The sequence below is a fragment of the Narcine bancroftii genome, chromosome 3 (genome assembly GCF_036971445.1).
Source record: "Narcine bancroftii isolate sNarBan1 chromosome 3, sNarBan1.hap1, whole genome shotgun sequence".
Lineage (NCBI taxonomy): Eukaryota > Metazoa > Chordata > Chondrichthyes > Torpediniformes > Narcinidae > Narcine > Narcine bancroftii.
The window spans coordinates 236,233,112-236,357,951 of NC_091471.1; the positions used below are offsets into that span (position 1 = coordinate 236,233,112).

General features: G+C 47.9%; 4 protein-coding genes across 10 annotated transcripts in view; 1 reads left to right on the forward strand and 3 right to left on the reverse strand.

The window, feature by feature from the left end:
- Positions 1-9,188: 9,188 nt before the first annotated feature.
- elob (elongin B) lies at positions 9,189-42,937 on the reverse strand. 3 transcript variants are annotated; one of them, XM_069927119.1, is made up of 4 exons: positions 42,877-42,937; positions 13,355-13,489; positions 11,241-11,349; positions 9,189-10,533 (listed from the first exon to the last, which is right to left on the reverse strand). In XM_069927119.1, exons 1-4 carry the CDS (start codon positions 42,877-42,879, stop codon positions 10,421-10,423), a joined length of 360 nt encoding a protein of 119 aa, XP_069783220.1. In that variant the 5' UTR covers positions 42,880-42,937; the 3' UTR covers positions 9,189-10,420. The 3 variants fall into 3 exon arrangements, with proteins under 3 accessions (XP_069783220.1, XP_069783218.1, XP_069783219.1); XM_069927117.1 differs by lacking the exon at positions 42,877-42,937 and adding an exon at positions 21,218-21,460; XM_069927118.1 differs by lacking the exon at positions 42,877-42,937 and adding an exon at positions 18,690-18,855.
- Positions 21,310-41,895, forward strand: pkmyt1 (protein kinase, membrane associated tyrosine/threonine 1). 5 transcript variants are annotated; one of them, XM_069927114.1, is made up of 8 exons: positions 21,310-21,733; positions 26,384-26,797; positions 27,172-27,668; positions 30,077-30,183; positions 30,421-30,593; positions 31,208-31,446; positions 31,669-31,737; positions 31,998-33,065. In XM_069927114.1, exons 2-8 carry the CDS (start codon positions 26,459-26,461, stop codon positions 32,143-32,145), a joined length of 1,572 nt encoding a protein of 523 aa, XP_069783215.1. In that variant the 5' UTR covers positions 21,310-21,733; positions 26,384-26,458; the 3' UTR covers positions 32,146-33,065. The 5 variants fall into 5 exon arrangements, with proteins under 5 accessions (XP_069783215.1, XP_069783214.1, XP_069783216.1 ...); XM_069927113.1 differs by lacking the exon at positions 21,310-21,733 and adding an exon at positions 21,852-21,971; XM_069927115.1 differs by lacking the exons at positions 21,310-21,733; positions 31,998-33,065 and adding exons at positions 22,105-22,206; positions 41,589-41,895.
- paqr4a (progestin and adipoQ receptor family member IVa) lies at positions 34,741-44,420 on the reverse strand. Its single transcript, XM_069927116.1, has 3 exons — positions 42,877-44,420; positions 37,352-37,570; positions 34,741-36,105 (listed from the first exon to the last, which is right to left on the reverse strand). The coding sequence occupies exons 1-3, from the start codon at positions 43,055-43,057 to the stop codon at positions 35,660-35,662; spliced, it is 846 nt and encodes a 281-aa protein (XP_069783217.1). The 5' UTR covers positions 43,058-44,420; the 3' UTR covers positions 34,741-35,659.
- A 67,824-nt stretch (positions 44,421-112,244) lies between these two features.
- pelo (pelota mRNA surveillance and ribosome rescue factor) overlaps positions 112,245-124,840 on the reverse strand; it is a 39,216-nt gene continuing 26,620 nt past the window's right edge. The window contains 11 exon segments of the mRNA XM_069927121.1: positions 112,245-112,571; positions 113,011-113,042; positions 113,445-113,519; positions 115,540-115,611; positions 117,377-117,450; positions 118,479-118,525; positions 119,519-119,542; positions 119,545-119,679; positions 123,596-123,656; positions 124,241-124,360; positions 124,362-124,401. Of these exon segments, the coding sequence (XP_069783222.1) occupies positions 112,477-112,571; positions 113,011-113,042; positions 113,445-113,519; positions 115,540-115,611; positions 117,377-117,450; positions 118,479-118,525; positions 119,519-119,542; positions 119,545-119,679; positions 123,596-123,656; positions 124,241-124,360; positions 124,362-124,401 (775 nt within the window). The 3' untranslated portion in view covers positions 112,245-112,476.

Consider the following 124,840-nt stretch of genomic DNA (forward strand, 5'->3'; position numbering starts at 1 on the left):
TGTCTCTCCATCCCTCTCTAAGGGGGATATATGTACACTGACCGGGGTCTCTCCGTTCCTCTCAGTGGGATATCTGTACACTGGCCAGTGACTCCCACAGGGGGATATCTGTACACTGACTGGTGTCCCTCCATCCACCTTTCTCAGGGGGATAAATATACAATGACTGGGGACTCTCCGTCCCTTTCTCTCTGGTTATCTGTACACTGACTGGCTTCTCTCCATCCCCCTCTCTTGGGATATCTGTACACAGACCGTGATCCCTCTGTCCCCCTTATCGGATTTCTGTACATTGACTGGTGTCCCTCCATCCCGCTCTCTCAGGGGGTTAAATGTACACTGATCGGTGTCTCCAAGTCCTTTTCTCATGGGGATATTTTTACACTGACAGGGGTCTCTCAATACGTCTCTTAGGGAGATATCTGTACACTGTCTGTCCCTCTCTCTCTGAGAGATATACGTACACTGACTGGGGTCTCTCTGTCCCTTTCTCTCGTGATATCTATACATTGATTGGTGTCCCTAAATCCCCCTCTCAAGAGAATAAATGTACATTGATCGGGCTCTCTCCGTCCTCTCTGAGGGGGTTATTTGTACAATGACAGTGGTCTGTCTGTTAGTCCCTCTCAGTGGGAGATCTGCACACTGACCGGCGTTTCTCCCACCCTTTTTCAGTGCAATATCTGTACACTGACCGGGGTCTCTCCATCCATATCTCAGCGGGATATCTGTACACTGGTGGGTGTCTACATCATTCTCTCCCATGGGATATCTGAAAATTGACTGGGTTCTTCCCATCCCTCTCTCTCAGTGGGATATCTGTACACTGACTGGGGTCCTTCCTTCACCTTCTCATGGGGATATCTGTCCACTGACCGGAGTCCCTCCGCCCCACTCTCTCAGGGGAATATCTGTACACTGAACGGTGTCTCTCTGTCCCCATCTCTCGAAGATATCTGAACACTGACCAGGGTTTCACCATGTCTCACTCTCAGGGGGATATCCATACACTCAGCAGGGTCTCTCCATCCCTCTCTCTCAAGGGGATATATTTACAATGACCGGTGTCTTTCCATCACACATTTTCAACGGGATATCTATACACTGACCGGGGTCCTCCATCCCTGTCTCTCGCAAGGGCATATATGTCCATTGACTTGGGGTCCTGCCGTCCCCCCCGATCAGAGGGATATCTGTACACTGACCCCATCTCTCGTGATGTCTGTACACTGACCAGGATTCTGTCCCTCTTATCGGATCTCTGTACACTGACTGGTGTCCCTCCATCCCCTTCTCTCAAGGGGATAAATGTACATTGACCAGGCTCTCTCCTTCCTCTCTGAAGGGGGTATTTGTACACTGACAGTGGTCTGTCTGTTAGTCCCTCTCTCTCAGTGGGAGTTCTGCACATTGACTGGCATTTCTCCCTCCCTTTCTCAGGGCAAGATTTGTACACTGACTGGGGTCTCTCCATCCCTATCTCAGCGGGATATCTGTACACTGGTGGGTGTCTCCATCCTTCTCTCTCGGGATATCTGAAAATTGACCAAGGTCTCTCAGTCCACCTCTCAGCAGGATATCTGTACACTGATGGGTGTCTCTCCATCATTCTCTCCCATGCAGATATCTGAAAACTGATTGGCTTCTTTCCATCCCCCCCCCCCTCTCTCTCTCTCTCTCTCTCTCTCTCTCTCTCTCTCTCTCTCTCTCTCAGTGGGATATCTGTACACTGACTGGAGTCTCTCCATCCCTGTATCTCTCAGGGGGATATCTGTACATTGACATGGGTCTCTCAATCCTCTTTAGGAGATATATGTATGCTGACCAGGGTCTCTCCATTCCTCTCAATGGGATAACTCTACACTGACCGATGTCTCTCCCTCCCTCAGGCAGATATCTCTACACTGACGAGTGTCCTTCTGTCTTTCTCTCTCAGGGGAATGTCTGTACACTGACTGGATTCCTTCTGTCCCCCTCACTTAGTGGGATATCTATATATTGACCAGTATCTCTCCGTCCCTGTCTGTGGGAGATATCTATACACTGACTGGGGTATGCCGGTCCCTCTCTCTCAGTGGGATATCTGTACACTGACAGGTTTCTCCATCTCATTCTCTCTCAGGGGTATATTTGTACACTGGGGTCTCTCCATCACTCTATCTTGTGGGAGCGATATCAATACACTGACTGGGGTCACTTCGTCCCTCTCATCGGATTTTGGTACACTGATTTGTGTCTCTCCATCCCCCTCTCTCGGAGGTAAATATACACTGACCTGGGCCTCTGTCCTCTCTCAGGGGCATATCCGTACACTGTCAGGGGTCCCTCCATCCCCATCTCGCAGGAGATACCTGTACAATGATTGGGTCTCTCCATTCGTCTCTCTTGGGCTATCTGTACACTAACTGTGGTCTCTCTGACCCTCTCTCTCAGTGGGATATCTGTACACTGACTGGAATCTCTCTGTCCCTTTCAAAGGAGGATATTTGTACACTAACAGGGTTCTCTCAATCCCTCTGCGGGATATTTGTGCGCTGACTGGGGTCATTCTTAGGGAGATATCTGTACACTGACCGACGTCTGTCCGTCCCTCTCTCTCTTTGGGAGATATCTGTACACTGACTGGTGTCTCTCCATCCTTCTCTCTCAAAGGAATATCTGTACACTAACCGGGTTCTCTCCATCCCTGTCTCTCTCAGGGGGATATCTGTACAGGGAAAGGGGTATCTCAATCCTTCTCCTAGGGGGATATTTGTACACTGACTGGGGTATCTCGCCCCATCTCTCAGGGGGATATCTGTATACTGACCAGTGTCTCTCCATCCCTGTCTCTCAGAGATATCTGGACACTGACCGGTGTCTTACCATGCCTCACTCTCAGGTGGATAATCATACACTCAGCAGGGTCTGTCCATCCCCTTCTCTCAGTGGGATATATGTACACTGACCGGAGTCCCTCTGACCCCCTCTCTCGTGGGAATATCTGTACACTGACTGGAGTACCTATGTCCCCCTCTCTCAGAGGGATATCTATACACTGACTGGTGTCTCTCTGTCCCCGTCTCTCAGATATCTGAACACTGACCGGGGTCTCACCAAGCCTCACTCTCAGGTGGATAATCATATACTCCGCAGGGTCTGTCCATCCCCCTCTTTCAATGGGATATATGTACACTGACCAGTGTCTTTCCATCCTACGTTTTCAAGGGGTTATCTGTACACTGACCGGCGTCCTCCATCCCTGTCTCTCTCAGGGGGATATCTGAACACTGACTGGGGACTCTCTGTCCCTCTCTATCAGGGGGTTATCTGTGCACTGACTGGTGTCCTTCTGGCCCCCTCAGGGCCATATCTGTACACTGACCGGGGTCTCTCTGTACCCATATCTCGGGGGGGGGGGATATCTGAACACTGATGGGGGTCCATCCGTCCCCCTCTCATGGTGAAATCTGTATACTGAATGAGCTATCTCCATACCTTTCTCAGGGATATCAGTACACTGACCGATGTCTCTCAATCCCCCTCTCTCGGGATATCTGGGCACTGACCAGGGTACCTCCATCCCTCTCTCTCAGCGGGTATCTGTACACTGACATGTGTCTCTCTGTCCTCTCTCAGGGGGTTGTCTGTACATGACCGGGTTCTCTCTGTCGGGGGTTTCTCTGTCCTTCTCTCACTGATGGTGGTCTGTCTCTCTCTCTGAGGGATATCTGTACACTGACAGGGGCCTCTCAATCCCTCTCTTTGTGGGATATCTGTCCCTTTACCGGAGTTTCTGTCCCTCCCTCTCTCTCTCTCTCAGGGAGATATCTGTACACTGACTGCGGTCCCTCCGCCCCCCTTTCATGGGGATATCTGTACAGTGACCAGGTTCTCTCTGTACCCTTCTCTCAGGGGGATATCTGTATACTGGCCGGGGTCTCTCCATCCCTTTCTCTCAAGGTGAATTCTGTACACTGACTGGTGTCTGTCCATCCCTCTCTCTCAGGGGGATATCTATATACTGACTGGGATCTCTCCATCCCTCACTTTCAGAGGGATATCTGTACACTGATCGGGGACCCTCCGTCCCTGGCTCTTAGGAGAATATCTGTTCACTGACTGGGGTCTCTCCATCCCCCTCTCTCTGGGGGTTATCTGAACCCTGACTGGGGTCTCTCCATCCCTGCCTCAGGGGGATATCTGTGAAATGACAGGGGTCTCTGCGTCTTTCTCAGGGGATATCTGTACTCTGACCAGGGTCTCTCTGTCCCCCTCTCTCTCCGCAGTGAAATATGGCAAGTGCCCATCTAGGTGATATCGGAAGGTCTGCATGTCGCAGTTTTTAATATGTTGGGAAATTGCAGCAGGAGGCAAAGAACATCGAAAGCTGCCAAACACTCCAAGCTCTTCGGCTTTCAATGTTGTGCTGACCCTTGTATTTCACAAAAATTCCAACTCTTTCCTCTCACACTGTTTTCCTTCCATCCATGTGTCTGTCTAAGGGTCTCTGAAATTACACCAATGTTCCATTCTCCACCACCACCCCTGCCGGGCCAGGCATTCCAGGCCCCCACCACACTCTGTGTAAAAACGTATCCCTGGCTTCTGCCCTGAACTCCCCTCCCTTCACTTTGTACAGACACTCTCTGATGTTTGCTGATCCTGCCCTGGGAAACAGGCACTGACCGTCCACCCCGTCTACGCTTATCAGTCTCCTCTCATCCTTCTACAGCCAGTTGCAAACACCCACTATCCTCCATATCAAATTGTTACCCCTCAGGTTCCTGTTAATTCTTTAATTCATGTCCTTATCGTGGGCACATCCCTACCTTCAACAGGAAGGTGGTCAGGATCACTCGTGGCGCAAGGCAAATGAGAAGGGTAGTGGAGTTTGAGGGATGGTGTTTGGGGAGTTGAATGTAATATTGTGTTGAGTAAGTAATAAATGAAAGTGGTCTTCCTGGTGGCTGCAAGAGACAAGGAGGGGAATCTTTATTTGTTGTTGTGGTAAATCAGTGTCGATACATCCTCTGGTCACCAAAATCCATCTCTGACCACCAGACTCTGTGTGTCTTCCTGATCCATCCCTGCACTGGTTTTATACATCTCCATGAGATTACCATTCACCCTCCTGTGCTTCTTGGGACAAAGCCCAGCCTCCTCCACCTCTCTTCGTGACTCAGGCCCCAAGTCCCGGCAACATCCTTAAACCCCTCAGAACCTCCCCCACTTGATGTACGTCATTCCTGTGGCCGGGTGACCAGAATGGAATACAATTCTCCAAATATTGCCGTACCCTGAGATCTCTGTTCTACAACACTCCCCACCATTCACTGTCAGTCCCCATACCCTGAGGTTTCTCTGTACTACAACACTCCCCACCATTCACCGTGTCAGTCCCTGTACCCCGAGGTCTCTCTGTTGTACAACTCTCATCCCCTTTCACCATTTTGGTCCCTGTACCCCAAAGTTCATTCTCAGGAGTAATTCCCAGTCTCAGTCCATCTAGATGACCACCAGGGAGCCTTACCCCATTTCCCGGCTGCAGGGACAACCATTAGGGAGCAGCGTTGGCCCATTCCTCAGGTTGACCACCAGGCAGTCATGTTATCCCGTTTCCTTCCTGCATTAATTCCAGGTGACCACCAGGAAGCATTGTTGCCCCCATTCCCAGTACCTCAAGGTGACCAGCAGGGAACAGTGTTGCCTCTATCAAGTACCTCTGGGTGACCACCAGGGAGCCATGTTGCCCCTTTTCCCAGTACCTCTGGGTGACCACCAGGGAGTTGTGTTATCCCCTTTCCTACTTGCAGTAATTCCAGGTGACCACCAGGGAGTGGCATTGATGCTTTTTTGCACTGCAGTACCTATGAATGACCATCAAGGGGGTGGTGCTGCCCTTTCCTGCATGCCATACCACCGGGTGTCCACCAGGGAGCAATACCTATCATGACCACCAGGGAGTAGTGGTGTCCCTTTACCAGTTGAAGTATCTGTGGCTGACCACCACAGGGCAGTGTAGCTCCATTTCCCACCTGCAGTCACTCCAGGTGGCCAACAGGGAGTAGAGTTGCCACCTTTTTTAGTTGAAGTACCTGTGGGCGACCACCAGGGAGTGATGTTGTCCCCATTCCAGCTGCAATACGTATGATCGACCACCAAGGAGCAGTATTGCCCCATTTTCCAGTTGAAGTACCTGTGGGTGACCACTAGGGAGCGATGTTGTCCCTATCCCAGCTGCTATACCTGTGTGTAACCACCATGGGGCAGAGTTGCCCCCTTTTTTAGTTGAAGTACTTGGGTAACAAGGGAGCATTGTTTCCCATTATCCCGCCTGCAGTGCCTCCAGGTGATCACCATGGAGTGGTGTTGCCCCCTTTTCCCAGTACCTCTGGGTGATAACCAGGGAGCAATGTTGCCCCCTTTCTAAGTACCTATCCTGAGGCGTGCTCTCCAATCCAGGCGGCTCCTCTGCATCCTATTGTATCCACATTCTCACGATAGTGAGACAACCAGAATTGAACACTATAATTCTAAAAGGATTTGAACTTGCCCCAACAAGCCCTTCAAGGTGAAGCAACACTTCTCTTGTGTGTCCACAGGAGTCATCTACTGCATCCAGTGCTCCCACTGTGGTATTCCCTAAGTTGGAGACTGGGAGGTCATCGCTGAGCACCTTCGCCCTGTTCATATTCTTTGGCTTGGCTTCGCGGACGAAGATTTATGGAGGGGGTAAAAAGTCCACGTCAGCTGCAGGCTCGTTTGTGGCTGACAAGTCCGATGCGGGACAGGCAGACACGATTGCAGCGGTTGCAAGGGAAAATTGGTTGGTTGGGGTTGGGTGTTGGGTTTTTCCTCCTTTGCCTTTTGTCAGTGAGGTGGGCTCTGCGGTCTTCTTCAAAGGAGGTTGCTGCCCGCCAAACTGTGAGGCACCAAGATGCACGGTTTGAGGCGTTATCAGCCCACTGGCGGTGGTCAATGTGGCAGGCTCCAAGAGATTTCTTTAGGCAGTCCTTGTACCTTTTCTTTGGTGCACCTCTGTCACGGTGGCCAGTGGAGAGCTCGCCATATAACACGATCTTGGGAAGGCGATGGTCCTCCATTATGGAGACGTGACCCATCCAGCGCAGCTGGATCTTCAGCAGCGTGGACTCGATGCTGTCGACCTCTGCCATCTCAAGTACTTCGACGTTAGGGGTGTAAGCGCTCCAATGGATGTTGAGGATGGAGCGGAGACAACGCTGGTGGAAGCGTTCTAGGAGCCGTAGGTGGTGCCGGTAGAGGACCCATGATTCGGAGCCGAACAGGAGTGTGGGTATGACAACGGCTCTGTATACGCTTATCTTTGTGAGGTTTTTCAGTTGGTTGTTTTTCCAGACTCTTTTGTGTAGTCTTCCAAAGGCGCTATTTGCCTTGGTGAGTCTGTTGTCTATCTCATTGTCGATCCTTGCATCTGATGAAATGGTGCAGCCGAGATAGGTAAACTGGTTGACCGTTTTGAGTTTTGTGTGCCCGATGGAGATGTGGGGGGGCTGGTAGTCATGGTGGGGAGCTGGCTGATGGAGGACCTCAGTTTTCTTCAGGCTGACTTCCAGGCCAAACATTTTGGCAGTTTCCGCAAAGCAGGACGTCAAGCGCTGAAGAGCTGGCTCTGAATGGGCAACTAAAGCGGCATCATCTGCAAAGAGTAGTTCACGGACAAGTTTCTCTTGTGTCTTGGTGTGAGCTTGCAGGTGCCTCAGATTGAAGAGACTGCCATCCTTGCGGTACCGGATGTAAACAGCGTCTTCATTGTTCATATTAGTGATGGAGGATCTCCCTATGGCCAACCACTTCGATTCTGCGCCCCACTCCCACCGGGACCACCCGCAAATTGGAGGAACACCAGGGCTCTCTCTCCAGCCGGATGGCTTCTCCGGAATCACCCTGCATACTCCCCTTTCTCCCACCCTGTCCCCTTTCCTCCAGCTCTCCCTCTCCATTCACAGAGCCATCCTGCTTGCCTGTGTGCCCTATCCTGCATGGGCGACGGTTCCTCCTCCCCCCGGTTTTGTTCGGGGTTCCTGCCCATTTTCCATACCGTGACGAAGGGCTCAAGCCTGAAATGTCTGTATCTTTGCTCTATAAAAGACACTGTTTAATCTGCTGAGTTTCTTGTGTTTTTACTGCATACCCTCTTCACTGTGAACACCGACCACTTGCCTTTGGAGTGAATACACATCCTGCGTCTCCACTCCTCTCTGGGAACCCTCGGTGAATCGCCGCCGCTCGTTCACTGAATGCCGGACACATGCTGTGTCCACCTGCTGCAAGAGGGATCTCAGTCCTGCACTGGTGCAGAGGGTAGGCCAGACCCATCACTCCAGGTCTTCAATGGGCAGTGAACAGTCTGAGCCTTTCTGCAGGGGGGGGGGGACACGGAGTTTATGAGGCTTTCTTGGGGGGCGGTGGGGAATGGAGTGTCTGAGCCTTTCCAGGGAGAGGGGGCAGGGGGACAGAGTATCTGAGCCTTTCTGGGGGAGTGGTGAAGGGGAAGGGGACGGAGTGTCTGACCCTTTCCAGAGCGGGGGACGACGACTGAGTGTCTAAGGCCTTCTGGTGGGGGGGGGGTGGAAATGGAGTGTCTGAGTCTTTCTGGTGGGGGGGGGAGGAAATGGGGTATTTGAGACTTTCCAGTGGGAGGGAAGGGAGACCACAGAGTGTCTGAGCCTTTCTGGTGGTGGGGGTGGAGGGAAACGATGGAATGTCTGAGCCTTTCTGGCAGGGGAGGGGGGGAGAGAGAGAATGGAGTGCTTGAGCCTTTCCGGGGGGGGGGGGGGGAGGGGGGGAGTGTCTGAGCCTTTCCATGGCGGAGATGGGACAACTGAGTGTCTGAGCCTTTCCGGGGTGGGGGGTGGTCTACGGAGTGTCTGAGCCTTTCTGGTCGTGGGGGGGGGGAAACAGAGTGTCTGAGCCTTTCCAGAGGGGGGGAACGACGGAGTGTCTGAGCTTTTCTGGGGGGTGGGGGGGGAGTGTTTGAGCCTTTTCAGGGGTGGGTGGGGGTTACGGAGTGTCTGAACCTTTCCGGGAGGGGGATGAAGGGGTAGGGAACGGAGCATCTGAGACTTTTTGATGGGAGGATAAAGAGTGTCCGAGCCTCCTGAGGGGGAGGGGGAGGGAAGACGGGAGAAAGAAGAAGCTCCCAACCTTCTGGGCTAACAGAGAACTTGTGTGTGTGTGTTTTTTAATTATTATTTATAATCAGAGGATTTTGCGACAGTAAAATAAAATTGCTTCGTAACATGAGAACAATGTACAAACAGAAAACGTCACCCTGCGCTTACACAATCGGCTTGGAAAAGGAACCGAGAGAGGAAACAGGAACCAAAAAAGGCCAATTTCTCCAAAAGCAAAACACTGGCTTCCTTTGTGACGAGGGTTTCCCCGGAGGAAGGCGGGGGGTCGAGAAGGGGGTTAAGCCGGAGGAAACTGTGCTGGGAGTCCGCACTCTACCCCAGGTTAGGGAGGGGGAACAATTACACGTTCAGACGCCCACTCCCCCTCACCAAGGTCTGGGTGATGAGCTGAATAAATCCACCTCGACTGTTGCCTCCCTCTGTGGGGAGGAACCCGCACAGTCTCTCTCTGGGGGAGAGCCCCTCTCGAGAGGGAGAGAGAGGCGAGTTTCTCACTTGGGAGGAGGTTTTTCCTTGCTCTGCATGGAGAGGGCTATTCTGTGGGGATATGACCTCTTTTTCTTTCTGTTGGGCAGAGAGCTCTCCCTCGCTCCCTCCCTCCATCTGGGTCGGAGGGCTCTCTCTCCCCACCTTCCTGCAGGGAGAGCTGCCCTCTCCCTTTCCCGTGTGGGGAGAAAGAGCATTTTCTCTCTTGCTCTCTCTCCTGAACCCCTCTCCCCCCCCACAAATGGGATGAGAGCCGCCCCTCCTGCTCTCTACCTCACCCCCACCTGACAGACGTCACAGAAGGGATCGGGGGTTATCCCCAATGTGGGAGAGGGAAGGGAAGAGACCCTCCCTCACTCCTCCTTCCTGTCAGCGACTCGGTCTATTCACCTCCCTCCACGGGGGAGTGGAGAGAGGGTGGGCTCGAATGTAACTGACTGTTGGGGAGGGGAGCTACTGGTGGAGGTGGTGGGGGAGAGAAGGGGATGAGGCGTGAAAAGGGGTGGGCCAGCGGGGGTGTTGAGATTGGGATGGAGGGGGGAGGAGAGCAGGGAAACAGATGGGTCCCAGGGGCAGATGATGAAAGGGATGGAGGGGGTTGTGGGGGCAGCTGCAGAAAGGGAGGGAGAATGAGGGGGGAGGGTGGATGGGAGAGGGATAGGGGTAGGGCAAGAGGGATGGCGGAAGAAGGTGGGGACAGAGGGAGGGTGGTCAGAAGGAAGGGGAAGGGGATAGATGGGGAGTCTCCAGTGTGTGGTCTGTGCTCGGCTGGGACCTCACTGCACTGCCTGCTCATTGACACTGCTTCCTGAGTCCTGGGGCTTCATCACATCTGGAAGCTCAGGGGGGCTGGAGAACAGGTCAATGCGGAGTGGTTCAAACTGTTCATCTGTGAGGGGAGATGGGGATGGAGGGGAAGAGAGAGGGGGAAGGAGAGAGGGGTTAGGGAGGGGGAAAGGGAGGAGAGAGGGGAGGGAGGTGGAGGAGAGGGAGAGGGGGATGGGGTGAGAGAGGGGGAAGAGATGGGGGTGAGAATTACTGAGGAGTCAAGAAGAATGAGATCAATTTGACCCAGTTGAAATACCCCGCTCCAAGTCTCTGAGCTTCAGGTGTCGTCTCCATGACCCCTAATGACCTCAGCCTGATTCCATTTCCCCAGACCTCTCCCCATTTCATTGAAACCCCATCGACCTCCATGACCCCATGAAATCCCCATCTCTTGCCGTTGGCTTGACCTCCAACTTCTGTGACCCCCTAACGACCCCTCCCTGCCTCCGTGACCCCAACAATTATTCCTGCGTCCATGACATCCAGCTAACTCCACAACCCTGTGAATCCCCAACGACCTCACCCCAACTCCGTGACCCCTTCGATGATCTCTCCCTGACTCTGTGACCCCTGATGACGTCTCTACGACACCGTGATACCCCGCTGACATAACCCTAACCTTAGGCCGTAAATTCCTGACAGCCTCTCCCCGAATACATGACCCATAATAATTTCTTCGCAATTCCATAACCCCTACACTCAACTAACTCTCCCTGACCCCCTTGATCCCCCGACAAGACAACATCCCCGTGGGGAGGGGAGACTCACCCAAGGATTTGAAGGCCAACCCTACGGTTGCTGGGGCCTGAGGTCTCGCCGTCTGGCTTGTGAAGCCGCAGTCACCCAGGGTCTTGGTGTCATCCAGAACCTGGTCATCCTGGGGGGTGAAAACAGGGGTGGGGAAAGGGATGGGTAGAGGAAGGTGGATGAAAACTTTACCACAAGGTATCTCTGTTCTACAACACTCCCTACCATTCACCGTGTCAGTTCCCGTACCCTGAGGTCTCTCTGTTCTACAACACTCCCCACCATTCACCATGTCGGTTCCCATACCCCGAGGTCTCTCTGTTCTACAACTCTCCCGACCGTTCATTTTGTCAGTCCCCGTACCCCGAGGTCTCTCTTTTTTTTTAAATTTTTTTTATTTTTCACACTATAAACCATATTGACCAAGATACATACAGACATTTTTCTTCTTAAATATATACAGTGTCGTTTTCTCCCCCTTTTTCCCCCCTCCCTCCCTTCCCCATTTATTTGAAGTTCAATCTATAAGATACATTAAACCCATTAAACAATGTTGTCACTTAATAAAAATAAACAAGAAATTTTACTGAGTCAGTTCTTTTCATTATCTTCTCCTTCTGTCATTTTAGGTAGTGGAAGTCCATGGTAGGATTTCTCTATTGTGTTTCATGTATGGCTCCCATATTTGTTCAAATATTGTAATGTTATTTCTTAAATTAAATGTTATTTTTTCTAATGGAATACATTTATTCATTTCTATATACCATTGTTGTATTCTCAAGTTGTCTTCTAATTTCCAGGTTGACATAATACATTTTTTTGCTACAGCTAGGGCTATCATAACAAATCTTTTTTGACCCCGAGGTCTCTCTGTTGAACAACTCTCATCACCGTTCATCGTGTCGGTTCCCATACCCCGAGGTCTCTCTGTTCTACAACACTCCCCACTATTCATTGTGTCTGTTTCCGTACCCCGCGGTCTCTCTGTTCTACAACTTTCCCGACCGTTCACTGTGTCAGTCCCCGTACCCCGAGGTCTCTCTGTTCTACAACACTCCCCACCATTCACCGTGTTGGTCCCCGTACCCCGAGGTCTCTCTGTTCTACAACACTCCCCACTATTCATTGTGTCTGTTTCCGTACCCCGCGGTCTCTCTGTTCTACAACTCTCCCGACCGTTCACTGTGTCAGTCCCCGTACCCCGAGGTCTCTCTGTTCTACAACACTTCCCACCATTCACTGCGTTGGTCCCCGTACCCCGAGGTCTCTCTGATCTACAACACATCCCACCATTCACCGAGTTGGTCCCCGTACCCCGAGGTCTCTCTGTTGAACAACTTCATCACCATTCATCGTGTCGGTTCCCATACCCCGAGGTCTCTCTGTTCTACAACACTCCCCACTGTTCATTGTGTGGGTCCCCGTACCCTGAGGTCGACCGTTCACCGTGTCAGTTCACATACCCCGAGGTCTCTCTGTTCTACAACACTCCCCACCATTCACTGGGCGAGCCATGCCCTGAACAAACATCGTTACTGCAGTCTGGTGACCAGAACACTTCGAAACAGTCCGTATGGGGCCTCTACCATGTATGGTCCGGTTTGTAACAAAATCCCATCACTTACACACACACTGTTTGGTTGAACACATTGAAAGGGATCAATAGAGGTGGTGGGGGTAGATAAAGAGGGAGGGGTTGGTGTTAGAGAAAGAAGGAGAAGGGGTGGGGGTAGAGAAAGGGAAGTGGTAGAGAAAGGGGAAGGGGTAGAGAAAGAGGGAGAAGGGGAGGGGGTAGTAAAAGGGAGAGAAGTGGAAGTGTAGAGAAAGAGAGAAGCAAAGGGGGTCGAGAAAGGGAGGGAAGGGAGTGGAGAGTGAAAGAGAGAGAAGGGGAGGGGGTAGAGAAAGAGAGAAGGGGAGGGGGGTTAGAGGAAATGGGAGAAGGGTAGGGGAGAGAAAGTGGCAGGTGAGGGGTGGAGAAAGAGGTGGAGGGGTAGAGAATGGGAGAAGCAAAGGGGGTAGAGAATGAGAGGGGGTCCTGGATTCTCCACCTAACTGATGAAGGCAAATGCGGCACACCGCCTCCTTCACTGCCCCGATACCCCCAATCCCCTCTGACACAGACATCAACTGCCCACCTTGTAGAGCCTTTGCTCCTCTGGCAAACGCTTCAGAATGCCCTGCACGACCTTCTTCAGCTCCAAAACTGTGGTCGACTCTTTGGCGTCTGTGAATATTGTCGTTCGGTGACGGCGGATCATTAGAAACACATCCTGGAGTTGGGGGGGGGGTGGGGCGGGGAAGAGAGAGAGGTTAGTGTCTCAGGGGTTCCTGAACAGAGTTCAATGAGTCAGGCACAGTGAAGCTCACTCTCCCCGTCCCATCACACGTTCCCGGGGTGAGACATAGAGTGAAGCCCCCTCTCCCCCGCTCTGTCACTCACTTCCGGGGTGGGACACAGAGTGAAGCTCCCTCTCCCCTGTCCCATCACACGTTCCCGGGGTGGGACATAGAGTGAAGCCCCCTCTCCCCGTCCTGTCACTCATTCCCGGGGTGGGACACAGAGTCAAGCTCCCTCTACAAAATCCCATCACTAACACACACTCTGTCTGGTTGAACACATTGAAAGGGATCAATAGTGGAAGTGAAGAAGATGTTTTCAGCAGTGGGAAGGTCTCTCTCGGACCGGGGGCACAGACTCAGAGTAAGAAGAATCCTCTTTAAAACAGAAATGTGGAGAAATTTCTTCAGTCAGAGGACAGTGAATCTACGGAATCCACAACCACAGATGACTATGGAGGCTTCTCCCTTTTTCTACCCCCTCCCCTTTTCCCTCCTTCTCTACCCCTTCCCCTTTCTCTACCGCCTCCCCTTCTCCCTTTCTCTACCCCCACCCCTTCTCCCTCTTTCTCTTACACCAACCCCTCTCTCTTTATCTACCCCCACCACTTCTACCTTTTTCTTAACCTCTTCCTTTTTCTCTACCCCTCCCCCATCTTTCTCTACCCCCCTCCTCTTCTTTCTCTACCCACTTCGCTTCTCTCCCTCTTTCTCTACCCCCTCCCCTTCTCTCTCTTTCTCCTCTGCTTCTATCTTTTCTCTACCCCCCTCCCTCCTTCTCTACCCCCTCCCCTTCTCCCTTTGTCTCTATTTCCTCCCCTTCTCTAACCCCCTCCCCTGCTCTCTCTCTATTTTTTTAATATTTTATTTGGAGAATTTTCAATCATCATACAGTCAAAACAAAGATTAATTAAAAAACCATACATGAATATTAATAACATTAACAAAATAAAACAAATTCCGATCCGTATGTTGCTATTAAAGTGAGAAAGAGTCGATGTGATTCAATTATTATAAATGGAAAATTCACAATACAAAACTATAATTTCAACGTCCTCGTTGAACCAACTGGAGAAACACGGAATAGAAAGATTATAGAGAGAAAGGAAGACAAAATAAAAGGCCCTCTCACCCTTCGAAAAACATTAATAAGTGAGAGAAGGAATAAGTAAAGAAAATATCAGGTTCACCTTGGATAAACCCCACTCGCATCATGGGATAAATAACCTGAAGCATATACTTAAAGTATGGAATGTAGAAAGAGGAATGAAGAATTATCAGTTGGCTAAAATTATATCAATTCAAAATTCTTTAATTCCTTTTACAGTTAATAATCGTAATTTTGATGTTTGGTATAATTGTGGAATTAAAAAATTAGGGATTGTTTTTTGTGTGAATTTTTTGACTTTTGAACAACTGGAAGTAGAATATACCACATAATACTATTTTTTCTTATTATTAACTTAAATCATATTTAAAAAGAAAATTAGGGAGGATTTTAAATGACCAGAACAAAGTCCATTTGAATATCTAATAGCGGATACGTTTATTGAAAAATTTATTACTAATATGTATATCAAATTAAAAGAGACTATTCAGAAAAAGGATTTATTCAAATCTAAATCTAGATGGAAAAAAGATTAAAATATACAGATTCATATCAGGTTAAAATTATGCTATGGAAGTGTAACCAATACAATTAATGTTAGATATCAATTCGTACAATTTAATTTTCTACATCAATTATATTTTACTCCATACAAATTACATACACTTCAATCGAATTGTTCTGATCAATGTTTTCAATGTAATAAAGAAGTAGGATCTTTCCTGCATGGCAGTCTGGCCATGTGAAAAAGTAGATAAGTTTTAGAAGGATAGAAGTATTTTATTGAGATGAGTTTTGAAGGCGCAAATTTTGAAGGATCCCAGAGTATACTTATTGGGAGATTATTTCCCAATTGAAGTTAGATATTTATCAAAAGAAGTTTGTAAGTGCAGCGACAGCAAAGAAATCTATAGCTGTAACAGGGAAATCTGGTGATATTGTGGGATTGAATAGATGGAGAATGGAATTATTAAATTGCATACGGTTAGAGAGAGTAACATATAATTTACAAAATCAACCAGAAAGATTTGATAAGATTTGGAAATCCTACATGGATTTTATTGCTATAACATAACCTGCAGCATCCACAACGCCCCCATCCAATTAGTTGTGGTTTAAGATTGTTATGTAAACTGCAATTAATTAATTAAGATACAGGTTTTATTAGACAGGCTTTTCTTTCCCACTTTTTTGGGGAAGGAGGGGGTGGGTGCGGGGAGAAAATATATAAAAAGTGTATTACTTTTATGTCATAGTTTTTATTATTATGTTATGGATAATTACTGTATATGTTTTGACGCAAATGGAAAATAAAATTTTTAAAAAGGGACAAATAACCTGACATTAAGGTTCATTGGCGCAGCGAGTCCCGGGGTTAAGAGACAAGAGAGGGGAATCACTAAAGAATTACTCAGATGTACCTTAATTCCATATTCTTAAAAATAAACTACACTTGTCCCATCCTTCCTCTCTCCCTGCCCCCTCCCACCCCCTCTATCCCCACTCCCCTCTCACTCTATGTCCCCCTCTCTCCAACCATGCCCACCTCTCTCTCTCCCTCTGACCCTCCCTCCACATACTATCTCCAGCCTTCCCTTTCTCCCTGTCCTCCCCACCTCCCTCCATATATCCAACTTTGGGGGGAGAATTTTCTCTGGATATATCCATCTGTGTGGGGAGAATTCTCTCTGTGTATATATATCTGTCTGTGTGGGGAGAATTCTCTCCGTATATATGCATCTGCATGGGGAGAATTCTCTCTGTATATATCCGTGTGTGGGGAGAATTCCCTCTGTATATATCCATCTGCATGGGGAAATTCTCTGTATATATCCGTGTGTGGGGAGAATTCCCTCTATATATAGCCATCTGTGTGGGGAGAATTCCCTCTCTATATATCCATCTGCGTGGGGAGAATTCTCTCTGTATATATCCGTGTGTGGGGAGAAATCCCTCTGTATACATCCGTGGGTGGGGAGAAATCCCTCTGTATACATCCGTGGGTGGGGAGAATTCTCTCCGTATATATCCGTGTGTGGGGAGAATTCTCTCTGTATATAGCCATTTGTGTGGGGAGAATTCTCTCTGTATATATCCGTGTGTGGGGAGAATTCCCTCTGTATATATCCGTGTGTGGGGAGAATTCTCTCTGTATATATCCATGTGTGGGGAGAATTCGCTCTGTATAAATCCATCTGCGTGAGGAGAATTCTCACCGTATATATCCATGTGTGGGGAGAATTCCCTCTGTATATATTCATCTGCGTGGGGAGAATTCTCTCCGTATATATCCATGTGTGGGGAGAATTCCATCTGTATATATCCATCTGCGTGCGGAGAATTCTCTCCGTATATATCAGTGTGTGGGGAGAATTCCCTCTGTATATAGCCATCTGCTTGGGGAGAATTCTCTCTGTATATATCCGTGTTTGGGGAGAAATCTCTCTCTATATATCCATCTGTGTGGGGAGAATTTCCTCTGTATATATCCGTGTGTGGGGAGAATGTTCTCCGTATATATCCGTGTGTGGGAAGAATTCTCTCTGCATATATCCATCTGCGTGCGGAGAATTCTCTCCGTATATATCAGTGTGTGGGGAGAATTCCCTCTGTATATATCCATCTGCGTAGGGAGAATTCTCTCTGTATATATCCATCTGCGTGCGGAGAATTCTCTCTGTATATATCAGTGTGTGGGGAGAATTCCCTCTGTATATATCCATCTGCGTGCGGAGAATTCTCTCCGTATATATCCATGTGTGGGGAGAATTCTCTCCGTATATATCAGTGTGTGGGGAGGTGTGTGGGGAGAATTCCCTCTGTATATATCCATCTGCGTGCAGAGAATTCTCTCCGTATATATCAGTGTGTGGGGAGAATTCCCTCTGTATATATCCATCTGCGTAGGCAGAATTCTCTCTGTATATATATCCATGTGTGGAGAATTCCCTCTGTATATAGCCATCTGTGTGGGGAGAATTCTCTCTGTCTCTGTATATATCCGTCTGTGTAGAGAATTCTCTCCGTGTATAACCGTCTGTGCATGTTATTTTTTTCCGGAATGTTGAATGGCTGTTTGTGTGGGCTGAATTCTCTCTATATCTGTCCATCTCTTCCAATTTAAGGGGTGAATTACCTTCACTGTTTCCAGGTGATTTCTCTCATTAAAGATCTGTTTTTCTGAGGAGGAATTTTAAATGTCTCCCCATGGTGGCAATTTTGCTGATTTACATCTGTGTTTGGGATTATCTTCTCTCTGGATATTCCTGTCTTTGTGAGGGAAAAATTCCCTCTGAATTTGAGTGTACCTTCATGTGGGTTCATTTTGTTCTACAGTTATTTGCATCTCTGTGGGGGGGGGTTGCATTTGTCTGTCTCACTCTCTCTGTGGGGTGAATTACAATATTTCAATCACTGGTTCTCGATCAGTTCTCAAATATTCATTTTTACAGGGAGCTGAATTCTTTGTATATCTTTCTTTCTCTCTCTGTCTGGTGCACTTATTTTCAGATAACAACTGTGTTTGGGGTTATGCTTTCTCTGTCTCTCTGTTTGGGGGTGAAATCTCTGGGGGAGGGTGGTATGGTCATTGCGACACCGTTACAGCACCAGCGACCAATGTTTTGAGTCCTGCTTGGTTTGTAAGAAGTGTCTGAGTGGGGTTTCTTCCAGGTGTCTGGTTTCCTCCCACCATTCAAAACGTACGGTGGGGGGGGGGGGGAGGTCAAATGGGTACAATTGGGCGGCATAGGCCAAAAGGGTCCATTACCGTGCTGCAGGTCTAAATCTAAAGTTTTAAAAGTATTTTTGTCTCTACGTGTGTGCGGATGTGAAATCGCAGTTTCTATCTGTTTATTTCTGTGGAGTGAAGCCTCTGTAAATATGGATCTCTCTGTGAGGGGTTGAATTCTCTCTCTCTCTCTCTCTCCCCCTAAACATGTCTATTTCCACACACACACATACATAAATATATATAAACACACACAAACGTATACCTATATATACATACACACAGTTATACTCACATAATGTACACATATATACATTTGTGTGTGTGTATCCACTTCCAGTGCTCCCTTTGTGGCCTTCATTGTAGAGACTGGTCGCAGACTAAGAGATCGCTTTGCTCAGCACCTCCGCTCTCTCCAATACAGTAACAGAGATCTCCCAGTGGCCAACCATTTCAGTTCTAGGTTACATTCCCATGCTCACATCTGTCCATGGCCTTGTGTACTGTCCCACCCTGACCACCCGCACATTGGAGGAACAACACCTGATTTTCTGGCTGGACTCCCTCCAGAGATGGCATCACTGCCTTCCACTAAACCTGCTCGCCTTTTCTTTCTCCTCCCCTTTCCTGTCTTTCCAGTTCTTCCACCCACCCAGCCATCCTTCCTCTCCCTCTTTGTTTCTGTCCCCTCCCTCCTTTCTCCACCTATCACCTCCTGCCTTCGCATTCACCCCCCACCCCAATCTTTGGTTCAGACGCTTGCCAGCATTTTCTCAAATTTTGATGAAGGGATCAAGCCTGAAACATCAGTTATGTATCTTTGTTCCATAAAGGAAACTGAACACATCTTGATTTTTGTATATTTGTCTGTACAAATATGTATATCTGTGTATGTATAGATGTGTATGCATATATGTCCATGCATGTATGTGTATGTGAGCACGTGCTTGTGCGTATATGCATGTATACATGCTTGTGCATATATCTGTACTTGTGTGTATGCATATGTGCCTGCAGCTATATATGTGAAGTATATATGTTTGTGTACATGTATATATGTATGTGCACACACATATCTATGTGTATGTGTAAGTATGTATATATATATGTGTGCATGTTTCAATATATATAAATTTACACATACAGGTATATATCTCTCTACACGCACACACACTAAATAGATACATGTTAGTGAGGGGTGAATTCTCTCAGTAACTCTCTCAGCGTGGGGGTGAATACTCTGCATAGATCCTGCCACTGTGTGGTTGAATTCTCTATGCACATCTGTCAACAAGGGTCGAATTCGTCCTGCCTGCACATCTCTCTGCTGTCAGTCAGGTGACGGTATGTTTCAGGAACCCTCAATGCATTTGCTCCACGGTCAATCCCGTGTCTTCTTCTCTAAACAGCAGATATTTCATAACTTCTGGAGGTTTATGTTTGTCTTTGCTACGGAGGTGAAGCAGTCTTCACCTTTCTCCTCACCCTGCAGGGACCTGACGTTCTCAATGTCTGCACTACTGAGCCAAGGACATTTTATTCACACATACACATTTCTCTTGAACACATGACTGTTTAACCCTCATTTCTGCTGCAGGAGGGCATCACATTCTCTGTCTCTCCCTCCCGCAAGTTTTTGAATCACACCAGCACTCCCACATACCCTATCCCGTCTCAGGCCCACCCTGCAATCCCCTTGCCCCAATCTGTCTTGACCCCCCACCACCCATCCATTTCCCATACTCCTCTCCTAGTCCCCCTACCCTTACTGACTCCAGCCCCCCGCTCACATCGCACCTCTGCCCCATACGTCTCCGGAGCCTCCTGGTATCCCCTCCCACCATTCCGAATCCCCCAACCCGCCTCTGTCCTCTCCCTTCACTCTCTCCCCTTCTTTTTCCCTTCCAATCCCTGCCATCCTGGGTCCCCCTCTCTCCTCAGTCCCCTCCCCAGTGAAACCACATCATGATGCCTTCTCCATCACTTCCAACTCCCCTCCTCCCCATACCCCTCACCCTGTTCTCCCTCAGTTCCCTCTCCCACTTCACCCTGCCCCCTCCCCATACCCCTCACCGTCCTTCAGTTCCCTCCCCTCCCCCCAACCCCACCCTCTCCCCGTACCCCTCACCGTCCTTCAGTTACCTCCCCCAACCCCCCTCCCCATATACTCACCCTGTCCTCCTTCAGTTCCCTAAACCCCCTCTCCACCGCTCAACGTTCTCCTTCAGTTCCCTCACCCCCTTCTCCACCCCCTGTACCCCTCACCCTATCCTCCTTCAGTTCCCTCACCCCCTCTCTCTGCCCCCTCCCCGTATTCCTCACCTATCCTTGTTCCCTCCCCAATCCCCTCTCCACCTGTCCTCTTTCAGTTCCCTCATCCCCCCTCTCTCCACCCCTTCCCCGTCCTTCAGTTAACTCCCCCAACCCCCCTCTCTCCACCCCCTCCCCGTACCTCTCACCCTGTTCACATTCAGTTCCCTCTCCCCCCACCCTGTCCTCCTTCAGTTCCCTCCCCCTCTCCACCCCCTCCCTGTACTCCTCACTCTGTCCTCCTTCAGTTCCTCTCCCCCCCTCTCTCCACCCCCTCCCCGTATCCCTCACCCTGTCCTTCTTCATTTCCCCCTCTCTCCTCCCCCCCCGCCAAACTCCGGGCCTGTGGCCTAGCCGGCCGGTGCTCCTGCCGTGATCGGGTTGGGGCGCGGCCGGACCGTTCACCCCGGTCCTCTGCTCCACCCCCGGTCCCCCCCTCCCCCCGAACGCCCGCCAGCTCGCTCCGAACCCACCGCCGAAATAACAACAACAGAGCGGCCGGGCCGCACTCACCATGTCGCCGCAGCTTCGCACCACGTGACCCGCAAACCGCGGTCCTCCACTATCCCACAATGCCGCGGACGGCGCCCATCCCACGTGACCGCTACCGTCCGCCCGGCACACGTGATACGGAGGAGTTGCCTGACGAGGAGGTGGCGGTGGGGGCTTTCGGCGCACGTGACCGGGAGGGGCTACCCGACCGCGCTTGAACCACAATACCGAGCGCGCGGCATACGTCATGGCAAAGCGGGCTGGGGTTCCGTGCACGTTTCTGCTCCGTCATTTAGCACGTGCTATCACGTAGGGCACAAAGCCTTCCTGCCGATTGGTTAATCAGCCCCACGTGACGTCATTTGGCTCTCATGTGTCGTTAGTTTTTATCCTCAAGCCTGAAATTCACGAATATTAAAACAACGGTGGATAATACAAATAGATTTCGTATATTCCCGTCAGGTGCATGAAGGCTGGGCGTCATGAGGCGCCATATTGTTCAGGTCCGATAGATTTCAGTGGCGCCATGTCGTTAAGGTCAGGCTGTTTACAGTAAGGTAAGGCCGCTTTTAGTGGCCGCCATGTTATTAAGGTCAGACAGTTGCCAGTGGGCGCCATGTTTATAAGGTCGGACAGCTGTCAGTGGCCATGTTTGAAAGGTTTTTCCGTTTTCTCAAGAAACAGGCGGCCATGTTGGAAATCCAACATCTCACCTGGCTATTTCCCCCTTCTGGCAGATTGTAGTAGGAAGAGGTGACGTGAGACGGCCACCACGGTAATGGCAACAGTTGCGATCTTAGTGAGGAGATAGGGCGGCCATCTTGGTGAGGGGATTGGGGGGCCATCTTGGTGAGGGGATAAGGCGGCCATCGTGGTGAGGGAGAATAGGGCGGCCATCTTGGTGAGGGGATTGGGTAGTCATCTTGGAGAGGGTATAGGGCGGCCATCTTGGTGAGGGGATTGGGCGGGAAACGACAGTGGAGGGAAATTCAACGGAAAACTTTCCTCAGGTTCAGTATCGGGCCCCGGAGAGGGAGGAAGGAAGGGGGAGAGGGAAGCTTGAGGGGTCAGGAGGAGGAGGAGGACATGGGTGTGTGGGAGGGGGCGTTGAGGGGAGGGAGGGAGGGAGGGAGGGGTTCGAGGTTAGGAGAGGGTGGGTGGGATGTAGAGGCAAGGGTTTGGGGTTTGAACGTGAGGGAGGGGTTTGAAGGGGTGGGGGAAGGAGGGGTGAGTGGGAGGGAGGTTTGAGGAGGGGTGGGAGGGAGGTTTGAGGAGGGGTGGGAGGGAGGTTTGAGGAGGGGTGGGAGGGAGGTTTGAGGAGGGGTGGGAGGGAGGTTTGAGGAGGGGTGGGAGGGAGGTTTGAGGAGGGGTGGGAGGGAGGTTTGAGGAGGGGTGGGAGGGAGGTTTGAGGAGGGGTGGGAGGGAGGTTTGAGGAGGGGTGGGAGGGAGGTTTGAGGAGGGGTGGGAGGGAGGTTTGAGGAGGGGTGGGAGGGAGGTTTGAGGAGGGGTGGGAGGGAGGTTTGAGGAGGGGTGGGAGGGAGGTTTGAGGAGGGGTGGGAGGGGGGAGGAAGGTCTCTGCAGCCACACAGACTCCTGTTCCATCCATCACCGACCCGAGCTCCAGATCCGAACCTCCCAACACAACCAGGAAGCCCATGGCCCCCCCCCAAACCCCGTTTCCGAAATCTGGTTCCCGTGAGCTGGTCTCCAGCAGCCAAGGATGAGATCAGGACAACAGTGACCAACAACGTGAGATCTAAGGAGCAGAATGCTGAGTCCATCTGGGTCGAGATTAAGAATAGCACAGGGGGGAAAAAAATCACTGGTGGAGTTGTCTATCGCCTACCCAGCACAGTGGCACAGGCCATTAACCAACGGCTGCTGTAGTGGGGACTAACTTCCAAGTAGATTTGGAAAATCAAGAGCCTGGAGGATGCATCCGTTATAACTTCCTGGAGCAGCATATTAAGAAACCAACAGGGAGAATGCTATTTTAGATCTAGTCTTCTCCAATGAGAGGTAAAATTAACAATCTAGCATTCTCAACCTTTTTCTTTCCACTCACAGACCACTTAAAGCAATCCCTAGGCTATTGGAGCTTTGTGATTAGTAAGGGATTGCTTAAGGTGGTCTGTGAGTGGAGAATCACTGCTCTGGACCCAATTGTTACTGAAATATTTTGTTTGAGAAAAATGGTTATTGGCCCATTTCCTTTGGAGTTACGAAACAGTGCATATAATGAGTCAATGAGGGATGATTAAAACAGTAGTTTTCACCTTAAGCAAATCACAGTGCACCGATGGCACAGGGAATACTTAAAGTGGTATGTGGGTGGAAAGAAAACAGTTGAGAACCTCTGGTCTAGTAGTTAGGGACCCTCTTGGAAAGAGCGATCATAGTATGACTGAATTTCTCACACAGATGGAGGGTGCAATAGTTAGATCTAAAATGAGTGTATTCTGCTTGAACAGGGGAGACTACAGCAGGATGAGGGAGGAATTGGCCAGCATGGACTGGGAGCACAGGTGGTTGGCAGAACAGTGGAAGATGTTCAGAGATTTTTCAGTGCCCAATGAAAATATTGTCCCGTTAAAAATAAGAGAGGGAAAGAGCCAGCCTTGATTAACCAAGGAAATAGAGGAAAGTATAAAATTAAGAGCTCATCTGTGCAAAGTCACCAAAAGTAATGGGAAATTGAAGAATTGGGAAAACTTTAAAAGGCAACAAAGTTTGACTAAACAGGAAATAAGGAAAGGGAAGAAGGATTCTGAAGGTAAATTAGCACAAAATATAAAAGATAGCAAAAACATTTTCTAAATATATAAAACAGAAGAGGGTGGTGAGAGTCAACGTAGAAGATGAGAAAGGGAGACTGATATTGAGTAATGAGGAAATGGCCGAGGCATTGAACAGATATTGTGTGTCTGTCATCATGGTGGAAGACACGCCCAGCATGTCGAAGAGTTGAGATAGGGAGGTGAGGGGCCTCGATAAAATAATTGTTACAGAAGAGATAGTGATGAGCAAACTAATGGGACTGAAAGCGGACAAATCCCCTGGTCCTGATGGGATACATCCCAGGGTGCTGATGGAAATGGTGGGAGTTATAGCCGATGCAGTCATTTACTAGAATTCTCCGGATTCTGGGCAGGTCCTAGCAGATTGCCACGCAACTTTTTGTAAAAGGATGCAGGCAGAGGCCAGGTAACTATTGGCTAGTTGGCTTAATGTCTGTAGTCGAGAAACTGCTTGAAGAGTGAAATAGCGAGACATTTAGAATGAAGAGGTTTCCATCAGGCAGATGCAACATGGATTCAGAAAGGACAGGTGTTGTAGGGATATAGATGCGGTAGACAGAGGGGAATAGGTTGCTGTTGTACATTTGGATTTCCAGAAGGTGCCACATCAAGATACAGATGAATGAATCGGGGAAGTCTATTGGTGTGGATTGAGGATTGGTGAACTGACAGAAGACAGAGAGTTGGGATAAATGGGTGTTTTTCTGATTGGCAGACAGTGGGAAGTGGGGGGCCGCAGGGATTGGTGCTGGGCCCGCAGCTGTTCACCATTTACATCAATGATTTGGAAGGGGGAACAGAGGGTTGTGTAGCCAAATTTGTGGATGATACTAAATTGAGTGGAAAAGCAAATTGTACAGAGGCATGGAGAGACTGCAGAAGGATTTAGTTACGTTAGGAAAGCAGGCAAACATCTGGGAGATGGAGTACAGTGTTAGTAAATGTGAGGTCATTCACTTTGGTAGGAAAAATAGAAGAGCAGATTATTATTTAATTGCAGCCTGCTGTTGTGCAGAAGGACTTGGGAGGGCAGGTGTCTGAATCACACAGAGTTGCAAGTACAACAGGACATTAAGAAGGCAAATGGAATGTTGGCATCACTGGAGGAATTGCAGGGAGGTCCTGCTGCAACTATACCAGGTTCTGGTGAGGCTGCACCTAGAGAACTGGGTGCAGTTCTGGTCTCCAGACTTGAGGATCGACTGGCCTTGGTTGATCCCAGAGATGAGGGGGGGGTCGACTTGTGAGGAGAGACTCAATTGCCTGGAATTATCTTCACTTAAATTCAGAAGAATGAGAGGAGATCTTATTGAAACATTTAAAATGATGAAAGGGATCGGTAAGATAGAGGCAGGAAAATTGTTTTCACTGGTGGATGAGACCAGAACCAGGGGACACGGCCTCAAGATTCAGGGGAGTAGGATGGAGAGGTTTTTCCCAGAGAGGAGTGAATCTGTGGAATTCTCTGCGCAGGGAAGCGGTTGAGGCAACTTCATAAAACATAGTTAAGGTTCAGTTAAGATAGATTTTGACATTTAAAAAAGAATGAAGGGATATGGGGAAAAGGCAGGTGGGTGGAGTTGAGACAATGACCAGATCAGCCATGATCTTAGTGAATGGTGGAGCAGGTTTGATGGGCCGGATGGCCGATTCCTGGACCTATTATATTCTTATGACTGCATGTCACCTGCAGCCTGTGTGGGTCCTTGAGCCCTTTGCCGGTCGCCTTCCCTGTAGGGTTGTCTCTTCTGCTTCTCCTCAGATGGGAGGGGAGGGGGTGTTCTCCCCACTCGCATCTTGGCCGCAGACCCCTAAAACCACCATCAGCTCGTTAACAGGCCCCTTAAAGCTGCACAGAGCTGTGAACCCTGTGCCTCTGCTCCTCACTCCCCCTAGGTCTACAGTTGCCGTTACAGCAGTGCCATTTTACGTCTTCCCGGGCTGCCTGTTGGACCACCACCTCACCACCCCATGCTACCACTCTCTGTATTGGACCAGCACAGTTAGTGTAGTGGTCAGAGCAGCTCCTTTACCGCGCCAGCGATCGCGACCAGGGTTCAATTCCTGCACTGTCTCCCTGTCTGCGTGGGTTTTCCCTAGGTGCTCCAGTTTCCTCCAACCATTCAAAATGTAGAGAGGGTTGTAGGTTAATGGAGTGGAACTTGGGTGACATGAGCTTGTAGACTCAAATGGGCTGCATAAATTAAAAAATCTTACATTTGATGCCTCTCTCCCCCTCTCACTCTCCCCCTCACTCTCCTGCCCCCTCCCCCTCACTCTCCTGCCCCCTCTCCCTCCCTTCCCCATCTCTCTCCTCCACCTCCCTCTTATCCTCCTCTCTCTCCCTCCCCCCACTCTCCTGCCCCTTCTCCCCAAATGTGATGTACAGCTGCACAGGTGTGGACCCATCACTGATGCCCCCCTGCTGGTGCCCAGGGCCCTGAAGGGGTGTTCTGCCCTGGCCATGGGAGAGCCCAGGCTGGCCCACACCCTTCTGCCCACCCCCGCCTTCTACAAGCAGGCTGAGCAGTCGTTCTCCCTGCGGCGGAAAAGTGGAGTGCCATCTCAGAGCTCCACCCCCCGGCCCCCTGCCAAGAGCTTGCTGCCCATCAGCCGTGTATTCGGCAGGAGGGACCTTGGGACCAGGAGCCGGCCCCGCAGCGTCGGCAGGTCAGAGCCGGGAGGCTGGCCTGACGGCCTCAGCCCCGGAGGTTACGACGAGACCAAAGGGCTGCTCTACTTTGAGCAGTGCTTTGAGGTGGTCAGCTGGCTGGGACGGGGCTCCTTCGGAGAGGTCTTCAAGGTGGGTGATGTCCCTTCCCTGATGGGGGAGAGAGGGGGGCGGGGGACGAGGGAGGGGAGAAGAGAGTGAAGGGAAAAGAGAAGGAGGGGAGAAGGAGAAGCGAGGGAGGGGAGGGGGAGAAGAGAGGGAGGGGAGGGAGAGAAGAGGGAGGAGGAGGGCATGCGAGGAGGGAGGAGAGAAGAGGGAGGGGAGTGGGAGGATGGTAGAGAGGCAGAAGGTAGAGAACGAGAGGGGGGAGAGGAGGGGGTGGAGAGGATGGAGAGAGGGGCAGAAAGCTGAGGACTGGCTGACCTGCGTGGTGGGCCTGTTCTCTATTTTTGTGGGTGCAGTTGAACTGTGAATATCTCCCTTTGATCCCCCCACCCACCCCCAAGGTCCGCTGGCAGAGGGACGGGAAGCTGTATGCAGTGAAGCGATCGGTGCAGCCATTCCGGGGCGAGGCGGACCGCTGGCGGAGACTGGCTGAGGCCCGGCGACACGAGGAACTTGGCCCCCACCCCAACCTTGTGGGCTTCGTGCAGGCGTGGGAGGAGGGGGGCCGGCTCTACATCCAGGCGGAGTTGTGCGCCAGGAGCCTGCAGGAGGAGGTGGCAGCCAGGGGCTCCCCGCTGCCTGAGGCCCAGGTCTGGCACTGCCTGTCCGACCTGCTGGCTGGCCTGGGGCACCTGCATGGCCGGGGTCTGGCTCACCTGGATGTGAAGCCAGCTAATGTGTTCCGCTCCGGCCCCCGCTGGAAGCTGGGCGACTTTGGCCTGCTGCTGGAGGTGAGTGGCAGAGCGGAGGCGGCCAGCGAGGCCCAGGAGGGGGACCCCAGGTACATGGCCCCTGAGCTGCTGGATGGTGTGTACGGTACGGCGGCCGATGTGTTCAGGTGGGTGTTCCCTAACACCCCTTCCTACCCATTCCCCACCGTCCCCTCTCCCCATCCCTTACCACTGCCTGTTCTCCCATTCCTCCCCCATCTGTTCCCCATCCCCTCCTCCCCTCTGTTCCCCATCTCCTCCTCCCATCCGTTCCCCGTCCCCTCCTCTCATCCGTTCCCTGTCCCCTCCTCCCATCCATTCCCCATCCCCTCCTCCCATCCGTTCCGCTTCCCCTCGTTCCCCTGTCTCCCCCATCAGTTCCCGTCCTCTCACCCCATCTTTTTCCCCATCCCCAACCCCCATCTGTTTCCCTGTTCCCTCCTCCTCTCCGTTTCCCCATACCCTCCTCCTGTCTGTTCCCATCCCCTCCTCCCGTCCGTTCCTGTCCCTTCCTCCGACTGTTGCACTGTCCCCTCCTCCCAACTGTTTCCTCATCTCCTCCTCTGTCTGTTTCCCTGTCCCCTTCTCCTGTCTGTTTCCCTGTCCCCTCCTCCCATCCATTCCCCATCCCCTTGTTCCCCTGTCTCCCCATCAGCTCCCGTCCTCTCACCCCATCTTTTTCCCCATCCCCTCCTCCTATCTGTTTCCCCGTCCACTCTCCCGTCTGTTCCTAACCCCTCCTCCAACTGTTGCACCATCCCCTCCCTGTCTGTTTCCCTGTCCCCTCCTCCCATCCGTTCCTGTCCCCACCCCCTGTCCGTTTCCTGTCCCCTCCTTCAACTGTTGCACCGCCCATTCCTTGTCTGTTTCCCTGTCCCCTCTTCCCGACTGTTTCCCTGTCCCCCCCGTCTGTTTCTATGTCCCCTTCCCCTGTCAGTTTCCCTGTCCCCTCCCCTGTCTGTTTCCCTGTCCCCTTCTCCTGTTTCCCTGTTCCCTCCTCCCATCGCTTTCCCCCGTCCGTTCCCGTCTCCTCCTCCCGACTGTCTCCCTGTCCACTTCCCCCGTCTGTTCCTAACCCCTCCTCCAACTGTTGCACCATCCCCTCCCTGTCTGTTTCCCTGTCCCCTCCTCCCATCCGTTCCTGTCCCCACCCCCTGTCTGTTTCCCCGTCCCCTCCCCCCGTCCGTTCCTGTCCCCTCCTTCAACTGTTGCACCGCCCATTCCTTGTCTGTTTCCCTGTCCCCTCTTCCCGACTGTTTCCCTGTCCCCCCCCGGCTGTTTCTATGTCCCCTCCCCTCTCTGTTTCCCTGTCCCCTTCTCCTATCTGTTTTCCCCATCTCCTCCTCCTGTCTGTTTCCCTGTCCTCTCCTCCCATCTGTTCCCATCCCCTCCCCCCGTCCGTTCCTGTCCCCTCCTCCAACTGTTGCACCGCCCATTCCCCGTCCCCTCCCCCGTCCGTTCCTGTCCCCTCCTCCAACTGTTTCCCTGTCCTCTCCCCTGTCTGTTTCCCTGTCCTCTCCCCTGTCTGTTTCCCTGTCCCCTTCTCCTGTTTCCCTGTTCCATCCTCCTATCCCTTTCCCCCGTCCGTTCCCATCTCCTCCTCCCGACTGTTTCCCCATCCCCTCCCCCCATCCGTTCCCGTCCCCTCCCCCTGCGTTTCACCGTCTTCTCCCCCTGTCTGTTTCCCTGTCCCCACCGTTCTTGTCCCCTCCTCCGACTTGCACCATCTGTTTCCCCGACCCCTCCTGTCTGTTCCTGTCCCCTCCTCCGACTTGCACCGTCCATTCCCCGTCCCCTCCTCCCAACTGTTTCCCCGTCCCCTCCTCCCAACTGTTTCCCCGTCCCCTCCTCCCAACTGTTTCCCCGTCCCCTCCTCCCAACTGTTTCCCCGTCCCCTCCTCCCAACTGTTTCCCCGTCCCCTCCTCCCAACTGTTTCCCCGTCCCCTCCTCCCAACTGTTTCCCCGTCCCCTCCTCCCAACTGTTTCACTGTCCCCTCCCCTGTCTTTCCCTGTCCCTTCCTCCCATCTGTTCCCATCCCTTTCCCCCGTCCCCAACCCCCGTCTGTTTCCCTGTTCCCTCCTCCTCTCCGTTTCCCTATACCCTCCTTCCGTCTGTTCTCACCCCCTCCCCTTCTATTTCCCCATCCCCTCCTCCCGTCCGTTCTTGTCCCTTCCTCCGACTGTTGCACTGTCTCCTCCTCCCAATTGTTTCCTCACCCCCCTCCTCTGTCTGCTTCCGTGTCCCCTCCTCCTCTGTCTGCTTCCGTGTCCCCTCCTCCTCTCTGCTTCCCTGTCCATTCCTGTCCCCTCCTCCCGTCCGTTCCTGTTCCCTCCTCCAACTGTTGCACCGTCCGTTCCCTCTGTGTTTCTCTTTCCCCTCCTCCCAATTGTTTCCCTGTCCCCCGTCTGTTTCCCCGTCCCCTCCTCCCGTCCGTCCCGGCCTTTTTCCCCCTACTGTTGCACTTGTCTGAACAGGGTGAGTGGGTGTGGTGGATCCTGCAGTGGGTTGGTGTTCAATCCTCTCCTTCCCCACAGTTTGGGAATGACGATCCTGGAGATCTGTTGCAACCTGGAGCTCCCTCAGAGTGGAGAGGGGTGGCAGAAACTGCGACAGGGGTACCTACCCTCACAATTTGTCTCAGGTAAGGGAGGGATGGCTCAGTGTCTCTGATCCTAACTCCCAGCTTGTCCCTTCAGGGTGGGAGTGTGTCTCACTACCTCCCCCCGTTACTAAACCTCTAACCCCACCTCGCTAACCTTCCTCTCACTAGCCCCCCCCCCCCCCCCCCGTGGCTTCCCCCACTCTGTTGCGCTCCCCCCTTCTTTGTTGCTACCCCTCGATATCCCTCTGTGTGATCCCTCCCCTCTGTATTCCCCAGGCCTATCGCTGGACCTACTGGAGGTTCTCCGGGCGATGCTCAATCCCGACTGCTGGAGGCGCCCATCGGTGAAGTCATTATTGTCCCTGCCGGCACTTCAACGGGCTGAGCGGTGGCGGCAGGGCGGAGAGGTGGTCTGCACTGGAATGGGCTGGGGACTGTGGATGGGACAGGTGAGAGGGCGGCTCTCCTCCCCCAGTACCCCCTTCCCACATCCCCCATTCCTCGTCTTCCCTTTCCCTATTCCCCATCTCCCCTTCCCCCATTCCTATCTCCCCTACCTCAGCTCCCCGTCTTCCCCACATTCCCCATCTCCCTTATCCCATCCCCACATTGCCTGTTCTCTGTCTCCCTTCCCCACGTTGCCCATTCCCCACTCCCCTTCCCCAACATTCCCTGTCTCCCTTTCCCCCACATTCCCTGTCTCCCTGTTTCCATTCCCCACATCCATCTGTTCCATCTCCCCTTCCCATCTCTCCTTCCTCCACTCCGTCTCCCCCTCCCCCTGTTCTGACTCCCCTCCACCCATATTTCGTTGGTTGATGGTGTTGTTACTGATCAGATGATCTCTCTTATTCCCTCAACCTCTGCCCACCCCCATCAATCTTCCCCTCCCCAATGACCTTCTCCTACCCTTCGATCTCCCTCTCCCCATCGATCTCCCCCTCCACATTACCTCCCTCCTGTCTTCTTTCGATCCCCACCTCCTCCTGCCCCACCCTTTCACATTCCACCCCCTTATCCCATTTCCTCACCCACCTCTCCACTCTACCTGCCTGGACCACAGATCCTACTCTCCCTCATCTCCCTCCTCTGGAGCTCCCTGAAAAATCTGCTGGTTAATCGACCACCACCTCCTCCTGCATCGCCCCCTCCTTCTGCCATCAGTGACTCCACTCTCTACAGTGACTGGGAGGACAGCAGTTTCGGGGAAGATGTGTTCCACATCCCACATAGGAACATCCCGTCCAAGACTCTCAACCTCAAGGGGAAGGATCCCGGGGAATTCAGCTTTCTCTCTGGAAAGTAAGTGACGGCGTTTAGAGGGGACTTCACTCTGTGTCCCTCCCTGGGAGTGTGTGATGGGATGGGGGAGAGGGAGCTTCACTCTGTGTCCCACCCCGGGACTGTGTGATGGGACGGGGGAGAGGGAGCTTCACTCTGTGTCCCACCCTGGGAGTGTGTGGGGAGAGGGAGATTCACTCTGTGTCATGTTTTTCTTGAATAACTATTGCTTTCTGTTGACAGTGTCAGCCGATTTTCGATCGGGAGCACATCGACTCCACAAACCCACAGTGACTGTTCTGATGTCCGAAGGTGTGTTTTGTGTGGGAACATTTCCACTTTATGGGTTACAAGCTGGGATTGAATCTGGTTGGGTTGGGGCTTTAATGATTGGGAAAAAAGTTATGCAATCTGACTTTCTCCCCACCTCTCTCTCCCCCTATCTCTCCCCTAACACTTCTCTTCCCCCCACCTATCTCCCATCTCTCCCTGCTCTTCTCCCTTCTTCCTCCTCCCTCTCCTTCTCTAACCCCCCCTCTCTTTCCACCCCCTCTCACCCCCCACCGCCACAGGTCTCCCCAGACCCCCCTGCATTTTCCCAGCCAGCATGGCCAGCATTCCCCAGCCCTCTCCGAGGAGGACGGCGTTCCGGGTGGACGGGGAGGCTTTGAACCCCGTAACCTGCTCAGTCTCTTTGATCAGTCACTGGAGTGTGGCTGAGGGTAGCTCCCTCAGCCCAAGGAGGGTTGGGAACTCCTCGCTTCCTCACCTGCCCTCACTCATCGCTCACCACCAGGGAGCCACACTGCCTGCTGATCTGCTGACCTTCCACCACTGGGAGGGTGCCCTGATCCAGAGTACAATCTATGCAGCACTGCCAACTTCCAACCACTGGGGGTGCCCCAATCTGGAATGCAATCTACGCTGCCTGCTGTACTGCTGACCTCCATCCACAGGGGGTGCACTGATCCAGAGTACAATCTATGCTGCACTGCCAACTTTCAACCACTGGGAACGCCCCGATCCAGAATGCTATCTACTCTACCTGCTGCACTGCTGACCTCCATCCACTGGGGGTACACTGATCCAGAGTACAATCTTGCTGTACTTCCAAATTCCAACCACTGGGAGCGCCCCTATCTGGAATGCAATCTATGCTGTACTGCTGACCTTCTTCCACTGGGGGCACCAGCTCTGGAGGTGATCTACAATTGCTGCTCCCCAGAATCTCCCAGCACTGGGGGAGGTGGGTCCTCTGGATCAGGAGTGCGATCACCAACTGCTGCACTGCTGACCTCCAACCACTGGGGGTGCTCCAATCGGGAGTGTGATCTACAACTGCTGTCCACTCCCCCCAGTACCTCCCAGCACTGGTGAGCACCAGGTCCAGCATGGACCTCCCATGTAGTGAGGTGAGGGCTGGACCTTGGATGTGGATGGGGTGGGGGGAGTGGAGTGTGAAGGAATGTACCACTGTGGAGGTGATGGCTGTACCATGGCAGAGCGGGACAAGGGAAACAAGGATGGTGCCATTTCTGACGGAGTGGCCATGGTGATTGGGTTGAGCAGAAGGTACCAATGGTGAATTGAGAGTGGCCAGAGTGGTGTGGGTTGTACCATTCATCATGAAGGTGGCCGGGGGGGTGGGGGGGGGGGGGGGGGGGGGGGGGGTGAGGTGGGAATGGAGGGAGGGGGGACAAAGTGGAATGTGGGGTTAAGACCATTGTCGGGAGGATTGTGGATCACACCACTGCTGTGGCAAGGGGTTCAGTTCATGGCTGGGAGATGTGGAAGAGGCCATATTCGTTGGTTGAGCTTGAACCATAGGCTGAAGTGGAAATTAGTGTCCCTCCCCCACCATCTCCCACTCCCATGCGCTCTCTCTTCCCTCCCGTTCACCTCACCGTGACTCAACTAAGGTTGGTGAGCTGATCCCTTGAATCTACTCTATTTCTGTAAATACTTGTACAATTAAATTTCAGTTCTATCTTATGGACTTTGTCTCTGGCCATGGGGAATGATGACGTGGAGATTCCTCTGTGGTTCACTGTCGGTCCCCATACACCGAGATCCCTATTGTACATCACTCCCCACCATTCACCGTGTTAGTCCCCGTACCCCGAGGTCTCTCTGTTCTACATCACTCCCCACCATTCACCGTGTCGATCCCTGTACCCTGAGATTTCTCTGTTCTACAATACTTCCCACCATTCACCTGTCGGTCCCCGTACCCCAAGGTCTCTCGGTTCTACAACACTCCCCAGCGTTCACGATGTCGGTCCCTGTACCCCAAGGTCTCTGTTCTACAACACTCCCCACCGTTCAGCATTTCAGACCCCGTACCCCGAGGTCTCTCTGTTTTACATTTCTCCCCACCGTTCACTGTGTCGGTCCCCATACCCTGAGGTCACTCTTATACAACACACCCCACCGTTCATGATCGATTCCCGTACCCCAAGGTCTCTGTTCTATCACACGCCCCAATGTTTACCGTGTCGCTCCCTGTACCCCGAGGTCTCTTCTACAACACTCTCTACCTTTCACCGTGTCAGTTCCCAAACCCAGAGTTCTCTGTTCCTTAACACCCCACCGTTCACCATGTCGGTCCCCGTACCCCGAGGCCCCTCTGTTCTATATTACACCCCACCGTTCACCGTGTCGGTCCCCGTACCCTGAGGTGTCTCTGTTCTACAACACTCCCCACTGTTCACCTTGTCGCTCCCTGTACCCCGAGGTCTCTGTTCTACAACACTCCCCACCGTTCACCGTGTTGCTCCCTGTACCCCAAGGTCTCTGTTCTACAACACTCCCCACCGTTCACCTTGTCGCTCCCTGTACCCCGAGGTCTCTGTTCTACAACACTCCCCACCGTTCACCTTGTCGCTCCCTGTACCCCGAGGTCTCTGTTCTACAACACTCCCCACCGTTCACCATGTCGGTCCTCCTTTCGCCCCAACATTGACAACAGTGACCCTGGGTGCACTGGTATACTCTTGATGCTACCTGGTTGCCCCACAGCCTCCAACCCTTCAGAGAAAGCCCCAAGTTTTTACGAGGTGAAATGTTTTGGGGGAACATTTGGTGTAACGTTATCATCCCAGGGAGTGGTGGGGTGTGGAACGAGCTGCCAGCTGAAGTGTGGAATGCTGGCTCAATTGTTACCAAATTTGATACATGGGGTGGCTGTGGAATGGTTGCGGGCCAGCGCCACGAGACTGAATGACCGTCTGGCACCAAGTGAAGGGCCTGTTTCTGTGCTGTCATGTTCCGTAGGACCCTCCTGCACCACCTTGTTGAGTCCTACACAAGGTCAAGTCTGGTAGCAAATATTCTCGTTTTATTTTGTTCTCAGCAGGTCAGATGTGGGGGAGGGTGGATGGATGGAGGGGAAAGAGTGGGATTCAGAGCATGTTTGGGAGTGGATGGAGTGAAGAAGCGAGAGTTTTGGGAGGAGGTTGAAGGAAGGTAAAGATGAGGGGTTGGGGGAAGGTTGGTGGTGCCTTGTTCCTCCCCCCAAAAATCCATTTATTGGTGTGGGGCACGTGAAGTAATGCAGTCAGGACCTGGGAAGGAGGTAGTGGGCATAGATCCCTCCCTCTCACCTTCAACTCACTTCCCAGGACATGAGGACAACCTGCAGGAAGGAGGAGTGAGGCAACAGCTCCTTAGGGTGGGTCAGAGAGTCTGTTCCATCTTGGTAAGGAGTCACTGGGAGGGTTGACAGGGGTTACATGATCCCTGGAGGGGGTTATGGGAACACCAATGTTCACTGGAGATGGGATTGTGTCACTGGGGATGGGTCAGGGTCACTGGGGATGGGACAGGGTCACTGGAGGTGGGACAGGATCACTGGGGATGGGATGGAGTCACTGGGGTTGGGACTGGGTCACTGGGGATGGGATGTGGGTCACAGTGGTTGGGACAGGGTCACTGTAGATGGAACGGCGTCTCGAGTTGGGACAGGATCACTGGGGGAAATGTGGGTTAGTGGGCATGCAAAATAGGTCTCTGGTGATGGGATGGGGTCACTGGCGGTGGGACAGGATCACTGGGGATGGGGTGTAGGATAGGACATGGGTCAATGGGGATGGGATGGAGTCACTGGAGATGGGATGTGGGTCACTGGGGAAAGAGTCATGGGGGGGAGATGGGGAAAACTGGGGACAGGATAGCGAGGCCCTGTGATCTAGGACATGTCCGCCAGAATGTTCCCGTACAGCTACAAGATGCTGGGTCACAGGGAAGCCCCAGGGCCAGGGCAGCGAGGCCCTGTGATCCAGGACAGGTCCTCCAGAACGCCCCAGTGCAGCTGCAGGATGCTGGCCACCATGAGGACGTGCATGATCTGGTGACTGTTGCAACAGTAGTCGAAGGCCCCGGGCAGCCAGCGCTCTGGGACCCGCACGATGTTGATGAAGCCGCCCGCCGCCGCCAGCCCTTCCATCAGCACGTAGCGGCGCAGTGCACCTGGACTCCCTGCCCCCAGCCGCAGCCAGCGCAGCAGCAGGAGTGCCCCACGGAAGCACGCCTGCCACGAGAAGGCCCGCAGCCGCCGCACATTGCTGCCGGCGCTCAAGGCACAGTACATGGCGTAGGAGGAGAGCACAGCGTAGGAGAACAGGGCCAGGGTCCGTAGCAGGGGCTGGCACAGCAACGTACAGTAGATGATGGGCAGAGCACCTGTAGTGGCAGGTGTGAGAGGCAGAGAAGGGTGAGGTAGAAAGGGGGGGAATGGGTGTGGAGGGAGGGAGGAGGTAGGGGAGTGAGTTGGCCAGGAAGTAATGGGGAGAGGATTAAAGGGAGGTTGGTGGTGGAGGGAACAGAAAGGGGGAGAGAGGGGAGCAACAAAATAGCGATCGTGAGAGGATTAAACAAGCCCCCATGCTTTCACTGCCACAGTGGTCTGTCCCATCAAGCTGTGGGGAGAGGGAATGGGAATGTCCTATCAGGCTGTGGTAAGAGGGAACGGGAATGTCACATACAGCTGTGGGGAGAAGGAACGGGAGGGACTCATCCAGCTGTGGGGAGAGGGAACAGAAGGGTCCCATCCAGCTCTGGGGAGACAGGACAGAAGGTCCCATTCAGCTGTGGGGAGAGGGAATGGGAGGATCCTATCCAGCTGTGGGCAGAGTGAAGGGGAATGTCCCATCCATCTGTGGGGATAGGGAATGGGAATGTCCCACCAAACTGGGAATAGGGAACAGAAATGTCCCATCCAGCGACAGGACGGAAGGTCCCATCCAGCTGTGGGGAGACTGGAGGGAAGGGTCCCATTCAGCTGTGGGGAGAGGGAATGGGAGGATCCCATCCAGCTGTGGGGAGAGTGAAGGGGAATGTCCCATCCAGCTGTGGGGATAGAGAATGGGAATGTCCACCAAGCTGTGGGGATAGGGAATGGAAATGTCCCATCCAGCTGTGGGGATAGGGAACGGAAATGTCCCATCCAGCTGTGGGGAGATGGAACGGGAGAGTCCCATCCAGATGTGGGGAGAGGGAATGGGTGGGTCCCATCCAGCTGTGGGGGAGGGTGTAATCCAGCCGTGGTGATTATGAACAGAAAAGTCCCATCCATCTGTAGGGAGGGTGAACGGGAGGGTCTCATCAAGCTGTGGGGAGAGGGAACGGGAAGGTCCCATCCAACTGTGGGGAGAGGGAACGGGAGGCTCATACAGCTGTGTGGAGAGGGAACGGGAGGGTCTCATTCAGCTGTGGGGAGCGGGAACGGGAGTGTCCCGTCCAGCTGTGGTGAGTGGGAGGTTCCCATCCAGCTGTGGTGAGTGGGAACGGGAGGGACCCATCCAGCTTTGGGGAGATGGAACAGGAATGTCCCATCAAGCTGTGGGGAGAGGGAACGGGAATGTCCCATCTAGCTGTGCGGGTGGTGAGCGGACCTTCCTATCCAGCTGTGCCATGCCCCGGGACTTACCGAGCGTATTGACCAGGCACACCCCACACATGTCAAGGGTGAGGAGTGTACGGTAGATGGCGACACCGCCCTCATGGTTCATGAAGAGATGGTAGAGCACGCTGCCCAGCTGGGGTGAGACGCAGGCCAGGTAATGAGCTACAGCCAGCCAGGGCTCGCTCAGCTGGGACCAGGGGATGACCAGGGGCAGCAGGAAGAGGAAGCAGAGCAGAGGGATCCCTGTGGGAGGGGATAGATGTGTTAGACAAAGGTCCTGTCCCTCCGTCCCCATATCCACACCCCACTCCCGTCTCCACTCCCTGTTCCCTGTACCATCTCCACACCCCATTCCAGTTCCCACTCACTGACCCCATTCCCATCCCCACTCCCTGTCCCATCCCCACTCCACCCCTCCACTCCGTGGTCCTGTCACCAACTGCATGTCCCCGTCACACATGTCCCCGTCCCCACTCCACCTCCCCGTCCCCATCCCTGCTTCTGACCACACAGAGGGGGTCCCAACCCCAGAGGGGTCCTGTCCCCACACAGAGGGGATGGTAAGAGATGGGCTGCGAGAAAATGGGAGAGGAGGGCTAGATAGGGCTGAGAGGAGGGAGGAGCATAGGCCAGCAGTAGGGGGGTGGGAGGGTTGAAGGGAAATAGCTGTGATGGGTGGAGGGGGAGCCTGTGGGAAACTGGAGGAGAGAGGACAGGGAGAGAGATCGGTAGAGGGGGTTTAATGGAAACCTGACAGGTCAATGTTAATGCCATCTGGATGGAGTGTTTGGGGAGACGATAATGATGTTTTATTACACAGAGAGCAGTGGGTGCCTGGAATGCTTTGCTGCGGTGGTGATGGAGGCTGGTACAATTGGGACTTTCAAAAATCTTAAATAGGCACGTGGATGTCAGAATAATGAATATAAACAGTACTGAGGAGAGCGGTAGAACAGAGGGATCTGGGAATACAGGTAATTCCCTGAAAGTGGTGTTACAGGCAGACAGGGCTGTAAAGAGCGCTCTTGGCACACAAGTCGAAGTATGGAGTACAGAAGCATGTGGGTAAAGTTGTGAAAGTCATTGGTGAGGCCAAATTTGGAGCATTGTGTGTAGTTTTGGCCATCGAACTACAGGAAAGAGATCAATAAAACAGGAAGTGCAGAGAAGATTTACTAGGATGTTGCCTGGACTCCAGCAACTGAGTTACAAGGAAATTTTAAACAGGTTGGGACTTGATTCCCTGGAGTGGAGAATGATCGAGGTATTTAAAATAATGAGGGGACAGAGTAAATGTAGGTGAGGGTTGGTGAGACACAAACCAGAGGACATGGGTAAAGGGTGAAAAGGGAAAAGTTTAGGGGAAATATGAAGGGGGTACTTCTTCACACACAGAGAGTGGATCATCAACGAAGTCGCGCCCAAAGATGCTGCTTAGCCCACACTGCTCAACTCGTTTTACATCAGCTCGTTGAATGGGGTCACAACAACAACCTTGAGCTCAACGTCAGCAAAACCAAGGAGATGATTATGGACATCAGGGAACACGACTCAGTCCCCATCGAGGGCTCAGTCGTGGAGAGGGTCAGAACGTTAATATAGGGATAGGGGCACGTAGGAGCAGTGTGGGTGGGACAGATGCATTGGTGGGAAGGGTATTGAGGGAGAAGGGCAGGTGGGTCCAGTGTGGGTGGGATGGATCTATGGTTAAGATGGGTTTAGAGGGATAGGGGCAGAAGGGATGAGTTTGGGAGGGACAGATCCATGGATTGGATGGGTTTAGAGGGATAGGGGAAAATGGGATCAATGTGCGTGGGACAGATCCATTGATATGATGGGTTTAGAGGGGTAGGGGCAGGTGGGACCAGTTTGTGTGGGACGGATCCATGGAAAGAATGGGTTAAGAGGGATGGGGCACGTAGGACCATTGTGAGTGGGACGGATATATGGTTAGGATGTGTTTAGAGGGATTGGGCCATGTGGGACTAGTGTGGGTGGGACGGATCCATGGAGAGTACAGGTTTAGATCGATAGGGGCAGGTAGGACCAGTTTGTGTGGGACGGATCCATGGAAAGAATGGGTTAAGAGGGATGGGGCACGTAGGACCAGTGTGGGTGGGATGGATATATGGTTAGGATGTGTTTAGAGGGATTGGGCCATGTGGGACTAGTGTGGGTGGGACGGATCCATGGAGAGTACAGGTTTAGATCGATAGGGGCAGGTAGGACCAGTGTGGGTGGGACGGATCCATGGATAGTACAGGTTTAGAGGGATAGGGGCAGGTGGGACTAGTGTGGGTGGGATGGATCCATGGATAGGATTCGTTTAGAGGGATAGGGGCACGTTGGACCAATGTGGCTGTAACAAATCCATGGATAAGATGGGTTTAGAGGGATAGGGGGAGATGGGACTTGTTTGGGTGGGACAGACCATGGATTGGATGGGTTTAGAGGATAGGGGCAGATGGGACCAATGTGGGTGGGACAGATCCATGGATAGGATGGGTTTAGAGAGACAAGGGCAGGTGTAGTGAGTGTGGGTGGGTCATTTTAGTCGGCATGGACACATTGGGCCTCAGGGCATGTTTCTAGGGTGTCTGACTATGTGACAAAAGCAAAGCAGCTGCAATGTGGGGTATGGTGGATGGGGGAGGGGGGATTATTTCACTTGGATGTTGAGTAATCCTCTCAGAGGCTCTGAACAGCACACAATCCCTCTGTGACATATGGACATGATGATCTCAGATCAGCTGCTGTCACCTCTATCGTGACCCTGCCCTACACAGAGATGGAGCTAGGAGGGTGCCAGGACCTGGAGTCAGCCTCACTACTCTCCCTTCCCCTACAAAGGTGTGATGCTGAGGGGTCCTCCACTGCTGGATTGGGGGGATGTGGGGGTGGGATTGGGGAGAGGGGAGAGAAGTGTAAGGGAGAGGTGGAGAGAGGAGGTGGTGGGAGAGGGAAGGAGAAAAAGAGGGGAATGGGGGGCAAAGGGCATAGAGAAGGAGGGGAGAGAGGGGGAAACTGAGAGGCAGGAAGAGGGTGGGGATGGGGAGAAACAGCAAGCAGAGGAGGAGAGAGAGTTAAGGGAGAGAGGGATGAAAGAGAGATGGTGAGAGGGATAGGCGAGAGGAGAGAGGTAAGGGAGAGGGGAGAGAAGGAGTAGAGGGGAAGGGGTGGAGAGAGGGGGAAGGGAGAGGGAGTAGAGAGAGGAAAAGATAGGTAGAGTAAAGGGGAGAGGGGGGCAAGTGGGAGAGATGGGGAGGAGAGAGGTGGGGAGATTTTCAATGTGAAGAAGAAGGGAAGGGTTGTGGGGAACAGATGGGGACGTGCATATGAATCCTCAGCTGGAATGTTTTCGGATGTCTCGATGGGACAAGTGATCCATTCCTTACCATCTCAAGCATAGTAACAACAGTCTCAGTTGAACAGGAAAGCGTGCAGTCACTGATTGCAGGTCAGGACACAAAGTGATGAATGGCTCAGGCCCGAAATGATTCCCTTTTCTTCCTCTGGATGCTGTAGGAATATTGAACCACACCACAAAAACAGGCCCTTCAGCCTTTCTAGTCTGTGCTGAACCAGTTTTTTGGCTAGTCCCACAGATCTGCACCCCATCCAGATTGCTCTCCCATCCATGTACCTGTCTAAATTCTTCTTGAATGTTAAAATTGAGCCTGCATTCATCAACACAGCTGGCAGGTTGCCCCGCACCCCCACCACTCTCTCTCTCTGTGAAGAAGTTACCCCTAATCTTCTCCCCTTTCACAACCCATGTCCTCTGTTTTGTATCTCAGTGAACCTCAGTGGAAAATGCTCTCTCATAATTTTAAATAACTTGATCAAATCTTCCCTCATTTTCTGAACTCCAGGAAATAAAGTCCTAACCTGTAACTCAGTTCCTGAAGACCGGGCAACATCCCAGTAAATCTCTGCCCTCTTTCTAACTTATTGATCTCTTTCCTGTAGTTTGGCGACCAGAACTGCACACAATTCTCCAAATTTGGCCTCACCAATGTCTTGTACAACTTCACGATAACATCCCAACTCCTGTACTCAATATTTTGATTTATGAAGGCCAATGTGCCAAGAGTTCTCTTTCCAGCCCTTTCCACCACTTTTGGGGAATTATATATCTGTTTTCCAAGATCCCTCTGTTCTACCGCACTCCTCAGTGCCAAGTACGTCCTGTCTTGGTTTGTCGTTCCAAACTGCAACACCTCACACTTGGCTGCATTAAATTCTATCTGCCGTTTCACAGCCCACTTTTCCAGTTGGTCCAGATCCCTCATGGGCACCAGTCTTCACTCCATTAAGGACATCATTAAGAGCCGGTGTCTTAAGATAGCCTCAAGGACAACCTCCACCACCAAGCCCTCTTCACGCTGCTACCATCAGGAAGGAGGTAACAGGAGCCTGAAGATGAACACCCAATGTTACAAGGACAGCTTCTTCCCCTCTGCCATCAGATTTCTGAACAGACAGCAAATGGCAGACACAACCTCCCTTTTTTCCTTGACTTTTGCACTATTTCTGTTTAAATAATGCATTTATGGAAATGTAATTTATAGCAATTTTTGCACCAGTAACGCACAATATTACTGCCGCCAAGCAACAAATTTTGTGACGTGCTCATGACAAAAAAAACCTCTGACATCTGTTTTAGACGAGCAGGGGAATGTTTAGGAGAGAGATGAACCTTTTTTTATACACAGGGGGCAGTGGGTGCCTTGAATGCATTGGCAATAATAGCTGGTATAGAACCCAGAACAGTATTGAACAATACAGGCCCTTTGGCCCACAATGTGGACCCAACATTTAGACCCAAATTCCTGGTCGTCTGCATTGTGATGATTTGTCCTAGAACCTCGGGTTGAGGCAATCACAGAGAAGGCTCGCCAGTGGCAAGGAGGCAGTGTTAATTTTTCAGGTGTCGGAGCTCACCAAGAACACTGCCCCACAAGGTGACAGAACCTCCCCGTGAGGTGCCCGGAGCCGCCCCGTGAAGAGCCCGGAACTGCCCCGTAAGGTGCTTTGAGTCACCCCATGAGGATCCTGGATGACACGGGAGGGGTCAAAAAACACGGGAAGGGGTCAGACAGGACTGGGAGGGGGTTAAACGGGTCAGGGAAGGGGTCAAATGGGTTGGGAAAGGGTCAGATGGGATGGGAGGGGGGTCAGATGACACAGGAGGGGTCAGAAAACATGGGGAAGGGTCAGACGGGATGGGAAGGATCAGATGGTGCAGGGAAGAATCAGACAGGACGGGGAGTGGACAGAATGGATGGGGAGAGTCAGGTCAAGGCAGGTTGTTGATTATCCTCTACACCTTGAAGAAAGCCTCAGGCCTGAAACCTCAGCCATATTATCTATATTTCCTCTGGATGTTGCAAGACCAGCTGAGTTCCTCCAGCATTTCCGTGTGTTTTTACTATAGTCATCTTGAAACCCTAGATCTCCCTCCTTGCCCCTCCCTCCCACAATATCCCAACCAATCCCATTACGGGGAGGGACAGGTCAGAAACTTTGCGTACATAACCCTAGCTCACCATGCGTGTAGATGTTGCCCAATTCGTTGTGCAGGTAGAAGAGGCTCCTCACGCATTCGCCCAGTGGCGAGATGGGCCGATATCCCGTCAGCACGTACTTGTTGAACTGCAAGTGAGGGGGGCTGTTGGCCCAATCCAGCAGGCGGGGGGCATTCAGGAAGACTACCCCCACCATGACCATTTGAGGGTGGATAGGTGGTGGAGGAGATGAGAAGAGGATCCCTGGGGTGGGATTGAGGTCCGCTCGCCCTGGTGCCGGCAGTAGGTGAAAGACGCAAGGAAGGTTGGTCAGATCTCTGAGTGACCGATGTGCTAGATGTCGGGATGTCAGGGGTTGCCACGGGATGAGGGTGCTCTTGGGTGCTCTCAGTCCCGGATGCTTGGGTTGGGGTTGGAGGTATCCAAGGAAGGTTCGATCTCTGGATGTCGTGGCTCCCAGGTGTCCAAATTCCAGATATCAGGACTTCTGGGTCCAAACGTCAAATGCCAGGGATTCTGGTGTACAAACTCAGAATGCCAGGACTTCTGGGTGTCCAAACTCTGGATGCTGGGGTTTACAGATGCTGGCGTTTATGAATGCTGGGATTCCAGATGCATGCTTTCAGATGCTGGAGTTCTGGATGCCAGGGTTTACGGATACCGGGGATCCAGATGCTAGGATACTGGAAGCTGGGATTCCAAATCCTGGGATTTTACAGATGCTGGGGTTTATGGATGCCAGAATTCCTGATACTGAGGTTAACTGATGCTGGGGCTCTGGACGCCGAGGATCCTGATGCTGGGGTTTACGGATACTGGGGTTCTTGATGTCTGAATGCCAGGCTTTTTAATGCCAGAAATTTAGATACTTTTTGGTTGGATGTCTGAATTCTGGATACCGGGGTTCTTGATGCTGGGATTCTGGATGCCGGAGTTTATGGATGCCGGGGTTCTTGATGCCAGGGTTTATAGATGCTGATTAGGATTCTGGGTGCCGGAGTTTATGGATGCCGGGGTTCTGGATGCCGGAGTTTATGGATGTCTGAATTCCGGATGCAGGGGCGGGGGGGTGGGGGTTCCAGATGCTGGTATTTATGGATGCCAGGATTCTGGATTTCCAGATGCTTGGGATCTGGATCCCAAGGTTTTCCGGATGCTGAGGTTATAGATGTCGGGTTTTCCGGATGCCGAGCTGGGTTCCAGATCTCAGGATTTTCCAGATACCGGGGTTTTCCGGATGCCGGGGTTCCAGATGCCGGGTTTTCCGGATGCCGACCGTGGTTCCGGATGCCGGGGGCTGCGTGCCCGCCGCTCTGTCGGGGAGGGGGCCAATGTCTCCGGGCGCCCGGCGGGCTCAGGGTTGGTGCCCCGCCGGCCCGCTCTCTCCCCCCATCCTCCCTCTATCGCCGGAGCCTGGCCGCCATTTCAACGGCCGCTCCGAGTCCAATTCCAACCGCCGGCGCGAGGAGACCAGCCCGACCCTCAGCAGCGGACCGGCCTGGCCGGCAGTGTGCAGGCGCACTGAGGCCCAGCCGGCAGCGTGCAGGCGCACTGCCCGCCTCGGCTGGCGGAGCGCAGGCGCACTGCCCTCCTCGCTCTCCATAGGAAAACCCCCTTGTCCACCTGTCAGACAAAAAGGTCCCGCCTCTTGCATCCGGACAAATGTCCCAGGCCAGTCTCGTCCTGTCAATCAACAAGCCAATATTTTAATTGAGTTTTAAATATGTGCTCATACATAGAATATAAATCCGACAAAGTAAATGTATTTTAACAAATAGCTGTAAACAACCCACGAGAGACTGGAACCTTTAACAATTTTTCCTTGAACTCATCCCCCTGCCTCCAGATTAAAGGAGCCACCATGGGTCCCCGCACCGGTCCCAGTTACGCCTGCCTGTCTGTGGGTTTCGTGGAGAAAAACATGCTCCAAGCCCACACAGGCAAGAACCCCATCTCCCTCCGGGCATCAAAGACTACATCGGGACGGCCTCGTGCACCCGCGATGAACTTGTCAATTTCGTGGCCAATTTCTACTTGGACCTAAATCTCACCTGCTCCAACTCCGACAACCACCTCCCTATTCTGGATCTCTGTCTCCATCTCAGGAGACTGTCGGACTCTGGCTTTAACTTACTCTTAATTTAGTCTATGTGTAGTCTGAGTCCAGCGCGTTCTTTGAATGAAGTGGTAGGAGAAGGTATTCGGTTCAACAGTCAATTTATTACACAGCACAAGAATAAAACTTAACAGAGCTCTGGGTCACTCTTTAGTTCATAGGTCACCTGCACAATGAGCTACTCCCCAAGACTGACCCCTATTGTCCAGTTGGCTCAGTTTATATAGATCAACCTTATCATACAGAACAAAAGTTGTCTTCCTTTGCTAGATCTTTTTGCATAAGGGTTATCACAAGTCATCTCCTGTTTTGCAGATATCTGGGGTGTAGCACTCCCATCTTAATCCTCCAAGCCAGACTATCCTGTTGATTGGATCAGAAATTAATTCATCCCCAGATATTTCTAATCACCATTCTGTCCCTGTCTGGCCAATTTCTGCTGTTCTCTTTAACACCTCCTCAGTTTGAGCATTCCTCCTAAATCGTTTTATGCATTTCCTCTCCCTGTATTTGGGAGCAGACCATTTTGCTCAGCCAACTTTGCTCCATGCTGTGATTGCCACTTAATCACATTCCTCTTTTTCCCTGAACCATGCAGTAAATATAAAATTATTAATTATCATTTCTTTCATAATGTTTTAACCTCTAGATTCCAACAGTCCCCCTTTTGGTCTCATGAAAATGAGACCAACCACCAGTTAACTTATGGGACCAAGACCTCAGGAGTTTTTTGCAAGGACCAGCATCTCCGACCCTTTGTTAAACTTAACCTCACAAACTTGGCCATTATGAACACACTTCAGTCCAGTGGGGGCCCCAACACAGTGTTCAGGAACGTCAGTCCAATCCGCAAAGTACTGTTCGGTTCGTTATGGGCCTCCCAGGCTGAGTGCAAACACTTCGTACAGTGGTTTTCTTCCCCAGCCCCTTCAAGGGCTCGGAACACCAGTACCCATAGTCCCCACATAGTATTCATCCCAGCTCTCTTCATTGTTTTGATGCCAATAAATTGATTATACCGTCAACCACTGATATACAGTCACCGTAGTCCAATAGTCTCTTTAAAAAGGGACGTGTTAAGTGTTCTTACTCCGTGGTTTCTTCACAGGGTCCCAGTCATCTCCGTTCGAATCTGTTCCAGTGTCCATGTAGGTGGGTCCGTTGCTGCACATTGATACCACGTCTCGCCTTTTCCCAGTAGTCGAACCGCGTGGGACGTCCTCTCCACCACTCTGTCAGGTCCTGTCCACCTGGGCTCCGACCACTTTCTCTTGATGACCTTTAGCAGAACCCACTCCGCGACTGAAGGTATCAGTGTTTCCCCTTCTCTGTTGGGACTTGTGACCTGTTGTGAAAAATCTGACACCAGAGCCATTAGTTTATCATAATAAAGCTTGCATCCCATTGAACTTACTTCATTCTTCGTAGTCTGAATTCCGGCTCCCGGTCCCGGAAACTGGTGCCCCATTTGTAGTTCATATGGAGTAAATCCTGTCACAGAACTTACCGAACTCCTTATTGACATTAATGCCAGGGGCAACGCATCCACCCAATTTAGTTTGGTCCGTGCCTGTCCTTTCCCGATCTTACCTTTTATTGGTTGGTTCATCCTCTCCACTTTCCCTTGGGATTGTGGATGGTACACCGTTCCAAAGGCATGTTTCAATCCCAACATTGCTTCTACCTCCTGTAGATCGTTATTCTTAAAATGACTTCCATTATCGGACCTAATTTTTCTAGGAAATCCGTGGCTCGGAATATACTGGTTGATCAGGAATTTACATACCGTCCTTGCATCTTCTCTTTTGGCAGGGATTGCCTCCGGCCACCCTGTGAACACATCTACTGCTACTATAAGAGGTATCGATAGCCACTTACCCTCTCAATCATGTCCGTATAATCAAGTACGATTTCCTGCCCTGGTAACTTAGGTAACGGGAACTGTCCTTCATGTGGCTTTACAGTCGCCTTGACATTGAAAGTTATACATACCTCACACTCTCTAATATGGTTCTCCACCATCGCCGGCAGGAAGGGGTGCCACCAATGTATCAAATACCTTATCATCTGCTTCTTTCCACAGTGTGTTAGCCCATGCGCCTCCTGGAGGAGGGGTTTCATGAGTCCAGATGGTAAAACTGGCCTCCCGTCTATCAATCTCCATAGTCCTTGATCCTCGGTTGCCCCCCTTTCCTCCCATACAATCCTTTCCTGAGGTGATGCCTTTCTTTGTTCCTGTATTATTACTTCTACCCTACACAGTGGTAATAAATCATGTGCTGTTCTGTCTGCCTGTATCATAATAAACTGAGGGCCGTATCCTGCTGCCCTTTTAGCGGCCATGTCCGCTTCCTGATTTCCCCGAGCCACCATCGTATCTGTTCTATCATGTCCTTTACATTTAAGAACTGCTAATGCCCTTGGTTTCAGGAGGGCCTCAGCCAGTTTCCTAATGTCCTTCTCGTGTTTAATTGGGGTCATTGCTGCTGTTAAAAACCCACTTCTAATCCATTGACTAAGCTCAACCTGTATTGTCCCTACCACATATGCCGAGTCTGTATATATATTGACCTCCTTCCCTTCTGCCCATTCTAATGCTGCTATCATTCCCTGTAGTTCTGCGAGTTGTGCTGACTCCTTTCCTCTCACTGTCCCTGTAATGATTTCTTCAAATCCTCCTGTAGTTTTTCGTACCACCGCATAGGCAGCTTTCAATCCATCTGTGGGGTGTCTGTAACAACACCCATCTGTAAACAAGGTTTCATCTGGTTCTCTTAAGGGTGTAGCCTGTAAATCAGGTCTTATTTTAATATCCTTTACTACCCTCTTCTCACAACAGTGTGGTTCTCCCTCTCCCATATTGTCTGCCATGTTAATGCCTTCATGGGTAAACGTAACATTTGGAGCATTCAGGATCTTTTCTAGTCTCGTCTGCCTTAGCGAAGTCATTGTAAATGCTGTCGAGCTCACAAATGCTACAATACTATGTGTTGTTAATACCATCAGGCCATGTCCCATTACTATGTGTGCCACCTTTTGTAAAATCTTTGCTACTCCCGCTGCATGTCTCGTACATGGTGGGTGTCTGTCTTCCGTCGGGTCTAGTGTGATACTCACATAAATGAGCACACATCTTCCACTCCCTTTTTTCTGAAAAAGAACACCATCAATTGTGTGTGCTTTTTCAGAAACATCCAAAAAGAAAGGTAGTTTATAATTTGGAATCGCCAAATCTATAGCTGTTGTAAGAGCTTGCTTAAGTAGAATAAAACTCATCTCAGTCTGTGCAGTCCAATCAAGTGTACCTCCCAGATTCCTCATCCCTTGCTCATTCACCAAAGTTCGCAGTGGATGTGTCAACTCACCATACGATGGGATAAACTGCCTACTATAACCTGACAAACCCAAAAACGAAAGCATCTCCTTTACTGTCTTTGGTTTTGGATGACGTAGTATCTCTGTTCGATGTGCAAGGGAAATCCCTGTGCCTTTCGCTGAGACCCTAAAAAGGTGACCACCTGCCTGCAGCATTGCAGCTTTGAGCGAGAGACTTTAAAGCCTGCCTTGAACAGCTGCACTAGCAGGAGACAGGTGGCCTCCAAACAGGAAGTATGATCAGGTGCTGCTAATAGGATGTCATCTACATACTGGATCAGAACTACCCCACCTGGCAGAGCTAGCCCCCCCAGCTGTTCTTTCAACACCTGATTAAAAATCCCTGGGGATAAGATAAAGCCCTGCGGGAGTCGAGTATACCGCAACTTTCTACCTCTATACGTGAACGAAAACACAACTCTTAATGGTTCTGCCAGCGGCAAGCAAAAGAAAGCATTCGCTAAATCTATGCAAGAGAACCGCTTGTGGTTAGGGGTTAAAGCAGTCATGGCAGTGTATGGGTTTGGTACTGAAACTGTGGATGTTCGCACAATACCATTGATGCGCCTTAAGTCATGGGCCATCCGATATTTGCCCGTGTCTTGTTTAGGAACAGGTAAGATGGGTGTATTCCATCTAGAACACGAATGTTCCAACACCCCTGAATACATAAGACCATCAATGGTATCTGCCAAACCTTCCTCAGCTTCAGGTTTGTGGGGATACTGCAACTGCCAAATTGGGGTGTAGTCTGACAGTTCGAAGGTTATGGGATCAACCTGCTGACAAAAACCCACATCTGCTGATCCCACTGACCACAGGTTCTCAGGGAGAGAATCTAGCATAGGGGCCGAGTTGGGGTGATCCATCTTCTCTCTACCATGAAAGCGTTCAATCTGTCTATGCTCAAGGAGGACTCGATCATATGTCGGGGACAAAATCCTGTTTGCCTGACCAGATGAGGAGAACTGCACTGTCGGTATTTGGGTATCGGACCAGTCACCTAGGGACATCAAGTTCCGACACATCGGTCCCAAATTTTTTGCCTGGTGAGTAGAGCCAATTGCAAGGGTGACATGAGGAATGGCCTCACCTGCCATCTCATACCATTCCAGCTGTTCAGATGTCAGTGCTACTGTAGCGGCCACTCCCTCTTTTCCTACCACTATGTAGTCCGAATTAATCTCCCATTGCATGCCCTCTACCTCTTCATAAAAGGCATGCTGATAAATTTCATCCCTATCCCTATCATAAAAGAGGGTCATATGGGGGAGGGTCCGAGGGAGGGGTATATGGGTGTAACGTCTGGATCCACGGCTTCCATTGATTATAAAGCTTTAGCAGCCCTCCCTTTTGTGGGTCCTCTGGTTGCAACAGCCCCCAGTAAATGTCAGCCCATTGTCCCTCAGACGCGGATCCTCCAGCTGCCGCCAACAACATTTGAGAACCGGAATGAAGTGTAGTTACTGAACAGTTCATAGAATATCCATTTGGAAAGGTGACCTCTATTCCGCTGGGTCCACAATGGATCGATGCTCCGCACTTGACCAACAGGTCTCTGCCCAAGAGATTGGTAGGGCACCTGGCTGACAAAATGTATTGATGTGTAAAAGTCTATCCCGCCACAGAAGTGACTAGTGGTGTAGAAAACGGCAGATTTTCTGGTGTACCCGAGAACCCTATCAGCTGTACGCTAGAGTATGATATTTTAGCTTGAAACTCAGCGCCAGTGAGTGTTGAAAATCTGGCTCCCGTATCCACTAAAAAGGATACTTCCATGTCCATTACTTTAATCTGCAGGAAAGGGTCTGCCAACCTAGCCTGCTCGTGGGTGCTCGGGCTCCGTCACTGTGGGCAATATTGCTCCTCCTCTGTCAGCAAAGGGAATTGTCTCTTCAGAGCTAGAGCCGCTTGGGGTGCCTGATGTACCGGGGGTGGCACTGACGATCTCTGGGGCTGGACCCAATGCTCATTTTGTGGTGGTCCATATCCCCTTCCCCCAGTGTCCTGAGGACCCCAAACTAGGGGGCAGTCTTTCTTCCAGTGTCCTGGCTGACCGCATACAAAACATACGGCTGGCTGCATTCATGGAGCACCCCGACCTCTCCCTCTTACTCGGAATCCCCCCATTGGACCTCCCGTTCTGCCCACATAGGTGGGACCCGGTGCCCAATATGGGGCCGGGTGCCAACTCATATTATTCCCTTGTGGTGGCTGCGGTGGCTGCTGAATCATCTGGTTCGCACCCTTTGAGGGATTCTTTTTTTGCCTCGTTTGCCTTTTTCCTAGCCTCTTCCAATTGAAGCTTAAGGAGTTACACTTGTGCCGACTCCGTAGTTTGTTTGTCCTCCTTTTGCTTAGCCCTGTAACGTTTCATGTGATGAGTCAAATGTTTTTCCTATTGCTCATTCGAGCAGCCAGGAATATCAGGGTTATTCTCTAACGCTTCCCTAACTACAGCTGGCAGTCCACTCGTTACTGCAGCCCTAAAGAGTGTAGTCTGCAAGGGATCTGTGGCTGGGTGTACTCCTGCTTTATCTGTCCAACTCTCCTTACACTGACTCCAAAAGGTCAAGATCTCCTCATCCTCTGACTCCTTTTGTCTATTGTGAGGAGTGGGGGTGGTGTGATCCTCTGACATTCCTACCGAGAAGGCATTCTCAAGTGTCTGTTCTTGCTCTCGCTCATTTGTTTTTTCCAGTCGCATACTAGTTTCCCTTACTTTACATACATCATTCTGTATTTCCTTTGTTAACTCCTTCATTTCCTCCACCCTTTCCTGCCTAACTCTCTTAAGTCTCTCCTTCGCCTCCTGGAGTTCGTGACCTGCTAATTCAGGGACATTCACTATTCCCTCATTTATCTGCATCACTGGCATCTGTGGAATCGGATAAGGTGGTGGCAATGTCTCTGGTAACTTTGGATATAGCGGGGCTGACGGCTTAACCTCCCCCGTTTTCTCCTTTATGATAGGGATCCCTTTTTAATATCATGTTGAAGCTTCGCTTCCACAGCCATGCAAGCCAATGTCATATTGTGTAAATCTGCCCTTCTCTGTTCCTTCGCTTCCTTCTGCTGTTAAAGCCTTCTTCTATTCCATATAGATCCTTGTCCCTTTGCCTCATGTTCCTGTATCTCCTTGGCTGCTTCCCTCTCTGCTTCTCCTAAGTACAATACCAGCCGGATTTTTTCAAACCCTGAGGTACCTTCCCCTGACTCTGCAGCTCTTTCCATATCTGTTTGTACCGTGCCATAGCCTGTACCTCCTCTCCCTTCGGTAATCCTCCCAGTAATTGATTTCTTGTTTTTTCCCACTGTCGGTTTACAGATGGGGGAACTCCTCTGTCTTCCCCGAGCTCTTGCCCTACATCCCTATTTACTCCTTCCATCTCTGTTCCGATTTTTAACCCTTTAGACTTCGTACTTCACTGGGTCTCTCCCTTGGTAGGATTTTGACACCCTGCAATTTACTTCGTCCCTTCCCACGTTATTATAAACACCAGCGGCACACTACACACAATCCTTAAACAAATACTTATTATAATCTATTATGATACACTATATGATTCTTAAACAGATACTTATACACTATAGAAGCAAATAACTATAAAACAATACACCTTATACAGATACTGATTATACACTACTATGGTATAAGATCCTTAATCAAATACTTATTACACACTATAGAAACAAATAACTATCACAATGCACCTTATACAGATACTTATACACTACTATGGTATAAGATCCTTAATCAAATACTTATTACACACTATAGAAACAAATAACTATCACAATGCACCTTATACAGATACTTATACACTACTATGGCACACGATCCTTAATCAAATACTTATTACACACTATAGAAGCAAATACCCATCACCATACACCTTATTCTAATTGGCCAAGTGTCTAACCCTATCTCTCGAGATCGCTACGAGGGGACTCCAACCCCCTTTTACTACAGGGGACTCCAACCCCATTCTTCTAGGAGGACTCCAACCCCCTTTTTACTACAGGGGACACCAACCCCATTCTACTAGGAGGACTCCAACCCCCTTTTACTACAGGGGACTCCAACCCCATTCTACTAGGAGGACTCCAACCCCCTTTTACTACAGGGGACTCCAACCCCGTTCTACTAGGGGGACTCCAACCCCCTTTTTGTTTTATTCTTGGGCTTTAACGAGGGCTTTTGCAGAGTAGTGACAACACACAATTTATCGTTGCCAATAGCAGAACTTCGTTAAAACAGGCGTCTGCTTACCTCCCTTTGTAGAATGGTCACTTGTTGTTATCACCACACCACAATCGACCGGTGTTTCGTATCTTTTTCTTCCGTCACTTCTCCATCTTCATCACGTCGGGGTCACCAAATTGTCGGACTCTGGCTTTAACTTACTCTTAATTTAGTCTATGTGTAGTCTGAGTCCAGCGCGTTCTTTGAATGAAGTGGTAGGAGAAGGTATTCGGTTCAACAGTCAATTTATTACACAGCACAAGAATAAAACTTAACAGAGCTCTGGGTCACTCATTAGTTCATAGGTCACCTGCACAGTGAGCTACTCCCCAAGACTGACCCCTATTGTCCAGTTGGCTCAGTTTATATAGATCAACCTTATCATACAGAACAAAAGTTGTCTTCCTTTGCTAGATCTTTTTGCATAAGGGTTATCACAAGTCATCTCCTGTTTTGCAGATATCTGGGGTGTAGCACTCCCATCTTAATCCTCCAAGCCAGACTATCCTGTTGATTGGATCAGAAATTAATTCATCCCCAGATATTTCTAATCACCATTCTGTCCCTGTCTGGCCAATTTCTGCTGTTCTCTTTAACACCTCCTCAGTTTGAGCATTCCTCCTAAATCGTTTTATGCATTTCCTCTCCCTGTATTTGGGAGCAGACCATTTTGCTCAGCCAACTTTGCTCCATGCTGTGATTGCCACTTAATCACATTCCTCTTTTTCCCTGAACCATGCAGTAAATATAAAATTATTAATTATCATTTCTTTCATAATGTTTTAACCTCTAGATTCCAACAAGACAGACTCTCCACTGACATCTATTACAAACCCTCCAACTCCCACAACTACCTGGACAACTCGTTCTCACACCCTGTCCCCTGCAAGGACCATCCTCTTCTCTCAATTTCTCCGTCTCCGCTGCACCTGCTCCTAAGATGAGGTCTTCCATTCCAGAGCCTCGGAAATGCCTGCCTTCTTCCACAAACATAGCTTCCTCTCCACCACTATTAACTCGGCCCTCACCCGCATCTCCTCCATTCCCCCCCCCACCCCGCCCCTGGAAACAATAAACACAGAAACCCCCTCGTCCTCACCTACCACCCCACCAGCCTCTGCATCCAACACATTATCCACCAGGATTTCCGGCACTTACTCCAGGACCCCACTGTGAGAGATAATAGAATATAGGAAGTAAAGCTAGCTATGAATGAAATAAGGAATACTAGACTAGATTAGAGGAAGTTAAGTAAGTGCTGAGTAGGGATGAATTCTGATAAGGATGAATTCCGATAAGAGCGTGAGGAAGGGTTACACAAGTATAATAGAATAAGGGTCTTATAGTGATAGAAAGAATGAGCAAGTTCTGCATATAGAATTAGTAAGTCCTGGGGGATTGAGATGTGTGAATAAGGACAAAGGCAGATTCATGAATGACAATGACATGATGGGACCCAGACAGGATACCCCATGGTCTTTCAAGTTTACAGAAACTACACATAGGCAGACAGAATTACCAAATGCCAAACCAATCCAGGAGGCAGAAGAATGTTAGGGGGGGGGAGGGTACCTCTACACTGAAATGAACTGTTTAAAAGTTGGGTGAGCCCCAGTATGTATGTGTATTCCCATGGTATTGGACGAGATGAAAGATACAAATAAGAAGGATGAGGAATCTTCTGCCCCCGAAGTAAAGGGATGGGATGTGTTACATTCCCTTCCTCCACCTTATGTTTCCCCTATGCTGGCTCCCATCCCCTCCTTCTCCCCTACGCTTTACCCTTCTTCACCTTCCCCTCCCCCTCCACAGTTACAAAAAGAAGGAGAAAGTAGGAGTGGTATGATGACCCGCTCACAGAGTACAAGATTACTGCCTCAATTGACACGAGAGGGAGGAGACTTTGATTGTGAGGGTCATTCAGAAGAACAGTATGATGCCCTTCGGGAGGAAGGGGCAGGACTCTTTGATTTGTCTCCCAAAGGGCAAGAACTTAACCATCATAGAGGAGGAGATAAGCCAGAAACTAACTGGGGATGAAGGGGGTCTCGGATTTGTAAATGTGCCTTTGACTAGTACTGAGGTGCGCAATTTTAAGAAGGAAATGACCTCTCTGATAGAAGACCCTCAGGGATGTGCAGAACAATTAGATCAATTTTTGGGACCTAATATATATACCTGGGATGAATTCATGTCTATCTTTAAGACTCTATTTACTTTGGATGAGCGTGGAATGATCCGCCAGGCAGGGATCAGAGTCTGGGATAGGCAACACCAGGGGGGGCCAGAAGCTAAATTTTCCCAGGTAAACCCAAATTGGGATAAGACTACTAATGATGGTCGCACGTGAATGGATGAGTACAGGGTTAATCTAGTAAAAGGAATGAAGGAATCTGTACCAAAAGGACAGAACTTTAAGAAAGCATCTGAGGTTCCCCAAGGTCCCGAGGATTAAATGCTTATCCTTAGCTTTAATTAGGACTCACACAGCTCCTCGTAAGGACCTTGCTGTCTCACCATATGAAATGATGTTTGGTCTTCTGTGAGAAACAGAAGTACCTTCACAGAAATTGCTTGAGACAAAAATTGAGAACAAAGAACATTTATTATGCTTTGGCTTGGCTTCGTGGACGAAGATTTATGGAGGGGGTAAAAAGTCCACGTCAGCTGCAGGCTCGTTTGTGGCTGACCAGTCCGATGCGGGACAGGCAGACACGATTGCAGCGGTTGCAAGGGAAAATTGGTTGGTTGGGGTTGGGTGTTGGGTTTTTCCTCCTTTGCCTTTTGTCAGTGAGGTGGGCTCTGCGGTCTTCTTCAAAGGAGGCTGCTGCCCGCCAAACTGTGAGGCGCCAAGATGCACGGTTTGAGGCGTTATCAGCCCACTGGCGGTGGTCAATGTGGCAGGCACCAAGAGATTTCTTTAGGCAGTCCTTGTACCTTTTCTTTGGTGCACCTCTGTCACGGTGGCCAGTGGAGAGCTCGCCATATAATACGATCTTGGGAAGGCGATGGTCCTCCATTCTGGAGACGTGACCCATCCAGCGCAGCTGGATCTTCAGCAGCGTGGACTCGATGCTGTCGACCTCTGCCATCTCGAGTACCTCGACGTTAGGGGTGTGAGCGCTCCAATGGATGTTGAGGATGGAGCGGAGACAACGCTGGTGGAAGCGTTCTAGGAGCCGTAGGTGGTGCCGGTAGAGGACCCATGATTCGGAGCCGAACAGGAGTGTGGGTATGATAACGGCTCTGTATACGCTTATCTTTGTGAGGTTTTTCAGTTGGTTGTTTTTCCAGACTCTTTTGTGTAGTCTTCCAAAGGCGCTATTTGCCTTGGCGAGTCTGTTGTCTATCTCATTGTCGATCCTTGCATCTGATGAAATGGTGCAGCCAGAAACATTTATTATACAACAATGCAAAGTTGGGTGCTTCCCCTTACCCTGGGAATACACACACACACTGGGGCTCACCCAACTTTTATACAGTTTATTTCAGTTAGAAGTACCCTCTGCCTTACATTCTTCTGCCTCCTGGATGAGTTTGGCATTAGGCAATCCTGTCTGCCTATGTGCTGTTTCTTGTGAATTGGAGGACCAGGGGGTATCATGTCATTGTCCTTATTATCCTCATTCATAAACCTGCCTTTGTCCTTATTCACACCTTCTCAACCCTCAGGGCTTACTAACTCTTAAATGCAGACTTGCTAATTCTGTCTAAGGCTAGAAGACCCTTATCTTATTCAGACTAACTTTACTTCCTACATTCTAATATCTAGCTTTATCCTATTCATACTGGCTTTATTCATTACACATATATCCATACTAGCTTTCTTCATCTCTCATATTTTTATATTAGTTTTACTCATCTCTCACAATCCTCACTTTTAGCTATGCTTCGTGAATTCTCAACTGGAATGTATTACTTGGTTATAGTGATCTGACGTGGGGTCCGTTGAATTAAATACTGCACACAAGTCTTTAGGCAGGGGACCACCATAATGGCCAGAATAGCGAGTCCAGCTGCTATAAGGGCTGTGGGTATCAGACTCCAGTTACCAATAAAAAGTCTAGTCCATCCCACACTGGACCAAGGTTGCCAAGTCTGAACCTGGGCATGGGAAGATTTTCGAACTCCTGAAGAAGTGTCTTTAACCGCCTGACCGTTGTGAGCATTGTCATTAACCAGTCTTTCACAAACGCTGCCTTCAGCAGCCAACGAGTAATCGAGAGCCAGGCGGTTTTGTTTAACTGTGGCTCGTATCTGTTGTCTTTCTTCAGCCCATAAATTCAGGGCCATCGCTGTCTGTTCGGTGATGATCTCCAAGGCTGCCTGGAGTCTGATTAAATGATTTAAATGCCAAGCAACTGTGGTGTTCTGGAGCAGCTTACGTCGTTTACAACTGGAACTCCCCTTATAGTGGTAGTTCTTAACATTCCGAATGTCTGTGTGACCCAAAGGATGATTTACAGGAGACCAAGTTGGGGAGGGGTGTTTCTTGTCACTTAACCTGTGAGTTGCAGCTTGTCTGCGAACATTAGCATAAGTATCACTGAACCTGTGAGTTGCAGCCTGTCTGTGAACATTAGCATATGTATTCACTCTATCTCTGCTACATGTACAATCCTGACTAACATTCTGTCTGTCATTGTCACACCATTTTCTTTGTGCTATCTCTTTAAAACTCCTCTTTTTAATACCTGTAGAGGTCGAAATACAAATCAAATCTACTCCCCCTAGGGCCATGTTCTGTTCCCCTGGTCCATGGTGGGATCCTATATTAACCCATACCCCACTATGACTATACTCTATACCTGCGCTCTGTCTACATTCTAAAGGTAAATAATTGTCACCTCTGCTGCCCATGTTCCAGGAGGACTTAATACATCGTGAGCAATTTGGTGATTTCCCAAAAATTGGGAACCAACAAGTAAACATAACAACAAATAGTAAAAACAGCATTACAGCACTTTTTCCCGGTGTAGTGTAACTTTTAGATCAGAAGGATGAGGGACTGCACGCCAGGTGGAAGGTAGATTATCGATGTTGTTAGTCTGTGGATCAGCAGCTCGTTTAATTCGTTGTATGTAGCTCCATCCCTTTTTTTTCGTTCGCATGGCAGTGTCTGTAATCAAAAGTACACAATAGGGGCCATCCCAGACAGGTTTTAGTTGGTGATCTTGCCATGCTTTTACATATACCCAATCACCAGATTTAATAAAATGAATAGGATACTCCAGGGGTGGGTTTTGAGCTAATAAACCCTTCCATTTTAATTCGTATAGAGAGGCAGAAAGTCCCTTTAAATATTTGGATATGTACTGGTCGTTAGCCTCAGGGGTAGGGGTATTAATGTGGAATCCCATGTAAGGAAGACCAAACATCATCTCATATGCTGAGACAGCAAGATCCTTACGAGGGGCTGTGCGAGTCCTGATTAAAGCTAAGGATAAGCATTTAATCCAGGAGAGACCAGTTTCCTAATGAAGTCGAGTGAGCTGATTTTTCAAGGTCTGATTCATTCGTTCAACATGGCCTGAGCTCTGGGGGTGCCATGGGGTATGTAGCTGCCAATCTATTCCTAGTATTTTACACACACCCTGGAGTACCTGAGAGGTAAAATGTGTACCTCGATCTGAGTCAATGGTTTGAATCATACCATATCATGGAATCACAGACTCCAGTAGTATCCTGATAACAGTGCTGGCACGATCATTAGGGGTTGGGAAAACCTCAACCCATCATGTGAAATGATCTACCATCACCAGGAGGTATTTGTAAACCCCTATCTTAGGTAATTCTGTAAAGTCAATTTGTATCCGTTGAAACGGGCGTACAGCTATATTGCGACCGCCAGGCATTACCTGGAGCATAACTTTCTTATTTACTCTCTTACAGATTGGACAACCCCGAGTACTTTGCTTGGCGTATATTCCCGAGCAATGAAAACACCGTACAAAAGTATCCACAAGTGCCTGTGTTCTCCAGTGTGTCTGCTGGTGGAGCTGATCAATAATTTGCCGAGCCAAGGCTTTGTTCAGCACTTGGTGTCCTTCTGCCGTCCACCACAACCCATCAGCAGTTTGACGCATTCCCTGGTCCTTTATGTAAACCTCCTCTTCCCGTGAAAAGATGGGAGTCTTTTGAACCTCATATGGGGTGGGCAGTAACAGCTGCATGTCTATTTTCTCCGTGAGCACAGACTGTTTGGCAGCTGCATCTGCCTGTCTGTTCCCCTGTGTTTCAGGACTGTCACCACTTTGATGGCCCCATACATGCCAGTAAAAGGATTTTCCCATTCAAAGGCAAACATGTCTCTGCTCTCCGTTGCTAACGGAAAGGTCCAAAAAGCATCTTTGAGGTCAATCACACTAAACCATTTACTATGGGGATCAATTTTACCCATTATCGTATAAGGATTAGGTACAACCGGGTGACGGGTGAGAATAATTTTGTTCAGCTCCCTAAAATCCTGCACTAATTGATATGTACCGTCTGGTTTCTGGACAGGCAAAATTGGGGTATTAAGAGGTGACATACAAGGTCCGAGTATACCATCTTTCACCAACTGGTCAATTACTGGCTGCAGCCCCTTTCGGCCAGCCATCGGAATTGGATACTGCTTTCGTCTAATTACTTGCTCAGGATCTTTTAAAGTAACTTGCAGGGGAGGAATATCTAACACTCCTCTATTGCCTCTTTTTGCCCATACTCCAGGATTTATTAGTTCCTGATCCTCCTCGGTTAATACATACAATTGAACCCCGATACCTGATTCCTGTGGTCTGGTGCCGATAGCCAATTGGTCCTGAAAATCTCGTCCTAACAAACAAACTCCAGCTTGGGGAACTAGTAGAATGTTCTCCGTTACTATCTTCTCTCCCATTTGTATTCTTACATCCCTTAATAGAGGGACCATAAAATCTCTTCCTCCTACTCCCGAAATCATCACTGACCTCTCTATCTTAACACCCTCGGGTGGTTGTAAAATACTAGACCGGGCTGCCCCAGAATCTACTAAAAAGGTCATCTTGTCACTGTGGGGTCCTATGCTTAAATTTACCAATGGTTCTCTGTGCAACCCCACGGTGTGTATTGACTGAGAACTGTGACCGCCCTATTCATAATCTGCTTCCATCAGTGCGTAAGATCGCATCTCCCTGGCTCGCATTGGGCATTCTCTCTTAAAATGTCCCTCCTTTTTACAATGGTAGCAAACTAATGCTCCTGTTTCCCAATTCCTACCAGGATTACCATGAGGTCCTGGGAATGGTCGTCGTCCCCGGAATTCCCCTCTACCCTTGCCGCTGCTCTGGTCTCTACTCTCCCACTCCCGGAGCTCCTCCCAATGTCTAGGAGCTGACACACAGCCCCTACCCTTTCCTTGCTGTCCCTCCACGACTTCCTTGACTGCCTGCATCAAAATCTTAGCCTTTCCTTTCTGTTTATCCTCAGACCTCTGGACGTATGCCTTTTGTGTGATCTGTAAGTCCTTACATTCCTTTTCATTCAAAACCAGTTGATCAACCGATCCACTGAGCCAGCAGCTGCATATCGGGTTTTTAAACCCATTCCAGACAGCAATACCTAACCATGGTCTGTTTGTCTTTCCCGCGGGTTCTCCCCGCACCCCAATCAGATAGCATTAATCCTAACAGACTTTGCTTAGTTATCTGATCGTCCCATCCTTCCTTAGGACCATTTCCCTTGCTACTCACACCTCCCATACTAACAGGTAAGTAAAATTCCTCTTACCGGGATCCAGTAGCTATTCCTAGCTCGCTTCTTTAACGTCCTCCCATCGTTTGTTCTCAATGCCTCTTCTTGGATATCACTCGCTTCATCCACTGACCCATCACCCGTCGTCTGTGAGTCCAGCTGAATCAGCCGGGGTGCACCTACCCTCGTCGTCGGGCATTCTGTCAGTGGAGGGAGTGGGATCCTGGACGATCCCCCATTTGTGAGAAACAGAAGCACCTTCACAGAATTTGCTTGAGACAAAAATTGAGAACAAAGAACATTTATTACACAACAATGCAAAGTTGGGTGCTTCCCCTTACCCTGGGAATGCACACATACACTGGGGCTCACCCAACTTTTATACAGTTTATTTCAGTATAGAAGTACCCTCCCCCTTACATTCTTCTGCCTCCTGGATGAGTTTGGCATTAGGCAATCCTGTCTGCCTATGTGCTGTTTCTGTGAACTTGGAAGACCAGGGGGTATCCTGTCTGTGTCCCATCATGTCATTGTCTATTGTCCTCATTCATAAACCTGCCTTTGTCCTTATTCACACCTTCTCAACCCTCAGGGCTTACTAACTCTTATATGCAGAACTTGCTAATTCTGTCTAAGGCTAGAAGACCCTTATCTTATTCAGACTAACTTTACTTCCTACATTCTATGATCGACCCTTATCCTATTCATACTGGCTTTATTCATTACACATATATCCATACTAGCTTTCTTCATCTCTCATATTTTTATATTAGTTTTACTCATCTCTCACACTTCCTTACATGGGATTCCACACTGATAACCCTACCCCTGAGGCTAATGACCAGTACATATCTAAATATTTACAGGGACTTTCTACTTCTCTGTATGACTTAAGACAGAAGGGTTTATTAGCTCAAAACCCACCCCTGGACTATCCTATTCATTCTGTTAAACTGGTGACTGGGTATATGTAAAAGCGTGGCAAGACCATAAACTAAAACCGATATGGGACGGCCCTTATTGTGTACTTCTAATTAAAGACACTGCAGTGCGAACAAAAGAAAAGGGGTGGACTCATATACAACGCATTAAACAAGCTAATCCATGGACTAAAGACGTTGATAATATACCCTCCACCTGGCGTGCAGTCTCGCATCCTTCTGGTCTGAAAGTTACGCTACGCCGGGAAAAAGTGCTGTAATGTTATTTTTATTATTTGCTGTATTGTTTTTCTGCTGGTTCCCAATTTTTGGGAAACCACCCAATTGTACACAATGTATTAAGTCCTCCTGGAATAGGGGCAGCAGAGGTGATAATTACTTTGAGGAATGGACAAGTTTACCTTTAGAATGCAGACAGGGCACAGGATCCCAACATGGACCAAGGAAACAGAACTGCCCTCGGGGAGTGGATTAGGTTTGCGTCCCGGCCTCTACAGATATTAAAAAGATGAGTGTTAAAAATATGGTACAAAGAAGATGGTGGGAAAATGATAGGCAGAACATTAGTCAGGGCTATACCTGGAGTAGGGATAAAGGGGGTATATATGCTAATGCTCGCAGACAAGCTGCTACTCACAGGTTAGGTAACAATAAACACTCCCCCCCCCCCCAACTTGGCATCTTGTAAATCATCCTTTGGGTCACAAATACATTCGGAAGGCTAAAGGCCATCACTATAAGGGGGATTCCAGTTGTAAATGGCTCAAGCTGCTCCAGAGTACCACAGCTGTTTGGCATTTAAACCGTTTAATCAGACTCCAGGCAGTTTTGGAGATTATCACCAAACAGACAGCGACGGCCTTGGATTTATGGGCTAAGAACAATGACAGATACGAGCTACAGCTTATCAAAACCGTCTGGCTCTCAATTACTTGTTGGCTGCTGCGGGCGGTGTTTGTGGAAGATCGATTGATGACAACGGTCATAATGGTCAGGCGGTTGAACTTTTTACTGGTGACTTATAGCAGTTGGACTCGTTATTTTAGCCATCATGATACTTCCCTGCCTAATGACTTGTGTGCAGTGTTTAATTCAACAGACCCTTCATCAGATCACTACAACCCAAAGGATTTATGTTTCCCAAACTCCGTCTGATGATGCTGAGATGGCAGTTCATTTGCTGACTCGCTGGGAAAAAGACCAAACTTCCAGTTGAGAATTTACTAAGCGTAGCTAAAGAAAAAGTGTGGACTGAATGCTAGACTAGATTAGAGGAAGTTAAGTAAGTGCTGAGTAGGGATGAATTCCTGATAAGGATGAATTCCAATAAGAGTGTGAGGAAGGGTTACGCAAGTATAATAGAATAAGGGTCTTATAGTGATAGAAAGAATTAGCAAGTTCTGCATATAGTTAGTAAGTCCCTGGGGGATTGAGATGTGTGAATAAGGACAAAAACAGATTCATGAATAAGGACAATGACATGATGGGACCCAGACAGGATACCCCATGGTCTTTCAAGTTACAGAAACTGCACGCACGTAGGCAGACAGAATTACCCAAATGCCAAACCAACCCAGGAGGCAGAAGAATGTTTTTTTTAAAATTTTTTATTTTTCACACCATAAACCACATTAACCATGATACATACATTTTCCTTTTCAAATATATACAGTGCCATTTTCTCCCCCCCCAACTCCCTCCTCCCATCCCACCCTCCCTACCTCCCCCCTCCCGTCCATTTAAAGTACAAAATCTAGGATACATTAAACCAGTCAAACAATGTTGTCATTCAATAAAAATAAACAAGAAATTCCACTGAGTCAATTCTTTTCATTTCCTTCTCCTTTCGTTAATTTAGGTAGTGAATGTCCCCGGTAGGTTTTCGCTATTGTGTTTCATGTAAGGCTCCCATATTTGTTCAAATATTTCAATATTATTTCTTAAACTATATGTTATTTTTTCTAATGGAATACATTTATTCATTTCTATATACCATTGTTGTATTTTCAAATTATCTTTCGATTTCCAGGTTGACATAATACATTTTTTTGCTACGGCTAGAGCTATCTTAACAAATCTTTTTTGTGCATCCTCCAAATCAATTCCAAATTCTTTGTTTTTTATGTTACTTAGGAGGAAGATCTCTGGATTCTTTGGTATATTGTTTTCTGTAATTTTATTTAATATTTGGTTTAGACCTTCCCAAAATTTTTCTACTTTCTCACATGTCCAGATTGCATGAATTGCTGTTCCCATTTCTTTTTTACATCGAAAACATCTATCAGATACTGTTGGGTCCCATTTATTTAACTTTTGAGGTGTAATGTATAGCCTGTGTATCCAGTTATATTGTATCATACGTAACCTCGTATTTATTGTATTTCTCATCGTTCCAAAACATAACTTCTCCCATGTTTCCTTTTTATCTTTATATTTAAATTTTGTTCCCACTTTTGTTTAGTTTTACCATTTGTTTCCTCATTCTCCTTTTCTTGCAGTTTAATATACATATTTGTTATAAATCTTTTGATTATCATTGTATCTGTAATCACATATTCAAAGTTACTTCCCTCTGGTAACCTCAGACTACTTCCTAATGTGTCCTTCAAGTAGGATCTCAATTGGTAATATGCCAGCGCTGTATCTTGAGTTATATTGTATTTATCTTTCATTTGTTCAAAGGATAATAATCTATTTCCTGAAAAACAATTTTCTATTCTTTTGATCCCTTTTTTCTCCCATTCTCTAAAGGAAAGGTTATCTATTGTAAAAGGGAGTAACTTGTTTTGCGTCAATATTAGTTTTGGTAATTGATAATTTGTTTTATTTCTTTCTACATGAATCTTCTTCCAAATATTGAGTAGATGATGTAATACTGGAGAACTTCCATGTTGTACCAATTTTTCATCCCATTTATATAATATGTGTTCAGGTATCTTTTCCCCTATTTTATCTAATTCTAATCTAGTCCAATCTGGCTTTTCCCTTGTTTGATAAAAATCTGATAGGTATCTTAATTGTGCGGCTCTATAATAATTTTTAAAGTTTGGCAGTTGTAAGCCTCCTTGTTTGTACCATTCTGTTAATTTATCTAGTGCTATCCTCGGTTTCCCCCCTTTCCATAAAAATTTCCTTATTATTTTCTTTAACTCCTTGAAGAATTTCTCTGTCAGGTGTATTGGCAATGCCTGAAATAGGTATAATATCCTTGGAAAAATGTTCATTTTAATACAGTTTATCCTTCCTATTAGTGTTAGTGGTAAATCTTTCCAATGCTCTAAATCATCCCGTAATTTTTTCATTAGTGGATAATAATTGAGTTTATATAGTTGGCCGAGATTTTTATTTATTTGTATACCTAGATATCTTATTGCTTGCATTTGCCATCTGAATGGTGATTCCTTCTTAAATTTTGAGAAATCCGCATTATTCATAGGTATTGCTTCACTTTTATTTACGTTAATCTTGTAACCCGACACTTCTCCATATTCCTTCAATTTCTTATATAATTCTTTTATTGATAGTTCTGGTTCTGTTAAGTATACTATAACATCATCCGCAAATAAACGGATTTTATATTCCTTGTCTTTTATTTTAATCCCTTTTATATTATTTTCTGTTCTTATCAACTCTGCTAGTGGTTCTATAGCTAACGCGAACAATAAAGGTGATAGTGGGCATCCCTGCCGTGTTGACCTGCTTAAGTTAAATTGCTTTGATACATATCCATTTACTGTCACTTTCGCCAATGGTCCCTTATATAATGCTTTAATCCAATTAATATACTTCTCTGGTAAACTGAATTTTTGCAATACTTTGAATAAATAATTCCATTCTACTCTGTCAAAGGACTTCTCTGCGTCTAAAGCAACTGCTACTGTTGGCGCTTTACTCCCTTCTACTGCATGAATTAAGTTAATAAATTTACAAATATTGTCTGTTGTGCGTCTTTTTTTAATAAATCCAGTTTGGTCTAGATTTACCATTTTCGGTACATACTCTGCTAATCTGTTTGCTAATAGTTTAGCTATTATCTTATAATCGGTGTTAAGTAAAGATATTGGTCTATATGATGCTGGTGCGAGTGGATCTTTCCCTTGCTTTAGTATTACTGTAATTATTGCTGTTTACATGAATCTGGTAAGCTTTGTGTTTTATCAATCTGGTTGATTACTTCCAGGAGGGGAGGAATTAATAAATCTTTAAATGTTTTATAGAATTCTATTGGGAATCCATCCTCTCCTGGTTTCTTATTATTTGGTAATTTTTTTATTATCTCTTGTATTTCTACTATTCCAAATGGTTCTGTTAATTTATTTTGTTCCTCTATTTGTAGTTTTGGTAGTTCAATTTTAGTTAGAAATTCATCTATTTTCCCTTCTTTCCCTTCGTTTTCAGTTTGGTATAATTGCTCATAGAATTCTCTAAAGTTTTCCTTGATCTCCTTTGGATTATATGTGATTTGTTTGTCTTTTTTCCTTGATGCCAATACCATTTTCTTAGCTTGTTCTGTCTTAAGCTGCCATGCTAGAATTTTGTGCGTTTTTTCCCCTAGTTCATAATATTTCTGTTTTGTCTTCATTATGTTCTTCTCCACCTTATATGTTTGTAGTGTTTCATATTTTATTTTTTTATCTGCCAATTCTCTTCTTTTAATTGTATCTTCCTTCATTGCTAATTCTTTTTCTATATTTACTATTTTCCTTTCCAACTGCTCTGTTTCCTGATTATAGTCCTTCTTCATCTTGGTTACATAACTTATTATTTGCCCTCTAATGAACGCTTTCATTGCATCCCATAGTATAAACTTATCTTTCACTGATTCTGTGTTTATTTCAAAATACATTTTAATTTGTCTTTCAATGAATTCTCTAAAATCCTGCCTTTTGAGTAACATGGAGTTTAATCTCCATTTATACATTCTTGGAGGGATGTCCTCTAACTTTACTGTCAATATTAAGGGTGAATGGTCCGATAATATTCTAGCTTTATATTCTGTTTTTCTTACTCTATCTTGCATATGAGCTGATAACAAAAATAGGTCTATTCTTGAGTATGTTTTATGTCTAGCCGAGTAATATGAATATTCCTTTTCCTTTGGGTGTTCTTTCCTCCATATATCCAAAAGTTGCATTTCTTCCATCGATTTAATTATAAATTTGGTTACTTTGTTCTTTCTGTTAATTTTTTTCCCAGTTTTGTCCATATTTAAATCCAAATTCATGTTGAAATCCCCTCCTATTAATATGTTCCCTTGCGTATCTGCTATCTTCAAAAAAATATCTTGCATAAACTTTTGATCTTCTTCGTTAGGTGAATATACATTGAGTAGATTCCAAAACTCCGAATATATCTGACATTTTATCATTACATATCTCCCTGCTGGATCTATTATATCCTCTTCTATTTTAATTGGCACATTTTTACTAATTAATATAGCTACCCCTCTTGCTTTTGAATTATACGACGCTGCTGTTACGTGTCCTACCCAATCTCTCTTTAATTTCTTGTGCTCCAATTCAGTTAAATGTGTTTCTTGCACAAATGCTATATCAATTTTTTCTTTTTTTCAGTAAATTTAGCAGTTTCTTCCTTTTAATTTGGTTATGTATTCCGTTAATATTTAAAGTCATATAGTTCAGCGTAGCCATTTTATACTTTGTTTATCTTCCCTTTCCGTTTCTCCATCGTTACCTTTCCTTCTTATCCATTTCTGCTTTCTTGTTTTGAACACTTTATAAGACAACATTTCGAAAACATCAAACATTTTCCCTATTTTCCTATTTAAAACTTCTTTAACCCCAATCTCCCCTCCCCCTCCTGAGTTGTCCTTTATCCCTTGTCGGACAACCACATCTCCCCTCTCCATTTGGATTTGCGAATTCACTCGCAAACGTCAGCTGATTTTGCAGTGACCGTAACTCCTCCCCACCCAGCCCCCCCAGAAAAGATTTCAATTTTCATATGTAACAAAGGTCACTCTTTTAATTTCCTCCTTATTCCCTCTATTCCATTTCCCTCCCTTATTAATTCTTGTCTATACTCTATATATTTTCCTCTAAATATGGATACATTCATGTATGCACACTATATATACACACATATACCCCTTTACACACATACATATAGATCGTGGTCATTTTTACTCTTATTACATGTCTTCATCTCTCTGCTTGTTTTGTAGTTGTTCTGCAAAGTTCCTTGCTTCCTCTGGATCCGAGAATAGTCTGTTTTGTTGCCCTGGAATAATTATTTTAAGTACCGCTGGGTACCTTAACATAAATTTATATCCTTTTTTCCATAAGATCGTTTTCGCTGTATTGAACTCCTTCCTCTTCTTCAGGAGTTCAAAACTTATTTCTGGATAGAAAAAAAATTTTTGACCTTTATATTCCAGTGGCTTTTTGTCTTCTCTTATTTTCTTCATTGCTTTCTCCAATATATTTTCTCTTGTTGTATATCTTAAGAATTTTACTAAAATGGATCTTGGTTTTTGCTGCGGTTGTGGTTTCGGGGCTAAAGTTCTATGTGCCCTCTCTATTTCCATTTCTTCCTGTAATTCTGGTCTTCCCAGGACCCTGTGGATCCAATCTTTTATAAATTCTCTCATATTCTTGCCTTCTTCATCTTCTTAAGGCCCACTATCTTTATATTATTTCTTCTATTATAGTTTTCTATCATATCTATCTTCTGAGCTAACAGCTCCTGTGCTTCTTTAGCTTTTTTATTAGATTCTTCCAATTTCTCTTTTAAGTCTTTTACTTCCATATCTACAAATGTTTCTCGTTTTTCCATATTTTCCACTCTTTTTGCCAATTCTGATATGGCCACTTCCATTTTATTCATTCTTTCTTCTGCATTCTTAATTCTTCTTTTTATCTCATTAAATTCTTTTAATTGCCATTCTTTCACTGATTCCATATATTCTTTAAAAAAAGATACATCCATTGTCTTGCTTTTCTCTTCTTCTTCCACTTCTTTCTGTTCTTCTTCTTCTTCTTCCTCTGGGTTGACCATCTGCTGTTTCCTTGTTTTCTTTTTACCCTCTTCTTTCTTGTTGTCGTTATTGTCTGTGTTCTGCACCTGCTGCTGTGCTTCAGGTGTCTCTCTCAGCTGTGGAGATCGACTCCGCAGTTGTTCCCCCCTCCCGTCAGTGTGTTCTTTTTCATGCGCATCGCGCATGCACGACTCCTCGCGCATGCGCGTTTGCACACTTTTACTCGGCTCTGCGAGCCATTTTTGTAGTCCCGAGCCCGGGACCTCCACTGACTTGAGGGAGCGGGCTTCTCTCTCCGCGGCGGGCCTCTTCGGACAGGTACGGCCTTCACCTTCTTCTTTTGACGTCTTTCCTTCTTCTTTTCTTCCCGTTGTTTTTGGTTTTTCTTTCTTCGCTGCCATTGTCTTCACACTTTTACTTTCACTTTGTTTTGGTTTTTAAGTTTGTGCCTTTGTTTTTTCTCTATCTTTTTTTAACTTTTCTGGAGAGGGCTGGAGTTCCCCGACCGGCCACTACTCCATCACGTGACTCCCTCCAGGCAGAAGAATGTTGAGGGGGGGAGGGTACCTCTACACTGAAATGAACTGTATAAAAGTTGCGTGAGCCCCAGTTTGTGTGTGTATTCCCATGGTAAGGGGAAGCACCCAACTTTGCACTGTTGTACAATAAATGTTCTTTGTTCTCAATTTTTATCTCGAGTGAAATCTGTGAAGGTACTTCTGTTTCTCACACCACCACCAGACACATTTTTCTTTCTCCTCCCCTCTCAGCCTTCCGTAGGGACTGCTCCCTCCATGACTCCTTCGTGCACTCTTCCCTCCTCTCCCATCACCCCCCTCCCACCTGGCATCTTCCACTGTGGTCATAGGAGGTGTAATACCTGCACCCACACCTCCCCCCCTCACTACAGTCCGAGGTCCCAAATAGACCTTTCAGGTAAAGCAACACTTTACCAAAGAGCTCATTTACTGCCTCCAGTGCACCCTCTGTAGCCTTCTCTACATCAGAGAGACCAGTCAAAGATTAGGAGATCATTTCACCCAGCACCTTCTCTCCAATCGCAACAAAAGCAACCTTCCTGTAGCCAACCATTTCAATTTTGAGTCACACTTTCAAGCTCACATGTCTGTCCATGTCCTTTCACACTACCCCACCCTGATCACCCACAGACTGGAGGAATAACACCTCATTTTTCGTTTGGGCACCCTCCAACCGCAGGGCCTGATTATTGAGTTCACTGCGTTCCACTAATCAGCTTTCCTTCCCCTTCCACCCCCCTACTTAACTAGTCATTCCAGTTCCTACATCCTTTCTCTCTTCACCTAACCTAGATTCCTCCCCACTTCACCTATGATCTCCCACCCTCCCTTCCTCCTTTTGTTCAGACATCTCTCATGTTCCCCCACACCTTGATGAAGAGCTCCAGCCTGAAACGTTGGTAATGTATCTTCACCTTTGCTACATAAAGGCACTGTATGATCTGAGTTTCTCCAGCATTTCTGTGATTTTTGACTTAACCACGTTGTCCACAGAATCCTGTGTTTTACCTAAAATATATATAATGGAACTTTGCAAAGCCGTCCTGGCCAGAGAAGAAACGAGCCTTCCGTCGCGCATGCAGCCATCTTCAGCGCAAACTCCGGGAGATCCAAAATGAGTAGTGGACTAGCCTCGCCAAACGAACCCAGCTCAGCGTGGACATTGGCGACTTCAGGGGTTTTTATGAGGGTCTAAAGGCTGTGTACGGCCCCTCACCCCAAGTCCAAAGCCCGCTGCGCAGCTCAGACGGCAAAGTCCTCCTCAGCGACAAGATCTCCATCCTCAACTGATGGTCAGAACACTTCCAATCTCTTTTCAGTGCCAATCGCTCAGTCCAAGAATCCGCCCTGCTCCAGCTCCCTCAACAGCCTTTAAGGCTAGAGCTGGATGAGGTCCTCACCTGGGAAGAGACATATAAGGCAATTGAACAACTGAAAAGTGGCAAAGCAGCAAGTATGGATGGAATCCCCCCCAGAGGTCTGGAAGGCTGGTGGCAAAACTCTGCATGCCAAACTGCATGAGATTTTCAAGCTCTGCTGGGACCAAGGAAAGCTGCCTCAGGACCTTCGTGATACCATCATCATCACCTGCACAAAGATTAGCGTATACAGAGCCGTTGTCATACCCACACTCCTGTTCGGCTCCGAATCATGGGTCCTTTACCGGCATCACCTATGGCTCCTAGAACGCTTCTACCAGCGTTGTCTCCGCTCCATCCTCAACATTCAATGGAGCGACTTCATCTCAAACATTGAAGTACTCGAGATAGCAGAGGCCGACAGCATCAAAGCCATGCTGCTGAAGATCCAACTGCGCTGGGGAGGTCATGTCTCCAGAATGGAGGACCATCACCTTCTCAAGATCGCGTTATATGGCGAGCTCTCCACTGGCCACCGTGACAGAGGTGCACCAAAGAAGAGGTACAAGGACTGCCTAAAGAAATCTCTTGGTGCCTGCCAAATTGACCACCGCCAGTGGGCTGATATCACCTCAAAACGTGTATCTTGGTGCCCCATAGTTCGGAGGGCAGCAACCTCCTTTGAAGAAGACCGCAGAGCCCACCTCACTGACAAAAGACAAAGGAAGAAAAACCCAACCCCAACCAACCTCTGCAACCGTGTCTGCCTGTCCCGCATCGGACTTGCCAGCCACAAATGAGCCTGCAGCTGACGTGGACTTTACCCCTCCATAAATCTTCATCCGCGAAGCCAAGCCAAAGAAGAAGAAGATATAATGGAACTCTTCCGATAATGTAACCTCTTGTGAACTTATAATTAAAAATTTATGTTCCATTAATTCGTGAAAGAAAGTGCAACCAAACCATAAAATGGGATCAAATAATCTTATCAGTTCTGAAAATAATTAAGGAAGGCGAGACTTTGTGAGGTGTCTGAGGAGATTCGGTCTGTCACTGAAGACTCTTATAAACCTCTTCAGGTGGAGAACATTCTGGCTTGTTCTGTCACTGTCTAGTATGGAGGCACCAACTCTCAGGATAAGAATAAACTCCAGAGGGTTGTTCACTCGACCTGCAACATCATGGGCACCAGACCTCATTCCATTGAGGACATCGACATGAGGTGGGGTGTTCAAAGAGCAGCCTCTATCCTCATGGATCCCCCACCCCACCCCCCAGACCAGACCCTCTTCACTCTGCTACCATTGGGGAAAGGGTCCAGGAGCCTGAAGACGAGCATCAGTGGCACAAGGACAGCTTCTTCCTCACTGCCACCAGATACCGGAATAATCCATGAACCACAGACACACCCTGGCTTTTTGTGCACTGTTATTGATTTTTTTAAAATATATAGTAAGCTGGTTCTTTTTTTGAACATTTTTTTAAGAATTTTAAAACCACATCTAAGTATACATAATCAATAAAAGTAAAAAAAAATTAATTACACGTGGTGTGTGTGTGTGTGTGTGTGTGTGTGTGTGTGTGTGTGTGTGTGTGTGTGTGTGTGTGTGTGTGTGTGTGTGTACCCCTCTCTCCTTCCCCAGCCAACCCTCCACTAAAATATCAAAGAAAGGAAAAAGAAAAACATTGGGAGAATGTGAGAAAGAAATATAAAGACTCAATACTAATAATAATGGAGCTGGTGGTGACCAACGGGATGGACTTTCAGAGAGTCCTTCAAATTTTCAAACTAACATGTTGTAAGTTTTTCCCAGAGTCAAGCCACCAGATAATCACTGAGCATGTGTCAAAGGGACAGCATCCTTCTATCTCGTAAGTGTCACTTTTCCGGCAACAAGAAGAGCGAAGGCAACTCCACGGGATTGTGGCCCAGACAAATTTAAATAAGCTAACTTAATTGTTCCAAAGAAGGATTGGGATCCAAATTAACCTCTGAAGACAAGGTACAGAAGGTATTTTCCCAGTAGCTGGAACACGAGGAACGTGACCTTGACCATATGAAATTTTCTTTTTTTTCTTTGGCTTGGCTTCGTGGATGAAGATTTAAGGAGGGGTATGTCCACATCTGCTGCAGGCTCGTTGGTGACTGACAAGTCCGATGTGGGACAAGCAGGCATGGTTGCAGCGGTTGCAAGGGAAAATTGGTTGGTTGGGGTTGGGTGTTGGGTTTTTCCTCCTTTGTCTTTTGTCAGTGAGGTGGGCTCTGCAGTCTTCTTCAAAGGAGGTTGCTGTCTGCTGAACTGTGAGGCGCCAAGATGCATGGTTGGAGGCGATATCAGCCCACTGGCGGTGGTCAATGTGGCAGGCACCAAGAGATTTCTTTAAGCAGTCCTTGTACCTCTTCTTTGGTGCACCTCTGTCTCGGTGGCCAGTGGAGAGCTCGCCATATAACATGATCTTGGGAAGGCGATGGTCCTCCATTCTGGAGACGTGACCCACCCAGCGCAGTTGGGTCTTCAGCAGCGTGGATTCGATGCTTGCGGACTCTGCCAGCTCGAGTACTTCGATGTTGGTGATGAAGTCACTCCAATGAATGTTGAGGATGGAGCGGAGACATCACTGATGGAAGCGTTCTAGGAGCCTTAGGTGATGCCGGTAGAGGACCCATGATTCAGAGCCGAACAGGAGCGTGGGTATGACAATGGCTCTGTACACGCTGATCTTTGTGTGTTTCTTCAGGTGGTTGTTTTTCCAGACTCTTTTGTGTAGTCTTCCAAAGGCGCTATTTGCCTTGGCGAGTCTGTTGTCTATCTCGTTGTCGATCCTTGCATCAGATCTGATGCACTATATGAAATAACGTCCCTTCTTCAGTCTTTCACTTTGACAAGGAATTAGAATAAAATTTAGCCAATTGAACATTGGAAAAGTAAGCCCGATGGACAACATTAAATTGCAACAGTGAATATCGGGCGCAGAGAGAAGATGAATTAACCAATTGCTTTTTAAAAATTTTTTTATTTATACCTCACCGTGAACCACATCAGTAACAATATGTACAAATATTCAGCATTAAAATATACACAGTGACATTTTCATTGTCCCCCCTTTCCCCCACCCTCTCCACCCCCATAACATAAAGCAGGAAATGAAAGAAAAGAAGGAAGAATAGAAGAACACAAACAAGAAGAAAAAGAAATTGTGTCGTCCAATATTTCATAATCAATTATTTTAATTGTTGGGGAAGGTCACGTGATGGAGTTGTGGCTGGTCAGGGAAAACCAGCCCTCCACAGAGAAAGTGGGATAAACAAGGCAGAGAAGAAAAGTATAAAAAAGTCACAAGATAAAAAAGTACAAGAAGAATTTGAAGATGGTTCAAAAGAAAGAAAAGTCAACAATGTCAAGTAAAGAAGAGATAAATAAATCGCCGGAGAAAAAAGAGGAAGGCCTTAGAGGAGCAGAGGCCCCAAAAGAATGGCCCAAACGGGCAGCTGGGCGGCAATGTCCCCTGGGGCGGGCTCAAACGTTGGCTTGCAGAGCCGGAAAATACTTAAATATAGAAATTTGGACAACACAATTTCTTTTTCTTTCTTTTCTTTTGTGTTCCTCTATTGTTTATTTATTTTCATCTTTCTTTTTATCTCTTGCCTTATGTTATAGGGGGTGGGGAGGGTGGGGAAAATGAAAATGTCACTGTATTTCTTGATGCCGAATATTATTGACATGGTTCGCGGTGAAGTATTAAATAAAAAATTATATTAAAAAAAATATTTTCATACTTGTATCTTACACTTTAAGAGAGGAAGTAGTTCCCAAATTTGTTCAAATAAAGCATATTTGTCTTTTAGATTGTAGGTAATTTTTTCTAATGGAAACACTTGTTCATTTCTGTGTACCATTGTTGTGTTTTTAAGGTTGCCTCCATTTTCCAAGTTGTCATTATGCATCGTTTTGCTGCTGTGAGTACAATCGTAATAAATCTTCTCTGAGCCCGGTCTAATTCTTTATCTTTTATGTTGTTTAACAGGAAGATTTCTGGATTTTTTGAAATTCTATTTAATATCAAGTTTAAATCCTCCCAAAAAGTTTTCACTTTTGTACATGTCCAAATTGCGTGTAATGTTGTTCCAATTTCTTGTTTACAATGGAAGCATCTGGCTGATATTGTTGGATTCCATTCTTTTAACTTTTGAGATGTAATATATTGCCTACGGAGTCAATTGTATTATATCATACAAAACTGAGTATTTATTGTATTACTTACAGTCCCTGCGCATTATTCCTTCCATGTTTCATTCTTTATTCGTATTTTTAAATCTTTTTCCCAACCTGTTTGGGTTTGTACATTGATTCATCATTTTCCTTGTGTGAGAGTATGGGAACCTATCTCCACTATATATATTTGCATATAATGATAGTGATTGGCTGAGAGCCGTAGCCACACCTACTGGCAGCTCATAAAGGGCTGCTCCTAACCAGACCCAGATCAGTCTGGACTGGTCGACCTCGATGTACTACTTAATGTTAATAAAAGCCTCGTGTGGTAGTATGTTATTGCACCACTAGGTCACCAGGTGGCTCACCTGGCGACCTTGCATATATAAACCGGTGGAGACCCCATCCCCCCTTATTCTGGCCTAGGCTTGCACAGAGGCAAGACCTCAAGACCTAGCTGTATATATTACCCTATTAAAACTAGCATTTTACCTGCCCTCTGCTTCATGTGATTTGATGCTAGTCACCATCAATTTAATAGGCTAATATATATCCAGAATGGATACCCCACCAGCCCTCAACTCAGCTGAGTCCGACTCAGGGACCCAGGAACAGAGACGGGCCCTGCACACATGCAACCAGAAATGGATTGGATGGAGAGCTGCAAGATCGGGATCGAGAGAGAGAGAGCAACCCACTCAGTGGCCGTGGTGGAATACGGAAGGGGCAGAAGCATCCCGGAGCAGGTAATGAGCGGCCGAGAGCCCTGCCTGTTAACTAACTCGCTGGGACCAGGACCAGCCATGCAACCCACGGGCTTTCTGGTGTACAACCAAGAGACACGCCAAACGTGGGTGGAAGGCATGAGGAAAGTTGCCCTACCAATCGCAATTTACCGGCAGGACTGTGGGGACAGACTACTACCCCAGAGCCACCCCCAACCATCCCCAATTCCCCAGAGAAGGCCCATGTTCCCGCAGGACCGGGTGACCACATGGGAGAGGGATCAGGACCGGTACACGACACCACCCCCCCCCCCACCCCACCCAGCTACCGAACCACAGGCTGAGGTTCAGCCAGGTACTGAGGCCCGACAGGCTAGAGCTGGATCACAGAACCCCTGGAGTGAGCATGCACTTCAGCCGATGGCAGAAATGCTTTATAAATTACATGGGGGTGGAGGGATCATCAGAGGAGGAGATGCTGATGCTACTGTTAGCTCAGCTTGGGGATCACCCGTACTCATTAATACAGGATGCTAAGTCATATCAAGAAGTGATGAACATGGAAGGAGTCACATGGTAGAGTAGTGGCCGGTAGGAGAATACCAGCTCTCTCCAGAAAAGAAGAAAAAACGTGAAGGAAACGCAAAGCCCCAGTTACACAAAACACAAGAAATAAAAGATAAAGGTGTGGAGAAAAGAAAGAAAATGGCACCTAAGAAAGAAAAACCAAAAAGAACAGGAAAAAATGAAGGAAAGACGCTGGAAGAGAAAGGAGAAGGCCTTACTTGCACGAAGAAGCAGGGACCCGCCGTGCACAGAGGAACCCGCTCCCCGAGGTTAGTGGAGACACCGCTGGGTCACGACCTCCCGACCATGGGACTGCAAAAATGGCTCACTGAGCCAAACAGAGGTGCTCAATGAGCACAACAAGGAAAAGGAGAACACCGACCAGCTGTGGAGTGAACCTACACAGCACGAACAGCTGAGAGATGCCCGACAGCAGGGCTCCCAGATGGAAGAAATGGAAAGCAATGGGAAAGGGAGGGATGAGAAAGAAAAACAGCAGCAGGAGGCCCAACAGATAACTAGCCCAGAAGAAGAGGACCAACATCAAGAATCCATGAAAAAAAAACCCAACAAACTGAGGCAAGCAGCTCAACAAGAAAGTCAGAAGAGACACAGATACAAGGAAGAGAAGTAGAAGACATAAACCGAAGAGCAGACACAGAAGAAGAAGAAGAAGAACACCAAGCTCTGCACAGAGGAATAGAAGGTAAAATGAATGGACAGTACATAGATTAAAAAAAATTTCTAGAACAAATGAAAGCATTAAAAGAATGGTTGACACTAGAATTTAGTGAAATGGAAAGAAAAATGAAAAGTACAGAAAAAAAATGAGTAGAATAGAGCTGGTCATAACAGATGTAGGGGAAGGATTAGAAAATGTGGAAGAATGTGTAATGGCTGTAGAAATGGAAGTGAACGACTTAAAAAGAAAATTGGAAGAAAATGACAAAAAAGTTAAAGAAACACAAGAGTTGTTAGCTCAGAAGATGGATATAATGGAAAACTATAGTAGGCGAAACAATATAAAGAAAGTGGGCCTTAAGGAAGATGAAGAAGGCAAAGATATGAAAGAATTTATAAAAGAATGGATCCCAAAAGTCCTGAGAATGCCAGAAATGCAGGAAGGAATGGAAATACAAAGGGCACATAGAACATTAGCCCCAAAAGCACAGTCACAACAAAAACCAAGATCTGTTTTAGTAAAATTTCTGAGATACATGACAAGAAAATATATTGGAGAAGGCAATGAATAAAATTAGAGAAGACAAAAAAAACCACTGGAGTACAAAGGTCAAAACATTTTTTTCTATCCAGACATAAGTTTTGAACTCCTAAAGAAGAGGAAGGAGTTTAACACAGCAAAATTTATGTTAAGATATCCAGCGGTGCTTAAAATAGTTATCTTGGGGGAGCAAAACAGACTGCTCTCGGATTAGAAAAGCCACGAGAATTTGCAGAACACCTGCAGGACAGAAAGAGAGATAAAGGGTTGGGAGGACAGAATGAGAGATAAAGAGATGTAACAAGAATGAAGAATGACAACAAACTACATATAAAGATGTAAAAATAATGTATAAGTAAGAACTAAAGGAGGGAAGTAAGGGAGAAGGGGGGGGAAGAGGAGGGGGTAAAAAAAGAAAAAGAAGAAGAGGGGAGCTTTGTTTTAATGTGAAGATAAAAGTCTTTTCTGGGTTGGGGGAGAGAATAACAGTCACTGCGAAATCAGTTGACACTTGCGAACAGGTTCGCAGTCCGAATGGAGAGGGGAGTTGTGGTTGCCGGCAAGGGTCAAGGGGTGACTCAGAGGGGGAGGGGTGTGGTAGTGGTTGAAGTATTTTATGTTTTTATATTTTAGAAGTGTTGACATACATTGAGTTCAAAAAAGGAAAACTGAAAAATGAAAATGGGGAAAAGGGGAAAGGTGGTGGTGAGGAAGCGGAAATGAGATGTAAACAGAGTATGAGATGGCCATGTTGAACTATATGACTATAAATATTAATGGAATATATAACCAAATCAAAAGGAAGAGGCTATTAAATTTACTGAAAAAAGAAAAAAATAGATATAGCATTCATGCAGGAAACACATCTAACTGAAGTGGAACATAATAAATTAAGGAGAGACTGGGTAGGCCATGTAACGGCAGCATCATATAATTCAAAAGGCAGAGGTGTAGCTATATTAATCAATAAAAATGTACCAATCAAAATAGAGGAGGAAATAATAGATCCAGCAGTAAATTATATAATGATAAAGTGTCAGATATATTCAGAACTCTGGAATTTGGTCAATATATATGCACCTAATGAAGAGGATCAAAAGTTTATGCAAGATAATTTTTTTAAGATTGTAGATATTGATAGGAGGGGACTTTATCCTTAATTTGGATAAAACTGGACAAAAGACTAGCAAAAAGAACAAAGTAGCCAAATTTATGGTTAAATCAATCCAGGAAATGCAACTTTTGGATATATGGAGGAGACAACACCCAAAGGAAAAGGAATACTCATATTATTCGAGTAGACATAAAACATACTCAAGGATTGACCTGTTCCTGTTGTCAGCCCATATCCAAGGGAGAGTTAGGAAAATGGAATATAAAGCTAGATTGTTATCTGATCACTCACCTCTGTTATTAGCAATAGAATTGGAGGACATCCCACCAAGAACATATAGATGGAGATTAAACTCCATGCTACTTAAAAGACAGGAATTTAGAGAATTTATTGAACGCCAAATTAAAATGTACTTTGAAATAAATACAGAATCAGTGAAAGACAAATTTATATTATGGGATGCAATGAAAGCCTTCATCAGAGGGCAGATAATAAGTTATGTAACTAAGATGATAAAGGACTACAATCTAGAAATAGAACAGCTGGAAAGGGAGATAGTAAGTACAGAAAAAGAACTAGCAACAATGGAAGATACAACAAAGATAAGAGAATTGGTGGACAAAAAAGTAGAATACAAAACATTACAAATGTATAAGGTGGAGAAGAACATAATGAAAATAAAGCAGAAGTATTATGAGCTAGGAGAAAAAAATGCACAAAATATTAGTCTGGCAGCTTAAAACAGAACAAGCTAAAAGAACAGTATTGGCATCAAGGAAAAAGGACAAACAAATTACATATAACCCAACAGAGATCAATGAAAACTTCAAGGAATTCTACGAGCAATTATATTGAACTGAGAATGAAGGGAAAGAAGACAAAATAGATAAGTTTTTAGCTAAAATTGAACTACCGAAATTGCAAGAAGAGGAGGAAAACAAATTGATAAAACCATTTGAAATAGAAGAAAACAGGATATATTAAAAAAGCTACTGAACAATAAAATGCCTGGAGAGGACGGACTCCCAATAGAATTCTATAAAACATTTAAAGAGTTATTAATTCCTCCTCTCCTGGAAGTAGTGAACCAGACAGAAGAAACAGAAAACTTGCCAGATTCATGTAAAACAGCAATAATTACAGGAATACCAAAGATGGGGAAAGATCCACTGACACCAGCATCGTATAGACCAATATCTCTACTTAACTCAGATTATAAGATAATAGAAAAACTATTAGCAAACAGATTTGCTGACTGTGTACCAAAAATAATAAAACTAGATCAAACTGGATTTATTAAGAAAAGACGAAAAATGGACAACGACTGTAAGTTCATTAACTTAATTCATGCAGGAGGGAGTCACGTGATGGAGTAGTGGCCAGTCGGGGAACTCCAGCCCTCTCCAGAAAAGTTAAAAAAAGATAGAGAAAAAACAAAGGCACAAACTTAAAAACCAAAACAAAGTGAAAGTAAAAGTGTGAAGACAATGGCAGCGAAGAAAGAAAAACCAAAAACAACGGGAAGAAAAGAAGAAGGAAAGACGTCGGAAGAAGAAGGTGAAGGCCTTACCTGTCCGAAGAGGCCCGCCGCGGAGAGAGAGGCCCGCTCCCACAGGTCAGTGGAGGTCCCGGGCTCAGGACTACAAAAATGGCTCGCAGAGCCGAGTAAAAGTGAGCAACCGCGCATGCGCAGGACAGCAGCAGGTGCAGAACACAGACAATAATGACAACAAGAAAGAAGAGGGTAAAAAGAAAACAAGGAAACAACAGATGGTCAATCTAGAGGAAGAAGAAGAAGAAGAACAGAAAGAAGTGGAAGAAGAAGAGAAAAGCAAGACAATGGATGTATCTTTTTTTAAAGAATATATGGAATCAGTGAAAGAATGGCAATTACAAGAATTTGATGAGATAAAAAGAAGAATTAAGAATGCAGAAGAAAGAATGAATAAAATGGAAGTGGCCATATCAGAATTGGCAAAAAGAGTGGAAAATATGGAAAAACGAGAAACATTTGTAGATATGGAAGTAAAAGACTTAAAAGAGAAATTAGAAGAATCTAATAAAAAAGCTAAAGAAGCACAGGAGCTGTTAGCTCAGAAGATAGATATGATAGAAAACTATAATAGAAGAAATAATATAAAGATAGTGGGCCTTAAGGAAGATGAAGAAGGCAAGAATATGAGAGAATTTATAAAAGATTGGATCCCCAGGGTCCTGGGAAGACCAGAATTACAGGAAGAAATGGAAATAGAGAGGGCACATAGAACTTTAGCCCCGAAACCACAACCGCAGCAAAAACCAAGATCCATTTTAGTAAAATTCTTAAGATATACAACAAGAGAAAATATATTGGAGAAAGCAATGAAGAAAGTAAGAGAGGACAAAAAGCCACTGGAATATAAAGGTCAAAAATTTTTTTTCTATCCAGACATAAGTTTTGAACTCCTGAAGAAGAGGAAGGAGTTCAATACAGCGAAAACGATCTTATGGAAAAAAGGATATAAATTTATGTTAAGGTACCCAGCGGTACTTAAAATAATTATTCCAGGGCAACAAAACAGACTATTCTCGGATCCAGAGGAAGCAAGGAAATTTGCAGAACAACTACAAAACAAGCAGAGAGATGAAGACATGTAATAAGAGTAAAAATGACCACGATCTATATGTATGTGTGTAAAGGGGTATATGTGTGTATATATATAGTGTGCATACATGAATGTATCCATATTTAGAGGAAAATATATAGAGTATAGACAAGAATTAATAAGGGAGGGAAATGGAATAGAGGGAATAAGGAGGGAATTAGAAGAGTGACCTTTGTTACATATGAAAATTGAAATCTTTTCTGGGGGGGGCTGGGTGGGGAGGAGTTACGGTCACTGCAAAATCAGCTGACGTTTGCGAGTGAATTCGCAAATCCAAATGGAGAGGGGAGATGTGGTTGTCCGACAAGGGATAAAGGACAACTCAGGAGGGGGAGGGGAGATTGGGGTTAAAGAAGTTTTAAATAGGAGAATAGGGAAAATGTTTGATGTTTTTGAAATGTTGTCTTATAAAGTGTTCAAAACAAGAAAGCAGAAATGGATAAGAAGAAAAGGTAATGATGGAGAAACGGAAAGGGAAGATAAACAAAGTATAAAATGGCTACGCTGAACTATATGACTTTAAATATTAACGGAATACATAATTAAAAGGAAGAAACTGCTAAATTTACTGAAAAAAGAAAAAATTGATATAGCATTTGTGCAAGAAACACATTTAACTGAATTGGAGCACAAGAAATTAAAGAGAGATTGGATAGGACACGTAACAGCAGCGTCGTATAATTCAAAAGCAAGAGGGGTAGCTATATTAATTAGTAAAAATGTGCCAATTAAAATAGAAGAGGAAATAATAGATCCAGCAGGGAGATATGTAATGATAAAATGTCAGATATATTCGGAGTTTTGGAATCTACTCAATGTATATTCACCTAACGAAGAAGATCAAAAGTTTATGCAAGATATTTTTTTGAAGATAGCAGATACGCAAGGGAACATATTAATAGGAGGGGATTTCAACCTGAATTTGGATTCAAATATGGACAAAACTGGGAAAAAAATTAACAGAAAGAGCAAAGTAACCAAATTTATAATTAAATCGATGGAAGAAATGCAACTTTTGGATATATGGAGGAAAGAACACCCAAAGGAAAAGGAATATTCATATTACTCGGCTAGACATAAAACATACTCAAGAATAGACCTATTTTTGTTATCAGCTCATATGCAAGATAGAGTAAGAAAAACAGAATATAAAGCTAGAATATTATCGGAACATTCACCCTTAATATTGACAGTAAAGTTAGAGGACATCCCTCCAAGAATGTATAGATGGAGATTAAACTCCATGTTACTCAAAAGGCAGGATTTTAGAGAATTCATTGAAAGACAAATTAAAATGTATTTTGAAATAAACACAGAATCAGTGAAAGATAAGTTTATACTATGGGATGCAATGAAAGCGTTCATTAGAGAGCAAATAATAAGTTATGTAACCAAGATGAAGAAGGACTATAATCAGGAAACAGAGCAGTTGGAAAGGAAAATAGTAAATATAGAAAAAGAATTAGCAATGAAGGAAGATACAATTAAAAGAAGAGAATTGGCAGATAAAAAAATAAAATATGAAACACTACAAACATATAAGGTGGAGAAGAACATAATGAAGACAAAACAGAAATATTATGAACTAGGGGAAAAAACGCACAAAATTCTAGCATGGCAGCTTAAGACAGAACAAGCTAAGAAAATGGTATTGGCATCAAGGAAAAAAGACAAACAAATCACATATAATCCAAAGGAGATCAAGGAAAACTTTAGAGAATTCTATGAGCAATTATACCAAACTGAAAACGAAGGGAAAGAAGGGAAAATAGATGAATTTCTAACTAAAATTGAACTACCAAAACTACAAATAGAGGAACAACATAAATTAACAGAACCATTTGGAATAGTAGAAATACAAGAGATAATAAAAAAATTACCAAATAATAAGACACCAGGAGAGGATGGATTCCCAATAGAATTCTATAACACATTTAAAGATTTATTCATTCCACCCCTCCTGGAAGTAATCAACCAGATTGATAAAACACAAAGCTTACCAGATTCATGTAAAACAGCAATAATTACAGTAATACTAAAGCAAGGGAAAGATCCATTCGCACCAGCGTCATATAGACCAATATCTTTACTTAACACAGATTATAAGATAATAGCTAAACTATTAGCAAACAGATTAGCAGAGTATGTACCGAAAATGGTAAATCTAGACCAAACTGGATTTATTAAAAAAAGACGCACAAAAGACAATATTTATAAATTGATTAACTTAATTCATGCAGTAGAAGGGAGTAAAGCGCCAACAGTAGCAGTTGCTTTAGACGCAGAGAAGGCCTTTGACAGAATGGAATTATTTATTCAAAATATTGCAAAAATTCAGTTTACCAGAGAAGTATATTAATTGGATTAAAGCATTATATAAGGGACCATTGGCGAAAGTGACAGTAAATGGATATGTATCAAAGCAATTTAACTTAAGCAGGTCAACACGGCAGGGATGCTCACTATCACCTTTATTGTTCGCGTTAGCTATAGAACCACTAGCAGAATTGATAAGAACAGAAAATAATATAAAAGGGATAAAAATAAAAGACAAGGAATATAAAATCAGTTTATTTGCGGATAATGTGATAGTATACTTAATGGAACCAGAACTATCAATAAAAGAATTATATAAGAAATTGAAGGAATATGGAGAAGTGTCGGGTTACAAGATTAACGTAAATAAAAGTGAAGCAATGCCTATGAATAATGCGGATTTCTCAAAATTTAAGAAGGAATCACCATTCAGATGGCAAATGCAAGCAATAAGATACCTAGGTATACAAATAAATAAAAATCTCGGCCAACTATATAAACTCAATTATTATCCACTAATGAAAAAATTACAGGACGATTTGGAGCATTGGAAAGATTTACCACTAACACTAATAGGAAGGATCAACTGTATTAAAATGAACATTTTTCCAAGGATATTATACCTATTTCGGGCATTGCCAATACACCTGACAGAGAAATTCTTCAAGGAGTTAAAGAAAATAATAAGGAAATTTTTATGGAAAGGGGGGAAACCAAGGATAGCACTAGATAAATTAACAGAATGGTACAAACAAGGAGGCTTACAACTGCCAAACTTTAAAAATTATTATAGAGCCGCACAATTAAGATACCTATCAGATTTTTATCAAACAAGGGAAAAGCCAGATTGGACTAGATTAGAATTAGATAAAATAGGGGAAAAGATACCTGAACACATATTATATAAATGGGATGAAAAATTGGTACAACATGCAAGTTCTCCAGTATTACATCATCTACTCAATATTTGGAAGAAGATTCATGTAGAAAGAAATAAAACAAATTATCAATTACCAAAACTAATATTGACGCAAAACAAGTTACTCCCTTTTACAATAGATAACCTTTCCTTTAGAGAATGGGAGAAAAAAGGGATCAAAAGAATAGAAAATTGTTTTTCAGGAAATAGATTATTATCCTTTGAACAAATGAAAGATAAATACAATATAACTCAAGATACAGTGCTGGCATATTACCAATTGAGATCCTACTTGAAGGACAAATTAGGAAGTAGTCTGAGGTTACCAGAGGGAAGTAACTTTGAATATGTGATTACAGATACAATGATAATCAAAAGATTTATAACAAATATGTATATTAAACTGCAAGAAAAGGAGAATGAGGAAACAAATGGTAAAACTAAACAAAAATAGGAACAAGATTTAAATATAAAGATAAAAAAGGAAACATGGGAGAAGTTATGTTCTGGAACGATGAGAAATACAATAAATACGAGGTTACGTATGATACAATATAACTGGATACACAGGCTATACATTACACCTCAAAAGTTAAATAAATGGGACCCAACAGTATCTGATAGATGTTTTCGATGTAAAAAAGAAATGGGAACAACAATTCATGCAATCTGGACATGTGAGAAAGTAGAAAAATTTTGGGAAGATCTAAACCAAATATTAAATAAAATTACAGAAAACAATATACCAAAGAATCCAGAGATCTTCCTCCTAAGTAACATAAAAAACAAAGAATTTGGAATTGATTTGGAGGATGCACAAAAAAGATTTGTTAAGATAGCTCTAGCCGTAGCAAAAAAATGTATTATGTCAACCTGGAAATTGGAAGATAATTTGAAAATACAACAATGGTATATAGAAATGAATAAATGTATTCCATTAGAAAAAATAACATATAGTTTAAGAAATAACATTGAAATATTTGAACAAATATGGGAACCTTACATGAGCACAATAGCGAAAACCTACCGGGGACATTCACTACTTAAATTAATGAAAGGAGAAGGAAATGAAAAGAATTGACTCAGTGGAATTTCTTGTTTATTTTTATTGAATGACAACATTGTTTGACTGGTTTAATGTATCCTAGATTTTGTACTTTAAATGGACGGGAGGGGGGAGGTAGGGAGGGTGGGATGGGAGGAGGGAGTGTGGGGGGGGAGAAAATGGCACTGTATATATTTGAAAAGGAAAAAGTATGTATCATGGTTAATGTGGTTTATGGTGTGAAAATTAAAAAATTAAAAAAACTTAATTCATGCAGTACAAGGAAATAAGATACCAACAGTGGCTGTTGCTTTAGACAAAGAGAGAGCCTTTGACAGAGTAGAATGGAATTATTTATTCAAAGATTTACAGAGGTTCAACCTACCAGAGAAATATATTAATTGGATTAAAGCATTATATAAGGCACCAATGGTGAAGGTGACAGTAAATGGATATATATCGAACCAATTTAAATTAGCAATAGAGCCATTGGCAGAACTGATAAGAACAGAAAATAAAATACGAGGGATAAAAATAAAAGAGAAGGAATATAAAATCAGTCTATTTGCAGATGACATCATAGTATATTTAACAAAACCAGAATTATCAATAAAAGAATTACATAAGAAATTGAAGGAATATGGAGAAATATCGGGGTACAAGATCAACACCAATAAAAGTGAAATGATGCCAATGAATAATGCGGATTATACAGAGTTTTGAAAAGAATCACCATTTAAATGGCAAACACAATCAATCCAATACCTAGGTATTAGACTAGATAATAATCTAGGCCATCTATACAAATTAAATTTATCAGCCATTAATGAAGAAATTACAAGATACCTTAGAACATTGGAAAGATTTACCACTAACACTGATAAGAAGGGTAAATTGCATTAAAATGGATATCTTCCCAAGGATACAATACCTATTTCAATCATTACCAATTCTCTTAACAGAGAAATTCTTCAATGAACTAAAGAGAATAATAAGGATATTCTAATGGAGCAGCACAATTAAGATATCTATCAGATTTTTATCAAACAAGGGAAAAACCAGATTGGACCAGGTTAGAGCTAGATAAAATAGGGGAGAAGGTACCAGAACATATACTTTATAAGTGGGATGAAAAGCTGGTGCAACATAGAAGTTCACCAGTACTGCACCATCTGCTCAACATTTGGAAGAAGATTCACATAGAAAGGAAAAAAACAAATGACCAACTACCAAAATTATTATTGACGCAAAATCAACTAATCCCTTTCACAATAGATAACCTTTCCTTTAGAGAATGGGAGAGAAAAGGAAATAAAAGAATAGAAAACTGTTTTTTGGGAAATAATTTATTATCATTTGAACAAATGAAGTACAAATATGGAATAACTCATGGTACAATGTTGGCATACCACCAACTGAAAACCTACTGAAAGGACAAATTGGGAAGCAGGCTGAGGTTACTAGAAGGAAGCAGCTTTGAATATGTGATTACAGACACAATGATAATTAAAAGATTTATAACAAACATGTACATCAAGCTCCAAGAGAAAGAGAATGATAAAATAAGCTGTAAACCCAAACAAAAGTGGGAAAAAGATATAAACATAAAGATAAAAAATTAAATATGGGAAAAGTTATGCTCTGAAACTATGAGAAATATAATAAATACAAGGTTACGCATAATGCAATATAATTGGTTACACAGGCTATATATCATGCCCCAAAAGTTAAATAAATGGAATCCAACAGTATCAGATAGATGTTTTCGCTGTAAGAAGGAAACGGGAACAACAGTACATGCAATTTGGGCATGTGAGAAAGTGAAAAAGTTTTGGGAAGATCTAAATCAGGTATTAAATCACAAAAAGCAACATATCAAAAAATCCAGAGATCTTTCTTCTAAGTAATATAAGAAGTAAAGAATTAGGCCTCAAACTGGATGAAGCGCAAAAAAGATTTATTATGATGGCCTTAGCAAAAAAATGTATAATGTCAACTTGGAAATCAGAAGAGAGCCTGAGAATACAGCAATGGTACATGGAAATGAATAAATGTATTCCATTGGAAAAAAATAACATATAATTTAAAAAATAAAGTTACAGTATTCAAACAAATTTGGGAACCGTAAATGGAACATAACAGAGAGGGCCTACCGTGGACCTCCACCCACTAAAATGATAGAATGAGAAGAAGACAAAATGATCTGATCCAGTGTGTAAAAGTAGATGACACAATTTTCTTGTTTATTTTCATTGTGTGATGACATTGTTTAATGGGTTTAATGTATTGTATATGTTGAACGGTTAATGGGTTTGGAGGGGGGTGGGAAGGAGGGAGGGAAGGGAGGGGGGGGAAAAGGGGAGAAAATGCCACTGTATATTCAAGAGGGAAATGTTTGTGTGTATTTTGATTAATATGGTTCATAGTGTGAAAAATAAAAAATAAAAAAAAGAAGCGATGAACACTCTGCAAAGACACTATAATAGAGGGCACAGTGAGCTGCACTCCAGGCATCGGCTTATGACCAGGTCGCAGCAGGCAGGGGAGTCTGTTGGAGACTTCATACTCACGCTGAAAGATTTAGCGAGGGCTTGTACTTTTAAAGCAGTATCAGCCCAAGAGTATGCAGATGACCTAGTAAAGGACAGAATTGTAGCTGGTGTCAGATCGACAGAAATAATACAAAGGCTGCTGGAAAAGGGGATGGTTAGGCTTGAAGAGGCAGAAACTATTGCAGAGGACTCTAGGAGAGAACTGGAGGAGTACTCAGAATTGGACTCGTTAGCCCTTCACAAGGAGAGATACATGGGTGATCAAGGGCAGCACATAGCAGCAGCAGCCCCACTGGAGTGCCCCAAGTACCCTTTCTGCGGGCAGCTAAAGCACCCCAGAGCTCACTGCCCGGCTCGGGAGAAGGACCGTTCGAGGTGTGGAAAGAAGGGGCATTATGCAAAAGTCTGCAGAAGCCTCTAAAGGCTCCTGCTAAAGCCCTCTCTCATGCAAATGAGTGGCAGGAAAGCTCTTCTCCTTCCCCCACAGGCAAGCAGAGTGGCATGTGCTGTCGGCCATCTTGGGTAAGGGACACTGGACAGGGGACATCGCGACTGGGTGACGAATATGATGCCGAATGCTACTATGACCATGATGCAGACTCCTACCAGAACGGAAGATGTGCCATGCTGGCCTCACTGCTATTGAATCAGGTGAGTCCACATAATTTATCGGATGTAACTGTTAGTATTAAGATTAACGGGTCCACCGTAAATTGTTTAGTGGATAGTGGGAGCATGGAGAGTTTCATAGACCAAGGGCTAGTAGAACGCCTCGCATTAAAAAATTACCCGAGTGATCACCAAATTCTATTGGCATCTAACAAACATGTAACTAAGGTCAAACATTTCTGGAGGGTCACACTGGAGATACAGGGTACGGAGTTCGAGGGGTTTAAGCTGCTGGTGTTCCCGTGCCTCTGCACGCCAGTACTGCTGGGTCTGGACTTTCAGTGCCAGCTGAAAAGCATCACAATAGTGTATGATGGGCCACTCCCCCCACTACTCCTTAGAAATAGATGACACTGTAACCTTACGGCCCTGAATATAGAACTGTAGAGCGCGTTGAAAGAACCAAAGACTCGTTGATCCAAACCAAGGCATTTATTAACTAAAAGACTGGAGCGTATCACATGTAGGTCGACCAGTCCAGAATGACCTGGTCTGGCTAGGAGCAATCCTTTAAGACCTGCCAGTAGGTGTGGCTTCACTCAGCCAATCACAGTCATCCTACACTACAATCTGTACATATACACATTGGTGATAGAATCTGTACCATCACAAGAACCACGCCCGTTATTCACACACCTCACTCCCGACTGCACCCCAGTGGCCACCAAAAGCAGGAGGTACAACCCAAAAGATAGAGAGTTCATTAGGGCAGAAGTCCGCAGACTCCTGCAGGAGGGCATTATAAAGAATAGCTCCAGCCCCTGGAGAGCACAGGTTGTTGTAGTGAAGTCTGGGGAAAAGAGGCGCATGGCTGTGGACTATAGTCAGATGATCAATAAATTTACGCAACTGGATGCCTACCCGCTTCCACGTATTGCGGACATGGTAAACAGCATTGCCCAGTACAAAGTGTTCTCCACCATTGATCTCAAGGCAGTGTACCACCAGTTGCCCATTAGGGAGAGCGAACGGATATACACGGAATACGAGGTGAACGGTAGGCTCTACCAATTCCTCCGCCTCCCCTTTGGCATCACCATTGGGATATCCCTGCTCCAGTGGGAGATGGACCGCATAGTGGATGAGTACCACTTACACAGGCTATATGGTGTTCCCATACCTGGACAATGTTACGATTTGCGGCCACTCACAAGTTGACCATAATGTTAACCTTCAATATTTTTTTCAGACAGCAAAGGACCACATTCTAACATATAATAAGGATAAATGTATCTTCAGCATTAGGAAGCTGGCTATTCTGGGCTAAGTGGTGCAGAACGGGGAAATCAGCCCGGATGCGCCCGCTCCTAGACCTCCCAATTCCACATTCACAGAAGACATTAAAGAGATGTTTGGGGCTTTTCGCATATTACGCACAGTGGGTCCCCACCTACTCCGACAGGGCTCGCCCACTGATAAAAGCCTTAACTTTTCCTCTCAGCCCAACAGCTACCAAAGCCTTTAAGGAAATTAGGGATCTGATTGCGAAAGCAATCAATAGATGAGACGGTCCCTTTTCAGGTAGAGACCGATGCCTCAGATGTGACGTTGGCTGCCACCCTGAACCAGGAGGGGTGACCAGTGGCTTTTTTCTCACGGACCCTACAGGGGTCTGAGGTAAGACACTCGGCAGTGGAGAAGGAGGCCCAAGCCATTGTGGAAGCAGTGAGGCACTGGAGACACTCTCTGGCCTGTAAACGCATCACCCTTGTCACGGACCAACGATCTGTGGCGTCCATGTTTGATAACCAGAACAGGGGGAAGATAAAAAAGCGATAAGATCTTGTGCTTGAGGATAGAATTGTCTACGTATAGCTATGACATTCTATACCGCCCAGGGAGGCTCAGCGAGCCTCCAGACACACTGTCCAGTGGCACCTGTGCAGCCTTAACCATATGTCCCAGCTGCAGAGCTTGCACAATGAGCTGGGCCACTTGGGAGTTGCTAGGCTTTTCCACTTTATAAGGCCCAAAACCTCCCATTCTCAGTAGAGGAGGTACGGACGGTAAGCAGGGGCTGCCCCATTTGTGCAGAGTGCAAACCTCAGTCCCACCGATGAGATAAAGCTACATTAATAAAAGCTACCAGGCCTTTTGAGCATCTCAGCCTCAACTTTAAAGGCCCACTCCCTTCCTACAATAGGAACGTTCATTTCTTCAATGCCATTGACGAATACTCACGCTTCCCCTTTGCTATCCCGTGTCCCGACATCTCTGCAGCCATGGTAATAAAGTACTTGCAGTCCATCTTCAGCTTGTGTGGGTACCCCAGCGACATACACACGGTCAGGGGTGCTGCCTTTATGAGCACCGAGCTCTAGCAGTACCAGTCGCACTAGAAGCTATAACCCCAGGGGGAACGGACAGGTAGAAAGGGAGAACGCCACCATCTGGAAAATGGTCCTGTTGACCCTAAAAACAAATGATCTACCAGTGGCAAGGTGGCAAGATGTGTTACCGGAGGCCCTGCACTCCATACACTCGCTATTGTGTACTGCCACTAACATGGCACCCCATGACCGTAGCACATCTCCGGAAGCACTGCAGACGTCACAGGATGGACCCTCTGGTGGTGCCCGTGGAAGTGAGGCATGCGAACCCTCACTATGCATATATTGTGTTCGGGGACGCGGAGGTCACCAGGGACCTTGCAACTGCAAGAAGCATGGGCGGCGCAGGATAGCTGCAGACCTCTATAGACCGGCAGGACAGGACAGCGGATGATGCAGGAGAGCCACAGGCCCCAGTGGACCAACAGGAATGCACCATGGATGACGCGGGAGAGTTGTGGACCCCTACGGAGCAGCACGATGAACAACGGACGAGCACACCCCCAATGACCAACACACGGGTGGAAAGCCCTAAACCCCCACAACATACCCTTGCCCAGGGCCAGGATCCCCAGGCTCCGATAACCCCCTCCTCCCTGCCATAGCACCCTGAAGGTCCAGAAGGAAGAGGAAACCTCGTCAGAACACATGGAAAGAGACAAGGTGGGGGGGAGTCCCAATTTTTTTAAGGGGTGGGTGAATGTGGTGGTATGTTATTATACCACTAGGTCACCAGGTGGCTCACCTGGTGACCTTGCATATATAAACTGGTGGAGACCCATCCCCACTCATTCTGGCCTAGGCTTGCACAGAGGCAAGACCTCAAGACCTAGCTGTATATATTAGCCTATTAAAACTAGGGGTTTTCCTGCACTCTGCTTCATGTGATTTGATGCTAGTCATCATCACCTTGGTTTGAGTCAACAAGTCTTTGAGTCATTCAACATGCTACAATTTTATTAACAAAAGGTTCAATGGATGGAGCAAATGCTGCCCAATACGGTCCACTCACCTTGCAATTATAGGTTGCATGGTGAAAAACGGGGTGGTAAAGCCAGATCCCGTCCACATTTGCCCTCTCACGGACCTTTCACCACCCCAAATCCAGAAGGTACTCAAATGCTACCTGGGGTTTTTTTCTTATAACACCCAATGGGTCTCCAGTACACTGACAAGTCACAGCCACTAATTAAGTCCACCTCTTTTCCCTTGTTAGCGGAAGCCAGAGCGGCCTTCGACTGCATTAAGTCAGACATCGCCATGGCCACTCTGCATGGTGTAGATGAATCCATACCCTTCCAGGTAGAGAGCGATTCATCTGCCCTATACGGTCGAGGAGATCCACTCCATGACCTGAGCCTGCCCAGTATCGCTGAGTGCAAGCCCAACTTCTTCCGGCCCAAGAAGATCCATGTCATAAAAGCCACCCGGGGGGGGAGTCACGTGATGGAGTAGTGGCCGGTCGGGGAACTCCAGCCCTCTCCAGAAAAGTTAAAAAAAGATAGAGAAAAAACAAAGGCACAAACTTAAAAACCAAAACAAAGTGAAAGTAAAAGTGTGAAGAAAATGGCAGTGAAGAAAGAAAAACCAAAAACAACGGGAAGAAAAGAAGAAGGAAAGACGTCGGAAGAAGAAGGTGAAGGCCTTACCTGTCCGAAGAGGCCCGCCGCGGAGAGAGAGGCCCGCTCCCTCAGGTCAGTGGAAGTCCCGGGCTCGGGACTACAAAAATGGCTCGCAGAGCCGAGTAAAAGTGCGCAACCGCGCATGAAAAAAAAACACACTGACGGGAGGGGGGAACAGCTGCGGAGTCGATCTCCACAGCTGAGAGAGACACCTGCAGCACAGCAGCAGGTGCAGAACACAGACAATAACGACAACAAGAAAGAAGAGGGTAAAAAGAAAACAAGGAAACAACAGATGGTCAACCCAGAGGAAGAAGAAGAAGAAGAACAGAAAGAAGTGGAAGAAGAAGAGAAAAGCAAGACAATGGATGTATCTTTTTTTAAAGAATATATGGAATCAGTGAAAGAATGGCAATTACAAGAATTTGATGAGATAAAAAGAAGAATTAAGAATGCAGAAGAAAGAATGAATAAAATGGAAGTGGCCATATCAGAATTGGCAAAAAGAGTGGAAAATATGGAAAAACGAGAAACATTTGTAGATATGGAAGTAAAAGACTTAAAAGAGAAATTAGAAGAATCTAATAAAAAAGCTAAAGAAGCACAGGAGCTGTTAGCTCAGAAGATAGATATGATAGAAAACTATAATAGAAGAAATAATATAAAGATAGTGGGCCTTAAGGAAGATGAAGAAGGCAAGAATATGAGAGAATTTATAAAAGATTGGATCCCCAGGGTCCTGGGAAGACCAGAATTACAGGAAGAAATGGAAATAGAGAGGGCACATAGAACTTTAGCCCCGAAACCACAACCGCAGCAAAAACCAAGATCCATTTTAGTAAAATTCTTAAGATATACAACAAGAGAAAATATATTGGAGAAAGCAATGAAGAAAGTAAGAGAGGACAAAAAGCCACTGGAACATAAAGGTCAAAAATTTTTTTTCTATCCAGACATAAGTTTTGAACTCCTGAAGAAGAGGAAGGAGTTCAATACAGCGAAAACGATCTTATGGAAAAAAGGATATAAATTTATGTTAAGGTACCCAGCGGTACTTAAAATAATTATTCCAGGGCAACAAAACAGACTATTCTCGGATCCAGAGGAAGCAAGGAAATTTGCAGAACAACTACAAAACAAGCAGAGAGATGAAGACATGTAATAAGAGTAAAAATGACCACGATCTATATGTATGTGTGTAAAGGGGTATATGTGTGTATATATAGTGTGCATACATGAATGTATCCGTATTTAGAGGTAAATATATAGAGTATAGACAAGAATTAATAAGGGAGGGAAATGGAATAGAGGGAATAAGGAGGGAATTAAAAGAGTGACCTTTGTTACATATGAAAATTGAAATCTTTTCTGGGGGGGGCTGGGTGGGGAGGAGTTACGGTCACTGCAAAATCAGCTGATGTTTGCGAGTGAATTCGCAAATCCAAATGGAGAGGGGAGATGTGGTTGTCCGACAAGGGATAAAGGACAACTCAGGAGGGGGAGGGGAGATTGGGGTTAAAGAAGTTTTAAATAGGAGAATAGGGAAAATGTTTGATGTTTTAGAAATGTTGTCTTATAAAGTGTTCAAAACAAGAAAGCAGAAATGGTTAAGAAGGAAAGGTAATGATGGAGAAACAGAAAGGGAAGATAAACAAAGTATAAAATGGCTACGCTGAACTATATGACTTTAAATATTAACGGAATACATAACCAGATTAAAAGGAAGAAACTGCTAAATATACTGAAAAAAGAAAAAATTGATATAGCATTTGTGCAAGAAACACATTTAACTGAATTGGAGCACAAGAAATGAAAGAGAGATTGGGTAGGACATGTAACAGCAGCGTCGTATAATTCAAAAGCAAGAGGGGTAGCTATATTAATTAGTAAAAATGTGCCAATTAAAATAGAAGAGGAAATAATAGATCCAGCAGGGAGATATGTAATGATAAAATGTCAGATATATTCGGAGTTTTGGAATCTACTCAATGTATATTCACCTAACGAAGAAGATCAAAAGTTTATGCAAGATATTTTTTTGAAGATAGCAGATACGCAAGGGAACATATTAATAGGAGGGGATTCCAACCTGAATTTGGATTCAAATATGGACAAAACTGGGAAAAAAATTAACAGAAAGAACAAAGTAACCAAATTTATAATTAAATCGATGGAAGAAATGCAACTTTTGGATATATGGAGGAAACAACACCCAAAGGAAAAGAAATATTCATATTACTCGGCTAGACATAAAACATACTCAAGAATAGACCTATTTTTGTTATCAGCTCATATGCAAGATAAAGTAAGAAAAACAGAATATAAAGCTAGAATATTATCGGTCCATTCACCCTTAATATTGACAGTAAAGTTAGAGGACATCCCTCCAAGAATGTATAGATGGAGATTAAACTCCATGTTACTCAAAAGGCAGGATTTTAGAGAATTCATTGAAAGACAAATTAAAATGTATTTTGAAATAAACACGGAATCAGTGAAAGATAAGTTTATACTATGGGATGCAATGAAAGCGTTCATTAGAGGGCAAATAATAAGTTATGTAACCAAGATGAAGAAGGACTATAATCAGGAAACAGAGCAGTTGGAAAGGGAAATAGTAAATATAGAAAAAGAATTAGCAATGAAGGAAGATACAATTAAAAGAAGAGAATTGGCAGATAAAAAAATAAAATATGAAACACTACAAACATATAAGGTGGAGAAGAATATAATGAAGACAAAACAGAGATATTATGAACTAGGGGAAAAAACGCACAAAATCCTAGCATGGCAGCTTAAGACAGAACAAGCTAAGAAAATGGTATTGGCATCAAGGAAAAAAGACAAACAAATCACATATAATCCAAAGGAGATCAAGGAAAACTTTAGAGAATTCTATGAACAATTATACCAAACTGAAAACGAAGGGAAAGAAGGGAAAATGGATGAATTTCTAACTAAAATTGAACTACCAAAACTACAAATAGAGGAACAAAATAAATTAACAGAACCATTTGGAATAGTAGAAATACAAGAGATAATAAAAAAAATTACCAAATAATAAGACACCAGGAGAGGATGGATTCCCAATAGAATTCTATAACACATTTAAAGATTTATTCATTCCACCCCTCCTGGAAGTAATCAACCAGATTGATAAAACACAAAGCTTACCAGATTCATGTAAAACAGCAATAATTACAGTAATACTAAAGCAAGGGAAAGATCCACTCGCACCAGCGTCATATAGACCAATATCTTTACTTAACGCAGATTATAAGATAATAGCTAAACTATTAGCAAACAGATTAGCAGAGTATGTACCGAAAATGGTAAATCTAGACCAAACTGGATTTATTAAAAAAAGACGCACAACAGACAATATTTGTAAATTTATTAACTTAATTCATGCAGTAGAAGGGAGTAAAGCGCCAACAGTAGCAGTTGCTTTAGACGCAGAGAAGGCCTTTAACAGAGTAGAATGGAATTATTTATTCAAAATATTGCAAAAATTCAGTTTACCAGAGAAGTATATTAATTGGATTAAAGCATTATATAAGGGACCATTGGCGAAAGTGACAGTAAATGGATATGTATCAAAGCAATTTAACTTAAGCAGGTCAACACGGCAGGGATGCCCACTATCACCTTTATTGTTCGCGTTAGCTATAGAACCACTAGCAGAGTTGATAAGAACAGAAAATAATATAAAAGGGATAAAAATAAAAGACAAGGAATATAAAATCAGTTTATTTGCGGATGATGTTATAGTATACTTAACGGAACCAGAACTATCAATAAAAGAATTATATAAGAAATTGAAGGAATATGGAGAAGTGTCGGGTTACAAGATTAACGTAAATAAAAGGGAAGCAATGCCTATGAATAATGCGGATTTCTCAAAATTTAAGAAGGAATCACCATTCAGATGGCAAATGCAAGCAATAAGATACCTAGGTATACAAATAAATAAAAATCTCGGCCAACTAGAAAACTCAATTATTATCCACTAATGAAAAAATTACAGGACGATTTGGAGCATTGGAAAGATTTACCACTAACACTAATAGGAAGGATAAACTGTATTAAAATGAACATTTTTCCAAGGATATTATACCTATTTCAGGCATTGCCAATACACCTGACAGAGAAATTCTTCAAGGAGTTAAAGAAAATAATAAGGAAATTTTTATGGAAAGGGGTGAAACCGAGGATAGCACTAGATAAATTAACAGAATGGTACAAACAAGGAGGCTTACAACTGCCAAACTTTAAAAATTATTATAGAGCCGCACAATTAAGATACCTATCAGATTTTTATCAAACAAGGGAAAAGCCAGATTGGACTAGATTAGAATTAGATAAAATAGGGGAAAAGATACCTGAACACATATTATATAAATGGGATGAAAAATTGGTACAACATGCAAGTTCTCCAGTATTACATCATCTACTCAATATTTGGAAGAAGATTCATGTAGAAAGAAATAAAACAAATTATCAATTACCAAAACTAATATTGACGCAAAACAAGTTACTCCCTTTTACAATAGATAACCTTTCCTTTAGAGAATGGGAGAAAAAAGGGATCAAAAGAATAGAAAATTGTTTTTCAGGAAATAGATTATTATCCTTTGAACAAATGAAAGATAAATACAATATAACTCAAGATACAGTGCTGGCATATTACCAATTGAGATCCTACTTGAAGGACAAATTAGGAAGCAATCTGAGTTTACCAGAGGGAAGTAACTTTGAATATGTGATTACAGATACAATGATAATCAAAAGATTTATAACAAATATGTATATTAAACTACAAGAAAAGGAGAATGAGGAAACAAATGGTAAAACTAAACAAAAATGGGAACAAGATTTAAATATAAAGATAAAAAAGGAAACATGGGAGAAGTTATGTTCTGGAACGATGAGAAATACAATAAATACAAGGTTACATATGATACAATATAACTGGATACACAGGCTATATATTACACCTCAAAAGTTAAATAAATGGGACCCAACAGTATCTGATAGATGTTTTTGATGTAAAAAAAGAAATGGGAACAACAATTCATGCAATCTGGACATGTGAGAAAGTAGAAAAATTTTGGGAAGATCTAAACCAAATATTAAATAAAATTACAGAAAACAATATACCAAAGAATCCAGAGATCTTCCTCCTAAGTAACATAAAAAACAAAGAATTTGGAATTGATTTGGAGGATGCACAAAAAAGATTTGTTAAGATAGCTCTAGCCGTAGCAAAAAAATGTATTATGTCAACCTGGAAATCGGAAGATAATTTGAAAATACAACAATGGTATATAGAAATGAATAAATGTATTCCATTAGAAAAAATAACATATAGTTTAAGAAATAATATTGAAATATTTGAACAAATATGGGAGCCTTACATGAAACATAATAGCGAAAACCTACCGGGGATATTCACTACCTAAATTAACGAAAGGAGAAGGAAATGAAAAGAATTGACTCAGTGGAATTTCTTGTTTATTTTTATTGAATGACAACATTGTTTGACTGGTTTAATGTATCCTAGATTTTGTACTTTAAATGGACGGGAGGGGGGAGGTAGGGAGGTTGGAGGTAGGGAGGGTGGGATTGGAGGAGGGAGTGGGGGGGGGAGAAAATGGCACTGTATATATTTGAAAAGGAAAAAGTATGTATCATGGTTAATGTGGTTTATGGTGTGAAAAAAAAAGCCACCCGGCCATTCAAACATCTCAGTGTGGACTTCAAGGGCCCCCTACCTTCGACAAACTGTAACACCTACATTCTCACGGTGATCGACGAGTACTCCCGCTTCTTGTTCACTATTCCCTGCCTGGACATGACCACCTCCACAGTCATAAATGCATTGCACTGCATCTTCACCATTTTCGGTACCCCAGTTTTATCCACAGTGACTGAGAGTCCTCATTTATGAGTCCAGAGCTGAGGCAGCATCTTCTGGAGTGCTGTATTGCTTCGAGCAGGACCACTAGCTACAACCTGCGCGGTAACGGGCAGGTTGAAAGAGAGAATGCTACCATCTGGAAAATGATCACACTTTCCCTCCAGTCTATAGACCTCCACGCCACTTGCTGGGAGGATGTCCTCCCAAACACCCTACACTCCATCAGGTCTCTGTTATGCATTGCCAGCAATGCTACGCCGTAGAAATGCATGTTCTTGTTCCCACAGAAGATGGAATCGGGGCGACCACACCGGCTTGGCTGACAGTTCCTGAACCTGCCCTGCTGAGATGTATGTCCGATATTCAAAAAACGACCGCTGAGTCGACCGGGTAACACTGTAATACATGCGAACCCACACTATGCCTATATTGAGGACCCAGACAGGCGGGAGGACATAGTCTCAGTAAGGGACCCGGCCCAAGCCGGATCTAACATTGTAACGTTCATCCCCCAACCTCCCTCCAATCCTCCCCCAAGTTACATGCCAGGACAACGGGACCAGCAGCAGTTCACGGATGACGATGGCAGTAGACGGGACTAGCATACAGAAAATGACGACTGTCGACTTGGCAAAACTACACCCACAGTTGGGGGTTCCAACGATGATCCTGCACCATCCCCGCCAGCTACTCCAATCCTGGCCCCACAGCGATCATGTCAGACAATCAGGCCACCCGACCGTTACAGCCCCTAACCCCTGCATGCTATTCCTCCATGTCTTGCAGTCCTGGCTACGGACTGTGAAGAACCCAGAAGAAACACCACTCCTACTCCCTCCCCACTTTTTATTAGCCACCCCAGGGTCAGTTCTTAAAGAATATTGTTGGATCCTATCACCACTGTATATATTTGCATATCATGATAATGATTGGCTGAGAGCCATAGCCACACCCACTGGCCAGGTTATAAAGGGCTGCTGTTCCTAACCTGATCAGTCTGGTCTGGTCGATCTCGATGTATCACGCACCAGTCTTTTGGTAATAAAAGCCTTGGTTTGAGTCAACAAGTCTTTGAGTTATTCGACGTGCTATACCTTGTATTGCAATTTGCTATACATGTTTGCAACATTTTTTCTTAACTATCACAGAGTCTAATTAATCATTCATAGCAGCTACTCTCAGGTAATCTTAGGTTAGTTCCCAACTTTTCTTTTAAATAAGGTTTCAACTGATAGTATGAAAATATTGTACCATGTGATATTCCATTTCTTTTAAACTGTTCAAATTTTAATAAATTATTTTCCAAAAAGCAATCTTTTATTCTTTTAATTTCTTTTCTCACATATTCCTTAAAAAATAAATTGTCCATTTGAAAAGGAATTAATGGGTTTTGCGTCAGTAACATTTTTGGTGTTTGATAATTTATCACCTTTCGTTCCAGGTTTATTCTCTTCCATGTTTTTAGTACATGATGTAGGTTATTGGTTTGCACCAGTTTCTCATCCCATTTATAGAGTAAATGTTCTGGGACTTTTTCTCCTAATTTATATAATTCCATCTTGAGCCAAGCCGGTTTTTCTCCCGTATGATAAAAATATGATCGATATCTTAACTGTGCTGCCCTGTAATCGTTTTTGAAATTTGGTAGCTGCAGTCCTCCTTGTTTATACACCCATGCTAATTTTTCCAAAGCCACTCTTGATTTTTTACCTTTCCATAGAAACTTTCTTATTAATTTATTCGGTTTCATTAAAAAAATCCCCTGTCAAGGGAATTGGTAGCGTTTGGAACAAATATTGTATCTGTGAAAATATGTTCATCTTGATTCACTTTACTCTCCCTGTTAAAGTTAATGGTAAATTTTTCCATTTCTCTAAATCTTGCTGTATTTTCTTTATTCATGGTTGGTAGATTAATTTATATAAATGATTTAAATTATTATCTATCCTGATATCAAGGTAACGTATAGCCTGTGATTGCTATTTAAAAGGGGATTCCTTTTTACATTTTGCATAATCGACTTTATTCTTTGGCAAAACTTCATTTTTATCAATATTAACAATGTATCCTGATATCACCCCATATTCTTTCAATTTTACATTGTTACGGAGCCCAGAGGACCCAAAAACCAACAGCAATAGATATGCACCACAACACAGGGTTACTTAAACAAAAATAGTTTTAAATTATATTTGAACAAGAAAACAGAATTAAACTTTAACTTATTACTTAACCTACCTAACTACTTAATCCCCCCCTAACACTAAGTGCAGGTGTGTGTAATGTATATTTAAGATTAGAAAAGTTTTTTGGATCACAGTCCAATCTCACGGGTTGCAGGCAATTCTTGTTCTGTGCACAGAAATTAGCATTAACAAAGTTCACTAGTCTTTGGTGCTTAACAAGCAAATGGTTACCACTCAGGAGGGTTCTTGCTGGTTTTCAGAGAGAGATTTCTTTTGTTCCAGGACATCCACAACTGATTCCTGTTTAATCAGTCTTGCTGATGAAACTTGCCCCCTTCAGGGTTCTCCAGATGATCCTCCTTCTTTCAGGTCACCTTTCACACCGCCAGTCTTCTCCTTTGACCAGACAGTCTTCCAAAAGTTTGCCAGCTTTGTCCTTCTGGATCTGATTTCTGTGTCTCCTTCTCTGTTTCACACCCTCCCTCTCTGAGAACAAAACTGTTCTGTCTCCCTGCAAAAATTACATGCTCTCCCCAGCAAGCTGTATGCTGCAACTTTGTTGCTTTTTTTTCCAAAAAGCTCTCTGCAAAAGTCCTGCATACATTCTATGTTTTAAAATGTGTGTGTACAAGATGCTCTAATAATCCTTCCCAAACCACCCTAAATACTCTGTCACAATATATTGTAGTGGCAGCTACACTGCTACTGAAAGAACACACAACCAGATGGGTTGAGCTCAGTGAGCAGAAAACTGGTTTATTGCTGGCTGCCGGGTTGGACATACCCCCAGCCTGGACCTGGCTGAGAACCGCGCTGGGGGACGCCGACGTCACTCAAGTGTCACGGTCCCCCAGCACAGGCTGAGCCTGGTGCTGAGAAGAAGGGGAAACCCCCGATGGCACCATTTAGGTTGGCTGCCCCACCGCATGGATTACAAGTGGGGCCGGTTTGCCTACCTAGGGCATGCTGCCACAATATAACCTTTTTATTGATTTATCTGGGTCTGGTAAATATACTATAGTGTCATCCTCAAATAAGATAATTTTAAATTCTTCCTCTTTTTCTTTTATTCCCTTTATCGTAGGTTCCCTTCTTATCAGCTCTGCCAATGGTTCTATAGACAAACCAAACAGGGATGGTGATATGGGCATCCCTGCCCTGTTGACCAACTCAATTTAAAGTGGTCTGAAACATATTCATTTGTTACGACTTTTGCCAAAGGCCCATTATACAGTCCTCTAATCCAATTAATAAATTGTTCCAGTAATTTGAATTTCCGTAGAACTTTAAACAGATAATTCCATTCCAACCTATCGAAAGCTTTCTCTGCATCTAGAGCTACTGCTACAGTTGGTGTTTTATTTATTTGCGCCGTATGGATTTAATTAATAAATTTATAGACATTAACTATTTTTAACAAATCCTGTCTGATTTAGCTTCACTAATTTGGAACACAGTCTACCAGTCTATTCACGAGTAATTTTGCAGTTAATTTATATTTGATAAAGATATTGGTCTATATGACACCAGTACAACGGGTCTTTTCCCATTTTTGGAATTACTGTAATTCCATTTTACATGAGTCAGGCAAATTCTGGGTCTCTTCCACCTGTTTCACTACCACTAAGAGGAGCAAAATTAACAGATTACCAAATACCTTATTAAACTCTGTGGGGAATCCATCTTTACCTGGCGTTTTATCATTTGGTAATGTCATTAGTGTATCGTGTATTTCTGTAATGGTCAGGGGTTATAGTAATTTATTTTGAACTTTCAAATATAACTGGGGTGATTCAATGTTTGACAAAAACTCATGTCGTTCATCCCTGGGTTTTTGGTTTGATACAATTGTAAGCCACGCAGCAGGGCAGCCGGCCAAAATGGCGCCATCGGGGGTGATCCCTTCCTCCCAGCACAGGGCTCAGAAGCCTGCGCTGTGGGACCATGTGATGCCCGGGTGACGTCAGTGCCCTCCAGCGCGGTTCTCAGCCAGGTCTGGGCTGGGAGTACAAGTACAGATTCTATCATCAATGTGTATATGTACAGATTGTAATGTAGGATGACTGTGATTGGCTGAGAGCGTAGCCACGTCTACTGGCAGGTCTTAAAGGGTTGCTCTTAGCCAGACCAGGTCATTCTGGACTGGTCAACCTACATGTGATACGCTCCAGTCTTCTAGTTAATAAAATTGTAGAACGCGTCGAAAGAATCAAAGGCTTGTTGATCCAAACCAAGGCTTTTATTAACTAGAAGACTGGAGCGTATCACATGCAGGTTGACCAGTCCAGAATGACCTGGACTGGCTAGATGGTGGTTGACTACAGCCAGACAATCAACTGCTTCATACTTCTGGATGCTTACCCACTTCCACAGATCACGGATTTGGTGAATCAGATTGCCCAATACTGTGTGTCCTCCACTATTGACTTACATTTGGCCTATCACCAACTCCCGATCTGCCGAGAAGACCGACCTTTCACAACCTTCGAAGCGAATGAGCGGCTGTATCAATTCCTCAGGGTACCCTTTGGGGTCACGAATGGCGTCGCGGTCTTCCAGCGGGAAATGAACTGGATGGTGGATCAGAACGGGCTGACTGCTACTTTCCTGTATCTGGACAATTTTACCATCTGCAGCCATAACATGGAGGATCATGATGCCAACCTCGAGAAATTTTTTCAGACTGCAACTCAGCTGCACTTGATCTACAATTTCAACAAGTGTGTCTTCCGGACCACTCGGCTCACAATTCTAGGTTGTGTGGTGGAGAACAGGGTGGTAATGCCAGACCCTGATCGCATGCATCCCCTCATGGACTTGCCCCCCCACCCCCACACCCAGAAGGCACTCAGACGCTGCCTGGGCTTTTTATCCTACTATGCCCAAAGGGTTCCACACTATGCCGACAAGACACGGCCACTCATCAAGACCACCCCCTTTTCCGTGTCAATTGAAGATCGCATCAAATTGGACATTGCCGCTGCAACACTGCACGTCATTGACGAGTCCATCCCATTCCAAGTCGACAGCGATGCGTCCAACTTTGCACTGGCAGCCACTTTGAACCAGGCCGGCCGGCCGGCCAGTAGCCTTATTCTCCAGAACCCTCCAGGGTCTTGAGAGGCGACATTCCTCTGTCGAGAAGGAAGCCCAGGCCATGGTCGAAGCAGTATCTCACCTGCTTCACTGGCAGGCGCTTTACACTGTTGACTGACCAAAGTATGGTTTCCTTCATGTTTAGCAATACCCAGCGAGGTAAGATCAAGAATGACAAAATCGCCAGGTGGAGAATCGAACTCTCCACCTTTAATTATGACATACTGTATCAGCATTGTCAAACTCAACGACCCACCAGATGCGCTCTCCAGGGGATCTTGCGCCAATATACAACTGGATAGGCTGCAGAGACTCCACGAGGAGCACTGTCATCCAGGGGTCACTAGGTTCGCGCACTTAGTCAAAGCTCGCAACCTGCCCTACATGGTCGTGGAGATTCACTCCATGACCCGAGCCTGCCCGGAGTTTGCTGAGTGCAAACCCCATTTCTTCCATCCGGAGAACACCCACGTCATCAAAGCCACCCGCCCCTTTGAGCGTCTCAGCATGGACTTCAAGGGGCCCCTACCGTCGACCAACCGTAATACCTACATCCTTTCAGCCATCGACAAGTACTCCCGCTTCCCGTTCACTGTACCCTGCTCGGACATGACCACCTTCTCAGTCATAGAGGCCCTGCACAGCATTTTCACATCTTTGGGTACCCCAGTTACATCCACAGTGATAGGGGGGTGTTTGTTTATGAGCGCAGAGATGCGGCAGTACCTTCTGGAGCAGGACCACTAGCTATAACCCACACAGTAATGGGCAGGTCAAAAGAGAGGATGCCACCGTCTGGAAAGCGGTTACGCTTGCCCTCCAGTCCAAAGGTTTCCCCACCTCTCGCTGGCAGGACGTGCTCACTAGTGCCCTACACTCCATCCGCTCCCTACTATGAACTGCGACCAATGCCATCACCCCCCCATGAAAGGATGTCCTCTTTCCCGAGGAAATCCGAATCGGGAACAATCATACCGGTGTGGCTCACGGTTCCCAGTCCAGTCCTCCTACGACACCACGTCCGGTACTCAAAGAATGACCCCTTGGTTGACTGAGTGACTCTACTCCATGTGAACCTGCATTATGCCTACATTGAGTACCCAGACGGGTGGGAGGACACAATCTCGGTAAGGGACCTAGCCCAAGCCGGATCAGACCCAGCAGTGCTTCCAACCCAACCTCCCCCAAATCCTTCTCCCCTAGGTCATGTGCTTGAACAGAGGGACCAACACCCACCCCACCAGCTCAGGCCAGACTGTCGACAACACCGTTAGGGAATTAAGTGAAGCAATGGCTGCACCCGACGAGCCTGCTGGTGTCACGACTCCAGCGACACCACAGCGGTCACGTCGGATGGTCAGGCCCCCTTACCAGTACAGCCCTTAACCTCCATTGGGCCTTTTTTTCATTCTTTTTGTTTTCTTTTTACAGCCCTCCATCCACCCCGGGGTCAGTTCTCAAAGAAGGGGGAATGTGATAGTACAGATTCTATCACCAATGTGTATATGCACAGATTGTAGTGTAGGATGACTGTGATTGGCTGAGAGCGTAGCCACACCTACTGGCAGGTCTTAAAGGATTGCTCCAAGCCAGACCAAGTCATTCTGGACTGGTCAACCTACATGTGATACACTCCAGTCTTGAAGTTAATAAAACCCTTGGTTTGGATCAACAAGCCTTTGATTCTTTCGACGCAATAAACTAGTCAGCTCATTGAGCTCAACCTGTCTGGTTGTGTGTGTTATTACAGGAGCAGTGTAGCTGCCGTTATAATTGGTGACCCCGACTGGTTCAAAAGTCTTTGAACCCATCATGAGCGAGCCTGGGATCAGTGCTATACCCGTGAAACTGCCTGAATTCTGGGTTCAGGAGCCGGTGACCTGGTTCGGCCACGCGGAGGCTCAGTTTCACCTCCGCCAGATTTCATCTGATATGACCAAATTCTACTGTGGTCGCTGCCCTGGACCAGACCATCACCAGACGTGTGCTGCATCTCGTTCAGCACCCACCCACCGAAGACAAATATGAGACCAATAAGCGAGTGGTTACCAGATCCCTCGGACTATCCAGACACCAGCATGCCACTCAGATGCTGCACCTCGACGCCCTGGGGGGACACATCCCCAATGGAGCTGATGGACAAGATACTCACGCTCATGGGTGAGCGCACCAACTGCCCATTCTTAGAGCGCATTTTGCTCAACCACATGCCTGGGGACATCTGGCCGGTGCTGGTCCAGAAGAGCTTCACCGACCCGAGGAGGGTCACCCAGAAGGCCCAAAAGTTATGGCTCGCATGATTCCCGGAGGGCTCAGTGGTCCAGCAGGTCATGAGGGACGGGCACGACCACGCCAAGCCTGCCCCTAGAGCTGCGGTAGAGCATCCGGTGCCCACAGGGGCCCTCAGGAGCATAACCAAGGCCACAGCATCCGCTCCAGGCCTCTGCTTCTACCACCAGCACTGGGGAGCCAAGGCTCAGAAGTGTCGTCAGCCCTGCTTGTTCCAGGGCAATGACCAGGCCGGCTGCTGGCCAAGGACACAGCCTCCTCTACCTGCGGGACTCAGTCAGTAGCTGGTGGTTCCTTGTTGACACTAGAGCCCAGATCAGCATCATCCCGGCCATGGCCGTCGAGTCCAGGAACTGACCTCATGGAGCTCCCCTCCTTGCGGCCAATGCAATAGGAATCCAGACGTATGGAGACAAGACAGTCCACTTCCAGATCGGCCCATGAAATTTTGCATGGAGGTTCACTGTCTCATCCCTCCTGACTGCCATCCTGGGTGCAGACTTCCTCCTCGCACATGGGCTTCTGGTAGATATTCAAGGTAGGTGCCTGGTGGACGCTCGTAACTTCCAGGCCGGTCTCCTTGACGCCTCCCACTCAGAGCAGATGTCCACGATCAGCACACCCAGAGACGAATTCCAGCGAATCCTAGATGAGTTCCTGACATGCCTCAAGCCACAGTTCTGCGCTGCCTCACCACGCCACGGGGTGTTCCACCACATTCCCACCCAGGTCCCATCGGTTCATGCCAAGGCACGCTGGCTCCCGCCTGACAAGCTTCAGGTGGCGAAGGAGGAGTTTTTGCTCCTGTTGGAAATGGGGATCATTCAGTAGTCCGACAGCCGCTCCACCTGGTCCCGAAAGCCTCCGGCGGCTGGCGTCCCTGCGGAGAATATCGACGGCTCAATGAGGCAACAGTTCCTTACTGTTATCCCTTCCCTCACATCCAAGACTTTATGGACAACCTGCACGGTACAAGGGTCTTCTCCAAGGTTGACCTGGTGCGCGATATCACCAGATCCGAGTGCACCCTGAGGACATACCCAAGACAGCCATCATCACCCTCTTTGGCTTGTTTGAATTCCTGCGCATGTCATTCAGGCTCAAGAACGCCACTCAGACCTTCCAGCACCTCATGAACTCTGTGGACAGGGACTTGGATTTCGTCTTTATTTATTTGGATGACATGCTCATCGCCAGCAAGGACCAGGTGCAAGACAAGGCCCACTTATGCACCCTTGAGAAAAGGCTGGCCGATTTCAGCCTTACCATCAACCCGGCCAAGTGGCAATTAGGAAAAGAGTCCATGCAGTTCCTGGGCAATACCATCATGGCTGAAGGAGCCACACCTGCTGCTGCGAAGGTTGCCGCTATCAGGGAGTTCCCACACCTGGACAGCCTCAAAGAGCTGCAGTGGTTCACGGGTACGGTCATCTTTTACAACTGCTTCATCCCAGGAGCTGCGGGAATCATATAGCCGCTATTCTCCCTCATCGCAGCCAAGCACAAAATGCTCACTTGGAACCCAGAAGCCTGCATCGTAATCGAGGCCACCAAGAACACCCTGGCGAAGGCCACCATGCTCACCCACCCACACACCAACCTGCATATGGCACTCTCTGTCGATGCCTCTGCCACAGCCATTGGTGCCGACCTGGAGCAGCAGGCGAGTGGACACGGAAGCTGCTGGCATTCTTCAGCCACCTGCTCCGCCCACTGGAACGCAAGTATTGTGCCTTCGACTGCGAGATACTGGCCATGTACCTGGCGGTGCGGCATTTCCACTATTGTTTGGAGGAGAGGACTTTTACCATCTTCACCGACCATAAACCCCTCACCCAGGCGCTCGCGATGGCAAAGGATCCCTAGTCGGCCCGCCTGCAGCGTCTCCTCTCCTTCGTGTCAGAGTTTCTCCGACATTTGGCATAAGGCGGGGAAGGACAATGTGGTTATCAATGCACTCTCACGACCGGCCATCTGTGCGCTGATGCCCGGCCTCGAACTCGACCAGCTCACCCGGGACCAGAAGTCTGATGAGGAGATGAGGGCCTTCAATATCGCCATCACGGGTCTGCGGTTCCGAGACATCCCGAATCCAAGTGGCGAAGGCACCATCCTGTGCGATATCTCCATGGGGATCCCATGGCCAGTGGTTCCCCAGCAGTGGTGCAGGCAGGTCTTCCATCACATCCACGACCTTTCACATCCATCCATCAGGTCCACGGTCCAGATGGTGGCAGAACGGTTCGTATGGCATGGGCTGTGGAAGAAGATCGCGGGCTGGGCCAGAACATGCACCCATTGCTACACTGCACCATGGCCTACCACCTGCAGGCCAATGGACTGGACGAATGTCTGCACTCCCATCTTAAGTCAGCACTCTTGGCCCGCCTCACCGGTCCCGATTGGGCAGATGAACTGACTTGGGTGATCCTGGGCATCTGCTCCATTCCCAAGGAAGATCTGCAGGTGTCATCTGCTGAACTGCTCTACGGTGCGCCACTGGAACTACCTGGTGAGTTCGTCAACGCACCTCACAATCCCCACTGGTCGTTGCATGAACTACTTCCTCACATCAGGACATGCTTGGACTCATTCAAACCCCCACCGCCGCCCAGGCATGGCATCCGCACGTCTCACGTTCCCGGTGAACTGCTTTCCGCGGAGTAAGTTTTCAATCGGCGGGGCCCAACCGCAGCACCTCTTCAGTGATTGTACGAGGGGCAGTAAAGGGTTGTACAGTGTCCCAACTCCACATTCACGCTGGGCATTGGCAGCAGGCGGGAGCTGTTTACTGTGGACAGGCTGAAGTCAGTGCACCCCGATCTCACTGAGCCCATGGTCGTAGCCCAGCCCAAGAAGCGAGGCTGCCCGGTGAAAAAGGATATTGGTACTGGTTTCTGGGGGGGGGGGGGGTGAATTGCTGTGTAGCAGATGACTACTAGGCAGGCAAACCGGCCCTGCTTGTAAGCCACGCAGTGGGGCAGCCAGCCAAAATGACGACGTTGGAGGTGTTCCCTTCCTCCTCAGAAGCCCCGTGCTGGGGGCCCAAGTAAAGCCCGGGTGACGTTAGCACCCTCCATCGCAGTTCTCAGCCAGGTCCGGGCTGGGAGTATAAGTACAGCCCAGCAGCCTGCAATAAATTGGTCTGGTCTCTGAGCTCAACCCGTCTGGTTGTGTGTGTTATTGCAGGAGCAGTGTAGCTGCCGCAACAATTGGTGACCCCGACTGGTTCAAACATCTTTGAACCCATCATGAGCGAGCCTGGGATCAGCGCTATAGCCGTGAAACTGCCTGAATTCTGGGTTCAGGGGCTGGAGACCTGGTTCGGCCACGCGGAGGCTCAGTTTCACCTCCACCAGATTTTGTACGATATGACCAAATTCTACTATGTGGTTGCTGCCCTGGACCAGACCATCACCAGACGTGTGCTGCACCTCGTTCAGCACCCACCCACCGAAGACAAATATGAGACCAATAAGCGAGTGGTTACCAGATCCCTCGGACTATCCAGACACCAGCATGCCACTCGGATGCTGAACCTCAACACCCTGGGGGACAGGTCCCCAATGGAACTGATGGACGAGATACTCGCGCTCATGGGTGAGCGCACCAACTGCCCATTCTTAGAGCGCATTTTGCTCAACCACATGCCTGGGGACATCTGCCCGGTGCTGGTCCAGGAGAGCTTCACCGACCCGAGGAAGGTCACCCAGAAGGCCCAAGAGCTATGACTCGCATGATTCCTGGAGGGCTCAGTGGTCCAGCAGGTCATGAGGCACAGACACAACCACGCCAAGCCCGCCCCTAGTGCTGCAGTAGAGCATCTGGCCCCTGCAAGGGCCCCCAAGAGCATAACCAAGGCCACAGCATCCGCTCCAGTCCTCTGTTCTACCACCAGCGCTGGGGAACCAAGGCACGGAAGTGTTGTCAGCCCTACTCGTTCCAGGGAAATGACCATCCGGCCGCTGTTAATGGCTGCAGCGGCTGGCCAAAGACACAGCCTCCTCTACCTGCGGGACTCAGTCAGCGGCTGGCGGTTCCTTGTTGACACTGGAGCCCAGATGAGCATCATCCCGGCCATGGCCATCGAGTCCAGGAACTGACCTCATGGACCTCCCTTTCGTGCGGCCAATGCAACATTAATGCAGACGTATGGAGACAAGACAGTCCACTTCCAGATCGGCTCATGAAATTTTGCATGGAGGTTCACTGTCTCATCCCTCCTGAGTGGAGACTTCCTCCTCACACATGGGCTTCTGGTAGACATTCAAGGTAGGCGCCTGGTGCATCCCCATACCTTCCAGGCCATTTGCCTCAATGCCTCCCACTCAGAGCAACTGCAGATGGCCATGATCAGCATGCCCAGAGTCAAGTAAACCCATCCTATCCATGGATCCATCTCACCCACAATGGTCCAACCTTCCCCTATCCCTCTAAACCCATCGTATCCATGGATCCATCCCACCTACCCCTATCCCTCTTCTTCTTTGGCTTGGGCGGACGAAGATTTATGGAGGGGGTAAAAGTCCACGTCAGCTGCAGGCTCGTTTGTGGCTGACAAGTCTGATGCGGGACAGGCAGACACGGTTGCAGCGGCTGCAGGGGAAAATTGGTTGGTTGGGGTTGGGTGTTGGGTGTTTCCTCCTTTGCCTTTTGTCAGTGAGGTGGGCTCTGCGGTCTTCTTCAAAGGAAGTTGCTGCCCGAACTATGAGGTGCCAAGATGCACGGTTTGAGGCGATATCAGCCCACTGGTGGTGGTCAATGTGGCAGGCACCAAGAGATTTCTTTAGGCAGTCCTTGTACCTCTTCTTTGGTGCACCTCTGTCTCGGTGGCCAGAGGAGAGCTCGCCATATAACACGATCTTGGGAAGGCGATGGTCCTCCATTCTGGAGATGTGACCTACCTAGCGCAGGTGGATCTTCAGCAGCATGGATTCGATGCTGTCGGCCTCTGCCATCTCGAGTACTTCGATGTTGGTGATGAAGTCGCTCCAATGAATGTTGAGGATGGAGCGGAGACAACGCTGGTGGAAGCGTTCTAGATGCCGGTAGAGGACCCATGATTCGGAGCCGAACAGGAGTGTGTTCAGCTCCTATCCCTCTAAACCCATCCTATCCAGCCAACGTCCTCAAAAATCTCCTCCGCACTCTTCCTCTAACAGGGTGACCAGAACTGAACTGGTCCAAATGCCATCTATCCAGAGTTTTATTATTACCCCATATCCCCCCCATCCATGGATGCATCAAAACATTTCTCAAACATTGCTTCTGTCAGCCTTTAAAACTAAGCCATACCTCAGGTTCACATTAAATCTCCCCACCGCACCCCTTCACTTTGAACCTCTGTCCTGTGGTTACGATTCCACTGCTCTGGGTAAAGACACTGTATTTACTTGAAGAACATGGTACAGAAACTACTACACCATCCAACACATCATCTGTCCCGGTCCATGGGACAGGAGTGTGATGGGAGATTCCCCCACTGCAAGTTCATGAATGTACCCTGCAGCTACCACACTATCTGTCCCTAGTTCACAGATCAGGAAAGTGACGAGACATTACCTACTGGGTAAGGTAGTCTATGCACTCTGTATCCACTACAATATCTGTCCCTGGTCCATAGGTTAGGAGTGTGATGAGACAGTCCCACTGAGTAAGTTAGTCCACGCACTCTTCATCCACCATCACTCCAACTGTCTCCCATCTGCAAGTCAGGTGTGTGACATGACCCCTCCCCCCTCTAGGTTAGTCCATGCACTTTACATCCACCAGATCATCTCTCTCTTGAGTGTGATTGGACCCTCCCCACTTCTCTGCATGAGTTAGTCCATGTACTCTACACCCACCACATTTTCTGTGTTCCATCGGCGATCAGGAGCGTGACACAACATTCCCCACGGGGTGGACCAGTCTACGTACTCTACAACCATCTCCGGTCCATGGTACAGGAGTGAGATGACACATTCCCCACTGTGTGAGTTAATCCATGTATTCTGCATCCACCACACCATTTCTCTCAAGTCCACGAGTCAGAAGTGACGACAGCTTCCCAGGACTGATCAGCACATTCTAGCCTTGACTCGTGACCCCCGAAACCCTTCCACCACTGGCTCATGGAAGACATGGTGCACACCATCTACACAGTGCACAGTGGACCCTCGACCCCAAGGAACACTCCTCCCTCTTCCACCAACAGTGGGTGCAGAGCGGGCCAACACCAACTTCCAGCACTGTCCTGACTGGACAAAATATCTTGGCTTCCCTCACAATGAGTTTGTATCCCAGAGCCTCCCCATTTTGTTCCTGACAGAAAGAGGGCGAAGGTTTGAGTAGGCAGCAACAAGCCCCACCCCTTCAAAGGGGCACGTAGGGATGGGTGATGAATGCTGGTATGTTCCCACCTTCCCAAGGGATGGGACATAAATGGTGGCAAGACTCCAACTTCCAGAGAGATGGGGGAGAAATGCTGGAATGATCCCACTTTCCCGAGGTATGGGGGAATAAATGCTGGCATGTTCCCATCTTCTTGAAGGATGGGGATAAACGCTGGCATGTTCCCACCTTCCTGAGGGATTGGGGATAAATACCGGCACATTCCCACCTTTCCGAGGCGAGTGGGACAGAAAATAAATCCTGGTAATGAGGTTCCATCTGGCATGGGACAGAGAGAGGATTTATCCTGGGAGAGAATGCGCCACATTTTAATTTGACCTGATCCACAGTACAGGATGCCTGGCATTCCCAATGGGAAGGGATGCATAAAATCCCATTCCAGGATATATCCCAAACTGTGTCCCAAGGGAGTGTGAGATCCCTTCCTTTTGAGACCTTGGAAATTACTCCATCCTCCTGTTTTCCATCCGGTTCAGAGTTCTGGTTGAGACGTTGTGGAATGGTGTCAGGGTCTAGTTGCTCTCTGATCCAGAATCTTCCTCCTGGTCCGAGAGGTCAGGAACTGGGAAACGCAGAATGGCGGCAACTCCGGTCAGCTGGCTGAGCTCTGGGGATGGAGGGGGAGAAATGGGGAGAAGTTGGGGAAAAGGGAGGAGAGAGGGTGGGAGAGAGGGAGATATGGGGAATGAGGAGGGGTGAAGCGTGAGAGGAACATAGTGGGTATCCAAGCTGGAACCATGTGAGGAAACACATGTTGGTTCTCCACCACCAACCCTCCCCCACCACCCCTCCACAAAGCCTGAGGTCCTGGGCTTGGGCTGCATGATGGGTCGGCCAGTGATGGCCTGTGGAGCAATTGGGCAGGTGAGGTCCAGGCTGCATTCTGGGCCTAGTCAATATGACTAATCAGGGCAATGACGGTGGATGGGGAAAGGGGCCAGGGTTTGCGGCCGTGTCTCTGTTGAGGGGCTCATAAGGGAGGTGGTGGTTCACCCAAGAGGAAAGGAAAGTGCGAGTCAAATGGAGACGGTGGGAGTTATACTCACGTTCACCAGAAACATGCAAACTGGAGAATATCCTGTGGGGAGAGAGAGAATGAGGGGGAAAGAGAGTGGTGATGGAGAGGAGAGAAAGTGGAGAGAGGAGAGTGTGAGGAGAGGAGAGATAGGAGAGGAGAGAGAGGGAGAGAGAGAGGAGAGGGGAAAAGAGTGGAGTGGAGAGCGAGAGGGGAGAAATAGGAGAGAGGAAGGGGGAAAGAGTTAATTGCACCCACTGTAGAAAACCCCCATCCCACCCGTTCCGAGGACTTTGCCCCACAGTGGATGGTGGGTAGCACCCCTCCCCAAATATTGACTCCTGATCACTGGGATCAGACTGACAGGCATCACAGGAGATGAAATCCTAACCCCCACGCCGGAGATTCCCGACTCTCTGCCTCCCTGCCCTATCCCGCCTTGCCCCTGGGGGAGAGGACGCTCACCTTACGGTCCCTCCATTTTCACGGACGCTGTCCACCAGCTTCACGTAGCGTTGTCTCAGGCCAACATCCTGGCTCCTGTGTCAGGGGAGGAACCAGAGAGACAGGGTGTCAAGGTTTGCGCTGGGAAAGTGGGGTGCACTTCCGAATCTCAGTATCCCACACTGTGAGCACCGTGCACAGTTCCCGTCTCCATACCCCACACTGGGAGCACGGGGCACAGTTCCCGTCTCCATACCCCACACCGGGAGCACCGGGCACAGTTCCCGTCTCCATACCCCATGCCGGGAGCACCGGGCACAGTTCCCGTCTACGTACCCCACACTGGGAGTACCGGGCACAGTTACTGTCTACGTACCCCACACTGGGAGTACCGGGCACAGTTCCCATCTCCATACCCCACACCGGGAGCACCGGGCACTGTTCCCGTCTCCATACCCCACACTGGGAGCACCGTGCAGTTCCCAGTCTCCGTATCCCACACTGGGAGCACCGGGCACAGTTCCCGTCTCCGTACCCCACACCGGGAGCATGGTGCACAGTTCCCATCTCCGTATCCCACACCGGGTTAATCATGTATATTTCCTGGTCTCCGTGTCCCTGGGGAAAGAACCCACATTGAGGAAGTGGATAGTGCGGTATAGGGTCGTGAAATCTCAAGTCCCAGTTTGAAGGTGGATGGCCAGAATTCATCTGTTGCTGAATAGAGTTGAAGGACGATAAGGATCATAAGGATTGTGTAGGGAGAGAGAGGGCGGTTTGCATCAGGACAGGAAGATGGACTAATATCCTTGTGGGAAGGTTTACAAGTGCTGCTCTGTGGTGGGGAGGGTGGTGTTTAAACTAGATTGACGGGGATATGGGAACCAGAGTGCCAGAGCAGTTAGAGGAGTGAAGGAGGGAAACGATGACATGAAGATTGCAGATAATGTTAGAAGTGGTGGAAATGTCCTCAGGTGCATCTATTTCGATGCAAAGAGTATTGTAGGAAAGGCAGATGAGCTGAGAGTGTGGATTGGTACATGGAATTGTGACACGATGGCCATTAGTGAAACTTGGTTACAGGAGGGACAGGACTGGCAGCTCAATGCTCCGGGTTACATTACATCAGACGTGATACAACGATGGAGATGAAAGGGGGAGGAGTGGGATTGGCCATCAGGGAAATATCTCAGCTATGCTCAGGCAGGACGGACCAGAGGGCTCATCTACTGGGCTATATGGATGGAGCTGAGGAACAGGAAAGGTATGATCACACTTATGGGGTTGTATTATAGATCGTGTAATGGTCAATGAGAATTGGAGGGGCAAATCTGTAGAGAGATAGCAGACAGCTGCAGGAAACACAAGGTTGTGATAGTAGGGGATTTTAATTTCCACCTATTGACTGGGACTCCCAGGACTGTAAAATGGCTGGATGGCTTGGAGTTTGTCAAATGTGTTCAGCAAAGTTTTCTAAATCAATATTTAGAGATACCAACTAGAGAGAGTGTAATACTGAATCTCCTATTGGGGAACAAGACAGGACAGGTGACAGAAATATGTGTAGGGGAACATTTTGGGGCCAGTGATCATAAAACCATTAGTTTTGTTAATTATGAAGAAGGATGGGTCTGGACCTCTGGTTGAGATTCTAAATTGGAGAATGGCCAATTTTGAAGAAAATGTGTGGATTGGGATAAGTTGTTTCGGGCCAGGATGTGTGAGGTACACGGAGGACCTTCAAAGATGAAATTTTGAGAGTACAGAGTTTGTCTGTTCCTGTCAGGATTAAAGGCAAAGTTAACAGGAGAGGGGTGAGCGGAGAGACGGTTGAATTGAGAGAGAGGGGGGTGGAGCGAGAGGGAACTGAGAGAGGGGGGCAGAGAGAGGTGGGCGGAGAGGTGGATGGAGAGAGGTGGGCAGAGAGAGGGGCACGGGGGGGTGGAGAGAGAGGGAGGGGAGTGAAGGGAGGGAGCGAGAGATAGGAAGGGGAAAGTGTGGGACAGATCAGATGCTGAGGGCGGGAAGGTGGGGTAGAGAATGCCCTCCCCCGGATCTTGCTGTGCATCCAGGCAATCTCCCCGCTGGAGTACGGGACCCTACACCACTCACCCACCTGAACAGGTTGTCCGAGACAAGGAGAGTCTCCACAGCCAGCGCCTCGTTAGACTGCTCCACTTGCTTCACCCTGCAGACATAGTGCCAGAGGATCAGGCCCTTCAGCCCACCACCTCTGCCAGCCCACTGCCCACCCTGGTACAGTCAAAGATTGTTCCACTGTGAATCAGTTGGGAAGTAAGGGGGGGAGACAAGGGTGGGTGAGGGTGGGGAAGAGAGATGGAAGAGAGAGGGGGAGAGGTGGGAGAAAGAGGGGGAGAGGAGGGGCAAGAGAGGAGGAAAGAGAGGGGAGAGAGGGAGAGAGGTGGGGATCTGGACCAGCTGGAAAAATGGGCTGAAAAATGGCAGATGGAGTTTAATGCAGACAAGTGTGAGGTGCTGCATTTTGGAAGGGCAAACCAAGGTAGAGATACACGGTAAATGGTTGGGCACTGAGGAGTGTGGAGGGGCAGAGAGATCTTGGAATAGATACATTGTTCCCTGAAAGTGGTGTCACAGGTGGACAAGGTTGTGAAGAGAGCTTTTGGCACATTGGACTTCATAAATCAAAGTATTAAGTACAGGAGTTGGGATGTTATGTTAAAGTTCTTTACGACATTGGTGAGGCCAAATTTGGAGCATTGCATGGAGGTTTGGTCACCTAACTACAGGAAAGATATCAATAAAATACAAAAAGTGCAGAGAAGATTTACTAGGATGTTGCCCGGATTCCAGGAACTGAGTTACAGGTTAGGACTTTATTTCCTGGACTGTAGAAGAATGAGGGGAGATTTGATAGAGATATTTAAAATTATGAGGGGGGCAGAGAGAGTAAATGTAGGTCGGCTTTTCCCACTGAGGGTTGGTGAGATACAAACCTGAGGACATGAGTTAAGGGTGAAAGGGGAAAGGTTTAGGGGAACCACACAGGAGTGTGGAACGAGCTGGCAGCTGAGTTGGTGAAATGCTGGCACAATTTTACCATTTAGGAAGAATTTCGACAGGGACATAGATTAGTGAGGTATGGAGGGCTATGGACTGGGTGTAGGTCAGTGGGATTAGGCAAAGATAAAAGTGGTTTGGCACAGTCTAGAGGGGCCAAAGAAGGTTTTTTCTGTACTGTAATTGTTCTATGGGAGAGAGAAGGGGAGGGGGAGGGAGAGGAGCGGGGGAGGGAGAGGAGAGGGAAGGGAGGAGGAGGGGGGAGAGAGAAGTGGTGGTGGAGGGTGGAGAGGTTGAGAGGGGTAGGAGGGGGAAAAGAGGGTAGGGAGGGGAGGAGGAGCAGAAGGAGGGATAGGGAGGGGGAGGGAGGGTAGGAAGAAGGGCGAGAGGAGGAGAAGGAAGGGGCAGGGAGGGGAAGGAAGGGGAGGGAGGGGGTGTGGGTTGAGAGAAAGGAGGAGGGGTAAGAGGGGTGGGGGAGATGGGAGTTGGAAGAGAAGGGAGATAGGAATGAGAAAGAGGGGGAGATGAAGAGATAGGAGAGGGGAGATGGGGAGAGAGGAGAGGGGGAGAGGATGGGGCTGAGGGGGAGATGGGGAGAAAGGAAAGGGGATAAGGGTTGAGGGGGAGATGGGATAGGGGTTGAGAGTGAGAGAGAGGGATAGGGGGTGAGAGGGAAGTAGGGTGGGTGGGGAGAGGGGAGACAGGGGAAAGTGGAGAGTAGACTAGTGGGGGATATTCTCCCCAGTAACGTATACCTTCCCATCTCCATCCGACCATCTTGCACCACCCCCTCTCCACCTGCACACCACCCCTCTCCAGAGAGCCCGAGACCATCCCTCCTCATCCCACTTTCACTTCCCTCCTTCAACCTCCCTTCACCATTCCCCAACAGCCCCCATCCCTACCCATCCTACCCATAGACGGCACGGTCAGGTTCCTGTTTGAGCATCTTGTAGAAGTCGTCGAGAGCCTTAACTTCCCCTGCTGCCTAGGTGAGGGGAGAGAGTGGGGGAAGAGAGAGGGAGAGAGAAGCGGGACAGAGGGATAGATGTGGGGGGGGGGGGGAGAGGGCAGGGAGAGAGGGAGATGATTAGAGAGTTTCTCTGCAGCAAGGTCAGAGTTAATGTGGTGACAGAGGCAGGAGGGGTGTAGGGGACTAGAAGGGTTACAGAGACAGAGAGTGGTGTTGGAAACAGGAGGGGGTTCAAGATACGGGGAGGGGTGTGGAGACCAAAGGAGGTCACAGAGACAGGGAGGAGTGTAGGGGACCAGAGGGGTTTACAGAGACAGGGAGGGGAGTAGGAGACTGGAGGGGGTTACAGAGACAGGGGGGGTGGAAGTAGGGGTCTGGAGGAGGTTACAGAGAAGGGAGGGGTGTCGGGAACTGGAGGGGGTACAGAGACAGGGAGGGGGTGGAAGTAGGGGTCTGGAGGAGGTTAAAAGAAGGGAGGGGTGTCGGGAACTGGAGGGGGGGGTTACAGAGACAGGGAGGGGTGAAGGGGACCACAGGGGGTTACAGAGACTGGGAGGGGTGTAGGGGACTGGAGGGGGTTACAGAAGTAGGTAGGATGTCAGAGACTAGATGGGGTTACAGAAGCAGGGAGGGGTGTTGGGACTGGAGGGGATTACAGAGACAGGGAAGGGTGTCGGGGACTGGAGGGGGTTATAGAAGCAGGGAGGGGTGTCTGTGACTAGAGGGGGTTACAGAGACAGGGAGGGGTGAAGGGGACCAGAGGGGAATACAGAGACAGGAAGGGTGTCGGGGACTGGAGGGGGTTACAGAAGCAGGGAGGGGTGCCAGGGACTAGAGGGGGGTTACAGAAGCAGGGAGGGGTGTTGGGGAGGGGGTTATAGAAGCAGGGAGAGGTGTCGGGGACTGGAGGGGGTTACAGAAGCAGGGAGGGGTGAAGGGGACCAGAGTGGGTTTCAGAGGCAGGAAAGGATGTAAGGGACTGGAGGGGGTTATCTAAGTGGGGAAATGGTTATAGTTGGGTAGGTGGTGACCCCTGCACTCACCTTTGTGTTTGAAAGCCGCGCCGTCACACTGGGGTCACAGAGCACCTCTGCAAGAAAGGCCCCAAGGAGGGGTGGAACTTAGTATCCAGCAAACACGACTCCCCCCTCCCTCTGACCCCCACTCCCTCTCCCGACCCCAGAACTCGGTTTGCCCCTGGTTGATCACCATCACAAAGACCACCGTGGTGTTGCTGGACCCCTGAATCCATGCCCCATGGTCTGTGCATCCTTTGTGGGGATGGGGTTTTGGGGATGATTGCATTTAATCGACCCCTCCTCATGCTTCCAATCCCCTGCTCATGTACCCTAGCCCCTCCCATAAGCTCCTCAAGGCTCCACTCCCTCCCCAAGGAACCCACCCCCTCCCCAAGGACCCCACCCCCTCCCCTCAGACCCAAACCCACAGACCCCGTCACTTCCCAATGGACCCCATCCCTCCTGTCCCCTCCCCACGGAATAAAACCCATGGACCCCACCCTTTCCTGTTCCCTCCCCACAGACTCCATTGCCTTCTTTCCTCCCCACAAATCCCACCCCCTCACATCCCCTCCCCACAGACCTCAAACCCTCCCATCCCCTCCCCACAGACCTCACCTCCCGCCCCCTCTCCATGCACCCCTCCACCTCTTGTCTTCTCCACCCCCCCCGGTGGCACCTCCCCACGGACTTCACCCCCTTTCCACAGACCCCACCCTTTCCTTTCCCCTCCCCACAGATCTCACCCACCTTCCATCCCCCCCCATGGACCCCACCCCCTCCAGTTCCCTCCCCATATCCTCAACCCCACTCTACCCCGTCCATCTCCCATAGACCCCACCACCTCTCCACAAATCCCACCCCTTTCCATCCCTTCCCCAAGAACCACCCCCCTCCCCCACATGAACCCCATCCCCTTCCGTCCCACCTCTACGGACCCCACTCTCCCCCGCCTATCTCCCACAGACCCCACTACCTCCTGAAACCTCCCCATCGGATCTCCTCCCCATGGACTCACCCTGCCTAACTCTCCAGAGGAGGGGTACTCTCCGTTGGAACCTCACCTTTGAGTGCGTACTTGTGCCCGAGGAGGAATGAACCTGAAGGAACTTGGAGCGGTTGTCCAGCAGCAGCCGGATGTCGGCCTTCACTGCCCTCTCGAACATGTAGGTGCAGAAGTGTTCCTTCACGAAGCCGGGGCTGGCGACCAGTACACACTTCACCACTGTGGGCGACATGGAGACAGGTCAGGGGGGGAGACGGGGAATTGGCTGGGGGAGACAGTTGGAGACAGGGAAAGGGGGGAGGAGGGTGGGTGGAGATGGGGAGACAGGATGGGGATGAGATGGGAAGGGGGAGACAGGGAGGGGCAAGATGGGGAGGGTGTAGATGGGGAAGGATGTAGATGGGGAAGGGGGTCAGGAAGGGAGATAGGAAGAGTGGGAGACGGATGGGGGAGATAGGGGGCAGGGTAGAGGGGGAGATCAGGGAGGGCGCAGAGGGAGAGGGAAGTGGAGGGGGAAGCAAATGGGAGAAGTGGAGGGAGGGGGAGTGGAGTGAGGGGGTTATGGAGAGAGGGGGGAATGGGGAGTGGAGAGCAGTGAGAAGTGAAGAGAGGGGGGAGTGTGGAGAGGGATGAGTGGGCATTGGAGGAGTAGGGAAAGGGGTGAGTGGGGAGGGGTGAGTGGGGAGTGGAGTGAGGGGGAGTGGAGAGAGGGCGGAGTGGAGAGGGGGGAATGGAGAGGGTGAGTGAAGAGGGGAAGTGGAGAGAGTGGAGAGTGGGGGAGTGGAGTGAGGGGGTTGTGGAGAGAGGGAGAGTGAAGAGGGGGGAACAGAGAGAGTGGAAGAGTGGAGTGGGTGGAGGGGGAGTGGACAGCGGAGCAAGTGGGAGTGGGAAGAGGGATGAGTGGAGAGTGGGGGAGCGGAGCAAGGGGGGAGTGGAGAGAATGGGTTGTGAAGAGAGGGCAGGGTGGAGGGGGGGAGTGGAGAGGGGAGAGTGGAGAGGGGAGAGTGGAGAGGGGGAGAGTGGAGAGGGGAAGTGGAGAGGGGGAAGTGGAGAGGGGAAGTGGAGAGGGGGAAGTGGAGAGGGGGAAGTGGAGAGGGGGAAGTGGGAGGGGGAAGTGGAGAGGGGGAAGTGGAGAGGGGGAAGTGGAGAGGGGGGAAGTGGAGAGGGGGAAGTGGAGAGGGGGAAGTGGAGAGGGGGAGTGGAGAGGGGGAGTGGAGAGGGGGATGGAGAGGGGGGAGTGGAGAGGGGGGAGTGGAGAGGGGGGAGTGGAGAGGGGGGAGTGGAGAGGGGGAGTGGAGAGGGGGGAGTGGAGAGGGGGAGTGGAGAGGGGGAGTGGAGAGGGGGAGTGGAGAGGGGGAGTGGAGAGGGGGAGTGGAGAGGGGGAGTGGAGAGGGGGAGTGGAGAGGGGGAGTGGAGAGGGGGAGTGGAGAGGGGGAGTGGAGAGGGGGAGTGGAGAGGGGGAGTGGAGAGAGAGGGGGAGTGGAGAGGGGGAGTGGAGAGGGGGAGTGGAGAGGGGGAGTGGAGAGGGGAGTGGAGAGGGGGAGTTGGAGAGGGGGAGTGGAGAGGGGGAGTGGAGAGGGGGAGTGGAGAGGGGAGTGGAGAGGGGGAGTGGAGAGGGGAGTGGAGAGGGGGGAGTGGAGAGGGGGAGTGGAGGGGGAGTGGAGAGGGGGAGTGGAGAGGGGAGTGGAGAGGGGGAGTGGAGAGGGGGAGTGGAGAGGGGGGAGTGGAGAGGGGGAGTGGAGAGGGGGGAGTGCAGAGGGGGGAGTGGAGAGGGGGGAGTGGAGAGGGGGGAGTGGAGAGGGGGGGGAGTGGAGAGGGGGGGGAGTGGAGGAGGGGGGGGAGTGGAGAGGGGGGGGAGTGGAGAGGGGGGAGTGGAGAGGGGGAGTGGAGAGGGGGGAGTGGAGAGGGGGAGTGGAGAGGGGGAGTGGAGAGGGGGGAGTGGAGAGGGGGAGTGGAGAGGGGGGAGTGGAGAGGGGGGAGTGGAGAGGGGGGAGTGGAGAGGGGGGAGTGGGCGAGGTGGGGTGGTGTGGGGGGAGTGGAGAGGGGGGGAGTGGAGAGGGGGGAGTGGAGAGGGGGGAGTGGAGAGGGGGGAGTGGAGAGGGGGGAGTGGAGAGGGGGGAGTGGAGAGGGGGGAGTGAGGAGGGGGGAGTGGAGAGGGGGGTAGTGGAGAGGGGGGAGTGGAGAGGGTGGGGTGGAGAGGGGGGAGTGGAGAGGGGGGGTGGAGAGGTGGGGAGTGAGTTGGGGGGAGTGGTGAGGGGGGAGTGGAGAGGGGGGAGTGGAGAGGGGGGAGTGGAGAGAGGGGGGAGTGGAGAGGGGGGAGTGGAGAGGGGGGAGTGGGGGGGGGAGTGGAGAGGGGGGAGTGGAGAGGGGGGAGTGTGAGGGGGGAGTGGAGAGGGGGGAGTGGTGGGGGGTGGGGAGAGGGGGGAGTGGAGTGGGGGGTGTGGAGTGGGGGGAGTGGAGAGGGGGGAGTGGATGGGGGGGAGTGGAGAGGGGGGAGTGGAGAGGGGGGAGTGGAGAGGGGGGAGTGGAGAGGGGGAGTGGAGGGGGGGTGGTGAGGGGGAGTGGGGGGGAGTGGGGGGGGGTGAGGGGGGAGTGGAGAGGGGGAGTGGAGAGGGGGGAGTGGGAGGGGGGGAGTGGAGAGGGGGGAGTGTGAGGGGGGAGTGGAGAGGGGGAGTGGAGAGGGGGGAGTGGAGAGGGGGGAGTGGAGAGGGGGGTGTGGAGAGGGGGGAGTGGAGAGGGGGGAGTGGAGAGGGGGGTGTGGGAGGGGGGAGTGGAGAGGGGGAGTGGAGAGGGGGGAGTGGAGAGGGGGGAGTGGAGAGGGGGGGAGTGGAGAGGGGGAGTGGGAGGGGGAGTGGAGAGGGGGGAGTGGAGAGGGGGGAGTGGGGAGAGGGGAGTGGGGAGAGGGGGGTGTGGGAGAGGGGGGCATGGGGAGGGGGGAATGGGGAGAGGGGGAATGTGTGAGAGGGGGAATGGGGAGAGGGGGAATGGGAGAGGGGGACTGGGGAGAGGGGGAATGGGGAGAGGGGGAATGGGTAGAGGTGGGAATGGGGAGAGGGGGAATGGGGAGAGGGGGAAATGGGGAGAGGGGGAATGGGGAGAGGGGGAATGGGGAGGAGGGGGAATGGGGAGAGGGGGAATGGGGAGAGGGGGAATGGGGAGAGGGGGAATGGGGAGAGGGGGGGAATGGGGAGAGGGGGAATGGGGAGAGGGGGGAATGGGGAGAGGGGGGGGAATGGGGAGAGGGGGAATGGGGAGAGGGGGGAATGGGGAGAGGGGGAATGGGGTGAGAGGGGGAATGGGGAGAGGGGGAATGGGGGAGAGGGGGAATGGGGGGAGAGGGGGAATGGGGAGAGGGGGGATGGGGAGAGGGGGAATGGGGAGAGGGGGAATGGGAGAGGGGGAATGGGGAGAGGGGGAATGGGGAGAGGGGGAATGGGGAGAGGGGGAATGGGGAGAGGGGGAATGGGGAGAGGGGGAATGGGGAGAGGGGGAATGGGGAGAGGGGGGAATGGGGAGAGGGGGAATGGGGAGAGGGGGAATGGGGAGAGGGGGAAATGGGGAGAGGGGGAATGGGGAGAGGGGGAATGGGGAGAGGGGGAATGGGAGAGGGGGAATGGGGAGAGGGGGAATGGGGAGAGGGGGAATGGGGAGAGGGGGAATGGGGGAGAGGGGGAATGGGGAGAGGGGGAATGGGAGAGGGGGAATGGGGAGAGGGGGAATGGGGAGAGGGGGAATGGGGAGAGGGGGAATGGGGAGAGGGGGAATGGGGAGAGGGGGAATGGGGAGAGGGGGAATGGGAGAGGGGGAATGGGGAGAGGGGGAATGGGGAGAGGGGGAATGGGGAGAGGGGGAATGGGGGAGAGGGGGAATGGGGAGGGGAATGAGAGGGGGAATGGGGAGAGGGGGAATGGGAGAGGGGGAATGGGGAGAGGGGGAATGGGGAGAGGGGAATGGGGAGAGGGGGAATGGGGAGAGGGGGCATGGGGAGAGGGGGAATGGGGAGAGGGGGAATGGGGAGAGGGGGGAATGGGGAGAGGGGGGAATGGGGAGTAGAATGAGGGAGCGGAGCAAGGGAGTTATGGAGAGAGGGGGAACGAAAAGAGTGGGAGTGGCGGAGCGGAGATAGGAAATCTACCGTCAAAGTTGAGATGTCTAAGGATCCCCTGCATCACCGACTCATAGAATCGTTCCAGAGCCTGAAACATCCAGAACCTTCCATCATGCACAGTCACCTTGCCTGCACCCCCAGTTTTCTTCCCCTAAGCCCCGGCCTCCCTTCCCTCCAGCTCCACAGATCCCATCTCACCCCAGTTTTTGCTTGCACCCACCTCCTGTGTCCATCCATCCTGGTTCCCCTGCTTCCCAAATCCCTCCCCTGGTTAGACCCTCCCCAACCCAGTTCCTTTCCCTGGTTATCCCCCACCCAGTTCTTCCCTAATCCCCTGAGCCCTGCCTGGTACCCCTACCCCTTCCACCCATTTCCCCCTCATCTCCCTCATCCCCACCCTGTACCTTTATCCCTCCTCCCCCATTTCCTCTTCCCCGGTTGCCCCCTACCTCCAGTTACCCCTCTACCCCCAGTTTCCCTACCCCCGGTTGCTCCTATTCTCAGTTCCCTTCCTCCTGATTGCCCCTTTACCCTCAGTTACCTTCCTTCCCCATAGTTGCCTACTACCCCCACCCCCCATTCCCCTGCTCCTCCCCTCGTCTCCCTCCTCCCCAATTTCCCCTTCCCCTGGTCGCCCTTATAATTCCCAGCACCTCATTCCTCTCTCCTCACCTTGTCGTGCTGGGCACAGCTCTCTCTGCGCTTGCGGGGGATGCTGGTCTCAAACTTGGCCCGGAGAACTGTCATGCTGGGCCGCACCAGGCAGATGTGGGCCAAGCCCTCCTGCATCACCCACTGCTGCCACATCAGCATCGTGGGTTGGATCGCAGGGCCTGCTCTGCAGCAAATGGGAGAAGAGAATGTTGGCATGGGGGGAAGGAATGGGTGGGGCAGAGAGGGGGTGGGAAGGGGAGTGGAGTGAGAGAGCGGGAGAGGAGAGAGAGGGGAGAGAAGGAGGAGTGAGGGGGAAAGAGAGAGGATAGAAGGGGAAAGGGGAGAGAGAAAGGGGAGGGGGAGAGAGGGCGTGGGAGAGGGAGGTGGAGAAAGAGTGGGGAGGGAGGGGGTGTGGGAGAGAGGGAGCGGGAAGGAGAGAGGAGGCCAGAAGCAGTGGGATACATCTGAGATTAGGTAGAAATCACAGATAAGGTTTGGGGCCGGCAGCTCAGGGGCTGGATGGGTGAAGGGAGACAGTCCCCCCCTGCATCTGGCAGACGAGAGAAGACTGGAAGGGGGAAGAGGACAGAGTGATATATGGTGTATACTTGGGCTTCA

What these genes read in the sequence shown, in the direction of transcription:
- elob (XM_069927117.1), bottom strand. Translation starts at nt 21,445, where the DNA reads ATGACGTATGCCGCGCGCTCGGTATTGTGGTTCAAGCGCGGTCGGGTA. An exon ending in AGGAGCAAAGGCTCTACAAG is followed by an intron (nt 11,350 to 13,354) that starts GTGGGCAGTTGA and finishes TTCACCCCCCAG; the next exon opens with GATGACCAGGTTCTGGATGA. An exon ending in GTTGGCCTTCAAATCCTTGG is followed by an intron (nt 10,534 to 11,240) that starts GTGAGTCTCCCC and finishes CTCCCCTCACAG; the next exon opens with ATGAACAGTTTGAACCACTC.
- pkmyt1 (XM_069927114.1), top strand. Translation starts at nt 26,459, where the DNA reads ATGGGAGAGCCCAGGCTGGCCCACACCCTTCTGCCCACCCCCGCCTTC. An exon ending in TTCAGCTTTCTCTCTGGAAA is followed by an intron (nt 31,447 to 31,668) that starts GTAAGTGACGGC and finishes TTCTGTTGACAG; the next exon opens with TGTCAGCCGATTTTCGATCG. An exon ending in GACTGTTCTGATGTCCGAAG is followed by an intron (nt 31,738 to 31,997) that starts GTGTGTTTTGTG and finishes CCACCGCCACAG; the next exon opens with GTCTCCCCAGACCCCCCTGC.
- paqr4a (XM_069927116.1), bottom strand. Translation starts at nt 43,057, where the DNA reads ATGGTCATGGTGGGGGTAGTCTTCCTGAATGCCCCCCGCCTGCTGGAT. An exon ending in GGGCAACATCTACACGCATG is followed by an intron (nt 37,571 to 42,876) that starts GTGAGCTAGGGT and finishes CCCCTCCCACAG; the next exon opens with GGATCCCTCTGCTCTGCTTC. An exon ending in GTGCCTGGTCAATACGCTCG is followed by an intron (nt 36,106 to 37,351) that starts GTAAGTCCCGGG and finishes CTGCCACTACAG; the next exon opens with GTGCTCTGCCCATCATCTAC.